This window comes from Lipophrys pholis (assembly GCF_963383615.2).
Source record: "Lipophrys pholis genome assembly, chromosome: 1".
NCBI classification, from domain to species: domain Eukaryota; kingdom Metazoa; phylum Chordata; class Actinopteri; order Blenniiformes; family Blenniidae; genus Lipophrys; species Lipophrys pholis.
This window is the reverse complement of record NC_137635.1, coordinates 48,863,597-49,007,775: the sequence shown is the minus strand read 5'-3', so window position 1 is coordinate 49,007,775 and position 144,179 is coordinate 48,863,597. Positions and strand designations below refer to the sequence as shown.

Sequence of the window (144,179 nt, the reverse complement as noted above, 5' to 3'; positions counted from 1 at the left end):
CCGGTAAAGGTGGACGTGTGAATAAATATTCATTTAGCACTTGGGTCACATCAAACTGGAAAAAAAAAACCAAAGCAAAGAAAAGCACTAGTCCTCCAAATAACAAAGGAGAAAAATCCAAGATAATGCTGCAATAACAAGCTGGATTGTGCGTAGCCGCATTTTCCAAATGCAATCATAAAGCACGATAACATCAATTATTTGACAGACTAATCTTGTGAGTGCCGGGGTGAATCGAGGTGATTCTGAGCCATATCAGCTGCAACACAATGCCAAATATTACCTCAGAGGCAGGGACACTCACATGACTCCTGTTCCCTGGAAGAGAAGCACCTTAGGGTGACCTCGAGGACGTCGCTCGATCATACATAAAGACAAAACGGCCCTTTAAAAACACCCTGTAGCTTTTATATCCAACCCTCCTTTACAGGAAGACAGTGAATGGTCAGAGGTGTGTTTGTGGGGCCTGTCGAAATGAGCTGTTACATTTCAACTGCCGATCCTTTCGGTGAAGCCAGCATTAAGCGCATCTTCTGAACCTTAAATTGCAAGAAACCATAGGTGACCTTAATGTAGATTGTAAAAGGTCAAGGTACTTATAAGATGATGCAAAACAGAGAAACCAACTCACAGTAATGCAAGTGTATTACGGCCTAGGTATAAATACACCGTGAGACGAATTGAACTTATCAAAGTTTACGCGACAACGTCTTCAAGTGAAAATGGAAAACTTTCGTTCTGTTTTGGGAGCAAGTTTACAAGACAACGGTGCTGGGACCCACTGGAAATGAAACTTTTTGAAAACGGCTCCCATCTTTTTGCTGCTACTGCACATGTGCACCACAGCTGTAGTCAATAGTTCTTGGGCACATGCTCAGTGGATGGACAATAACAACAATGGCGGCCTCCAGAGTGTCATGACTCCCAGTCCATGTTCTCCTGGGACTTGGTAGTCTTGTAGTGGACCGTCTCCTGTAATAACAATCCAACTTGTCCATGCGAATGTCTGTGTACTCCCATTGTTAATGTTTATAGTGTATTGTTCTCTGCTGTGTCTGTGTGGTTTCAGCGCAAAAACAAACAACTACAGCACCAACTTGTGGCCTGGCATGCTAATTACATTGTTTTCAAAACGTTGCAGTGTAAATGTGAAACCCTTTTGTAACAAAAAATGCAAACACAATACATTTTCACTTGAACGTTTTTTGCGTTGCTGCCTCAGCATCAAATCAGAGCAATCTCATCAAAAAGCCTGATATACCAGATATCAAACAGCAGCCAGAAGAGTCCTGAAAGCTCTTGTAAATACACCACGTCTCTCAGTCAAGTCCTTTCCAGTGAAAATGCTGCCTCTAATGCACATCTGCCTTCTAAAAAAACCAGAGTACTGAGGATCATTACACATTTATGACACAGAAGAGCATTTCTCGGCTCAGCATAGACTCTCCAAAACAAAAGTGGCACCCAAACAAAACCAAAACAGTCTCCCAAGTTCAGCTTTCACCTCGAGAGGACAGACGATGGCGAGGGTAGAGAGATGGCCCTCTCTCGTGTTGGACCGGTCCAAGCCCGGGAGTACGCCGCTGTGTTTATCCTGTCAAGGTATGTTAACACCAGGCTGCATTCCTGTAGTCTCTAAATTGCAGTGTTAGATTACAGCCCAGCTGAGAGTGCATTGGTACACACACACACACAAACATGGGAGTGCTTAAAAAGCGCCGGGTGACAAAGGCTTGAGGGCCCACACCTGCCATTTACAGTAGGTCTGCACGCCGTGTGGTGGAGCTGGCAAAAAACTAACGTCACACTGCCAGCCCTGCTATTTATACTGCGCCGTATCTGTATTGTATATGTGGGTATTATGCACTGGCCGTGCTCCAACAACTTATTCCATTATAGGGAGTCATTTTGTTACATCGCATTGACGTATAAGAGAAAGGAAGAAAAAAAAAGGTCTTCTCTCTGCCGAGCTTCCATAATGTTTACAGTTGCTGCCTGATGGGAAATAATTTATGCAGTGAGCCGGAGCAAAAACAGGCCTCTGCCAACAGCAGGCAGGTTCGGGTTAGTTTGCTCAAAAGATTTTCCTTCTTTGATAGAGAAGACGACTTTTCAAGTTAGATAGTAGAACGTGAGGGTACAGACGCCTGCAAGTTAGTTTGAACTCTTTTGAGTAATGTCAATATCAAACAATGATCTGATTCTCTCTCCTTTCCTATGTGCTTCTAACTCATTAAATCAGGAGAGAAGTTACCAAAGCAAACAGTCAATGATTAGCTTCAATTACATGGTGTGGGAGCAGATTTGTTATGAAGTCTGTCCTTAACCAGCGACAGTAATGGATTACCTGCTCCATTTGCTCCACTAATGTTCTGGTTAACAGTTCAGGTTCAGTGAAGCGGGACAGAGCAAAGTCGAGGCTCGAGCCACAAAACCTGGGAAGAACATCACACTGCAGGTGTGAGCTTGTTCTTCGGAAGTAATGCAAAGTCAGATTTAATGCTGCAGCTGTCAAGAATCCTTGTGCAATAAAGTTGCACTTTTTAAAGTTTGAAGACCTGATTCAATGATGAAAAAAAATGTCAGAACTCTCATTCACATCAGTAAGGTCCCATTTACATGTTTTCAAGTGAAAATGGAAAACTTTCATTGCGTTTTGGGCGTTTGATGTGTTTTCACTTGAAACGGGATCTAAAACACATTAAGTGAATTCACGTGGATCAGGAGCAGAGCTGAAACAATTAGTTGACTTGTACAGACAATGAGCAATGCTACTTATGTTTCTGAGAATGTAAACATTTTCTAGGATCTACATACAAGTACAGGCCGCAAGGTAACGTGATCCAGTACAGTTTCTTAGATCAGTACTTCGCCTCATAAAGTATGATGAGGAAGGCATCGAAAACAAACAGGGCAGTATTTGAGATGTTGGACTGGGCCTCTGCTTTATTCTATTCTATTCTATTACACATGGGATGGGGAAGACTTTTTACAAATACATCTCAATTTAAGGTATATGTTGCTGAAGCTTATTATACTAACATTAACATCAATTTAAACTTTTGTGACAATATCAAGCAAGACTAAATACCGTGCTCTTTGTAAATGCAGAATATAAAGACAGACCTTTTTACACAAAAGCACCCAATTAAGAGGCAAATGCTGGGACTACTAAATGTTGACAAAATGGAAACATTTACTCTTTGGGTTGTTGATTACACAGACTAGGCAATGTGTACATAACTTATGAGTTTTGGGAATGCCGATGAGTTATGAAGCATCAGGTTAGGCATTGATCAACACAGATTCAAGTCATGATACAGTTACTGTAGTGAGATTTCATGGAGATCATAATCTTAAAATATATCAAGAAAAATAAAACGCTCTTTTTCCTACATACAATCATACTAGAACACCATTTGCAGCCAGCAATATCGGTTGAACACAGTCCATTTGCTCATTTTCTAATTGAGTTTATGCCCCTTTGATGAGTAGATGTGTTATTGGTTATGCAAGTAGTGTGAGCTTGTGAACTATTAAGGGGATTACAAGGTCAAAATTAAAGCGTTTCTGACAATATCAGCAGCTGTTTGCCTCATCATGGTGATGATGTCTGTCTGGAGGTCACATGCTATAACATCAGCTCCGGAAAATCAAAAATGCAACGTGGACGTGAAGGAGATTAAAAGTAATAAATAGATATGCAAATGGAAGAAGAAGCGGAGAGAGGTGAGTTGCAGAGGGTGAAAAGCTGCTGCGCACTGATTCTCAAACACCTTTTTGCCATCTTGATTGTGCGCCTCCCTCCAGCACAGGATGCGCACCTTTCGCATCCTGCACCCCTCAAGCATTTCTAATTAAAAATAGGACACTGCGATGAGATGAAGCGATTGTTTTCCTGCAGAAAAACTGCACCTGTGCACGGTGATCATAGCGCTGAGAAATCGGTGTATAATACACCTTTATAGGTGTTGCATCACCTTGCGTATACCTGGCTGTCTCCGGTCCAGAAAAAAAAAAAAAAAAAGCAGCAACCCCGCCTTCACTGCAGTGATGGTACTGACCGACCGCCATTCCCCTCACGGCTCGGGGGGGAATTGTATAACCAACAACACAATGGATGAACACGAGTGGGTTTAGAAGGGGGAATAATGGGGGCAGAACCACCTTATGCACTGATCTCTTTGCAGGGCTGATACAAACACACACAGACACACACACACACACACACACACACACACACGCAGCGCGCATGAAGCTGCAGGGGGGTGCGCTCGACCAACCGAGCGGCGAAAACACGCGTAAAAGCAGCCTGCACAAGTGGGTCACAAATGGATGATATAAATCCCGCGAGAATGAAGGGAAGCGAGCGTCCATGGCACACCGTGAAAACTAAAAAAATAAATAAAATAATAACAATAAATCCATCTCTACCTGCACAAGTTGACATTTGGAGCGGGTTCCCTGCCTCCTCGCGACGCGCAGAGGCTCAAATAAAGCAGATTCCGGTTCCGTGTGAACGGGTCGAGAGCCGCAGGTGTGATTTGTGTTTATTTCTAGGCCATTTGTCAGCCCCGTTATCCGCGTTCAGGTAAACATGGTGATGATGGTGATGATGAGGATGGTGATGATGATGATGGCGCACAGAGTCACCGTCGTGTCGTCAGCAGAAGGAGAAGGGGGAAAAAAAGGTGCTTTCCAGCCCCTCGGCTCACACACACGCGCGCACACACACGTCAAGCCTCACAAAAATATATATATATTTACAGGTTTACTTTTTTATTGGCTGATGCGATGCGTGAGGGGGAGAGTACAGGTGAGAAACCGGCCAATGAGAGACTGTGGCTCAAAAGGGTTGTCCAAATTTAAAGTTATTACACCCACATACATCTAGAGTCTGTTTATACCGCATATACTAACATGATTTTGCTATAAATAACATAAAAGCTCAATAAAGTAAAAAAGAAAGTCAAAAGACGCACGCGTTGCAGGTGCAAAACGCACTTTGCAATACAAAAAAAGACCACAAGCGCAGGATTATTGAAGGGAAAGCAGTGCACGAGAAGAGAAAAAGATTTAAAAACAAAAAAAAATCAATCTTTTTGGAGAATGAATAAGATGATTTCCAGGCTTACCTCCACTAAGGGAACATGTGCTGCTGCAGTTGAAGCAGGGAGGGGAAGAGTGGAGATAAAATAAACATCCCATCTCTGTGCCATCCCCTCAACCAGAGACCAAAAGGAAAAAAAAAAGAAAAGAAAAAGAAAAATCCCACCCATTCAACCACAACAACGCGATTCAACCACGAGGTACCACCAAAACAAAATAACGTAGAATAATAATCTGGAGATCCGCTCTCCGTCCGTTAGCACCAAACTAAACCTCGCCCTAAAAAAAAAAAAAAAAGAAAAAAAAAAAAAAAACACAAGCTGGGCCACGTTGTTGTGCGAACCTGCCGCCAAGTGTTGCTGTCTGCGGGGAAAAGTGCACAAAAGTGCGGGGAAAGTGCGATAAAGTGCGAAATCCGTCCGGGGACGAGGCTCCTCGGGTTTATTCTAACGGGCGGCGGATAACGGTCCGCTCCGTCCGGCGGCCCCGTGCACCGCTAGGCGGAGAGCGAGCCGCCAGCCAGGTATAACGGTACACCGCTCAAACTCACTCCAACGCGCCCCAACTCGCTCCCAAAAGTCCCCCGGAGGAGTTCTACCAGGGGGGGGAAGCTGCCCTGTGGCCCGGCCCGGGTCGCCCCGCGGCCGCCGCGGAGGAGTCGGGACTTACCGCTGCTCCTCTTCGGGTTCGCCTGTTTTCTGCGCTTACACCTGGGGCCATCCGCCATGATCCTCTCGCTGAGTCTGAAACGCAGAAGCGAGTCACCTCCTCCTCCCTCCCTCCTCCTCCTCCTCCTCCTCACCCCTCCTCCCTCCTCCTCCTCACCCCTCCCATCCCCGCACCGCAGAAAACACCTGGTTTGCGACACACTGTCCGCTTTTACGGCATCACCTTCTCAAACACCTCCGCGCGTGGCCCCTCCTCCCGGACGCACGTGGGCGCACGAGAGCGAGCATCCATGGGCGCGCGCCGCGTCCTCCGTGGGGGCTGAGCGGCCAGCTGATACCCATCCAGTTGTAACGAATGTAACTGATCATACTTACTCACGTTACTCTGATGAAGATGTATTTTAGGTACTTCTACTTTTATGAGTATTTCCTCCCAGTAGTTGTGTAAATAAAAACTGCCAGTAGTGAAATCAAGGGAGGAAAATACACAAATTACCCGAATGAAGTCGTGTTTTTGGGTAATATAACTTTTATTAATACTTTTTTCACAATATTTGAACAAAAATAGCAATATATAACTATTTCACTATTATAGATATAAATATTCCTGCACACACTCATACTTTAATGAGGATTTCCCCCAATATTTATATAAAAACAAAACCAGCAGTGAAATCAAGGGACAAAACTACACAAATGACCATAATGAAGTAGTGTTTTTGGGTGATATTACTTTTATGACTATTATTTCTTGCAATATGTGAATACAAATACACCCAGGATTAAAACCAAGGAATGAAAAAACCCTGTACTTTATGAATTGGGGAAATATTACTTTTATTAGAACTTTTTTGACAATATTTGAGCAAAAATAGCAATATATACATATTTGACCTGTGAGTGACCTGCAAAAGTGAAATCAAACTACACTTTTTTTTAAATTAAGTAGTATTTGTGGCAAATATTACTTTTACGAGTACTGTATACATTTTCCACCAAACATCAATAAAAATAATGATATACAAATAAAAAATACAGACAGGAGTGTAAGTAAGAAATATACAGTATTGTGGAGTACTCATACTTTTATGAGTATTTATTTGTAGTGAAAACACAGTGAGGAGAGAAAGTAATAAATTACAAATATAAAACTATAGAAATGTGTATGTACTCCCCCTCCCTCAAAAATAAAATATAAAAACCCAAGCAGATGTTTCTTTGAGTACCACTTTTTCACAATGTAAAAGAAACTAAACAAAATACAATTCAATAACACAACAGAGTGTGAATAAAAATGCAGCAATGAGTGAAAGTATTGTTGGGTTCTTGTACAGTCTTGTTGCGTATTCTTTTTTTGTCAATCTGTGAGTAAAAATGCAGTCAGTAACACATGATGAATACACACTTTTCTGTAATAAAGTAGTAATTCAAACACCCATAATGCAACAGCTATAGGGGAACTCCTTTCAATATTTTGCACCAGGTTTCATCAAAATTGACATTATAGTAATTTTCTGCAGTAACCGTCGGTTTTTTGTTGTTTTTTTTTAAACCAGAATCTAGATGTTTTCCTCACATATACTCTGCACTACGACACAGATAAACTGTAGAGTTTAAATATAAACGTTATTATGGCGGTCTGGCCCACTCAAGGTGAAACTGGGTTTGCATGTGGGACCTGATCTAACGTGTGTTTGATGCACCTGCACTAAACGGCCTGTAGGAGTGAATGTGAGACTGTCGCTCTGTTGGTGGACAGGTGATCCTGCCTTTGATCATTGTTCGCTGGTATCGAACCCGGGTGGGATGAAGCAGTGTAGAAGATGAATAGATGAATGCCATGTATGTATTGGACAATGCTGCGGGGGTGGGGCTGAGGGGCCGATGTTAAAGATGATAGAAATGGACTGAACTGTCACAAAAACACTTTGACGTCAGATGTTTCCATAGTAATCTGTAAACAATAGGATGTACTTTTCTATTAAAAAAAACCATTACATTAAGACATTTCATCGGGTTTCACCTTGATGCATCGTCCCTTATATCACGTCATTCTTTCTTAAATTACACAATTTTTAAGTGCATCACGAGGCACTGCCTGCTGCCTCAGGTCTGGCCCTTCTGTGTCATCTCAAAATTAGAAAGATCTCATAAAGCAGCAATCACAAAGAGAAGCAATCAGCTTTGAAAATCCAAGATTAGACGCAGCACGTCTCCACTGGGCAGGTTTTTTTGTCTGAGTCAAGGATAAGTTCAATGACAGTTCACCGGAGGTCACGGGAGCGGCCTTTAAGGTCCAGTCGAGCTATTCTTGTACCTGCGGACGATCGGGTTTCCAGCTCAGACATACCAGGTGCCGCCGAACACCGGCAGCCCCTCGGCAAGCGAGACTCCCACAAATGTCCTGACACCACTTGGAGGACAAGGGAGGGGGGGGGGGGGGTGAAATTAGACTGCGTAGGCTTAACAAGGAAACAGAAAGTATGAGATTATGGCCATTGTTCGGAGGCGCTTCATGGTTGGGTGTGCGGCTCTCAGCTGCTTGACTCAACGGTGGAAACATGAATAGGATTACGTCGGTTTTATGGAGAAGAGAAAACACGTGGAGGGAAAAAGTCTTTATCGTTGATACGCTGCAGCAGCGACACACGTGTCCTAATCTTCGGTGCTGTTAATATTTCATTACATTTAGTAATCTTTGACATGAAAAGAAACAGTTTTAATAGCACAAACATATCTTCCCCCAAAAAGTCCAAATAATAACAACTTGAAATACTGGCATAAAATATATATATATATATATATATATATATATATATATATATATATAAAAAACAATAAAACAAGTGAAAATAGACCAATTGACTGGATGTTTAGCATTAATAGTCTGTCTGTCAACATGATTTGATATCCCCGCACAGGAGTAAATTCAGAATAATAATTGATTTTACAGACATTTTGCAGCTTTGAAGTATTTCATTGGTGCAATTTTGTTCAGTTTCACACTTTCCAACAGATTTAATTAAAAAGAAACGGTGCACAATGGTGTTATTGTAAGTCTCAGGTGAAAAAGGACATTCAATATCATATACTTTTCGCTATCAAGTCTTTAAATGGCTGCTTTTAGAACTGCTTTAACTGGGGAAGACAGTGCATTTTGTCTTTGGTCTGATATTAAATGCAATGTTTAGTGAGATGTTCTCATGATCACAGGATTTTTACATGTCATTTACGGTCAAATAAAGGAACATAAAGTTATCCACAATATGAATACTTTGAAGACAAATTATGATGCCTTTTTCGAGCTTTTGCTGTATTAAAAATCCAGTTTGGCCGTCAGGATGAATTGTATTGTGTGTCTTTGTGGTATTATATCGAGTGATTGTCGTTGTCAATTTTACACTCCAAATGCGCTGGTAGTAGTATCAGCTTGTTGCAGCTCTATTTGGTAAAATGGCCATCACCGAATTATGCTGGGTGGTGATAATGAGCCTTTTTACAGAAATCACTTTGACTTGTCACAGTGGGAAAAGCACAGATGTCACTAATGACACTAGCAGAGGTGCTGGTGTCTGTTAGTGCGACAGTAACCTCGCTATATGGAACCTTGTTTGTTATTACATACTGTGGAGTTAATATGCTGGTTTAAAACAAAACAAAAACAATGCGCTTTTGATTAGCTTGGGGAATATTTATTAATTATTCATAGACTATTTGAGCACAAAACTGAAAAGATAAATAGTATGTCATCTGGATAAATAGGATTTTGGAAACATTGGCTCTATTTGTTGGGGAAAAAACCCCAAAAACAAAGACCGTATTCCTTTCTGTCCTCACTTCTTGAAAGAAAGAAGTACTGGAAATACTATAATCCAAGTTTACTGTTTCTATTTAGAGTCAAAATATGGAAGACAAAAACACTTTCTGCAGTTGCCATGGTACCCATTACCATTACATCATCAGACCATGGAGACTCACTAATGACGTCATCGCCCTTAGCCCCGGTCATCGCCTTTACCCAGGCGGCCATCAAAGTATTTTTTTTTAATTGAACAATGGCTGTTCGAGTAAAATGCCGCTGAATGTCCTCCTGTCCTCCTCTCCTGTTACGGAGAGGAGAGTCTACACCTTGTCAGAACACCAGGGGGCACTGTAGCGCCAACATTTCAATAAACCGAGTTAGAAAAACAACCAGTGTGCACAAAGTAGTGTATGTGAACGACAACGTGAGGGTTTACACCCCATGAGATATTTAAATATTGCCAGTCAGTAGACATCTGCTTTGTAGCTCCTCCTTATAAGACCCGTTCTGTTGTGCGAGGTACAGTACCTCAACGAAGGCGTGAGAAAAATCGTAACCGGTGGTTCCGGTTTTTTTCAGTACTATCCACAACTTTTGTCAGTGGGGCCCACTGACAATAGTTGTGGGTGGTACTGTGAGTGTGTATGGATGGATGGATGGATGGATGGATGGATGGATGGATGGATGGATGGATGGATGGATGGATGGATAATACACAACATTGTGTCATGAATCAAACCGCAGCCTCTCGAGTAAAAGGCTGGAATTTTACTACTAGACTAGCAGCAAATTCATGTGTAACAGGGATTCTTACAAGGGCTTTGTCACTGGGTGACTCAGGTTTACCTCCAGTCTTTCTTCTGAAATAAGAGTTTCAAAGTTGTGCTCCAGTAAATCATTGATTCTATCTAAACTTAGTTTTCACCAGCTATTATCATGGTACTGATGTGTGTCACTGACATGATAAAAACGAAGCGAGGGCTGTTTAGCGGGGCTCATTGTGAAACGGGTCAATCCTCCAATTTCAAACAGGTTGCTCAGACTTCAGCTGTAAACTGTGAATAGAACTGTTTACATAATGAAATGACACTTTTTCGTCAAAATCTCAGTCGTGAAAAAACTTCTAATAACATTTATTGGCTGGATCTCTCATGTTTTTTATGGCTGTATCTTACCTCTGCACCCGGATAACTTGTGGGGAGCTGATCTACTCATCAGTGTGAGTTAAGCCTCCAAACAACAACTGACCCTTCTCTACCCCGCCGGCTGTGCTTCAATTGAACCTCCCACTGGCAGGATATGAAGGCCAATGGAGTCCACCTCTCAACTACATCACAATCTCTCTCCAGGCCGTTGCTGTCCTGCTGCCCGACAAGTGAAAGAGGAAACGGTTGCCATTATTCAATGCTAATTCGGTATTGATGTGGATATTGGGGCTCGAAGGGACTTAGAGGCTTTAACTCTCTCCTAAGTGAATTCAATTGTTGTTTTTTGTTAGGAAAATCTGTCTCATTGTAAAGTCAGCCAGAAGACCGCGAGTATTGTTATTTGGGAAAAAACCTAAAGGTGAACCATCAGGCTAAACATCTTGTTATTTGTTATGCATCAGGTAAAGGGTTCACAAAACTTTGGATCTGAATGAAATATACAGCACAGTCAACCTGGAGCATATATATATATATACATATATATGAACCGTCAAGATTCATAGAACTAGAACACGTAGTTCACATATGGTCCATGTGCAAAACGTCCTATATCTGGTGTCATAAACCTCCTACAATGAATAAAAATAAAAACCAAAATGCTACTTTTGAGGGGAAAAATACAACTTTCGAGCACCACAAACTTATAATAAAATTCACAATACTAGTAAAGTATAGCAAAAAAAATTGGTTTCCCAACTAATTTCAGGATCTGTCTTATCTTGTGAGGATTAACTATTATTTAGATAAGAAATCTTATCAAGAGAATCTTCACTTGTTCCACTAACAGATATACTTTTTTTTTACTTATTACAAGCAAAATAATCTTGCTCTTTTTTCCAGTGCATGGCGTGATCTTGGGCTTCGCTCTGAATATACCATAATGTTTTGTTTTTTTTCTCTATTCAGATCCCGTGGAAGTTCCCTGTCGTCATGTTCCCGGAGTGGCTGTAAAAGGGGAAAATGAGAGCCCACCAGGTGAGGGCAAAAGTTGTGAGGCACTTTTGAAATGCTAATTCAATGCTAATGTGAGACACAAGAGAACTAAACTGACTTTGATGAAAGATCTTTTCTATTCTGTTTTCGTTATAATGCCATGCGCTGGTCGTAGGTTGGGCTCATTCGTGGGAAAACGTGTGTTGGAGTCATAATGGTTGCGAGTTTGCATGATGAGATTTTCTTTTTTTCTTTTTGCAGAAAATGAAGATAAAGGTGCAGCGGGGCTCAGTCTTTGATATGTTAATCGAGCCAAACATGTAACATTGCCACAGAAAAAAAGAAATCAATTAACTCCAGCGCTGGTATTTTCCCCTGGTCCGCCACCATAAGATGAATTATCCAGTTTTTTCTGTCAGGATGAGTAATGCGGGTACAAATCACTTGTCTAGATGAGTGGCTGGGGAGTTGATAATGGCGAGTCCTCACACTGAGTTTATATGGCAGGAGGAGAGCGGGAGATTATTCATCTTTTCCCACTGTCACTCTCTCCATTAGTGATATGCTGTAAAAGGCTGCACAGCTGCATTGCATTATGAATAAAGAGTAGGGCACGAACCTGGAAGAAAGGAAACAATCTGCAGAGAAATGTTAACTTTATGACAAGGTTAATTAAAGGTTTCATTGCACAGGCCCTGGTGACTGTACACCTTGCATGTAAATGTCTTCACTCAATGGCTTTAATGATTGTATAAAATGACTCCGGTACTAAGCTTCCTGTAACTTCAGGTATGAATTCTTCTTTTGAATCGTCATTACGCTCACTGACCGACAGAGTTTGGATTTTATCTTGTCACCTGAGATAAGAGCCGTGTTTGACAGGCCAAAGTCTGAGGCTTGTTCTGGATGTAGACAGGTAAGCCAGGGTCACTGTGCGTGTGTGTGTGTGTGTGTGTGTGTGTGTGTGTGTGTGTGTGTGTGTGTGTGTGTGTGTGTGTGTGGTATACATTGAGTGTGATCTGCTCACAGTAAATCATCATAGTAAACCTATTTACATCTAATCTGTTAAAAAGAAGTGTTGCGTTTACACTGCAGCAGCAGACACACTAACAATGATGTAGTTAGTATGCCGGGCCACGGGAGGGCGCTGTTGGTTGTTTTCGTAATGAAACCACACAGACGTGTGCAGAGAACAAAACACTATAAACGTGAACAAAATCGAGAGAACCAGACGTTCGTATGGACTGATGATTGAATCGGATGCTATCATGGGTGAGTCTCATCTATTAAACTACTGATATTGATATGGACAATAAAACTAGAATACGGACTGCGAGGCATACCACTACAGGGTCCGCCATGTTTGTTTTACAGGTTCATGAACAGAAGACTGGAGAAGATGCACACGCGCAGTAACCGCCCCCTCCATAGCCCCCGGCGGTGTCAATAACTTAAAGAATTTTACTGGACATGCTGAGGGGCCGAAGAGGTCAGGAGGTCTTTGTGGGGAATGGCTGCTTTGAAAGTCGGTTAACCAGGTGGACACAGAGGAAACTATGAATACAGTTAGATGTAAAGCATCCACTCCAAAAACATCCATATTGCATATCAGAAAATATAGAAATAAGAGCAAAATGGTATTAAAAAGAGAAAGACAACATTGTTTTTGGGTGTGGCTTTTTTATTCTGGGTGTCATATTCTGATAAATTCCTTTAAAAAGAAAGAAATATATACATTTTCACCTATTTTTGAAGGTCCTGCTCATGATCTGTCTATATATACAGTATACACTACCTCAGGCGCGACCAACTCGTCATTAAACATAATTATCAACAGTGTTTTTGTAGGTTAGATACCTGATCATGAGTTTAAACCTTTATAATCTGCTGATTTTTCTCTTGCTTCTGGCTTGTTTTGGAGTTGTTGTTTTTTGACTGTCTGCTAGAGAAAAACACAAACACTCACAGAGGCTGAAACACACAGGAAAAAAAATGAAGCCCCACCTCCTGTGCAACATTCATTTCCTGTGCAGCGACCGTCCTCCTCCACACATCACACTGCTCATCAATAGACCGGCGTTCACTTCAGGTGATCTGTGCAGCGATAACCTGTTTGTTGGCTCTCTGCACAGATAACGGCGAGCCGTTGGCGGGCGGCGTAATGAGTCACATGCAGGAACAGGAGCGACTGATGTCATTTTGCATCACTTCATCTTCTTCGGGGCCACAGACTCTGTGTGTGTGTGTGTGTGTGTGTGTGTGTGTGTGTGTGTGTGTGTGTGTGTGTGTGTGTGTGTGTGTGTGTGTGTGTGTGTGTGTGTGTGTGTGTGTGTGTGTGTGTGTGTGTGTGTGTGTGTATATGAGTGTGTAAAGCAGTGCTCGTCCTGAGGCGCTGCCTGCTGTTTAAGCCCATACCTGGAGGCTGACCTCATTTGTTGCAACACCGCAGCTCCGGACACATGGAAGTCACATGACCGAGGTCTGCCGACTCCATATGGAGCGAAAGGCCTCCTGCTGCAGGCCCTGCTGACCCTGTTATCACACTGGCCATGTGGAGCCTCATGCAAAGACACTTCTTTACCTCCGATAACTCCAAATCACAAACAGTCTGGATTTGCCACGTGTTGCCTCAGGTATGTGGAGGTATCAGGTGTCACAGATATTGCGGCGTCAAGGGCAGAAATGGGGCGGCGGGGGTCAGTAAACAGGAACATTTATCAACAGCAGGGGTCTACCAAATATGAAAGCTGTAAGAGGATTAATCCATATATCTGTATGGCCTGATAATAATATGATTCCATGGTTTCCTCAAATAATAAATTGAGGTGTTTTTTCCAGATCCCTGACTTGTGTAGAGCATCAGATTTCCACTTTGTCATTTAGGAGTTGTTTTTTTTGAACAAATAATCATGCATGATATTGTTGGTGTGCAATGAAAAGAGTTGAACTCCAATGACCAACGGTGGTGATTCACAAATGGAAGATATAGAGACACTGAGAAAGCTTTGGTTATAAACCGCTTTGAGGGGAGGTTAAACAATTAGAAAAAAAATACTTCTTTAGAAATGATGGTCTACTTTTATTTGCATTTGAGGACATATGGACTTTATGCTTCTCACATGTTGTTTGTTCTCTCCTCGCTTTGGACATTTCAGTTAAAGACTCAAGCAGTTATATGTATTGGAGCTGCTGAAAAGAATGAATTTAAAGCAAAAGTTGAACGCAAGGACTTCCTGTTTCTGTTTCCAAGCCAGTGATCTTTTATGTTTAGAACATTTCTGACTCAACACTACGATATGACATCGCCGAACAATAGCAATAGTTATGATGATGCCGTGTGTAAAAATCGTTCCAGAGAGATTAAAAAAAGAAGTATGTACCAATAAAGTTAAAGGTTCAAATGTAGTTGTCACTCCAGTCAAGCGGTCCCTTAGTCCGTCACTTTATCGCAGGGTTGGGAAAGCTGAGGAGTTGGATTTCCGATCCGGTTTCCCAGCATGCAGCTCTGTCGCGGCTCCCACGGGACGTGGGCGCTTTTGCCGTGCGATTTGCCGTCCCGTTGTTAAAACTCCTAATCCAGTCCAAACGGATGATGCGCCGTGTCCACGAGTGTGCGCGCGGCCACCTGTGCCAAGCACTTTAATTACACCCCGTGTCAGACATTTTGCACGTTCGCCGCGGCGTTACCTTTGAGGAGCGTCTCGGCGAGTGGGAAGAGATGAAATATTCTTTGCACACGGGCATGCAAATTGTATCGAATTACACCACCTACCGTGGCAAGATGCACGCGCCTCTATGAAATTTCCATGTATATGAGTGGAGATTTATATAACAGGCAGGACCGTGGAGGAATTATGGCTTTACAACTATTTCAGCTGTGACATCTTTATAGCTGATGAATAGGGCTCAGCCATCCGCCGCACCTTTACAGGGATGAATTAAACTGATATTTTTGTACTTTTACATGTGTTTGTGTGCCGCGGATGTCAAATCTCTCGGGTCGTTTCATTCCAGGATTCAGCAGGTTAACGTGATATTACTCTCCTCCAGCCCTCCGGGGTCCTCAGCTATGATCCCGCCCCGCCTCAGCCCCGGTGTATGACGGGAGAGCGAGCGGCGCTCAGGGTAAGTCATTGCTCCGACGTGGCTGTGACTCATCTCGGTTGACATTATTTAAGATGAAAGTCAGACTTGCTGCGTGTCACGTTTTGACTTTTTTTTCTTTTCTTTTCTTTTTTTTTCCCTCTAACAACTGGAGGGAAAGGAAAGGAAAGGAGTTCAAAGAAAGAAATGAAAACCCTCATCTATTATTGATGCAGGTGGCGGTAAATAGAATTACCGGGACTGACTTCAGTGGCGTAAACTGACTTCTTGCAGGATGAACGAGGATCTAATTTCTCGATCTATTCCGATCTATATTTAAATCTAATGAAAATTACATGACTCAAAGGTTTGAATCTGAAACTTCAGCCTCACCCTGGATCTCTTTGGACTTTGGTTCACATATTCGAGACAAGATCAATCTTCACTCATTATTATTCACCAAATGTCTGATCACACAGCAGAAACCAATGTTTTTCACTAATATGACCACTTCAGGTTCAATCCAAGTATCCGACGAGGGAAATTTGTTTTTTTAATCTAATGTTGCTTTCATGCAGCTGGGAAGTGGGAAATTTACTATTTTGGAAAGCGCCAATTTGTCAGTTCACAGATTTCACATGACGACGACAAACAAGAAGCATGGCTGTGTTTTATTGCTGCTGTCTGGCTGAGGAAAAGAGTCAAACGAGCCGGTTGTCACATAGATCGAAAAAGACACGATGAACTGCATTCATCACTTGTGTGCATTTTCTTTTTTTTTAACATTCTATACATGGACAGCCCTCACTTAAAGCTTTATAACTGAAAATGGCTGAGGAGGGGTGTAATAATCATTTTATCCATCTGTTATGTAATGAAGCCAATAATGTCATAACTTGCCAATAACAAGATGTTTCAGTCATTAATGTAATAACACAATGATTTCAAAGTCATTCTAAACGTGAGGTTTAGTGCAGCTGCTTACAAAAGGATCTAGTAATAATTTGAGCCGCCACCATCTCTCGGGTTTATAGAGAAAAAGGTCCAAAAAAAAAAAGAGAAATATACAGCGAACAGCTAGAAGAGGAAAGGAGTGAAACAGGAATCAATAAACATTTGTTATGACAAAGGTTTGCAGATCAACTCAACTGAATTTGCGGCATGTTGGACCTCGAAAATGAAAAACTGTCCAATAGATCATCTTTGCAATGTGGTGGAGTCGGAGAAAGACAACCCCAACTCTGACCTGAAAAAAAAAAGTCTGATTTCCTGGCAGGCGATGTGAGATTTGTTTCCTATAATAAGTGTTTGTGCAGGTTCAGGCCCCACAACAGTAGCAGATCTGCACACACAAACACATGCATGAGCAGTGATTCTTCTCCACCCCACCGCCTCCACCCCCACCCCCAACTTCATGCTGTCATCCACCTCAGATCAGCAGAAATCATCCCCCCTCCACTCCTCCACTGTTTTGACACTAATTGCACTTTGTCACGATCAAACCGCCTCGCAGTGTTTCCTCTCATTCGCCCCAAAATTCGCTCTGACACACTCCGACAGCCTCTGAAAGGGGTTTCAAATCTCGCACATCAGACAGGTATGTAGTTCGATGTGATAAAAGCCAGATTTAATATTCAAACCACTTCTTCTCCCCTCCGACGCGGCATCCCCAACCTTCTCTGCTCCTTTCTCGAACTTTAATCTTTCAGGCCTTGTTCAAAGTGGGGAGCCGTGGAAATGGAGTCTCTGCACTGTTTGATGTACTCGTGCCACCGCTGCGTGTTGTGCACCGTTACTGATGAAGATCTTCTTCTCAGAAAATCAGCCTGGAAACACAGATGCAAAATTGAGAGTAGGGTAAACGGAGAGCAAAAGTCAATGATCAAAATCCAAATGTGTCGGGATTTTTCCGGTTCGTCCGACATCACAATGTGATTTAATTTCATCTTCATTAAACAGATTTTGCTCGGAAAATAGTTGCTCTGATTAAACACATATAACAAATAACAAATATATTTTATTAAGTGATTTATAATTGTTGCTTTTTTCTGAAAAGGCAGAACAAAATACGTATGTTTCAGCCTTACGTAATTTTCTTGGTTGTGTTTTAAGTGTTTATGTTTTCCATGTTTCATGACTCCATATCATTGTCATTGACCAGTAAAACGCATCATTTAATCAATGAATTCAATGAATTTAATAATTTTCTTCTTCTGTTGAAAATATTTGGCATTGGTACCGCTCAGGAATTTTTAGGATATCAAGAAAACTTGCAGAGGAACAGAGTTTTGTTTCCATACACACGTCATTACGGTGGGACGTTCTCAGTACCTGCATTAAGTAAATTTTTTGGTCATTTTCTGTTTTCATGTATGTGTAGCTACATGCAAAACTAATTATATCCTCGCCTCCGGTGATTTCTTTTGGTTATATTCTTTATTGTAATATCATTGTTAAATATAACAGTTTTATCAGTTATTTCAATGCAAAAAAATTATTATTTACGTGTCAAATCTAAAATACATATTGAAGGTTTGAACTGATAAGGTTCTGATAACACCTAATCCATAAAAATGAAGTGTTGTATTTACACTGCAGCAGTGGACAACAATGTAGTGAGTATGCCAGACCACGGGAGGGCGCTGTGTATTGTTTTTGTAATGAAACCACACTGTGTGACAGACAATGAATGGGATGCTGCCAGGGGTGAGTCTCACCTATCAAACTCGTCGATTCAGTGGATCCAAACGTCGGTGTCGTGCGAACGGATCCCTGAAAAGTGAAGAAAGTTTAGTTTTCTTTGTCGCGCAAACAGGGCCTTCAATTCAGTCTGGACGCGCCTGCAAACCTCAGAGCAACACGTAACGCTGGGCGCCGCTAATCTGCAACACGTCTCCTCCTGGCTTCTTTCCGGCTCCCTCTCCAGGAGCGCTGGCAACACCTACGACAGGGGAAGTGCATAAAGGATTAAATTATGAATGGGGGATGCAGAGAGGCAGAAGAAATGGCCGTGATAATAGCATGACAGCATATTTAATTTGCAGATAATTGCACTTAGGGGGCTTTTAAGAGGCTCCTCTCACACAGGCATTTTTAATGAAATGGGCAAATCATGGCTGTTGTCACTTCGAAACCTCCCAAAAAAAAAAAAAAATGGAATAAAAGGTAGCAATATGAAAGAAAAGTGGCTGAACGGACTGTGGCGACCATGTTAAGGATTCAGATTGTCTTTTCATAATGGAAACTTTTACTGTGCTTTACTTGAACATTATGAAAGGTAATGTGAAATATTTGAAGCGTTCATGGGGTTTAGAGAGAATGATGAACATTGGGACTATATTGGATGATTAGTTTGAGCTGTAACTGTTACATGAAGCATTTACCAGAGTTAGTGCCTGACAAAATACAAATACTTTAATAGATGTATTTTTTTTTATGTATTTGTCTGAATACTTTCTACTTTTCTTAGCACAAATATCTGTCATTTCTCCTTGTTTTAATCTGTAGGAGGACGATTCAACGTTACAGTGAATTGATCAAAGCTACAGTTATTCACACAGATGCTGCAGAAGGTGATGAATTTAAGAGAGATCAATGAATAAATTAATCAATCAATCAATTATGGTTGTAGGACAACACTTCCTGTTTCAGTTTCCAAACTAAAAGACCCTTTACAATAATTATAGTGTGATGCAAGTTGAATCATGATGTACGATAAAACCAGTACATTCTTGTTTCACTTTTGTCTTTTCAGTACATTTCAATTCTTCAAATCTTTAAAAGAATTATTATTTCACACAGCTATCTGTATTTCCTCTTGAATAAAGAGTGTGAGATTTTGCTTCCTATATTGTTTTCTATAACTTGTGAATTTTATCATTCCACTCGTTCTTACTTATTTTCAGGCATGGGGTGTCAAACATGAAGCCCGTTCAGTTCAAGAATTTAGTTTTTTATTTAATAAAATTTTTTAAAGCTATGTTTTCTTTAAAAGTTTTACAATTTCCTTGATGGCTTGGCCAGATTGGAGCCTCTTGCAGGCCGATTGTTGCACACAGTCTGGATGTTTGACACCCCTGAAAAATCCGACTTAGTATGAAAAATGAGTTTGAACAACTGAAAGAGTCCCACTGGTAAGGTAGGATGTTTAGTAGGGCATTTACATCAAAAATTTTAATTTCTTTAATTTTAACTTGTACAACAAGCGTCCACCATACATTGTAATGTGTGTACATGACCTCTCTCTTACTCTCAGGTCGTGTTTGGATTTTCTGATAAACAGATTGGAAGTAGTTATTATCTATTCAGCGGTGACATTATTGGGATAAAAATTATACAGCTAGTGGTGTCCAACCCCATTATCTCAACTTCAGTGCTCCTCGATCAAATGATGACGTCATTACAGAAATCTTAATATGGAGCTCAACAATGCAATTAGGTGTGTTGCAGCAGGGAGAGACCTAAAACGTGCAGGAAAGCGGGTCAGAAGGATCAGCCTCCACTGATGACCAATAATGCCTATTCTGACATGTAATACCACATTAAGCCACAAGGTAGTGTCATGAGTTCCTCGGTTTAACAAGAGAAGAAGAATCAAGAGTTGATTCTTTCACATTTTGACATTAATGAGACATAACTGAAGCCCTCATGCTTCTAAACAAGAGTCAAGACACTGCAGCGACTTGGAAAACACAAAATTTACATTTATTCAATATATGAACTATGATCTTGTCTGCCCAGTGTATGTGCAGCATTAACAGTGCAACATTAAGAGGGCGAGTCTGAAACAGATGTAACTAGATATTCCTACATTACTGCACTCAGGGATGAAATTCAACACGCCTCAAACCCCGTGCGTCGGCAGCGCCAAACATCTGTAACGTCGTGTGCTTCCGTGCTTTTTACTCGACGGTCAGCGTTGCTGTGTTGATTCGAGCGAACGCAGATGTGGAAGAGGAAAGCTAATCTGCTTCCCGGGACCGAGCGCACACGCTTCACGGCCCACAAAGGTTAAAACAAACTGAGGGCGGTGATTCCCATTTTGCAGATTAATGGGGGGTAATTCATGAAACTGCTTTGGTTTCTAATTAGCATACTGTAATGAAGTGAGCAGCCCACGTCGCTCCTCTGCCTCTGTCTCCATGTCTTACACTGGCATTTGCAGGCAAATTAATACAAAGGGACAGCCGTGACCTCTTGTAGTGTGTGTGTGTGTGTGTGTGTGTGTGCCAGCTGTTTCACACCGCCATCTGTGGCGTCAGGTGTTTTTGTAAGGATGCTGGAAGTTTCTCATCCTGATGTGATGAACATCACTTAGCATTCATGCATGCACACACGCTACCTTTTTCTTTAGGTCTTCGTTTCAATTCAACTAATTTACTCAGAATTAAAAGGTATAACTGCAACAGCAAGATGAGTTGCACGGAAGTTATATATTTGACAACGTGTAAAAAGGGCTTTTAATAACCAGCAAGATTTTATATGTTACATTAACAAGCCGTGGAGCACTTTTAATAAAAATTTCACTCAGAGGTTTTTTTTTTTTTTTTTTTGTGGTCTTGATGGAAATTGCTCCATTTGCAAAATTGCTCGGGCCAAGTTTAAACTCGGGATAATTGAGTGAGGAAGGAAACTGAAAATAAAATCCACTTTATCTAAAGGTAATTCATGTAAGTCAGGTCAGGCTTTATAGGCAAAGAGTAATTTAATTGAAGGTCTATGAAGGGAAATTCCTTCACTGCACTTAGCGAATAATTAAAAACAACGACCAAGACTAGGTTTCAAGCAAAATAAAAACCATCGTATCAGAAAAGTTTTGCATCGATACGACAATGTTTTGAAAACTATGTCCAACAAACAGCCAACTATCTCCATGGCAACAGCAGAAACGCTGAAAACAATGTAGTTAGCACGCCAGGCCACTGGTGGGTGCTGTTGTTTGTTTTTGTAATGAAAACACACAAATGCAGAAAGCAATACGCTATAAACATTAACAGTTGGAGTGCACAGACATTTGAGCAAGTTGGATTGTTGTTGCAGTGAATATCAACTATAAAACTGCCAAGTTGGACTGGGAGTCATGACACTCTGGAGGCAAACATTGTTTTTATTGTCCACCTACTCACGCATTTGCAGAAGAACTATTTACCACAGCCGTGGTGTGCGTTTCAGAAAAGTTACATTTTCCCTCCGTCTTCACAGAGTTAAAGTGTTTTTGAAAAGTTCCACCTTGGGAGCTCTTTTCACAAAATTGTGTTTTCAGTGGCTCCGAGCACCGTTGTCGTGTAAACAGACACCCGAAATGCAACGCAAGCTTCACGTTTTCACGTCGTCGTTCAGTTTTATTATTTTCTAGAATATTATATCAAAGAACTTCAACAAGCCTTAGATAGACAGATAAACCCCAAAGAGAGTTGGATTTGAAGATTTCTGTTGGCACTGTGGTCAGCACTCATTTGGGCCCCCATCTGTGTTGGGTTTGCACGTTTTCCCTTTGCGTGTGTGCATTCTCTCTTGAGTGCTCCAGTTTCCTCCCACAGTCCAAAAACATGCAAGTGAAGTGGATCGGTGACCCCGAACTGCCTGCAGGTGTGAAGGAAAGTGTGTGTGACTGTCTGTCTCTCGGCGTTTGCTCTGTGACGGAGTGGCGACCTGCGCAGGGCGTGACCTGCCGTCACCCGACGTCAGCTGGGATAAGCTGAAAAGGTGCCGGTCCAATCAACTATATGTGGACTAAATCTTACCCTAAAAGTACTGCATCATTGTGGGAAGATGTTTACATGCTGGGAAATCATCAAGAGGACGAACAGAACAAGGAACAATCAAACAAAGAGAATCTACGGAGAAGAAGAAGAAGAAGTCGTGTCTTCTATCTTTACTCGTCTTTGGCCCATTTAGACTTCAGCAGGACAGATCTGATGGCCAGGTTGATGCCTCACGACACTTTTCCCAGCCTTCCTTTCTTATTGAATTTTTGAGCAGGAGTCATGATTAAAAATTTAAAATAGAAAAAAATTTAGGGGATTACAGGGTATAAATATACTTTGTCATATTCATTATATATCATTACATTATTTGAACGTAATCTATGTATATCTTATCAACTGATAATTATTCAAAGTATAATCCAACATGTTTTATTAAGTTCTTTATTAAGTCATTTTCTAGACATGCAGTGTGATTATATTGTTCTACTGTTAGAAAAGTTGGACGAGAAGGTTATGTCAGGGAATTGCAGGTGGACCCAAGCGCAGACTCACAGAGTTCCATAAAATCAGGTTTATTGAAGAAAAGTCCAGGGGACACAAGGAACCGCAGAGGACACAAGAGCGACATGTAGACAAGACGAGCCGAGGGAGGGGGACAGGGTGGACACAGGTGGAACTCCTAACGAAGGGAACACACAGAGGGAGAAGATCATAGGTTGATTGGAAACATGAGGTGCAGGGACAGAAACACAGACGCCTGACAGGTTATGTTTTTGGCCATGTGTATTTATTTATTTATTTATTTATTCATACGCATGTATGTATTTTTACCAACTTTTCGCAAAAACTACTCGCCCGAATTGCATGAAACATTCAGGCATGATTTATCATCACCAAAGGACCAATCGATTAGATCTTGGGATGTTAATGGCTGACCGTTTCCGAATCGATCCAAAAAAAGCTTCCAAAAAAATGTCCCATGCAAAGCTGATGGAAGAGGCACCTCATGGAGGAGATAAAAGGAGATCTGCGTCTGTTGCCATGGAGACGCTCCGGAGCTCGCAGCTAATATCTGAGCTCAGCAAGTATCCAGAAACACCGGTGTAGGCGCATTGACTTGGGTCGTGGTTTATCTGTGTGCCCCGCAAAGCAATGTGGTGTTGGCGAAGGTCTGTGCTCTACCGAGTGCTTGCTTTAGTTATATTTGATTTGACAATATTGCACAAAAGCATGCTTTTAAAATTAAACATTTTGTCGTCACGACCAATGGCCTTTGTGTCTCCAAAGCCAATCAGCTCTGCTCCATATCCTTCCTCGTTCAATCGAGTTATAATGTCAAACTTCTGATGCACGATCCTGCTGAACCAGCTGAGCTCCACATTCATTAAATCCTCTTCGACCACTCCACTGCACAACCAGCGTCCAGACCCTCCTCATTGACCAGCAGGAGAAGTTACACTTTTTTCCATTGTAGCAGTTAATTGCACCGTGCAAAGGAAAAATTATTACAAAGTCTGGCGATCAACCAAAAACCGCTGCTCGGTGTTTGTACGTGAGGCCGTGAGGCCGTGAGGCTCGGAGGCCTTGAAAGCAGCTATTTCTGCCTGGAACATGTGTTCACGTGATAAGAAGTGGATGAACGCTGTTTTTTCCAAGTTGTTCTCAGGTGATCTTAAACCTATTTCAGATGTCAGAGTTTAGGTTTCATTCGCCGGCGCAACTTTTTCTCCCAACAATCCAGCGTGACGTCAGTGCGGCGGTCCTCCTCCAAGACAGGTCATGTCTCTGTGACTGCGAGCCAAATCGATCGTCATGATGGAGCAACGTGTGGAAAACTTGTGTTCTGAGCCCCCGGCGGCTCCAGAATGTTATGTTTTACACACATATGGAGCTCCGGATGGATGTAGAGCAAGGTGAGGGTGAGGCAACCGCCAGGATAAATACAGGTTAAAGCAATCCGAGCCGCCCCACAGCTGGACTCCATCTCATCCTCTCAGGAATGAGCCCATAAAGCGGGCTGTTTCCCCTCAGCCCGTCGCCCAGGTGATCAGAGCGAATGCCAGGATGCTGTGAAGAGTTACAGGGCCCGTGTTTGAACAGGACGGCCGAGCAAAGGGCCGGCGAGATCCGTCCATGTACCTGTCAGCCTGAAATGATGGCTGACTTCCTGTGGGCTGGAGGAACACTAATCGACTCCAGCTGGACAGCGAGAAATCTTCACCGTGTGTGTGTGTGTGTGTGTGTGTGTGTGTGTGTGTGTGTGTGTGTGTGTGTGTGTGTGTGTGTGTGTGTGTGTGTGTGTGTGTGTGTGTGTGGGTGGGTGTGTTTGAGTCCAAAAGCAAGAAACTTTACACCTATGTTAGGTCAGAGGATGACTTAAACATGTGTGGATTTCTGCGCTCACCTGCGAGTCGGGGCAGGAGACGGTTTGGGAATGACTTCACGAACACTGTGCTTTCTCACACGCCGGGAATTTCTCTCCTGCTCTCAGGTGGACACCAAAGACAACATCTGGCTATGTTATATTCTCCATATTGCCAATGGCGGCTGGAAACATGACAGAATTTGGCAGCTTTGATTTGGGTCCTCACGCTGGAATAGAGTTGTTCGGGATGAGGGAACACGGCCCGGGATAAATCTGGATGAAGCACGAGTATAAAGTGACAGAACTGAGGGATGGTTGTAGTACTGCGCGGTCCTTTCTGCAAAATGAAGAACAACTGTTGCATGGCCCGAGATCTAGTCGAGTCAGAGTCTCATGTGAAACTGGCGAGAATCAATTCAAATTTAGAAAATCAGCTTCATCAATCTTCCCAACTTTTTTCTTGAGGGACCAAACTTTTTACCATTGTAAAACTCAGCCATTTTCAATTCAGTCGCTTTCAACTCTAATTTTGAATTAAATGCTGACTCCTATATTTTTTTTTAAAACATAAAAAGAAAAAAAAAAAAAGTCATTCCAATTAAAATCAAGAGTGACGCATGAAACGTTCTCTTTTATTACTGAAACTGTTCGGCGATATGTATTTCTGAAAATGTTTGCAGCGAGAAATAAACTGTGCAGTTGAAAAGTGAAAGCGCCACTTTTCAGAAATGTGCCTGCCGTGAGGGGGCGTGGCCTGCGAGTTCGACAGCGTATGAACTCTCCCTGACGTAACAGCCAAACTCTTCTTCTTGTTCTTATGGGTTCTTATAGGAGTATGCAGGCGCCTTTAGTTTCTTGTGTTAATTTATGATTTGTCTCTGGTTTCAGACTCCTTGACCTCTCCCCCTCCTGTCTGATTGCTGCTGATGTCTTTCACCTGTGCCAGAGTGTGTGATTGTCTTCACCTGGTGGCTGTGGGATATACAGGGCGCCTTCTGTGTGTTCTGGTCGTTGGTTCGTCCTGTGTGTGCGTGTCATTGTTCTGCATCACGCTCTGCCAGACAGTGTCTGGCATCTTGATTCCTCTTTTTCCACCTGTCTAGATCCAATCTGGAATTAATGCCACTCCTTGTAACAAGCTGAAGGTCCACAGTCACAACTGTTTAACGGATAGTAAAGGCCTCCAAGGCAGAGGTGTCAAACCCATGTTGGTTCGTGAGCCGCACGTCATTCTGAGTGGGCCGGACTGGTAAAATAGTGCCATAGTAACTTTTAAGTCTACACTATTTGTGGCGGTGGGGAGAAGCTTTGAAAAAGTCAGTTTTTGCTAAATGTTTTGCAATTACTACCAAAACGGACTACAATCTCGCCATAATGACGGGTTTCTCTTTTGTATTTGAGCCTCTAACAAGCCTTATGTTGACGCCGCTCCTCTAAGGTGTTGTTGCTTGAACCACCAATCTTTACTTGTGCATTGCATTTTGATCCATATGGGACTTTTAAAGCGTGTTTAAGAGGGAAGACCGACTTTAAATGATGATGCAGCCTTTAGTCTGCCCTATTGTGGAAAAAATGTGACGTATACGCACCACTCCTGAGCATGAAATATTAAAACGGGAAAGTAGCTGTTCTTCTTGTAATCAACCAGTGGGAAACCAGGCTACTACACACATTTCAGAGCAATAGATCTGTTGAAAGATATTTAAATGGAAAAAGCTTTTCTGAGCTTCATCTTTTCCAGTCTCTGCCTCATCAAAATTTCTCTTTATTGAAGCCAGAACTTCCTCCCGCAGTCTGGTCATGTGTGCCTCGGAGCACGCAGACGTCGCCTTGCACTTCTGTCATATCTGAAATCGGTCGCTTTGATCCGGGAGTGACTCTCGAGGGGCAGGGGGGTGGGGGGGGGAGACTAACGTTTCTCACAAGCCTCTAACATGCGTCGAAGAATTTCCTCTTAAGTTAAACAACCGACACATCAAAGGGCAAAGAAGACTCCTTCCTTGTGTTTGTTTGAAAGGATTCGCTGCATCAGTGAATGAGGATTCGCACACGTACGTGCACCATTGTGTTTTTTCGCGAGTGCATGTGATGTCGAATTAAAATTGAGACCATCTTAAATGCATTCTATTTTATTGCATTGCCGAATCCTTGACGCTCATACTGAGGCGTGGCTCTGCTCGTCGCCTTGAAATGCAGAAGCAGGAACTTTGATGAGGGACGCTTCATTTCTAATGCTGTAATCCACAGGAACAGATTACCTGATTGCGGATTAAGTTCCTGATACAGTCAAATGAAAGCTAAAAAATTGAATTCCTCAACTTGGTTTCGATTAAAAATCAATATGTTTGTGTTTATTGATGGGCTGTGTTGGAAATAAAGCTTGATGAAGTAACACGGTGCTAAAACTGGCCTGCAAGAGGCTATAATCTGGCCAAACCACCAAGCAAATTGTAGAAATTTAAATGAAAACAGAGGGTTTATTGTTTTTTTTTTTCAAACAAATGTGTTAAGAGTAGCGATTACAACAACGCTGAGACCTGAGCTGAGATATCAGTGTAATGTGATGTAAGCTATCAAACTAGCATTAACTTCAAAGCTATGCTGTTAGGGTGAGTTTGTAAAAACACCCACAATGCAACAGCTACAATAAGTTTTATTTTTACTTTATTTTGCACCAGATTGCATCATTAAAATTAGCTTCATGTTGAGATTGTAGTCATTTTTGGTAGTAATTGTTTGGTTTCGTTAAAATATAGATTTTCTTCATGTACACTCTGCGCCACGACAACGAAAACCTTTTGAAGTTTAAATTTAACGGTTATTATGCCACTGTTTTACCACTCAAGATGAAAGTGGGCTGCGTGTGACCCTCTGAACCAAGATGTGTTCGACACCCCTGACCTACGTTGTTGTGACCAAGCAGCAGCAGCAGCTTCACTGCAACGACGTCCGCTGGACGTGCGCAGTAAAACCGAAGCCATTGCGACAGTCAGCACTTTTGAGTCGGCCTCTTTCCTTCCTCCAGTCCGTCTTCTGTCCATTGCAGGACTGTCAGGTAGGAGCTCAAGTTAAATCACATTCTTCAGATATCTGGCTGAAGGAATGTGTGTGCGCTTGTCATGCTCCTTTCCACCCTGGTGTGTGTGTGTGTTCAAGGTCTCCAGCCCACATGGAGGTCCCTGCTCCGGGCCAGCTCCACATTAAAGCCACATGTCTGTGTTTTTCTTTCCTATAGGCATGTCATACCTGCAGCTCTCACGTCGGCACACATGCACGAGGCGGGGGTGGCGGTGTGGGGGAGGGGGGGGGTGGGGTATTAAAACATCCACGCTGGTGATTGTCACAGTTTTACTCAGTGTGGAAGATTAACTGTCTCGCCCGGGGGTCGACGGACATTAAAATGTTCACAAAAGCCTTTCAAAACGTATAGGATGACTCAGAGACGGGGTGAAGTAAAAACCTGTCATTGATGGGGGGTGGATGGATGGATGGATGCGGTAGGTGCGTTCCCTTTATTTATTGGGGAACACATTAGCAAGAGAAAAAAAACTTGGCAGCAAAAGTCTTCACCTCCGCCAATAACGTACTTTCATGAATCTCAGTGCGGCTGATGTAAAAAGTACTGCGAAGCGTTGAGATGAAAGACACCTGTACAGTGTAATGATGTACTGCAACTCATAAATGTGGCTCCACTAACAAAGTTTAATAAAGGGAGCTGGACTCAACCCTTCCACCAAATGTGGCGGATCTTAAAACACACGAACAACAAGCAGATCCGAGGTGTGAGAAGAGCCCAAGGGAATAAAGTGGAAAACCGGGTAAGAACGGATTTCCTACCAACACCAGGAGTGAGGAATGTTTTCTTAAAACCTCTTCTCTGGAGTTCCTGAAATATAAAATTTCGTGGCTGTTGCGCTGAGAATACGTAAAGATGCACTTTCAATGCCCTGGCTCAAATGCAAATTTCTGTTTTAAAAGGAAGTAAGCCAGAAGACTTTTAGAAAACGGATTCAAGCACAGGGTGAAGAGGCAGAGAGTACAAGCCACCGCCTCATCTTCTGCCGGTGCAGCTCCATCTCACTGCCGTGATGGGATTGAAGAAAATATTTGCATGGTACTTTCCAAAACATCTTGAAACGTCCGCAGGTGTTCGCAGTTTCTCACAATGGCTCCCACAAATAAAGTTGCTCGTTTTGAAAGTGCTTATAAACCCGACTTGAACAGTATGTTGTTTATCCAGGAGTCCTGATCCAGTGACTTCTGTAGATGTGTTTGTGTGATTTTGAGCAATTTTTGGGAAAGTAGCATTAAAGTCCTATCAATGGGTGTAATGCGTCATTCATGCCACAAATGCAAAGAACCAAATGGAAAGCCTTTCAAAGAACAATCTCTGAGCTCCTCTGCACTGTACACACACACACACACTGGCTGGGTTGGACAGGAAGGGGTTGAGTTTCATGTTTCCTGTACTGTATTCCCCCGGCTGCTGATTGGTGGAGGTCTTCATATTTCCTGCCCCTCTCAGGTGAGCCTTGTGGCTGCGGACGGATGTTTTCTTTGGGAAGTCCGAAATATCATACTTCCTCCTCCTTCCACTTCGCGCAGTTACATATTTGAGTACTTTTCTCAAAACCTTTTCAAACGACACACACATTATAGAGGTTAACCTCAGAAGAGGGACGCATACATGAGAGAAATATTCTTCAAAACACTTCAAAATATCAGGAATATCTGCTGTCGCGTTTCTCCGAATCTTCTTTGGTCAGAACTCCTGTAATTCTTGCGTTATTTCAGATGGCAGTGAGTTGATTTTGTTAGTGACTTAATGTGGTTGTTGAATTTCAGGTCTGAGTTCGTAATTATAAAAGATTTCGGCTTTGTTTTGTTGGCATGGAGCCAACATGAACATTGACCTTTAACCCTTCTTCATTAGGAGCCAAAAACAGTGACCTCTTTTTTTTTTTTTTTTTTTTTTTTTTTCTGGGTTAAGTTGCAAAAAGTTCAGACACATCCACTCATTTATTTAATTTATGCGCTGACTCAGCAGGTATAAGGGGTTGTGGTCAATCACTGACACTGATGTATAGAGCTGTGTGTCATCTGCATAATAAGATAAATGTAATGTTCCATGATCTGAGCCAGAAGGAGCATTTATTATTATTATTATTATTATTATTATTATTAAATAAAAGAGGCAGGGTAGTTCTACATTACTGTTCAACTCAAACGTCCCCTTTTCTCATTTTTCCTCCCAACTGTAGCCATGTCCCACATCCTCTCTCCGCTCCCTCCATCTCTGTGTTACTTTAATGCTGGGTTGGAGCGCTGTTGAGGTGGGAGTCGCCCGCCTTTACGACGTGCCGGTTACGATGCCTCGGGGCGCTCCGTCTCAGTGTGAATTCTCATCTCCAAACAGACTCGGACCTGCTTTGCTGAGCACAGTATTTGAGTATATTCCTCAAAACCTGCAAATAGCTTTGAAACCCCGTGTGGGGAAATGAGGAGCCGGGGACACTCAGGAGTGGACGCAGAAGGCCTCTGGCAAACCGTTCCAAGACGGAGGATGAACAGGATGGGCATTCATCTTTTATATTCTCGGTTTCAGGTCATGATCAGGAGCTGTGAGGGTATCCAGCACCTTCAGGCTGTCAAGGCAACCTCTAGGGTGGTGAAGTTTAACAAATGCACGCGCTTTTGAAGTTTGTTTTCATTTAAAAAAATATTTTGTGGTTTTTAAACTAAATTATGTCCATGATTGTTACTGTGAGATGTTTGTATGAGGGAAAAGGAATATAATTAAGGTATTGCTATGATCTTTTTTTTTTTTCTTTTTGTTGTTTGTTTGGGTTTTGGTTTGTAGATTAGACAAATTCTAGATTATTCATAGAATTTATAGGAATGAATAAACCACTGCCTTCAGCCTTTTCCTGCTCAGTTAACTTGAACAGTATTTGTTGGCGCTTATATTTTCTATGTGTTGAGTTATGACCATTCATTCATTATGATTAATATGTGTGTGTATGTATATATATATATATATATATATATATATATATATAAAACAAAACATTTCAATCCAATATAGAACAAAAGTTTTCAAATTTCTGACTAAGGGAGCAGAAAGAAAATTATATTATATAACTAGTATCATCAACCCCTTTATCACAAATAATAACTTTCCATTGGAGCAATTTACAAATAACAATCAAAATGTATGACTATAAAGTTCACGAGATCTACATAGCCACTCTCATTTATTGCTTCTTCAATAATAAACTGGTTTTAATCACTTTTTTAAAGTCCTTATCTAGATTGGTAAAGGGGGTCCAGTTATGGAACAAACGTTTCCTCACTGGCCCGATTACCTTTTTTTTAAATATTTAAAATTTGGAAAAACAAACAAAATACGATTTTAGAACTGGAATAAAATTTAATTTACAATCATCCAGGAGGGAAAAATCATTATTTTTGAACTTCTAATATTTACTTCTAATTTAGAAGTAATAATGTCACTTCTATAGCAACATAAGCAGTTCTAATAACACATGAAGTAATCATAGTCATGTGTTGAATTTCTGTTAGTTGTGCTGGATGTTGCTCCAAAGTGAGAGTCGGAAGCGGGTCGAGGAGAACCTGGAGGAACCAGAGAGCATGGAAGTAAAAACGGAGTGCGTGTCTGTGAATGAGAAGGACGGTGGTGAAATAATGAGGACGCAGAAAGTGGAGGAAGCAAAAATTACAGGAGACTAAATCCCTGTGATCAACAGTCCAAAAGAGAGGAAGACTTGGGAAAAAAACAGGTGAGGAAGCAAAACACAGGAGGAGTGGGATAATAGATGAGTCGGGTGATGAGGATGAAGCTGCCCGGCAGCAGAAGAGGAAGGCTGATGAAAAGGTTCATGCGAGGACGGGTGAAGAAGAAGAAGAATACATGAGGTAGAGGGAATTTTGATGAAGATCTGTTATGAAAAATGCAGATTGGTTTAATAACTTATAACAGTGAAATAAGGGTTGAGGCTCAGCGGGAGGAGTATCGGCTCCATTGGGCTGCAGGAGTTTGTGTGATGATGTCGGAATAGTTAAATAATCTGAGGTTTGGTTGTTGATGCATTCACAGGAAGAAGAAGAAACAAATCACCGCAGAGGAAGTGACCTGCCTCTGAATACCTCAGTCTGCTAAATATAGCCGAGAGATCCATGCCTGTCAGCCTCTTCCCCCTCCTGCAGCCTCCCCTCAAGCCCTTATCTTAATTATTTCCAGACCCACATGCAAACACGCACAAATGCACATGAACACACACACGTGTCTGACTTAAAAAAAAAAAAGACAGCGTGTGTGTGTGTGTGTGATTTAAAGGTTGCCTTTTCTTAATTACATTGAATTCCTCACTCAGTAATTCTACAATCATTCATTCATTATTGCTGCGAGAAAACAATGAGAAAAAAACAATCAAAACCAGATGTATATTTTTCCTTCTAAACACAGTCTTCCTTTTCACAATTTATATTACTGCTTTTGATTGAACATTATTAGCCCACTGCCATCCATCCATCCATCCATCCATCCATCCATCCATCCATCCATCCATCCAGGTTAGGAATCACTTGTGGGGTTCCTCATGGCTCCATCCTTGGGCCTCATCTATTTTTATTTTTTTTTTTATTTGTCTGTTTGTTTTTTGTTATGACACTCGCCCAGTTTTAAGATGCCAACAACGGCAATCAGAGATTCCTGACATCCGCCAAAGGATGACCTGGACTCAGGGGGGAAAAAAAAAAAGTTTCCGGATCGCCTCCAAAATTTACTGGACTCTTCCACAGTCTAATATCTGTCCTTTGTGAAAATGTGGACAAAATCAATGCAGCAGTATTGATGTAATCTTGCTAACAGACATACAGACAGACAATCAAATACACACAGATGATTTTATTTCGTCCTTGGCAGACTTAATTACCCTCGAAAGCAGGTTCCTGGACCACGATACGGAACCCACATGCCAGAGACTCCAGTCCAGCCTGCGGCATGAAATTTTCCAGCAGGACATTTGCTGCAATGTATCTATTTGACCACCAGGGGCGAACTTTAGTCGGTATTATGTGGTGAGTCTGTCGCGGGGTCCACCCAACAACCTTCCCAAAATGGGAAAAACGATGGCGTAGTCGTCAGCTGTGTTGTTTTTCTGATTTATTTTTCAGGCCTCGCCAAAACAGTGATCATATTATTTACAAAGTGCAAAACAAATGGAAAAAAAATACCCAAATAGGAAAATAAACAAAGCAAAGAAACTCTATATACAAATCTGTACAGGTTTATATACATCAGAGTTAATCCTCAACTTCAGGATATAAGAATAATGCTCCTCAGGTCAGTACTTGTCACCACCTCTCTAACAAGAGTCCAACTCCTCATCAGGCCCAGCGCGGCCCGTTTTATCCGATTAGACCCTCCCACTGGGCGTAACCTTTTGCGGACAAAAGTTCTTATTTTTTCTGAAACCCAAATCCTAATACATAAGTAAATATATTTTCTATAATTTATCTTAGCAATAATTAACTATAAATTACCCCTTACTGACAGGATTTATGCATTCTTACAATAACCCCTCAGTAACCCCGGCAATAAAGTTTTAAAGGAGACATATCATGCTTTTAAATCCTTCCTTTTTACATATAAATCATACAGTTGTGGTCTATATAAAGCGGAACTGCAATGCTTGGGTCTGAATTCCTCATTATTAGAGCTCCACAGGCCCCTTTTCTACCCCTTTTCTGATGTGCTTCTGAGAGCAACTCGTTTTGGGGCGGTCTCTTCAAATGCAAATGAGACACTTCATACCCCGCCTCCTCTCCAGGTTGCAGAGGTGACACTCGGTTCAACGCCACCCTGTTCGGCCATCTTTGTAGTTTGATAGAACAGATACACTTATCTAGCGGCGCAGAAACTTTATATTCACACATTATTTACAAAATGTCAACAACGGAAGATTTGTCCATCCAGCCATACATGTTGGAGCCAGAGTCGGACCCGGCGGAGCGAGATGAAAATGACGATGATGCAGCTGCAGAACAACGTCTTCATATGGATGTAACGCAATGGTGTGTTACTATATTTACACTAACTTCTCCATCCATGCCCACTACTACAATACTGCCTGTATTACAACGACTATTTAACACAGAAGTTACATTATAATCTAAAACGAGCACACAGCGCTAACATATGAAGACGGTGCAACTGCTAATGCTAACAAAACAATGACAGGGACGTCTTATCATCACACTTTTTAGCGTTATATACAGCTTACCGAAGTGCTCTGTTCGTCGTCTCCATAGATAGAAGGAACTGACCGCTCAATCAGACGAAGTCTTTCGGCAAATCCTTCTTTATACTGGCGGAGGTTGTTGAAGCAGTCGTCCTTAAAGTGCTTCGCGCACACAAAAATGACCTTACCCACAGATGTGGGTACATTTCTGTGAAAAATAAAACTCAACCAGGCACTTCGAAAAGGTTCTGATGCTGGGAGACGGTGTAACGAAGCTTGTGGGTTACTACATCCAACAACCGAACATTTCGACTTATCCTCTCGTAACTTCGGCACCCTTAGGTTGGACTACAAAATCGCAGCGAGAAACAAAAATGGCGGATTGCTCGAAGTGTCGATGTCCTAATTTGGCAGTTCCGCCGGGAATACTGTGACGTAATAGTTCAAAAAACGTAATAGAGAATAGAAAAATCGAAACGGATCGCAAAATATGACCAAAACAGAATATAAAGATATCAACGGAGCACCTGAAGAGACTACTTTGAACTTTTCTGTACTTCTAAACACTCTAAATATACAACAACATGCATTTAAGGGCTAAAAAAGTGGATTTAGCATGATATGTCCCCTTTAAAGGAAATAAATAATAATAGTGTTCACGTGACTGCGAAACCTTCCGGGCCCACACCATTTAAGCTGGCTGGTGGTATGACCCGGGTTCGCCAGTCACCCTGCAGGCGCGTCACTGCCGGCTGCCCTCCGCTACTCTGGGAGGTGAGTGAAGGTGTGTGTGTGTGTGAGAATGTATGCGAGAGAAATCGTACCGCTACAAGTGTGCACCCTTGGTCACGATACAGACAAAAGAGGGAAACTGGCTTGTATGTGAGTGCAGGCTATTGCAGAGTAGGTAAGTGAGTGGGTGTGCGTGTGCGCGCATTACGCGGCGGGTGCGCCGCGATGATATGCGCCACGTCAGTGCGCGTGATGGAGCCGCTCCATCACAGAGTCGTTTCAGGTGATCAGTATTAAAGATGATTTCTAGAATTTGACAAGTTTTTCTGATCCTATGAACTTTTCTACTATATCTTTTAGTTCCAGCTTCATGTGGCCAAATGTTTTATGCCTTTGTAGATGTAAATCGTGTAATAGAAATACACTGAGACGTCATATTTTTTAAATTGCAGGTCTTTTATATTCGAACGTCAGGTTTGTCATGTGTTGTAAAAGGACAGTTTATTAAATGTTAACTTCTAAACAATATATAATTTTTTTTCCACTAAAACAAAGACATAGATTCAGCATTCCAGTTATCTTTAGATTATAATACTATTATTTCCTGGTCCAGCCCATTTTGAGATCCAACGGCGCTGTATATGGCCCCTGAAGTAAAATGAGTCTGACATTACTGAAATAAACACTGAAAGGGACTCAAGCTTGCACCAGATCTATAAACATTTTCTCTCTGATGCGAGCCGCGCTAACGACACCACCCCAAAACATTATAGTGAAGCCAACTGCCAGGAGACACACCAACTCTCACCAACATACAACAGCAGTGGCTCTCAGAACAGAAAGCACCGGGACGTTTTCTTCTTTCTTTTTCTAAAAAGTGTGCCATCAGGGTAGGAACCACGGTGTTATGACATGTGATCTCGTCAATATGACCCTGCTCACTTATACTGTGCAACAAAAACAAAATGTCACTGCACCCAATTTTATTCAAACAACATCAATGAATGTTCATTAGTTAACCTCACATGGATGTTTTTGGACTGCGGGAGGAGGAAAACCCACGGACACATTGGGGTAGGACAAGCAAACAGTCGTCTGGTTGTAGTTTGCCTATCCGTGGCTTATAGATGACCAGACAGTGAGCACCTCCAGTTGCCGGTGATTAGATTACATTAGATTCATCCCTCGGCCTCTCCAGTGCAGACCCACTTACCAAACCTGCCTTTTTAAAAACACCTGAGAAAACACGGACGGATGCTGCCGGGATGATCGCAAACCTGACATTTGCTACGTGGAGCAAAATCGGCCTTTTCCCCGACAGTGACTCCCAGCAGCAGGAGTGCAACACGCAGGAATGCAATTTCACATAATTGTGTACTTATATCTTCTAAAAGCCTGTTGATTTTTTTATTTATTTAATTTTATTATAAAATGCATTTAAATGGCCATCATCCATTTGTCTGCATCTACAATTCAAGACATAACATTAGATGAAACTTTAATGACCTCAGCAGGGAAATTGAGTCTCAGCAGCAGCAGCAGCAGCAGTTACATGGAATAAACCTGCTCCATAACACAACAGAGAGCTTTGATGAACAAAATGGGGATACAGAAATTGTGCCAAACTGACTTCAAGGAATCATTTTCTGCGATAGTGTCACATGTGACTGTTGCTGGCTGGTTTTGTTCTTTGCTCGGGTGTGTGTAAAACACTAAAAAGACCAATTCAACAGTGGGATGAATATACAACTTTCAAAGATGCACCAGGTCATTTAGATCATTACTTTGTCCTTGGACATGTACAAAATAAGCACCACCGGCTTGTAACTCTATTAAAAGATAATCATGTGAGTATATTTGAACATCTAAACAATTTCATGATTGCGAATTGGCTGCGAGGTGTGTATTGTTGACCAGAAAAAGCCAATAACCTGTTCAATCTACAAACAAGTAATTTTTGTTGATATAGTCAAAGTAAAAAAAAAAAAAAAAAAAAAAAAAAACACAATCATTGCTTAATGTTTTATAGGGTGTTAATTGTAATTCGGAAAATCTGAAGAGGTTACTGATAATTGTAGAAGTTTTTCCGTTTTTTTTACATTATTGGTCAACTAGAATCATGGAGGAAATAATTACATGTTGATATTTGATTTGCAAAGGTTGCAAGGTACTTTATAGCCACCAGAGGGCAGTCTAACATTGAACTTATGATCTCATGAGCGCTTTCAAAAACCTTCAACGTTAAAGGCTGTTTGAAAATCCCTCATATTTATGAATTTGAGCTTAAAATGTAGGATTGAATCACTTTTGGTGAGAGTATGTGAACATTTTGAGTGAATTCGAGACGTTAGTGCTGTAAACATGTAAACAGCAGCAGGTGTAATGTGTGTTTCTCTCCCACAGAGTTAGAAGCAACATCAAAAAGTCTAATAACTTTTGTTTTTAGTGTTAATTTATTGTTTTCCAAGCAGTATCATAAAAAGATGCACATTCCATTGTATAAATATATTGTATTTTCTCCCTATATGTTAGTTATTTATTGACTATACTTAACTATTCTTTTTTTTATATATATATATATATCTTTGAAATGGCTTGTGACTGAAATTTGCTGTACAAATAAAGTTTCTTTGCCAAATGGACACCCACTGATTAAACAGTCTGGATCTCCGTTCTGCATAAAGGAGTGGAATTTTTTTTTCGGTCATTTCCAGAATTAAATTAAACTTTGACTTTTTCACCAACTAAGCCTAGGTTGCGTTATCATAATTGTGTCCAACATTATTTTTGTGATTCCAGTGCAGAGGATTTTAAAGTGTGTGATTTAAAAAAAAAAAAAAAAAAAAAAAAAAGCATCCCTGAATGATTATTTTTCTTTGGTGATACTGTTCCCGAACCACAAGTTTACAGATTTGAAAAGGATTGTCGTTGTAAAAGTCAAAAGCAAATATAAAACCTTCACATTTAATAAACGGGTACCAATGAAATTCCAGTATAATCTTTATTGCTTCTTGTCATTCAGTGTTAAAAAATAAAAAAAAAAGTGCATCACTCTAGCTGGGAAATCTGTGCCTTGCTCAAGGACAGAAAATCCTTTACAAAAATGCAAAAAGGAAACATGGATTGTCCACAATATATATGTGTGAGTCACATTTTTTGGATGTTGTTTGTTACTGAACACAAACTCCTACAATACACCCCTGCTGCTCCTTTTCCGCATGTCATTGAATATAAAATTCTCCTTTATCACATCTTCTGACTATTATTCACTCCCTTTCCCTTTCGAGCCGCTGTATCTCAGCCGTCACAAAATGAGGCCAGTTTGTCTGTCCTACACAAGCACACGCATCCATTCTTTGTTTTTTTTTGTTTTTTAACTCATGCGGTTAAGTTGAAGGTGACTTCTGTGTGGGTATAAGATAAGGGGAAAGAAACTGAGATAAGATGCATAAACTGCAAACTATTTGGCATTTGATATCTTATTTTTAGACATAATAGAAAATGTGGCTTTTTTTTTTTATTTAAACTTTTTTTTAGTCCTTGATTTTACAGTATAATCTTAAATCTACATTTAAAAATCTTATTCCAGGATTTCTTATCAAGTAAGATTTACTTGCATGGACAGATCATTTAATTAATTTTATGTAATTTTCTTCTCAAATTTACTGTGAATATCTTATCCTTGGGCCGCCATTTTGTTATTTTATTTTTTTGCAGTGTAATAAGTCTGCCCCTGCAGGACATACGACAAGGTCAGGTCCTCTCTAACATTTGAATCTGGACATTTTACAGTTGATTCGGTAATTTCTATCTCCCCCACTTTTATTTGTTCAAATTCTTTTCATCTTTCACAGTAAGGAAACTCGGATAGTAGCAAACTTTATTTTGAAAGATGAAGCCAGAGTAGAAGTGAAACGGTGTTGATAGACGGGTGGAAGTGTTTAATTACCACAAACATCTCAAAGTAATAAGTGGAGTTTGCTCCTGATTTAAAAAAAAAAAAAAAAAAAAAAAAAAAAATATGATTAGAATAAAGTGGTATGGAAAAAAGATAAGTGGACAAACTAGTTCCAGCAGCACCAAAAACCTAATATGTGTGAACATCCAATAATCTGCCCGCAGAATAATCAGCACTCTGAATCTATGGATTATTCCCTGTGGCTCCTCTTATCCACATGATGTAGTGTGATTGTGTAATTACTCCTCCTCGTTCTCCTTCTTATTTTATTTTTTTTAACAAGATATACCTCTAACCGATTCCTATAACTTGAGGGTTATTCTTATTTTGTTGCTTAGTTGGTCCAGGTGGAGGAGTTTAAGTATCTCAGGGCCTTATTCTGGAGGGGTGGTGAGATCAGACATCGATTGGAACAGATCCATAGACACAGGAAACTGAGCTGCACTGAGCTTGGAAGAAATGTTTTGACAGTCACGAGGAAGGGCGTCCAAGTCCTGGTTTCCTTGATGTCATGAAATAAACATAGATTCAATGGCAGCGATAATGTTTACAATCCATCACAGCACTAAAACACACATCAATATATTTCCACTTTCGCTGTGTCGCATATGAACCTCAGCAGTGGGTTCATATTTGATCTTCTGATCATGATTGTCTCAGAGTATGATATATATATATATATATACTGTATAGAGGAGCGAATAATTCTCTTCCTTTCAAAAGCCAGACGCTGACATGAGCCGAATTGACAGACGGAGAGCCGTCCAATTCAGACACACAAATGGTAAATGGACTTTACTTATATAGAGCCTTTCAGCTGCGTGAGCAGCCCCAAAGCGCTTTACATAGTTCATCACATTCACCCATTCACTCACACATTCACACACCAATGGAGGCTGCAGCCAGGCAAGGCGCTGTCGCGTCAATTGGGAGCATTTTGGGGGTTTGTTCCGCGTGTCTGAACTTTGGACACTTGAGCCGTGATTGCGAAAGGCGCTTGACATGCAAGTTTTGCAGGTCACATTGGACTCCTACAGTCATTGACATGTTGTTTACCAGGCAGAGTGGTGGACACACACACACACACACACACACACACACACACACACACACACACACACACACACACACACACACGCTTTCTTTCTGTATATGGCCTTCAATGAAAAACAAAGTTTGGACACATCTGCACTCAAAGCTCAATAATACCTAGACCCAGGCTTCACTTCTGCAGACAACATTTGGGATTTAACCCTTAGACGTGTGCACTCTTCCTCCTTATGTGCCCGACATGCTCTTTTGCAGTTCAAAGTAGTTCATCGCATTCATATATCTAAAACAAAATTGGCTCGCATGTATCCTGATGTGGACCCTACTTGTGATCAATGTAAAGGTGCTCCTGGCTCACTCATTCACATGTATTGGTCCTGTCCCGCTTTATCTAAATTCTGGACATCATTTTTTCAAGCTATGTCGGAGACACTTCACCACCAATGTCAGCCAAACCCTTTGACAGCTATCTTTGAGTTTTGATTTTGGCCGGTTTAAATCTGGAGATATCCCAATGTCCTGGCCTTTACGTCTTTGCTAGCCCGGCGAGCAATTTTACTGAAGTGGAGAGACCCTGACCCGCACTGGATAAGAGATACAATGAGCTGCTTAATTCTAGAGAAAATACGTTGCACTACCCAGGGAACAGAAAGCAAATTTCATAAATTGTGGGACCCCTTCCTGAAATTCTTTGAGATAAGATAAGATAAGATATCCCTTTTATTTATCTCGCATGTGGAGAAATTTGCAGTGGTACAGCAGAATGGTACAGAGAAAGAAGCACACATAGCAGGAACTAAAAAAAAAAAGCAGATAAAAATACAATATAATAGAAAAATATGCACACGGTGCCTATAAGTGTGGACATGTACAGAATATGGAGGTGGATGTATTTTACATAGTAAATACATTCTTATAGATTATTATAGTTATAGCACCACTTCTTGCCCAGTTGGAGTGGAGTGATATTGTCCGGTGGTGGTGTGCAGTGGTCTACTGGGAGCAGGCTTGGTTGAAGAGTCTGACTGCAGCAGGGAGGAAGGACTGGCGGTATCTCTCCTTCAGACACCGCAGGTGAATAGAATAGAATAGAATGCCTTTTATTGTCACATGTACAGGTACAGTGAGATTAAAAACAACTCCAGTGACAGTGCAGCAGTTAAAGGGCAGAATATAGTGCAAGGAGGAGGATGGGGGGTGTAGGGGGTAAGGTGCACGGTCCAGTCCTGTGAACGGTACAGAGTGTATTTACAGGGGTACAGAGTGTATTTACAGGAGTACAGAGTGTATTTACAGGATAATAAGAACTATAAAAATTATATTGCACGTTATGAGGTAGTCTGTAAGTAAAGTAAAGTGAAGTCAGTGCATACAAGAGTTCACAGTGGTTATGGCTTTGGGGAAAAAACAGTTTTTGAATCTGTTCGTTTTTGATCTCATGACCCTGTAGCGCCTTCCCGAGGGCAGCAGGTCAAACAGGTCAGAGCCAGGGTGGGAGCTGTCCTTGATAATGTTCGTAGCTCTGCTGAGGCAGCGGGAGGTGTAAATGTCCATCAGGGAGGGGAGAGAGCAGCCGATGATCCTCTGTGCTGCCTTTACCACTCTCTGGAGCCTCTCCCTGTCTGCAACGGTGCAGCTGCAGGAGAAGCCTGTCACTGAAGGAGCTGCCCAGTGATGTGACGGTACCATGTAGGGGGTGGGAGACGGTCTCCATCAGGGATGAAAGCTTCTTCAACATCCTCCTGTCTCCCACCACCTCCACAGGGTCCAGGGGGCAGCCCAGGACAGAGCTGGCCTTCCTCACCAGTTTGTTCAGTTTGTTCCTGTCTGCAGCCGTAGTGCTGCTGCTCCAGCAGACCACTCCATAGAAGATGGCTGATGCCACCACTGAGTCATAAAAGGTCCTCAGGAGCGCTCCCTGCACTCCAAAGGACCTGAGTCTCTGAGAGACCCACGACTGTCATATCTGAGTAGATTTTTTTTTTGTTTGTCTGTTTGTTTGGTTGGTTGATTTTTTTTGTTTTGTTTTGTATTTCCTTCATATGATTTATTTATTTTTGTAATGCTTTTTGTACCTTTCCAAGGATTGTGATGGGTGGGGGTGAGGGGAGTTTTTTTTGTTTGTTTGTTTTTTTTGTATCTAGGGTGTGCCACTGCATCCTATATTCCAACATGGCCCATAATTGCAACTCTGCTTCCTTTAGAGTTTGTAGGAAGGACTGCCCTTATCTGTATAGATGTGTGTATTGTCTAGCTTGACCTTTGCTACTCAGAATGTGACTTTTAGTTGCAGTTGTGGGTGTTTGTCTTGTCTTCTAGATTAGGGTTGAGTCATGTTTGGATGTTTTGTGGCTTGTGAGTGTTGTTGTTATGGGGGGGCTCAATAATAGATCAAAGAGGATTCAAAATTGTGGACTCGTCTTATTGTTAACAGAGCCAATTCTTTCTCTCTGCACAAAGCCTGCGACTCTGAGCTCCCGGGTGTACCTATAGCCCGATAATAAAGTTTATGTGCTATGCTTTCATATTCACTATATTGTTAAGATGACTCGCATCGTGACCACGGTTAACATGACCTGTACAGGTCAGATTGTGAAGTCGGGCGTGAGATGAATAGTTCTGATGCCCTGGCTCGTGGTATGCATTCACTTTGTGTTTGGGAGAGTGGGTTAATGGAAGATGGAATAGTAAATGTTTGCAAGGTTTAATTGGTGTCAAGTCTCCGAATGAACGTGTTGACAAACACGAGTTTCCTTGGCTGGTGTTGTATTTGTATGTTGTATGTTGTGTGTTGTATTTATTCATACAGTGAGGACGGGGAATGTTCCCAGGTACATGATCTAAAAGACCACCTTGAATATTGAGGAGCCGAGAGGAGAATCTGGGGATGTCTGCCACCACAGATCAACACGTTTTAAGTTAATGTCGGAACCAGGCGGATGACTGCCACTCCAAAGGTGAGAACGGTACACAGTAAAAAACTGAATGAATGAATGAATAATTCATTTAGTAATTAAAATGTCATGGTTTTTACGTCCTCTAGAGGACAGTTCGACTGACTGTTTGCCTCAGGGGTTGGGGGCCGTCGTTGACTCGCACTCACCAGGACCGCGTTACTTTTTTTGACACGTTGTTGTTTTTCTCCTCGGTAAGTTCACAAAGTTTATTCCCAAGGCAGCCACTCTGGTGTTTGCGTGTTTATTTCTGAGATTGTTTTCCTCGACGAGAGTTTGTAATTATATTGTTTTGTTTGTTAAAAAAAACAACAAACAAACTAATGTGTACATTATGAAAGTATTCAGATTCCGATTTTTATCTCCATAAGAGGTTAAACCGGAAAAGCAGACTTAAAGAAAATAAACTCTCGATGTCCATAGACATAAACAGGAGACACCGCGCCGCCTGTGTGCGCCCAACTGCCACATTGTGAGTGGCAGGTCTGACCCGTCAGCCTAAACAAGTCTCTGTGACCGCGATGTGTTTTCTGAAGAAAACCACGCAAATATACATTTACATGACTGTGAAGAATCATTGCTTTCATTTTTTATTTAATTTAAATTTATTTATTTATTTATTTATTTATTTATTTATTTATTTATTTATTTATTTATTTATTTATTTATTTATTTAATGTAGCATACTTATAGAAAGTATTGAGAGGAAATGGAAGAAGTTTGCAAATGGGACATTGGGACTGCTGTACTCGCCTTTTAGAGCAGCAACATGATGGAGCCCATGACAAAAATATGCAAAAGGGTTTATTTACACACAATGTGGCATTTATGTACAATGAACATGTACATTAGGGCACAAGTTATAACTTTTTGGTGTAACAAATTTAGATTTGTTTTAACATATTTACACACAATAACATATTTACCTATTATACTTTCATTTATTTTTACATAGTTACCTTTAATATTACATAGAAAATAATTGTTAGATATTTACCTATTACATATTTATTTATTGTTACACATTTATCTATTATTCCATATCATATGACATATTCTCTTTCAGCTCTTCATTTATTAGATTTTTCACTCTCAGTTCCTCCAGAAGACCACACACTGTGCTCTTTGCCCTCCGTTCTCCATCTTTTCATTCCTCTTCGCTCTTCTCAGACTCTCCCCCTCGGCCATGGCTTCACTGAGTCTGGCTGTCAAAGCATCAGGACATGTGGGCAGTGCATAGGCGTGGTCCTAGTGGGAAAAAAAAAAGATTTACATGTTCAGAGTCCTGTGTTATCACATTAATTCTTTGCTTGTGGAACGTGCAATCAATTGATCTGCTACCCTAATCAATTTATATAATAATAATGTTTGTGTACATGTCAGTATGTCTAAAAGGAGTGACGTGTGACATGTTGCTCAGCTGTTTGAGCACAGCCAGACAGTACTTCCTACTGGGATCAGGCTGAGGTTCTCCTGCTGTAACAGGCGGGGTACAGTACACTGACTGGTTCTGAGTAACTGATTTCTTTTGAAATGTAATAATCTACACACTGCAACTAAAATAGCCTCCGTTAGATGAACCGAATAGACGTTGATATTGTTGTTGTTGTTATTATTTGAGGGCGAGCTTAAGCCAGGGAATAGAGAGCATTTCCCACGGCTCCAGCTCATCTATGTCCCAAGTTAATGTTATAAGAGCTAAACACAACGACAACAACAATGAATATGTTTTTCCTACCTGTGGAAGGTAATCCCACGCAGTCGATTGTCCTTATTTTGTCTGTTTGTCCAACCAAAAGCAGAACAGTGATGCGGTATCGTTGCTGAAGTCCTGACAAATGCCACTCACAAGATGGCGGACTCACTGACGTATGTTCCTGCCAGTCAGTGAGGCGTCTAGTGTATATGTCTGTGTATATGTCTATGTCGATGTCCTAATTTGAACTCAAACGGTTCAAAGTTCACCAAGTCTCTCTCATCACTCAGTTCAGGCAGTGGAGCATTTAAGCCTCTGCCTCATCTCACCGTGGATATTCTCTTTGATTTCATAACATTAAATACCATGAAAAGGTTTATTCTATTGCTGTAAATAAGAATAATTTTTGCTCCATTCAAAACCTTTTACCTAGAAATACTACCACAGCATTGAATCTCAAACTGCTGTGGTACTTGTGGTCCAATGTAAAAATTAATTTGAATCATTAGTTGATGGAAATAGCTGTTATTCTTAATGTTTATCCTTTTTGTGTTTGAAGGCCTGCTGAAATGGTATTATGTAGTGTGGCTGGAAGGTAAATAATCAGTAAATAATCCTCATTGGTGAACTGGCCCTCTCTACTTCATGTTCAGGTTGGTCATAGTGGTGGAGAACATTTTCTCAGGTGGCGCACACTGTAGAAACCTACAAAAACACTGCTTTAGATCATTTTGCTGGCATGTATATATGCATTTTGAAAACGTTATAAGAGCCACAGCTATGAACCCAGTCATAATGTGACATAATGTTCACACCAGCTTACTTCTGGTTGCAAGTTAATTTCTGCAGCAAATGCCTGGGATCATCTGCAAACAAAACGGTCAAACCTTCTGAGTCAATTGAACAAACACTGTACACTAATAATGTTTTCAGCTTTCATCAATTTGTTCCTTTGTTGTGTGACACTGTTTCAATGAGTGTGTATATATATATTTACACACACACATATATACCCCCCATGCTATGTTTTTTTAAAGTTTTTTTCAAATTTTCTGTTTAATAATTACTGAGACCCCCCTGTATTTCAGGTAACATGACATCACAAGTGAGACTGCTGTTGTACCCTCGGGCCTGGTGTCTGTTCGACCAGCCAATCCAGGTGAAGGTGGACGGGCTGAGGTCGAGGCAGGTGGTTACTGTGAAGGCCAGATCGACAGACGAGAAGGGGATGGTGTTCAACTCGTCTGCCGTCTACCAAGCCAACGAGAGCGGAGCGATCCAGCTTAGCAGAGACCCATCGCTCAGTGGGAGCTACGTCGGAGTGGAGCCCATGGGCCTGCTGTGGTCGCTCAGTCCAGAAACCTTGCACTCATGTTTTTTCAAAAGTCAAGCACTCAGCCCTCAGGTGGTGAAGATCTCTGTGCATGAGGAAGGGGGGGGCCGGATGCTGGCCGAGGCAACCAATGAGAGGTTTCTGATTGCAGACGGGGTCAGTCGAGTTCCTGTCACAGAGGGAAACATCCGTGGAATCCTCTTTACACCCCCAGGTTCTCCCTGCCTCTCTATTCAGTCAAAGCGTGATAAAGCAAACACAGTGACTGTAATCATCATCTTTTTTTTTAGGCAGATATTGCAGGTTTTCCCATGTTTTCAGAAAAATTACTTTGAAATGCAATTGTGACAAAATATGAAGTCAGATCTTTATCATAAAAAAAGACTAATGACAGAAGGAATCACAAATATACTTACGAATTCAATGAGAATTGTATTTCTATGCTCACACAACTTCAGATGGTAATTGTATGATCAAAACCATCTGCAGTTCCTAATATATCCACTTGGTGCTGCACACGTTCAGTCAAAGAAGAGATCCCAACCCGACGCTGAGAATTTCAAGTGTGTGTGTGTGTGTGTGTGTGTGTGTGTGTGTGTGTGTGTGTGTGTGTGTGAGAGAGCTCCTGGGGGGGCTGGGGTGCGGTGCTCCTTCCCCATTCGCTGGTGGATTAGTGGAGGATGGGATCTCGCGGTGGCCGGGAGGTATCACTCCCCCCCTCAAGTGTGTGAGTGTGTCTGTGTGGGTGTGGGTGTATCTATCAAGTTCGGGGGGGAGGGATTATGAGGCTCCTGGGGGTGGAGAGTTGACTGTCCGCCGACCGGGCCTGGTCAGGCCTTCGCTTTTCCAGGACTGAGGGGGGAGGGGACCCGGAAACGTATAAGCGGGAGAAAATGGATAGATTTTGACTCATTTCTTCTACTCATTTAGCACAACATCTCCACATTTCCTTTGTGTTTCAGAAAAGTTTTACATTTACGCATCAACGTTTTAAAAACGACATCTGTATACGCAGAAATGTGAAAAGTCGTTTTCATGTAGGGCCACTAGTGGGTGCTGTTGGTTGTTTGTAGCCTATTGTTCTCTGTGTGGATGTGTGTGCGGGGTTTCATTACACAAACATTAAAAATGTGAAGGACATGTCCATTTATATGGATAGATGGCCAAGTTAAATTATTAGGGGTGAATCTGAACTATTAAACTACCAAGTCATGACACTCCGGAGGAAAACATTATTGTTTTCCCCCACTTGTTTTTTCAGTGGCTCCAAGCTCTGTTTTACTGTGTAAACGTACAGCCGAAACACAATGAAAGTTTTCTGTTTTCACTTGAACACGAGTAGAATCGTGTAAACTTGGCCCGAATCACTTTCTCCTTGTGGGAGATAAAGAAAAACACAACCTTAACATTTACTTCATAAAATACATACAGTCTGGATGCTCTCTGTCTGGTGATGATTAACCTGCCATCATGCCTCGTTTTGTCGCCTGTGTTCCAGGAAAAGGACCGTTTCCTGCCGTGTTGGACTTGAGCACCTTCATGTCTGAGAAAAGAGCCAGTTTGCTGGCCAACAAAGGCTTTGTGGTTCTCGCAGTGGCCGTGTTTAATGTGAAGCTATACAAACTCACAGAGTTGCACTTGGACCACTTTAAAGAAGCAGTTGACTACTTACTGAAGCATCCAAAGGTGAGTTTGTGGTCAGAATTCTAATGTCACACAGACAAATCATTCAACTTGCACCTCAAGCTCTCTAATGGCTGTGTCACAGGTGGGCAGCAAAGGAGTTGGCCTGGTGTCACGATCAAAGGGAGGAGATATCGCATTGTCCCTGGCTGCCTTTGTGCCTGGCGTTGAGGCCATAGTGTGGATCAATGGAAGCAGTGCAAACATGGGCTTTCCTCTATTTTTCGAAAACCATCAGATCCTCTCAACATTGCCTTTGGACTTCAGCAGGGTGATCCCAACTGAGTCAGGAACATACATCATCAAGCACGTTGCTGAAAATCCCCTGGCGAACAAGGACTGCCTGATCCCTATTGAAAAAGCCAAGGGGCATTTTCTCTTCGTCGCTTCAGGGGACGACCTGAACTGGGACAGCAAAGGCTACATGGACGAGATGGTGGAGAGAATGAAGCGCCACAGGAAGAACAACTTTGAAAGTGTGTGTTACCCTCTGGCTGGACACTTTCTGGAGCCACCTTATGGACCCTTCTGTCCCTCTTCTCGACATGGGTTTCTCACTTTCCCAGTCTTGTGGGGCGGCGAGCCCAAAGCCCACGTTGCTGCTGAAGTAGATCTCTGGAAGAAGATCCAAGAGTTCCTGAAAACTCACCTGAGCTGTGATCCTGCAGAAATTACACCCAGGTTATAGAGTCCACTGCTCTGATGGGAACGACAGGAACCTAATAAACAGGTTAAACATGCCAATAAACTCATAGCGTAATTTACTTTTAAAGAATACAATAACTCATGATATAAGTCAGAAAATCTTTTGTTCATAGTTGTTGAGAATTTTCAATCTTTTGAGCTTGTTGGACATCAAATAGGATAATCAGGTAAAAAACACATGAACGGGTTCATAGCAGGAGTTTAATTTTTAGGTTCAGTAATAATGTGGCTCCAGGATGGAAACTACCATATTTTTTGAAGAAACCGCAAATTGCAGGAACCGTCAATCGGTCCTTCTGGGACTTTTCTTTCTCCAGGACTTTTGCTCATCACCCGATGGTTGTGAATACAATCCGAGCATCTAGCTTCCTGTCCGGTCCCTTGAAAAGACAACAGAGCCACGACTGCAACAGACATCTCGAATCTACTTTTTGGCTCTGACAGTGGATCCATGGCCGCAACGCAAGGCCTGCATGCATGTTCACTGAACGTGAAATCAGGAGGAATCACAAATATATTTACAGATTCAAGGAGAAGTGTATTTCTATGGTCATACAACTTTGTATGGTAAATATATTATCAAAAGTATCTGCAGTTCCTAATATGTCCACTTGGTGCTGCACAAAGAAGTAAAAAAAAAAAAAGAGATCCCATCCTGAAAACACATAGTCCATCTTTTTTGGTGTGCACCCTGATCTGTGCACACTCACACAACACCTGAAAGACTCGCATATCCCCGTCATGTGTTTTTATTGTATCGTGAATAAATGTGTTCAACTACAAATTATGTCCTTTGTTGTTGTGAAGACTGTCCGCCTCTTTTACTAATAATTAAAAATCACAAGATAATAAAGGTAGTTTCTTTAGGGTACTTTAGATGTGGGGGAGTAAATGAAATGTTGTTGACAACCAGTACCAATACAGATCACCACAAAAGGCTGTTTCATTGTCAGATTTTGAGAGAGTATTGGATATCCTTGGATCTAGCGTCCTGAGATTAACATAGGATGTGTGTAAAATATCAAAACTATATTGGAAATTCAAAAAAAAAGAAAAAACCCTCTCTATCTCCTTAAATGTTGGAGTGAAGGCAGTTAAAATGGTCTGCCTCCATTCGTCACTAGCTTTACATCTTCTGAAATCTCCCTAGATTTCTCAATAAAGCGCAAAGCAGTAAAGCTATCGATCTCACCAGGGGGCGCAGATGGAGAAGGACTAACCTCTCCAAGGTCTTCATCAGGTGTGATGTCAGCGCCACCGGCCTGAAGTGGTTGAAGTCCTTGGGGCGGGAGGTCTTCGGCACCGGTACCACACAGGTCGTCTTCCAGGGCTGTGAACATGTGCCCCATGACCCCACTGAGCTGGTCTGCACAGGTTCTGAGGAGTCTGGAGCTGATGCCATCCGGACCGGTTGCCTTCCTGACCTTTAGCCTCCTCAGTTCTCTGTTCACCTGGGCTGTTGTGAAGGACAGGCTGGAGCAGGGGGGCTGTGTGTTGGTAGTTGTGGGAGTGAGGGTGTGAGGGTGTGGCTGACACTGAGGGGAGCAGAGAGCGGTGTGCAGGGGGGTGGCTCTCTGCTTACAGATCAGTTCTCATCTCGTGCAATGTATTTATTTATTAGTCGGAATGCCATAAAATACATCATAATTCCGAAATTTTAGAGACTCTCTCCCTCATTAATGTATCGCATATCATTTTTTTCTTTTTTTTTTTCTTCCCAATTCAAACAGTTTCTTCAAGAAAAGCATTGGTTTCCTGTCCTTGTTGTCTTCATTGCTGACTGTGAGGAGACACAACAAAGTGAGGTACATGTTTGTATCCCGCTCGGCTCCATGATTACACAATTGGTTGGATTCTCTTTAAATCAAAAGAAGCTGAAAACCCTTTGGATGAATGCTTCACATTAAATCACTCAATTGTAGGAAAACAAGCTTGGTTTGATTAGTTCTTGCTTCCAGAGTACTCTAGTTGGTTTAATATTACTTTTTTGGCAAGAACAACCACTGATGTTGATACAGCCTTTTAAATGATTTAAGTCCTTTTTTGTGTTAAATGGATATGCTGAATCACATTTATTTGGAGTGACCCCAAAAACAGAAATCGTGATATTTTTGATTTACTTGATAACAGAAAAGACTTTAGGAACAGAAACTCAAAACGAAAGTTTTGCATTTTTACCTGGCAGCATTGTCGTGGGTTAGGGTTAACTTTACTGCAGAGTGTTTCTTCTCTCCTCTCTCATATTTGGCCATTACTTGGCACGAACATTCTGTCTCTTTTCTATAGTCTGAACATTCACCCTCAGAATGGGACTTTCGCAATCAGACCTTCCTGATATCTTCAATTCTGCAGTGAATGATTAACTTAGAATTTTTATGAACCTCTCTTTGTGACTTGTGGCTTTGTTATTGTCCTGTTCTTTTCTCTCAGTTTCCAACTGAAACAGGAGATAAGTGCCACCCAGGAGCGTGGTTCTGCAGAGGTTTCTTGATAAAAGGGAGACCTTCCCTTCCACCGTAGTCTACATATACGCATGTGGAACAGCTTGTTTATTCTGAGTGGGGCAGATAACAGCAATTTTTCACAGGAACTGTGCAAAATGTGACATAAGCACCAAATTTGGCATAGTGGTTACCAAGGGTGTACTGAATAAATTTGCCTGATGGGCCACATGAAAATCCAAGATGGCTGCTATTTTTCAAGCTGGCCACCAAGATGCTTTTTTGAAGTAATTTTCCCCATAGAAATACATGTATTTGATGGATTTGAGTGATATTGGTGTTGATTACTATGTTTTCTTGCATGCTGATTCCAATGTTGCTAGTTTTAAAAGAATCCAGTTGTTATTTTCACCATTTCTGTTAGTTTTGCTACCTCCTGCTACTTCTGCAGTATGGTAACTTCTCATTGTATTTGTACATAACTTGTGACAATTGGTGCTGAGAAACTGAGCATGGGGTTCAATGTCAGCTAAGGAAGAAACAGTATCATACTTAGTGTCTCAAATGTTGCTTAACCTACCCCACACATCTGTTTAAGCAACAACACCTGAATTGACAGGATGCGCAAGTGCGGGAAAACCAAGCCAAGGATAATTGGGTTTCAAAGTTATCCAGATGGTGTACAGATCACACGGGACTTAATGACATTGGACGAATAGTTGGGCTAGGTATAGGGCAGACATTCATGAACCTAGTTGTATCCCATATAAGAAAGTGCCCATAATACAGGGTGGTAAAAGGATCAACTCTCGACCCTGTTTATCAGAATGGCTTCAAACACCAAATCTGACCCATCTTGGCAGATCAATTGGAGCAAGTGTTGCCTTTGCCAAGCAGAGAAGAAAGAGCCTCTTACATCTCCAGTAGCAAATCCTGCCACGAGGACAGAGGATGTATACAGCCTCCTTGGAAAGAATATTACACTTTTTTCATGCAGCAAATGAACTACCAATCAAGATAGATCCCCGGAGGCTTGAGGATGGCACTGGGACAGGGGCAACCCTAAGAAAGAATCAAGCACTGTATCATACAAGTTACAAGAGAAAAGATCTACCCCTGCACTGATAGTGATGGGAACAGTGGCAGTGGCAACAAGCTACCACGTACAATGTCAAACCCCAAGTGGCCATCTTTAAAAATGGGAGTCATCTTGGATTTTCATGTGGCCCATCAGCCAAACTTTATTCAGTAGACCCTGAAGGAAACCACCTTGTCAAATGTGGTGCTTATATCACAATTTGCATGATTTTTCTGTTATTTGCCCCACTATTGCTCTGTAAAAGAGCCTTGAGATGATTGTCTGGTTATTGGCACTACATAAATAACATTTAATTGAAAGTGAACATTTCTTGAGAAAAATCTTGATTCTTAATAAAAATCAATTTCAGATAGAACACACTTTGTCGGGTATATTAATTTCTTTTCCAGCACCCTGTTTAATTTCTATCTATAGCTTTGCCATGGTTGGTGGATCATCACAACTCAGATGAGTTTTGAAGAACTCCTGGACCTTCTTCCACAGGTGGACCTCAGCCGCTGAGTGGGAGCTCGGCTCACCGCCCCACACCACTGGCTTGCTTACAAGTGAGTGAAAGCTGGAGGGGCAGAAGGGACCATATGGTGGTTCTAAGTAATGCCCGGCTCCAGCGTAACACACACTCTCAAAGTTCTCCTTCCCATGATGCTTCAGTCTATCCACCATCTGCTCCATGAAGGCCTTGCTGTCCCAGTTGAGGTCGTCTTCAGAGGCCACGAAGAGAAAATGTCCCTTGGCTTGTTCAATGGGGATCAAAGTATCCTTGTTCTCCTCCGCTAAAGGACTGAAAATGCAATATTTACCCACGTAGGCTCCAGACTCAGTGGCTTTTATATTATTTACATTGGCCAGTAATGGAGGGAGGATTTGTTCTCCCTTAGAGAGAAGGGGGAACCCCGTGTTGGCAGAGCAGCCGTTGATACACACTACAGCCTCAACATCTGGTAGAAAGGAGGCGATTGAAAGTGCCACATCCCCACTTTTGGAAAGCGAAATTAATCCAACTCCTTTACTGCCCACCTGCGAATCAACACACAAATTAAAGAACGAAAAACCAAATGAAACATCTTTCATTGATCCCCTTGAGATCGCTGCATTTAACTCATCTTATTCACTGGGGACTTTCCTACCCAGCTACAAAACAACGTTTGCGAAACCAAGATTGGCAGTGAGGCTGGACCCCTCTCCCTGTTGATGGAAGATTTTCCCTGGTACAACTGGAACTCTCTACTGAGTTTCTTGCGCCCTCTGAAGGAGATCAACTAAAGACAGGCCTGGACCGAGCGTGGTAGCAAAGGCCAAGCTGCCACGCCCAGTCCCTTCCAGAGGACAACAATCAGGTTACCCATTTAGAAAAGCTCAGTTTTATTAGTCCTAATCCAAAGTATTATCCGTAATTAAAGTTTTGAATCATTGTCGCCATTTGTATAAGTTTGAATCAAGTGCTGTAGCTTAACCCTTGCCAAAATATGCTCAATAAATATAAGCATTGCATTTAAAGTACTGTTTTGTGGATTTTCAATTGGTTATTATTATTATAAATCCGTATACATCATTCCTTGAATTCTGAATGGTAGTAAAAGGTTAAGTGATTGTGTGCATCAACATCATAAAAGGTTCTTAAAGGTTGTTCTCGTCCACGGTTAACTAAGTTACAAACTAATCCCTGGGGTTTATCCTAACCTCTAAACTAAACCTAGCAACGTACACCAAGTGCCATAGTCATTTAGAGAAAAGCTGCCGTTAACAGACGTGACTGACTGGTTGGCTGTGCTACTGAGGCTTCTTAGCAGAGCTAATTGTCAGAGAAAGCGGGATTGGCGTCTGGACGTAGGCAGTTAGAGGCTAGGTGAGTTTCCTCGTCACCAGCTTAATTGTTCTACTGAATCTTTTTGGGTATTTTAGATCCATAGGCAGTCAGAACCTGGCCCTGGTAACAGAGAGCTGGTCCGATTCCCCCGTCTGAGGGGATATAGTTCGGCGCGACTAAACATGAGTCACAAAGATCCCTGCACATTTCTACTCAAGTATTCTTCAGTCATCTCACCTTGTCTTGTCTTCTTAAAAACTTTATTGCTTCTTCAAAATAGTCTAAATGGATACCGCGGATTTCCTTTGAAATGTCATCGTGGCCGTAAAGTGAAACTGTCAGAACTACAAAGCCTCGGCTGGCAAGAAGAGAAGCTCTTTTCTCTGACAGGCCTGAGCCCAGGGTGTAGATATCCAGCACAGCAGGGAAAGGACCATTTCCTACAAGACAAAACACGTTTCCTTTATTTGAATGTTTAGAAGTTGAAGAGAATCAAGCAGCATTTCAGAGTCCAGGAGGAAAAGATTCAATGTAAGCGACGACGTAGAAAACTTTGCATTATCTGTATTATAATACAATAAATTGCCCCTGATACAAATAAAAATTAATTTAAGTGTTCAATGTTCGTTGGGCTGTGGTTGCCCTGTGTCGGGCTGGAACCTGATGTCAGATGTGGCAACTCAGATCTTCAGTTCTCAAAGTATCAGCCAGTTGATTTACTGGAGAGTGTTTTGAGTTTTGGTGACTGAGTTATGTCATCCAGTGCTTGAAGTTAATTCTCTTCTAAGCCTTTTTGTTTCTAGTTTTGCACAAAATGGTAATCTGTGGCAAATGAGCTGTGGTCAGTGAAATAAGTAAGATCATTTAATGGCATGGACAAACCTGGAGGAGTGAACAACACTCCATTAATGTTGCCTTCGCTGACAGGGACTCGGCTGACCCCGTCTTTCATAAAAAGCCTCTCATTGGTCGCCTCTGCCAGCATCTTGCCTTCCCCTTCCTCATGCACAGAGAACTTCACCACATGGGGATGCAGCGAATTCGTTTTCATAAATCTTCTGTGCGGGATGTCTGGTCTCATCGACCACAGCAGGCCCATGGGTTCCACCCCGACGTAGCTCCCGTGGAGCGAGGGGTCTCTGTTCAGGTCGATCTCGCCTCTCTCATCTGCTCTGTAGGTGGCCGCGGAGCTGAACAGTACGTTCTTCTGATCGACGGATCTGGCTCTCACAGTGACCACCTGCTTGGACCTCAGGCCATCCATCTTCACCTGGACCAGCTCGTCGAACATACAGCGTGCTCTAGGCAGCAGCCGCAGTCTCACTTGGGAGGCCATGTTTCCAAAAGTTATCGTTCTTTGCTTCAAATGTTCAGGCTGTTTTCTGAAAAAGAAGTGGGACAAAGTCTGGGGGACACATACTGAATTACAGACCTGGCTCTGCACTCTGCCAAATGTCCTGGTTAGCGCCAGCCGGGCAGGTACTCACATAGTTGGCAATACAAGGAGACCAAATGCAGTTTTGTTAGCAGTTCTCTAGCTGGTCCCGAGCAGCCGGGACACCAGGCCGGCTGAGTGACAGTGAAGGAACGGTAATTCTCAGCACCATCAACCCGTTGATGGAACACCCACTGAGGAATCCATAGTCCCAAAAGTAATGTTAGAGACACCAGGGAGTTTGATAAGACGTATGCCAAGAGGCCTGAGCAGGCAACATTGAGTCTGGTGGTAGTTACACCAGATTATATCAATTGGAAGCCACAAAAATTGATGTATCGGTGTGTGAGTTGGCAAAAAACTGTGTCGGACTCATTTCTCTGGCCCCTTACCTGACATTCGGTGTTGACAACGTATTTCCTCATTTAACCGCTGGATGTCTTGATGGTGTGTACATTAACAGTTGGAGCGGTTTGGGAGTAAAACCTGGTCTGATGAGGAGATACGGCACCATTCCTCTTTTGGATGGCGACGCTCCCTCATGACGGTGTTGACTGTTCAGAGCCGCCAGTATTTCGCAATGTTGCGATTACAACTATCGCAACTACTATGCCCCCCCGCCGGCTCCGCTACAGACCCACTAAGATCACCATCGTTCTTCACTTCATCCAGAAATTCCGGGATACTGTTTTGCCTTCTATATTTGAAGGGATGCGGCCCTTCTGTGCAGTGAAACAAGCGGTAACTGCCAAAAGCAGGTGTTCACAAAATTAGTTAATGCCTGATTGTTGGAAGAAAAGCAAGACAAAAACATCACACTGCGCTGTCTAATCGGGAAAAAAAGCATGGCCCAGACACAAAAGATTCAAGTTCAATTGAAATGCATTAGTTTGAAATTCGTTATGTGTAACATGAAATTATTAAATTTCGTGACCATTTCACAAACTGCCGTGAGACTGGGTCGGCTGGTCATATATCAATAACCAACACTCAAAGCGGCTTCCTTCCAGCTTTCTTACTGCACAGACGGTTTGTTGCTTCCTCTCTGCTTTGCTTAGCTTTCTTTCTTTTAGAGAGAAAGCAGATTGTACATTCTCACAGCTCAGTGGAAGTTGATTTACAATCAACACAGCAGCCGACGTCTCAACAGACGATTATCACAGCGCCCTCTAGAAGATTCTGGAAATGCAATTCCCTGACTCAAAGTGAACGTAGACGCCAGTGGACTTGACAGCGCTCTACTCGCGAGCTAAACACAACTAAGCCGGGAGAAGATTGTGTACAGAACTAAATGTAGTCCTGCATGGAGTTATTTTGGGTCATTTGGGGCAGGTGGGGAGCGGTTGGAGGGAAGGTGAAGGAGCGGAGGGGCGCCTAATCAGTGCCTCTGTTATTGATCATATCATTTACACATCATTTTCCTTCCATCAATTTGGCGGCCCCTCCGGCGCGGCACCCCATGCGCCACATGTAGTGCATACCAGTAGTGACAAATTTCTTAGGAGGGGCTCGTCATTATCATTCGATGTCAGCCAATTTTAACTTCATTTAAATGCAGTGCATTTATAAACCACGTTACAACAATCTTGCCTTTTTTAAAAATTCTAATCAAATACAAGTATAGGCTTTATTAGTCCCTTTTAGAAAATGAATGTGTTTTGGGGCTGGTTTACTTGAAATGACAGTCAGTCCGAGTTTAGGGAACACTAAAGGAATATCAGGTATATTTTCAGACCAATCCATCGCCACCTCAAAAAACACTTTTTCGCTGTTAGATTTTCATCATTAATAAACACGAGCATATCTGTCATTTATATACAATAACAAACCTGGACACATTTGCAAAATTCTAAACACATTTCTGTTTGTGCGCATTTAAAAATAGCTATAATGGCAAACGTTAAACCTGACCTGAAGCTTTTCAGACAGATTTCTCCTTTCAAACTGGTAAATCAGAAGAGTTGTTACAGAATTAATCATCAGGGACTCACCCGTCGTTCTCGTCATCTCGACATCTCGTAGTACCACACTCGAACAAACCAGAAGTGACTTTAAGCCAACCACCCCTTTTTTGCACCACTGGGTACAATTATAGTACCCAATATACTGTAATGTTTTCTCATGGTCCCCAAAATCACACACCAACTGGCAGTCAATTCGTCGTTAACTTCGAACAGAATAAGTCACTATATTGACGACGACGACAAAACCGCAGAACAACCCGAAAAACACATCCAGTCATTTATTAGCCCTGGCACCTCTGCCGACAGCCTCCCCAGCATCCCCTGATCCTTGCCCCTCCTCCCAGGTGCCCACAAAATCCAATCACAATAGCAACCGCAACAACATGAACAGTAAGAGTAATGATTAAACACAGTTTAACACAACAATGAACAATAATTGACACTTGGGTCATTACAATACATTTTATAGAGTTTCATAGTCAGAATAAATGTCCTCACCTCCTCCAATCAACTTGGTGACAAAACACCGTGAAATAAAACAGAACTTGCTTGCTCGTCCTTGATGCAAGCGATAAGTGAGAGCTTAGTGTTTTACAAGGTAGAACAACCTGTTTAAATATTTGTTAAGCAGCTGCTGCTAGTCAATGTGTGCCTGAATTCGATTGCGCTCTTTCTGTCATTTCAGGTCACCTCAGGTCACCTCAGCCTCTTTTGAAAGAAAATAGAATTATTTGTACCTACATATACACCCCACTTTGAGAGAAGAAGATCAAGTTTGAACCCAGTGTTGAGGCTCGTGTGCTACTCGGCAAAAGTGGAGATAAACTGATGTGTGTTTTTGGGGCTGTGATGGATTGCAGGTCTGCCTTGACAGGAATCGAAGCTGTAAAGCCAGGGTCTCGCTGCCCCGACTGCAGTCTAACAGGCTCTTCCATTCTGGCTGCATACCACTCCGCTGCCCTGTACCTCAGTAGGTGCAGTAGAAGTGTATGGAAGTATATCTGGGCCATCAGAGTTTGAATTTGAATTTCTAGCTCTGAAATTATTTTTTAACCATCGAAATCAGACTTTGAATTTTAAAAGCCTTTGAATTTCAAGTACAGAATTATTATTTTTTTGCTTCAGATTTTTTTTTTTCAACATCTAAGAAAAACTCTGTGTAAATCAAGTCAACGCGTCAAAAGATTTTGCTGCAAAAAAATTCAGCCATAAAAAAAATCAGCTGCAATAGAGCCATGTGTGCCATCAGGGAGATGCAATCGATCCCTGTAATGTTAAAACTATTGATGAATCTAATAAATTTGTGATCCACCAATTACGCTAGAAGAAATCGCTCAAGTAAAATAAATTTCCTGACACGGATGGGCGAAGCTCTGAATTTGACAGAATCTTTTCTACTCAGCTTGTGCCCTTTTTTATCAAAAGTTTTTTTTTTTTTTTTTTTTAGGAAGTATTGAAAAAGAACAGCTTCCTCATACACTATGTCAAGGAAGGATTAATCACTTTAATTCCAAAACCTCAAAAAGATCCTTTAGTTTTAGACAATTGGCATCCCATCACCCTACTTAATGATTACAAATTTAAAAAAAAAAAAAAAAAGTATTGAACGATGTAATTGAAGAATCTCAAAAAGATTTTATGACTTGCAGATATATTATTGACAATATAAGACTAATTCTTGACATATTAATGTATCTTATTTCAAAAGACAGATTCATTTTATTTTTTAGATTTCCAAAAAGCCTTCGATTCAGGTGAACATGAATTTCTGTTTAGAACTCTAGATCTATATCAGTTTGGCTAGCCTTTTAAAAAATCTTCTTGTTCTTTATATGCCTTCGGAAACAGCTCTATAAAATGACCCCATGGAACAACTCAGAGATTTAATATTGAACGTTGAATACTCCAAGGATGCCCGATTTCCGCCTTCTTATTTCTTTTACCTATGCAAATCTTGACAAATTCTATCGAGAATGGTAGACTTGTTATTATTATGAAAGATGAAAACCAAAGACAAAACGAAAACTTTAATCCTCTCGTGCAAAGAATAAAAAGAGATTCAAAGAGACTTATCAATCTCAGGTAGAATCCTACTTTCCAAAGCTGAAGGCCTTTCCAGTCTAGTCTATGTTAGCGCTATGTTAGTGTTTATGTCTATGACGTATATGCATATTTATTTGAAGTAAAAGAGGGAAAGTTAAATATGACGGACGTGGAGGAATTGAGAAGAGGCTACTAATCCACTGTATGCAGGCCTTAGTCACACAGCGAACATATGTTTTCTCACAAATCCCAAATGCCGTCTCGTTCATCGGTAAACCCGGAAATATAAATACGACGATGAGTGGACATGCTCTAATTACACCAAAAACCAAAATAACCAGCGGATTCTTAATCAAACAAAATACTTTTGTTACCAAACCAAAAATGATATTTACAATATTGCACAAGAAATAAGAAATGTGTAAAAGGAAAAAAAAAATGAAATACTTCAAACTTATTCTTAATGTAACAGTGCCGTCTATTGGCATGAACAAATATTGCTCAACATGCCGTCCTTCAAGCAGGAATCAATCGTGTGATCAGGTATCGACTAGTCACCCTGAACAGAACTCCTGTGATTCCATACCAACCATCGCAAATCTATCACAGACATCCACGCACACACACACATTCCTAACGATGATTACCAGAACCTTCTTATCTGCATGTCACGCTATGACATCTAAACACACCACTGAATCTGACGATCACTTAACTTAAACAATTGTTGTTTCGTTTGCTTGGTGCCAGTACTGTGTTTCGGAATAATTGGTTCCCGTGTCAACTGATGCCCGACCTCCTTTAGAGCGACGACAGCAGAGTTTAAAAAACCGAAACTGTCCTGCACTTCCAAACCACCACATTCACGCAAAATTTTAAAGGATCAGAGCTCTTGTGAGTCTTTGTTTTTCGTCTTGTTGGACGAACATGTGTCAGATCGTGACTGCTGTCACTCGGCTGCAGGCTTGCACGCGCTGACGTACCATGTTGTGTGAACCCATAGACAAATGTTTATGGTGTGACCCTTGCTCAAAGCCCCGCCCCATCCGGTGACATAACATAAACTGTAGGGTGAGCGCGAGCCGCTTTAACGGAGTGGCTGTTCAGCTCTGTCACAAGTTCAGGGACGAGACCAGGTAGGAGACATCGTTTAGTGTTCTCTGTTAATATAGTAAACAATGATACTCTTTTCCAGTCAGTGCAGTATTAAATGACCCATGTCGTAAGTTTTAGCGTATAAAGTCAACCTTGGAGGGATAATTCCAGGTACGAAAATAGGGAAATTGTCTTGGTTTTACAATTTCTCTGGGAGAAAGTTCATAAAAGAGCTAAATCTATCTTTTCACAAAGAAGGTGGGGCAGCAAAAAAAATACTCGGGAGACAGAGCAAACGTCTTGCTCTAAACTCCTGATCAGCTGTGATCCACACGCAGTACTCTTGCGCCAACGACATAAGTGTCTGACGGAAACTCTCTCTAGAATTGCTTTACTCAGCAGGTCAGCAGCAGGTCAGCAGTGAACACTGTGAACATTGAACAGTGAAACTTGGCACAGCCAACTCATCTGGCTCCACCCGTGCTCCTTTATGCTCTTTACCCTAATTCCACAGCACAGTCCCTGTTTGTTCTGACTGATGCTTCTGCAACTCCCTCAAACGCTGTGCAACACATTGGAACTTAGAATATTCTTGTTCATACTACATCAATATATGCTAATATTTAACTTAAATGCAGTAAGGGGGAAATCACAACAATGGGAATCTTGTCAAAACTGTATTTAAGGAACAGCACGAGATTTTTTTTCTTTCCGCTTGGCGTGTGCTTCATTTAGCGTTGGCTTTGTTTGTTTACTGCACACTGTGCTGTGTGTCATGTTCTCTCGCTCGGTCCAGTCGAGGGCCTTCCACAGGAGAATGCCGGTTCACAAACGGGCAGTTTTTGGCCGATCGTCCACACGAGGCGGCATTTTAGAAGCCCGAAAACTTTTCTTTTCTTTTTTTTTTCAAACACGGGTCCCAGAGTGGGGACATTTTAAAACCCGGTATGATTTATATAATTTCCCATGTTCTTTTTCAGAAAACAGCCCGAACAGCTATCAACACCGAATGTCAGGTAAGGGGCCAGAGAAATGAGTCTGACACAGTTTTTTTGCAAACTCACACACCGATACATCAATTTTTTGTGGCTTCCAATTGATATAATCTAGTGTAACTACCACCAGACTCAATGTTAGCTGCTCAGGCCTTTTGGCATACGTCTTATCAAACTCCCTGGTGTCTCTAACATTACTTTTGGGACTATGGATTCCTCAGTGGGTGTGTTGCAGAGTGGGGAAAAGCATTTATATTTATGAACGGGTTGATGATGCTGACAATTACGGTTCCTTCACTGTCACTCAGCCGGCCTGGTGTCCCGGCTGCTCGGGACCAGCTGGAGAACTGCTAACAAAACTGCATTTGGTCTCCTTGTATTGCCGACTATGCGAGTACCTGCCGGCTGCCGCTAACCAGGACATTTGACAGAGTGCGGAGCCAGGTCTGTAATTCAGTATGTGTCCCCCAGACTTTGTCCCACTTCTTTTTCAGAAAACAGCCTGAACATTTGAAGCAAAGAACGATAACTTTTGGAAACATGGCCTCCCAAGTGAGACTGCGGCTGCTGCCTAGAGCACGCTGTATGTTCGACGAGCTGGTCCAGGTGAAGATGGATGGCCTGAGGTCCAAGCAGGTGGTCACTGTGAGAGCCAGATCCGTCGATCAGAAGAACGTACTGTTCAGCTCCGCGGCCACCTACAGAGCAGATGAGAGAGGCGAGATCGACCTGAACAGAGACCCCTCGCTCCACGGGAGCTACGTCGGGGTGGAACCCATGGGCCTGCTGTGGTCGATGAGACCAGACATCCCGCACAGAAAATTTATGAAAACGAATTCGCTGCATCCCCATGTGGTGAAGTTCTCTGTGCATGAGGAAGGGGAAGGCAAGATGCTGGCAGAGGCGACCAATGAGAGGCTTTTTATGAAAGACGGGGTCAGCCGAGTCCCTGTCAGCGAAGGCAACATTAATGGAGTGTTGTTCACTCCTCCAGGTTTGTCCATGCCATTAAATGATCTTACTTATTTCACTGACCACAGCTCATTTGCCATTTTGTGCAAAACTAGAAACAAAAAGGCTTAGAAGAGAATTAACTTCAAGCACTGGATGACATAACTCAGTCACCAAAACTCAAAACACTCTCCAGTAAATCAACTGGCTGATACTTTGAGAACTGAAGATCTGAGTTGCCACATCTGACATCAGGTTCCAGCCCGACACAGGGCAACCACAGCCCAACGAACATTGAACACTTAAAGGAGACATATCATGCTTTTAAATCCTTCCTTTTTACATATAAATCATACAGTTGTGGTCTATATAAAGCGGAACTGCAATGCTTGGGTCTGAATTCCTCATTATTATAGCTCCACAGGCCCCTTTTCAACCCCTTTTCTGATGTGCTTCTGAGAGCAACTCGTTTTGGGGCGGTCTCTTCAAATGCAAATGAGACACTTCATACCCCGCCTCCTCTCCAGGTTGCAGAGGTGACACTCGGTTCAACGTCACCCTGTTCGGCCATCTTTGTAGTTTGATAGAACAGATACAATTATCTAGCGGCGCAGAAACTTTATATTCACACATTATTTACAAAATGTCAACAACGGAAGATTTGTCCATCCAGCCATACATGTTGGAGCCAGAGTCGGACCCGGCGGAGCGAGATGAAAATGACGATGATGCAGCTGCAGAACAACGTCTTCATATGGATGTAACGCAATGGTGTGTTACTATATTTACACTAACTTCTCCATCCATGCCCACTACTACAATACTGCCTGTATTACAACGACTATTTAACACAGAAGCTACATTATAATCTAAAAAGAGCACACAGCGCTAACATATGAAGACGGTGCAACTGCTAATGCTAACAAAACAATGACAGGGACGTCTTATCATCACACTTTTTAGCGTTATATACAGCTTACCGAAGTGCTCTGTTCGTCGTCTCCATAGATAGAAGGAACTGTCCGCTCAATCAGACGAAGTCTTTCGGCAAATCCTTCTTTATACTGGCGGAGGTTGCTGAAGCAGTCATTCTTGAAGTGCTTCGCGCACACAAAAATGACCTTACCCACAGATGTGGGTACATTTCTGTGAAAAATAAAACTCAACCAGGCACTTCGAAAAGGTTCTGATGCTGGGAGACGGTGTAACGAAGCTTGTGGGTTACTACATCCAACAACCGAACATTTCGACTTATCCTCTCGTAACTTCGGTTGGACTACAAAATTGCAGCGAGAAACAAAAATGGCGGATTGCTCGAAGTGTCGATGTCCTAATTTGGCAGTTCCGCTGCGAATACTGTGACGTCATTGTTCAAAAAACGTATTAGAGAATAGAAAAATCGAAACCGATCGCAAAATATGACCAAAACAGATTATAAAGATATCAACGGAGCACCTGAAGAGACTACTTTGAACTTTTCTGTACTTCTAAACACTCTAAATATACAACAAAATGCATTTAAGGGCTAAAAAAGTGGATTTAGCATGATATGTCCCCTTTAATTTAATTCTTATTTGTATCAGGGGCAATTTATTGTATTATAATACAGATAATGCAAAGTTTTCTACGTCGTCGCTTACATTGAATCTTTTCCTCCTGGACTCTGAAATGCTGCTTGATTCTCTTCAACTTCTAAACATTAAAATGAAGGAAACGTGTTTTGTCTTGTAGGAAATGGTCCTTTCCCTGCTGTGCTGGATATCTACACCCTGGGCGGAGGCCTGTCAGAGAAAAGAGCTTCTCTTCTTGCCAGCCGAGGCTTTGTAGTTCTGACAGTTTCACTTTACGGCCCCGATGACATTTCAAAGGAAATCCGCGGTATCCATTTAGACTATTTTGAAGAAGCAATAAGGTTTTTAAGAAGACAAGACAAGGTGAGATGACTGAAGAATACTTGAGTAGAAATGTGCAGGGATCTTTGTGACGCATTTTAAAGATTGTCATCCTGAACGTAACATCATTTTTCAACCGTCAGTATCGATGCTAAAGTTTCAAATAGTGTCCAACCAATCCCTCCAGCATCGCAAGCAACTGTAAAAAGTCGCTGGTGGTGGGTTCAGAAGTTTGCAGGTTTGAAGCCCACTGCCAACAGGTTACACTGTGGGTCCTTGAGCAATACCCTTATACACTAGATCTACCAAGGGACTGCACTGTGGCTGCCCACTGCTCCTGGTCTGTGTGGTTTAGATGAACTGTGAATAAGATGAGTTAAATGCAGCGATCTCAAGGGGATCAATAAAAGATGTTTCGTTTGGTTTTTTTCGTTCTTTAATTTGTGTGTTGATTCACAGGTGGGCAGTAAAGGAGTTGGATTAATTTCGCTTTCCAAAAGTGGGGATGTGGCACTTTCAATCGCCTCCTTTCTACCAGATGTTGAGGCTGTAGTGTGGATCAACGGTTGCTCTGCCAACACGGGGTTCCCCCTTCTCTCTAAGGGAGACCAAATCCTCCCTCCATTACTGGCCGATGTAAATAAATTAAAAGCCACTGAGTCTGGAGCCTACGTGGGTAAATATTGCATTTTCAGTCCTTTAGCGGAGGAGAACAAGGATACTTTGATCCCCATTGAACAAGCCAAGGGACATTTTCTCTTCGTGGCCGCTGAAGATGACCTCAACTGGGACAGCAAGGCCTTCATGGAGCAGATGGTGGATAGACTGAAGCATCATGGGAAGGAGAACTTTGAGAGTGTGTGTTACGCTGGAGCCGGGCATTACTTAGAACCACCATATGGTCCCTTCTGCCCCTCCAGCTTTCACTCACTTGTAAGCAAGCCAGTGGTGTGGGGCGGTGAGCCGAGCTCCCACTCAGCGGCTGAGGTCCACCTGTGGAAGAAGGTCCAGGAGTTCTTCAAAACTCATCTGAGTTGTGATGATCCACCAACCATGGCAAAGCTATAGATGCAATCACCATTGAAAGTTAAAGTAAATTACTGATAAAAATATTTCCTTTCATCAAGGAAGCCAAGACGTTACAAAGTCTCTTTCATTCTCCAAAAACATTACAAATGACTCCGTACAGCCAACCTGAGTGCACAACGTATACTGCTTGAATAAAAGTACAAAAGACTGCTACTTGCTGATGTGTTTGTAGATTTTGGCTTTTGACCACAACCGTCCTGCCGTTTTCATTAAAAGTCTTACTAGGAAGACTTCATTGCGTTGACCTGTCAACACTTGTTGGTAAAATGCAGCAATTCTTCAAACGGCCACACGATGGAGCTCAAGCTAAATCTGACGTCACAGGTGACCCTGATTTCACATTGAATCCCTGTAATGGTTGGTCCTATTCAGTCATTAAAACCCAACGTCAGTCGATATCTCTCGCTATCTTCAAGCTGCTTTTTTCAAAAGTGGAGATCTCGTGCAATCAGTGAAGTGATGGTGATTTAATGATCTGCTTGGAGCTTCGCTTCCTGTTTCACTTTGCGCACATGGCCTCGTGCGTCTCTTCCTGTTTTCGCACTCACCTGCGCCTCATCAATCACTCTGACTACCAGATAACTGGGCTTTGCAGATGAATTCTCATGCAATGCTTGAACTCGGTTATGCCATCACACCTGTTCAGTCTATTTAATTTTTAATTCATGAAAGGTCCGGTCCCCCCCCCCCCCCATGTCTTTATCTCTTGATATTTTACAAACAATTTTTTTCTGTTCTATGTTTTTAGTTTTAGATTTGTTTCTAAATTCTTCAATTTTTTTGGGACTTTCATGTTATTTTAATGTGTTTTGAATTACAACCAGTTTGGCCTTTTTTTTTATTTTTATTTTTTTTTAGAATTTCATGTATTGTTTCCTCTTAAAAAGTTGCTTTTCAATACTTCTCTCAGAGGGAAGCTGTGTAATTTTCACGCCCAAGCTTTCAGTGGTGTCCTGCCTGAATAGATCAACCTCTTAGCACTGCTGCAGCTATAGAAATCAGCAATAATATAACAGAAACACGTCATCACTAAAGCAAGAAGCCCAATTAAAAAAGAAAATACAAATAACGTGCATTTTACTCTGCAAAAGTATGATTTGTACACAAAAACCACCTCTCTTCCCTCAAGGAAAGTCCAGCTACTCTGTCATGCAGGTTCTCCTTGTGTTCTATGTTGAGAAATGGGCCTTTTTCTACAATGGAGGCTAATGTTGATAGTCAGGTTTGCTCTATCATGTTTCTGCCCTAAGTTTTAATTTGCTTTACGGCTGATAATGTCCACGCTTTAAGCCCCTGCATTCATCTCTTGCGTCCCTCCCGCAAAGGCGTAGACGACTCTGTTAATATCAGACGTGCAGCAAAAAAACAACACGGACTCAAAGCGCCGAGTTGAGCATTAATTGTGATTTAATTCACTATGTGTTATATCACAAAGAAAGTCTTTAAAAATGCAGACTAGAATTTCTGTATATAAACTGTACACAAAAAGCAAGGCACTATACATTCAGATTCATCAAGCTGCGGTTTGCCTGCTCATCAGAAAGTCGGGACCTGTGGATCGCAGCCACCGTCGCCGCCGCGCTTCGTCAGTCCGAGTCAATTCAGCAGTGCAGCACAGGCGAGCGACACGAGTCTCCTCCGAGGCCCGACGGCGTCCGGACGCTGCGGGAGGAAGAAATCTCTCCTCGCAAACATCCGACGCCGCGGAGGGGTTTTTTTTTTTGTTTTTTTTTTATACATAGATACAAAGTCACAGACGCACCTACGCACACATGTACACAGATAAAACGTTAACACGCAAACATTATATACAGTCGCACACAACCACAGCATGGCACTTCCTGTTGTTTTTTTTTTAACCCCCCCCATTCTCGAGTCCGTGAGCGGTGACTGCAGGGCCCGGGAAGAGATTCCAGACACACCAAACAACCAAGTATAAACCAAAGTGTCACTCCTCCCCACCCCCCGTCCCCCCGGAAAAAAAATCTGCCTCCATTTATTGTAGTTGAGAAGTAAAACCACAAGACATGACAATAAGCGAGGCGGGTGCGTCTCCAGTCTCATGTTCGTCTGATTCTGCTGTGTTCCCACCAAAAAAAATAAAATAAAAATAGAAAACCAAACTCGGTTCCAAGAGTCCGACCTTTGACCGCTTCACGTGCCATCTTCTGCTTCTGATAAATATAAACTTTAAAAACTTGCTTAAAACAGTCCTTTCGCCTTCTTCAAGTTGACTTGTTTCCATCCGGGCAGACGTTCGTATTCCTCTCGCCTCATGTCTAAAGCTTTCTGCGGAGAAGAATCACAGACAGACAGACAAAGCTCAGTAACCCGGGAACTGCATTTATTTCATCTCCAGACTGGTTTCCTCATTTTTTAGGCTGTTGTACTTGTTGTGCTCCTCGGGCTATTCCCGAACCATTTTTCCCTCGAGTCACGGAGTGAAACAGGGAAAACCATTTCCGTGTCGAAAGTAACGTCCCCATTGGTGAACCAGCAGAACATCGCACGACGCATCACGCTGCCTCCGCCATCTTGTTTTATTCCCATGCATCATCCTGGTGCCATGGGTTTTCTAAACACATGGCACCGATCATCTACCTGATATAATAGAAAACGAGATTGTCCCATCGCTTCACGGTGGAGCTACGATGCCTACATGTCTTTTTTTATTTTTAAGATTCCTGATCCATCTATCCATTGAGCTACAAGACCAATTAATGCAGCTGACCTGGATCCCCGGAGGAGGCACTGGAGCCGATCTCAGCCGAACATAGTTTCTTTGAATGAACTGATGATCTGCATGTATCTGCATAGCTGGTGTTTTCATGCGATCATTTCAAAATCAGGAGTCAATCTATGTGCTTGTGAACCAGCGTTTTGCACATTTTGAACACATTCGCTCACGCAGTCATTCATTTACATCAATGCAGCTTCGTCTATTTTATTACAAAACACACACATACTGTATCCTGTTCAAACTATTCCCATGTCTGTGTAGGCTCATGTTTTTCCATTAAAAAGCCTTTTTCCTGCACTGGCCTGCAAAAACCACTACAGCCTCGGCAAATTCAAACCTCTATCGACAAATAGTTGTATACAAGTTTATTTTCCATTCTTGAACTGGAGCTGTCACTAGTTAGTTCCGGCTGCTCGTTCATGGCGCATCGCTGTACCTCTTGTGTCCCTTGAAAAAGAGGTTTTTATCTCCAACTTCTCCAAAAAGGTACCTGCTTATTGGCAGAAATATTTCCATATTTAGTATTATGCGGGCTGTTCTGGAGGAGCAACACATCTGCAAAACCACTCGTACATCCAGTGTGTTCTTCATGCATTCACTTTGTGCTCCGCAGACAGAAAGTGTGAGTCAGACTGCAGTGCAGCTGATGGTGAATCAGTGAATTGAACCTGTTAGCTGGGAGAGGAAAGAGTCTCAGGCGTGGGTAGTTTTTACATGAAGAGGTGCACGGTGGTGCGTGGTGCGGTCGAAAAGAAATCCGATGTCGTTTCGTGAGTTTGCTCATACAAATAATAAATATTTCAATTAATAATACATCACTCAAATTGTGTTTTTTTCTCTGGAAAATGAAGTTTTATGATAATTCTTCAATCCTTTATGATAAAGGTTTGAAGTAATCTGTAATATTATTTATTTATTTTGCATAAAACACAAATAAACAGCAACTACCAAATGTGGTGTGGACACATGATGAAATAAAGTCCCCAAAAAAATCACCATCAAACCTAATTTTGTTCATCTTCAATCCATGTACTTCATTTTTGGACTGTTTGTCCGCCCTCTAGTGGCCAGAAATGCACATTACAATTGATTAATTGTGCGTTTCTTTTAAAAACAGTTGGTAATCCACTAAAAACAATTCCCACTAGAAAATAAATAAATAAATAAAATGAAAATGTGTCATTTTTCTTCTAACTCTGAGTGTTACTTCATTCAACATCGTCTCCTGCTGAGTCGTTTCTTCAGGATTTTCTGAACATTTCATGTGTTCGTGCAGCCAAGCACAACCTCTTTCTCTTCAACCAGCACCACGCTCGAGATGCAGGATCGATTTCTCAGATCCAAATAAAGAACAAAGACAGTGTTACGTGTGCACGAGGGAGAGAGAGAGAGAGAGAGAGCGAGAGAGAGCGGATGAATCACGCAAGCGACTCTTCTTACCTGAATCCAGCTACAACTTGGTCTGTGAAATGAGAGTTAGATGGAGTTAGACGTATTACATGCCTGAGGAGGCCGGCTGACGATGTGTGTATTTTAAAGAAAACTCGATCATCTCGAATCACTTTTTGTGTGTTTCATGTAAATGGACACACTTTACATGATTTGTGACATTCAGCACACAGCTTTTAGTTTCACAGCTGTCTTTAAAAAAAAAAAAATTCTTTCTGTTTTCTATCTGTATATATGTTCGATCTCAGGTGACGGCAGGGTCCAACTATAAGCACTCACATTCACGCAAACAGGCAATTTAGAGACCTCAAATGTATGTTTTTGAACTGTGGGAGGAAAAAATAAATAAAAACCACGTGCGCATCGGAAGAACATGCAAACTCCACAAACAAAGGCCTCCGAGCCTGAACTCAAAGTGGGGATCCTGTCGCTGTGAGGCGACAGCGCTAACCACTACACCACCATGCACTTCTTTATCATTGATTTTCCCTGTTCTTTTCCCAGTTGTTTGTCTTTAATTCTTTTTCATGTTTTATAGAGATTTTGTGCAGCATTCCATTTCATAGTTGTTGTTTTTTTTTTCTATTTCAGTGTAACAAAGTTAGACTCAAACAGAACCTGGGGTGAAAATTTCTGTAAAAGTATGAAAAATCTGCGATTTTAAGCTGCGATCGGACTGATTTTTATTTGGAAATATTCCCCCGAAAATTCCCTTTTTATCCATGTATTCATTCACTCTTTTCCTGCCTAGATAAAAAATCAGACAAGGAAAGTCTGAAATACTCGGGCTCTGGCGCTGACCTCAAAGTCTGGGTCGGACAGGTAGATCTCCAGACGCAGCGGGTCGACGCCCTCCGGGAGCGGCCGGGTCGTCAGCTGATCCAGAGGGAAAGTGTGCTGACAGAGCCGCGCCAACACGTCCTCCACCAGGATGATCTGGTTACACACCTCCGCCTCCTGCGGCCACAACACGGAAACAGACGGGTGTTTTTAACAGTCTGCTATCGGAGTAACTCGTTTTTGTGGGCGATAACTGAACTTTTGACGATGACATTTAATCGTCTTATCAGTTTACTGCAGAGGTCTGCAACCTGCGGCTCTGGAGCCACATGTGGAATGGCTCCCTGAACCTTACATAAAATTATACCTAAATAAATAGGGGTTGTTTTTTTTGTTGTTATTTTCATTTTATTGATGCACACAAAGTCATTTTCAAAATGGCTTTTAAAAAAAGACATAACTAAAATGGCTAAAATGGAGAAAAATAACCAAAAGCACAAGAAATGTGTCAAAAAAAATGCTAAAACTGATTAAATTAAAACAAGCCTAAACTCACAAGGATTTCTAAACGGATAGAAAATTGGTGAAAAAGCAGAAAACTGTGCCAAAAAAATAGTGCCAAAACTGTTAAAACAGATAGAATGCTGAAAAAGAAAGTTGAAACATTTAAACTCAGGTACAAAAACAGCTAAAGACGTCACGGAACGTATCCTAAACTGTAATCAAAACCTCATAAATGCAACATAAGACACAGTTTATGCTCACATATCAAAACTATAAACTTTAAGAAGCTGCGTTTGCGTCATTGTAAAGGTTGAACGTGTGCTGTGGTGCCAGTAAAATTAGATTTGGTTCGAAATTGACAAAAACAGCTCTCGGTGGCAAACCTTAGTGTGTGTGTGTGTGTGTGTGTGTGTGTGTGTGTGTGTGTGTGTTGCTGACCCTCTCCGTGATCTCGGCCACGTCCTCTCGGTGCTCCCAGCTGGGGAACATGTTGGTGAAGGTGAGCGGCTCCAGACCGGCGTGGATCAGATACGACTTCTGGGGCTTCGTATCGTTTTTCTCTGCGGTTGAAGAGAAATCAGTACAGGAACTCTGAACTCATATCACGACATGCTATTGTTACTATACAACACATTCTCAGGCCTGATCTTTTTTTTTAGCCAAGGTGCAAGACTTGACTATATGGAATTTCCCTCCTTCACTAATAAAAAAAATCAGCTTTTCTCTTTTTTGTTTGCACTCCACTTTTTGAAACCTGCTGGACGGAGCCGTCGGCGCTCGTCGCTCCTCCTCACCTCTGCAGTACTGAAGCACGGTCTCCATCGCACACTTCCTGTCGGCGTCCCAGCGGATTCGAGCCGAGCCGGTGCTCTCGCTGTCCTGAGGCCACCAGCCCTGCCACAGGTAGACCTCGTGGAAGTTGTCCACCAGGAACAGAGCTGTGACAACGAGAGGGTGACATTTGACTTTTCGAGGCTGCCCACGTGTCACCTGCAGAAATCCATATGCCCTCGATAGTTTGTAAAATACTCCCAGTAAAGTCATTATAATGACTACTTTAATCTTTGATTTTTATCATGAATAATGATAGACAAAGCTTGTGTTACTGTTTTATTCTGTGGTAAAAACACGATAAAAATGGTAATTTAAAAAGGAAGAAAGAGAGTTAGAACCCACAGCTACAACTTAGCACCACCTGGCAGGGGAGGAATCTCCCATAGACAGACCCAAGCATCCACAGGGGTGTCAAACACATTTTAGTTCAGGGGCCAAAATTGAGGAAAATGGCCTTAAGGAAAGCCGCCGCAGAGTTTCTGTGTCCCGCGGCCTTACCGGGCTGCGATGCGTTGTACAGGTCTTCCTGCAGGAACGGCAGCGAGCTGACCAGGTCTGGAGCTCTGGACGGGTGGAAGAACTCATTCGCCACAAAATCTCCAGACGTGCTGCTCAGCTGGAAGAGCCGCGGGGTGAAGTTGAACTTTCCCGGGTCTGAAGACGGCAGGTAAGACGTTTCACTCAGAGACGACTGAAGACAATTCCGCCGCGTCACCTGGATCTGAGTTGGGGAAACGTTGAGGGAAAGTAAAATGTAAATAAAATACCTTGCAGCATGCAGTCGTAGGCCTTCCTGTCTTTCCTGCCCAGAGCCTCCCAGAAGCCCGGAGGCTCCATCCCCTCATCGCACTCATGGATGGTCACGTTGCTGCTGCTGTGGAGACCTGCTTCCAGAGGACACCTGGAGGCAGCACCAGAGACATCAAGTCAAACACGCGTGCACGAGCCCATTTCTGAACACCCATTGGTTCCTGTCTTGACACTGACTGTTCTTTGATCTTGTGCGCGGCCCTGTTTCCCACGCCGCGCGTGTGCAGCTGCGTCTTGCAGCCGTTCCACAGGTAGATGATGGCCTTGTTGACGTTGAGCAGGATCATGGAGGCTCTGGAGCGGAGGCTGCTGCAGTGACAGGCCACCTCCAGCAGGTGGCCCTCCGCTGGCACCTCGCCCCGCACGCAGTACAGACGCCATTCATCTGGACAGAGGAGCATCATCAGAGGCGTGTGTCAAAAATTCAATGGACACATTTTGTGTGCTCCTCACATATCAACTGAAAAGAAAACTGAAAACCTGTTTTAGTTTTTTAGTTTTTGAGATTTTGTGTTTTTGATCTGGGATGCAGATTGGGCAAATATTTGTTAAACATGGGGAAATACATAAAAGAAGCAAAAAAGGAAAATGTTTTCAGTCCAAAATAATACATTGGTGATAATTATTCCCACGAAACTTCACAGTCTGGGATTATCAACCACCGACAAATGCTGGAAATGTCAGATAGAAACAGGAACATTCGTATTTCAAGTTTACCAAACTATTCTGGGGGGAAGATTTCTTTTTGAAATCATTGGGAAGTAGGTTTAATTTGGAAATTCATGCTTCATCAAGAAGATGTCTACGAGGGGATCAAACAGAACTGCCTCATATAAATAAGTGTGATTTTACTGTCATAAAGGTGGGAACGATCATGGCTACGAGGACGAACCTTGGATTATGGAAAAGTCCATCAAAACACGGAGAGAAGCCACAAATAGCATCATATGTAGAAATAATGACACGGTGAACTTTTGGGGGTCGTGACGGCGTTTTCTTCTACACCATACTGCGTGTGAGCTTTCACTTTGCGAGGAAACACCCGCCTGATATGTTGGCGTTATTGTTTGAATCGTTCCTGCTGAATGTAAGGTAACTTTTAGTGGTACTTGTTCTGTTTTAGTGTGTTTCTTGTTGATTTTGTTTGAATAAATTCACATATAAATCTGAATTCCAATAAAAGAGAGATTGAAATATTTTGGTGGGACATCTGATTGTATTCGAATCTGAAGATGATAATAACAATGGGGAAAAAAATATATATATAACCCCCCCCCTCATATTTGAATGTCTTTAAACATTCATCGTGTCAGAATATTTACTCTGAGTGTTCTCCTCCTCCTCCTCTCGTTTGCCAGCGTGGACGATCATCCCTCCGTTAAAGCACTGCAAGAAACACGGAGGCTCCTTCCCTTGTTGCACTTGGAGCTGGAACACACAGGAGACGATGGGATATTTCTGTAATCAACTCCGGCCACAAGCGTGTCGGAACAACAAGAGGATAACAGGAGTGCCGCGATTCCGCCGTTTTTTTTTTTAAAAATACCTGCGCTCCTCGTTCCTCGTCCAGCTCCACCGTCATCAGAGCCGACGTCCCCTTCTCGCTGACCGTGGAGTGTCGACCCTGCCAGAAGAAGTAGCAGCATTTCTCCTTCCCCGGCCCGCTGCTCCTCGCCTCGGGGTTCAGCCTGCGACCAACTGAAACACACACACACACACACACACACACACACACACACACACACACACACACACACACACACACACACACACACACACACACACACACACACACACACACACACACACACACACACACACACACACACACACACACACACACACACACATTATGTTTCTATTAGTTGTAACTTTAAAGTTCAATAACATGGAATAAAACTGAGGTAAATAAGTGTTTCTGCAATTAACCTTTTTAAATTTGTGTAAAATACATTTCTTTGTTATCAGGTTTGAAAAAGGTGAATAAATCACTTGATTCAGCACCACATGATGATCAAATATCAGTAAAAACAAACCATGTAAACATATTGAAGACGGAAGCATTTCATGGGTTTTTTTTTAGGCTAAAATTAGCAAAGCTCATTCAGATGTAATTTCAGATGAAATGTTTTTGAATATCGTCTCTCGTTTCACTTTCTTCACTGCATGAATTTTTTTTGCAGTTAATATTTCAACACAATTACTTGCAACCAAAACTAAAGTTAAACATCGACACTGCTTCTCGAGGCAGGGTCGTGTCGTTGTGATGGGCACAAAGTCATCATGCATTTCAATAAATGTACTTTATGTTGGGTGGGTTCGGCCCAAGTGGCTTTTGAGTGTGACACAAAAAGATTGAGATTATCACACAAAAATTGGACAAAAACCTTGGAAAATTGGAACCTGCAGTGCAATACCAAGCACCACCTCCAGGGGGCACTGACCTGATACTATGTTATTATATTGTACATTGCACCTTTTAAACTCTTGTTACATTCTTTTTATTGCCTATATTCTCTATTTTCATATTTTTATCCTATTGTGGGTGATATATTTTATCTATTTTATCTATATTTTTCATTCTGGGTGATATATGTCCACACGAGCCAGCATGAAGTTCCGCCCACCTCAGCCAAGAGTAATGAGTGAATAGGAAAACATAAACATAAACACGAGTATTCATAAAGACTAACCTGAAGTGCTGACCATGTACTTCCACTTCACCACGTAAGCGTCGCCCTCGTGGAACTGGCCGATGCTCTGGCGCGGCAGGCGGCTGTAATCAAACTCCAGAATGTGCCAAACGTCCACGGACGCCGTGGTGATCTCCTGCGTCCTCATGTGGTCTTCAGTCTCCACCGGGCCGTGGCCGCGGCCGATGCTCACGCCTTCCAGTATGGTAGCGATGGAGGACTGGAGGACAGGTAGCATCAGGGTGGCGTCGTACGGGCGGCACTCTCGTCCTGGAGCCTCCTGGGGGAACGACCACGGGTGGAGTTTATGATCTGTGGTGAGATCTACTTGGAGAGACTCTCTGCACCATCATCATAAAGACTTCTACTCTGTAATTCTAGTTTTGGTCCCAGTGTGTAATTGTTGGTGGCAACATTAAGTGAGACAGCAAATAAGCAGATGGTCGCATAAAAAAGACATAAGAAGCTCCTTTAATGACTGTGACCTGTGTATTAAAGTAACTATCCTCCCGAAGCGAGTTGTGGATTCGTACCTTCTGTTCACGTACAGGCTCCACAACTTCTTTCGGCGTTGGTGACTTTGCTTCGGTCCAATCCACGAATTTCTCCTTGAACAGGATGGTCTCATTGTGCTCTGTCAGTCTGCCAAACACGGCCCAGTCTGGACGGCCCAGGCCCTTCCTGGAGGGGAGACGCAGGAAAACAGCAGATTTCAAGGTTGTGATCAGTCACATAAACTGTGAGGACATCTGTAAAGTCAGCTTCATCCTCTTCCTCGTGAGATGGTTGTGGAAACTGATCCATTTAACCTCACATCTCTTTATCGCGGACAAAGACAGAGGAGAATGCGGTTTATTCTCAGTGATCACTGCTTACATCAGCGGTGAAAAATGCACGGCCTGCCAGAGTCCGATCCGGCTGGCAAGGTGAAAATTGAAAGAAATTATGACATTACTGCAATATATGTATTCTACCACTAAGGGCGCAGTTTAGTTAGTGCGTATCTCATAATAATTTTAAATTGCTGGATTGGATTTTATTCTGGAGCTTTTATTACTGGTTTAACACTTTTTCAAGCACCAATGAAGTAACACAGATTAGAGCACTGAATACAAAAAGAAAAGGGTGACGGAGGAAACTGATGGGGAAGAATACACGTATCGCAATCCAAAGACCTTACAAGTGAATACAAAACCAAATGTGCGTCTTCCCACCCACCTGGGTATGAGTGTGTTGCAGCCCCCCGGGTCCAGCGGGTTGATGTCGCAGCAGGTGTAGTCGAAGGTCCCGTTCCACAGGTGCTTGGCGAGCTGAAAGGCCACTTTCCTCTGGGCCAGAGTCACCTCTTTACCGTGCCACACGTAGACCTCGCTGCCAAAGTCGAACACCAGCACCTGCAGCAGACAACGGAAACGCTCCATCTGCAAGTGACCTGACGCGATATGATCACGTGAAAACCACCAAACTAGACCTGGATTGTAAATCCTCACGTCTGTCTCATATAAAAACACTGAGGTGTCCTATCGGTATGACAGATGGCAGAAGTCCTACCACTTAAATTCAGTAGCTGCACGGAGTTTTCCACGACTTCGCTCCGGTGTCCTGAACACATTTGGTTTTGGAGCACAGATGGACGTAGGAGGTGCGTTATGACACCTGCTGTGGCTAAGCAACAAATTAAATCCAGCTCGAAGCACACAAAGTCTGAGGAAGAGCTCAAATGTACTTATTTTTTTTACTCTGATCTTGGTGTTTTGAATTATAGTCAGCTATCACAAGAATTCATTACTGGAAGTACGAAGCATTCTGCTGCTTCCAACGTGATAAGTCTTTACACTTTTCTTTGTTGCTCCAGGCTTAAATTACTTTGCGAATACTATGAATGCAATTTTTTTCTTTTTTTCAAGTTGCTGCATTGCATGCTGTTCTGAAATTAGACTACAATGATCATAAAATTCAAATTCATCTGAAACAGAACCGAGCTGGAAAACATTAGGGTTGGGATGACTTATGTAGGTAAATAACAAAGTTCAGAACTGAGCAGTGAAGCTCGAAAATTGACTTTAACAACTGCAGAATTCCTTACACAAGAAGAGAACATGGTATTAACACAGTGATCCATATGTTTGTGGCACAACGAGACATCAGCCTCTCTGTAAAACAAACATGGAAGCCAAAAACATACTTCGCCTGAACAGTTATTAGGCCGTTATTAGGTGCAATGCATCATCATGGAGCGTCACCATCATGGTCCACTCACCTCCTTGGATGTGAGCAGAGAGCAGCGGGGGACCTTCCCCCACTCGTCATCGTCAGGCACCAGTTTATCGTCCAGCAGTCTGAAGATGCAGTTGGTTTCCACGATGGCGTTCTCAAACTGCTCGTCTTCCTCTGGCGGACCCGCCGCTGCAGCGCACCAAGACATAGATATGCCATCGTCAGCACACGTCTGTCACAGAGTCCGTTCCACATGACGTTTCGGAGCTGATATCTTACATTGGTAAGCCATCTGTCCTCCCAGGACCGTCCAGAACTGCTGAACATCCGCAGCCGGTGTGTTTCCTCCTTCTTCGATGGTCTTCACCTGGCTCGCCCTGCAGCCCATGTCCTTCTTTGTCTGGAGGTAAGTAGCCAAATCCATTGCCTGAAGGCAAAAAAAAATAAAAACTCTGTCAACAACAATGAATTCCAGAACAACTTGAGCAGCAACTTTGTTTTTCTGCATAAAACACAATAGAAATGACTAAACAGACAAAAAACAAGGAGGTGGAGTAATTAAGCAAATGTTTATCAGGAGATGTCTAGACAGATCTCCTCAGGGGACAACTGAAGAGGCTGAAAGCATGTGTCTGATCAGGAGAACAGATGGGGATGAGCCAGAGAATGGAAATGAGAAGCCGAGTCACCAATGAATCATGTTTATTCAAATGGCAGCATTGCAACAGTGGCGAATCGAAATCGAATATTACTCACTTTGGCCCTCTCGATCACGTTTGAGAACTCCCCGATCCAAACGAAGCAGTGGTCCGGGGTGACCAGCAGGAAACAGTCGCCGCCGTTCAGAGACGACGCTCTGGGCTCCACCAGCCGGGTCTGAACGTGACGGCGACCTGCACACATTCAAGTCACTTCTATTATTCCGTCAAACCATCCACATTCTGGTATTTATGAAATGACAGTAGCGTTGATTTATTATAAACTCAACAATTTACAACAATGTGGCCGATCAAGGTCATTTAAAATAAAGCCAATCTGAATGAAAGCAACAATATTGGCGGTTTAAAACATGATATCTGGTTTGTTTATGCAACGCTGAGCTCCAAGTGTAAAAACAGCCATTTGCTGTTCTCTGGACATTCATGGGTCAAATTCGCTTGGCTCTCCGAGCCGACATTTTTTATAATCTCCAACTGGTTGCCTGGCAACTGCTCCTTGTCAAGAAAAGACCCCCAAATATAGAAGCACTCCTCTACGATGCACATTTGATTTGATGAAGCCAAAAAAAAAAAGAGGGCATTATTGCCGTCTGTTCCGAGCCACTGCGACTGGAGTACGTCTCACTTCACCTTTGATTTGCATCAGCATGAGGTTCTTATAGGGCACGGCGCTGTTGTTCGACGTCTGCTCCGACACGTTGACGCTGCGCAGACTCACGCTGCTGAAGTTTTCTTTACTCGCCAGACCTGCCAGAGCGGCCTCGGAGTACTCCGAGGTTTTGTTCGCTGGAGGGAAAAACAAACACTATTAAAGCGGGAGAGCGGCAGGGGGGCATAAAAAAAACTTAAACGCTTCATTAAAATCTTAATTCTCATCGTCAACGCTGCTATTAAAGTTGGCCACGCGGGGCAGCGGGCTACTTTGTAGGTTTTTACAGAACAAAGAAAGAGACTGAAGTGGATTTGAGTTGAAGGCCACAGTAGGTGAAGTCATGTTTCCTTCGTCTTACGTACTCTTCTCAGCCTTCATCCTCGTGCTCTCCAGCTGCGCCACGTTGAGCCTCTGCTCCGTGTACTCATGTCGGATGTCCTCCCGGGCCGCCAGCATCTTCAGAGGGTTTCTGGACGCCTGCACGTTCCTGGACGGACGAACCGACCGCTTGTGCTGCACCATGGCGGAGGCCAGCCTGGACCGGAAGGAAGACAGAAACCAGGAAATCATAATGAAGGGGCTGGAGGGTTTCATACGCCGCAGTGTCAGGAGGCTGTTTGTGTTTGTACTTACTTGGGACCTTGAGAGCCGAAGATGGTGTCGAAGTCGTCGTTGATCTCGATCCTGGTGGGCATGCGCGGAAATTCAGCCACGCGCCTGTAGAACTTGGAGAAGATCTCGTCGTCCAACTTCATCACTTCCTTCACCGCCTTCTCAGTCACTGTGATGGTGGTCTCCTGCAACCCTGCCACTGGAAGAGGCATTTTAACAAGATGAAGGAGAGGAAGATGAAGGGCTGAGTGATGGAGCTTTAGGCAGGGTAGGCGGACACACCTTTGCTGTTCAGACGACCCAAGAAGGTCTCTAACTTATCCAGTTTCTTATCCGATTCCATTTCTGGTTTGGCCTCAATCTCTGCAGAAGAAAAAAAGGTATAAATTAAAAAAAATAATTGGGGTCCTTAAATGAATCTATGCTTCTTTAAATCACATTTATGCATTATTTGGCCCAGTTAGAGTTTGCTGAATTCAGTGCATTATAAATGCTGTTTATCTACATCTCAATCTGCAGAACTGTTCTCAATAACTAAACACAGACTGAAACATGGATAAAGTGGATACACAAAACCTCACAAGCTGTTTCTGTAGCTGTGGCTACAGTGATGACAAATCCGTCTCACCCTCTTGTGGTTTGTTGACAGCCGGCGTGCTGCTCTTGAGTTTGGTGGAAACTGGCGACAGGATGGGACTGATAACCGAGGAGGAGGCTGCCAGGCCTGTGGACACAAGTTCATGTGGCAAATTAGCCAACGCTGCTGAGGGATACATTTCTATCTGCTCCATTTTATTATTATTTTTTTACACTTTAGGAGAATAACCGGCTTTACTTCCTACAAAATATATCTAGAAATCTAAATATAATGTTGCCTGGCAGACTATTTCACATGATAATACATGGCAATGCCAATACCAACCTTTCTTGACCATACGTGCAGCCACGGTGTATTGGGTGGAGTCATTGGCGGCTCCTTTGCCCTTTGTCTTCCACGCATCTTCCCGGGTTGAAATCATCTGCTTTCTCTCCTCGATGGTCATCTGGGCCTCGTTCTCCTCCTCCGTCTTCTGGACAGACACGAAAACGAAAAAAAGAAAAAAAAAATCAAACAAAAAATGAAATCATGAAAGACGATGATGGGGTGAAGAGCGAGTCTCACATGCAAAGCAATGAACTCTGCACAATGAGGTCAACTGTCAACTTATTTCATTTATATCAGACTCATTTTAATCAAGTCAGAATCTGCAGAGCCAACGACGGCGCTCTCAGAGTCTCATACAGCATTGATATGACTTCATGTCACTGCGCCGCTCCCTCAGGAGCAATTATCCATGTAGTAACAGCATCAAACCAAGCAGATATAAAAAGATAAGATTCATCCAAGCATGTTAAGTGCACACTTTGCTCCACAGTGGAAGTATTCAGGTTGACATCAGCCCGCCACACGGGGTAGAAAGAAAGTTAAGACTCCAGTGCATGCCGCCCATCCGAGCGTGCTGGGTGCAGGTCCTTACCTGACCGTGATGCTCAATGTACTGACACTTTTGGCCGAGGGGGATGGGAGGAGAATAGGTGGAGGAGAAGACAGGTTCCTGAGGATGCAGAGTGGGGACGGAGAAATGGAGGAAATGGATGGAAAAGGAGGAAATGGAGAGGAAAACAGAGGACATGCGGATGAAGGGAAGCACGGGATGGATGCAAGAAGAGAAACCCAAGACCAGAAATTGAGGATGTGATCTGAGTGTTGTTGGAGATATTCCTACAGCCCGGTTCAAGACTTTAATATCACTTTAAAGATCATTTCATGCACATTACAAACACACACTCTTGCAAAATGGCTTAAAACGGACAATAACCACACATATTTCACCATTTCTAGATTCAAAAGGACTTCTCTGCACAGGCTTTAAAAACCCAAAAGAAAAGCACTGCACAATGAGTTATTTATATAAGTGAACATTCAATGTGACATACTAGACTTTTGGGGTTTAAACTATCGATACGGTTACTTGCTGTAGTTTTATGTGTGCAGCGAGTCATGCATGAATCTTTTACACTAACAGTATCAAAAATGACCACCTGTCCAATAAAATATTAAATTCCACTGTAAACTCTGTAGAAAACACAATTCTGAGCCTAAATGTATTTTATGAAGATACATGCAGGAGGTATATACCAATTATTCATATTTGAGTTAAAATTGCATGTTAACGATGACCTAAATATATGGTTATTGAAACTGTTTGTACGGTTAGATCAAGGGTGTCAAACTCATTAAAAGAAGGGGTAATTACCTTCCTTGTTGTGGTGCTGAGTATAAGTTTGAAAAAGTCTCTGTTTTTGCAAAACCAAACAAAAAAAATGCTACAATTTCAACATAAAGATAATTTTAATGATATTTTCTGGCGCATTATGCAGTGAAACGTTGAAAAAAAAGAAAATTCCTATAAGCATTGCATTAGGAAGAACGCTTTCATGGCAGCACTAGTGATACCTCAGCATGGGTGCTATGTTCACTACTATTAAGAAAACTATATAAAAAAGTCGATGGCTTCTTTGGAATTTTCATAATTTGCTTGGTCGTTTCCTTGATTGGAGCCTCTTGCGGGGCCAGTTTTGGTCCATGGGCTTTATGTTTGACACCCCTTGTTTAGGCACTAAATTAAAAATGTGCACGCAAATGGTCTTTTTTTTTTAAGTTATATTATAGCGAGCAACATGCTATAATAACTGAGGAGTTAATTTATAACCTTAAAGATATAATATGTATTTTTCTACCCTTTAAACAGCAGAAACTCTCAACCCCTTACTAACTTCTGCTATACAAAAAGTCAACCATTATGACATTGAAATGAAATAATTTGAAAGGCCTGACGGGTTTAAACAATACAGCAGTTACCAGGAAAGAAAGACAAAAAAATTTATGTTTTTGTAAATCTCTCCAACCACAATCCCAGCGCGACACACATTCAAACACATTCAGAAGAAGCGAAAAAACATCCTCATACGAGACTGATTGGACAGCGCAGGTCCCACACACAAAGCCGATTGGTTGACTGCAAACGTGTCTTACCCACAGCTGCTCAGACACAGACACAGCAGAGCAGTCCTGAACGACCACCCCTTCCTCCTGAGGGGTTAAACACAGGGGAAGTACTTGGTCAGAGTGAGAGGGAGAGGGGAGCGACCATTGTTCCTAATGGGCCTCGGGGTGAGGTGGGGTGGGGGTAGGGGTAGATGGTGGGGGGGGGGGGGCTGCCTGAAGGATTACCATCCAGGCCTAAACAGGCAGTTTCACCCCCACAGAATACTAATGCGAGCTGGATGAGCTGCAGGAAACAAGTCTTTTCAAAGTGTCCAAAAATAGTGAAATTGGAGAATTCTCTGCGCATATGAATTTTTCTCAATATCTTCAAGATGCATATAATTAACAGACGATCTCGCAAGGTGGTGATGATATTGTAGACGAGGAGAATTAGAAGCGGCAGAGATAATTCTGTATTTACAGTGAAGGTGGGCTCGACGCTGCACTGACCTGGACCGATGGGCCCAAAACAACAGACAGACAAAAGGGAACGAAGTGAAAGGAAGCTCTTAACTGGAAGGGTCGAGGAAAAGGAGCTGGCATGGTAACCACTGAGGAGAGGGGCTAAAATGTGACACTGTTGTGTGTCACATTACATCTAGGGTACAAGAGCGGAGCATCTGTGGAAAATTATGAACTAGAAAAGCTCAAAATGGATCTACCATCTATTGTTTTGTCCATTATTCATGACGGCCGTGACTCACTAGCAGCTCTGCAGAGGTTTCAGAAATTCGTAGTTTCACGTAGTGCTTAGGTACAACACAAACTTGCGGGACTGTCAGATTTAATAAATCTAGATGACACAACCGGGTTCGTCATATTAGTGTAAAGACGGACCTTCCTCTGGCAGGTCTGCTCCGTCTCCCATTGCTGAGGCGGCTGCTGGGTGGAGGCCACTTTCACCACCTCCTGTTTCTTGTTGATCCTGTTCCTCCAATCCTCCTCGCCGCTCTTCTTCAGCAGCGCCACTCTGATATGAGGCAAGAAAAAAAAACAACATGCAACTGAAGTCTGAGTTTTGAGGTGTAACATCTCATTTCCTAAATACGAAGGATGAAGCAATCGCATACGCACAAGCATTGAGTAAGTGACCCCGCAGATATACTGTCCAGCTTTCTGACCCCGTCACCATGACAAGAGACCGAAAAGATACAATCAATAGAGTAATAACTGACACATCAGTCATGATCGAAAACTGAAATATGGTAGTTAGACACAGCAACAGGATGTTTTAATTCAAGGGTGTCAAACTAATTTTAGCTCAGGGGCCACAAACTGCCTAGTAGGCTGGATCGATAAAATAATGCTATAATAACCTTTAAATTTAACCTTTAAAGTTTTTCTTTGTTGTGGCACAAAAATATCTGTGATGAAAATCAAACAATTGCTTCTGAGAATGACTACAATCTCAACATAAAACCAATTTCAACGAAAACTTTATAGCGTCATTATGGGCTTAGCCAATCCCAGTCAAGGTAGGCCCTCCTTTTGACCCACGAACAATTATGCAGCTCTGCACATGGCACCACGAGAGGAAGTACTTCCTCCTCTTCCCAAGATGGGCATGTGTGGGCGGAGCCAGCCCAGCTCGCACAGACACAGCAGATTCTGAATGCAGCTCATGTGATCCAATGTTTAAATAGATGAAAAACTAAAGAAGACGATTTGGGGCAATAGACGTTGATGATATTTGACAATATGACCCCTTTAAGCATGTTTTTTCATCGCAGCATCACTGATATCTTAACGTGCATCTAAGTGTTGTGTTGTGTGCGCGACTCTTAACAAATTTGTTAAATCAATGTTTTCTTTGATCTTTTTACAATTTCCTTGGATTGGTCAGAAGGGAGCCTCAGAGTACTTTACACTGTCGATCGCATTCAGCCATTCACACAATGGAAGGCATTGTGGGTGCAGTGTCTTGCTCAGGGACACTTTGGCACGTGGACAGGAGGAAATGGGAATCAAACCTGCAACCTTCCAATTGGGAGACGACTGCTCGCCCAACCGAGCCATGCCAACCTGGAATCTTTTTCTCACAATCTCTCTATTTCTAATGACCAGAAACTGTTTTCTCAGACTCTCCGTTGAGATTTATGGGTATTTAGTAAACCGATTAAATCACCTCAAAATGCTCCTCAACAACACAAATGTTAGGTGGATACGTTCAATTGGCCCTTTATTTCCTCTGTAATGTCCATCTTGGCATTGACAGGACATTGTCTTTGTCACTTCATGTTTATAATGAATCTGCTTACGTGTTTTCTATCCAATGTAACCAAAGTAATTGGATACAGATAAATAGCTATTATGCAAAGGGTTTAATGAATTTATGAATGAAACGTACATGAAATCAATAGCTTGTTGTTTCAAGGTCAGATTTTTGAATTTATAGGCGTTGTCGATATTTCTACAAAGGTCGTAGGGAGAAAAAAAATCCTTGAAGGGTGAAAAAGTAGGTCAGAGTTTTCAGCTTCGCAGTCTCCGAACGTGATTGTTCAAACTGGCCCGAGCACTGAGGGGTAAAGTAAAGTATGTCATCATCTCCGCTTCTTGAATGTGGACGGGGCCTGAAATTAGGGCATCAATAGGAATCTGCTGATCCTCAGAGGACGTCAGGGGTCCCCACAGCGCTCTGTTTGTTACCGCCATGATGTTAAAAATGGATCTGCGTCACGTGCACGTCGAAGTGAAGGACGGGCAGCAACTGAGGAGCTTTTCTGTCAGAAAAGGATTTTTTTCTCAAGAAGCAGACATCGATGTGGGAGTCTTACCTTACATGTTTGTTTTAAAGCACTGACGATCCAAGATTTGTGAATGAAATCGAAGTGAATGTGGACCAAAAGAGTATTTTAGTCACTTATTTGCAGAGTATACGTCATGAAAATGGTCGATATTTTCAGAAAACCAAACAATTATTACCCAAAATGACTACAATCTCAACTTAAAGCAGATTTTAATGAAACCTTCTGGTGCAAAACATAGAGAAATGTCCAATAAACTTGTCCGAGCTGTTGCGTTATGGGTGTTTTTACAAAGTCACCGTGACAGCATGCCTTTGAGGCTAATTTAATACCTTTAAACCTTTAACGATGAGCTGTAACCTTTAATACAACAACACCATTAACTCTCCACATTCTCTTTGAGTGGTTGAATGATCACTCACCTCTCTTTAATGGACATCTGTTTGGAGGACATGCTGTCAGACAGTTGGTCTCCGGACCCAGACTCCGTCGGGGACAGCAGATCTCCAGAGTGGATGCTGTGTCTGCTGAAGTCCTCGGTACAGTCCAGGGGCAGGGACTGGGACTTCACCAGCGCCTGGGGGAAGCACTGAGGCTTGGGCGGTGGCTGCGGAGGCACCGGGGCCTTGGGCTGGATCTGGGGGGCCGTCTGCGGGTACGGCTTGGGCAGAGGCTGAATGAATCCCTGAGGCTTGGCTTGGGTTTGTGGGGAATGGGTGAAAGGTTTGGGGTACGTTGGTGGGGGCTGGGAGTACGAAGACGGCTTGGGTTGGGTTGGAGGAGGCTGCTGTGTGAAGGGTTTAGGAAGAGTCTGAGGAGGCTGGATGACAGGCGGCTGGTTACTGGGAACGTGGGACACAGTCCGCGACGATACTTTAGCTATGAGCGGTTTCAGTGGTGCAGGATGATACGCCAAGTCTGGAAAGAAAAGTAACCGATTAATCAGCTTTTGCCATATTGAACCTGATGAGAGTAATTATACTGGTGAGTCTTTGCCATATAGTTTTCCTTTTTAGTCAAGTCATTCAAAAAGCTGTTATCAAAACCTTCAGATTTAAAAAAAAAGAAAGAAAAAAAAAGGCCTCTGGAGTGTTGAAAAGTTCTCTTAAACCTCTATCGAGAACACATTAGAAAGGTTAAAAGTGGAAAAAGAAATCTGATCTAAAGACTATTTAAGATGATTTAAAGGTTTAAACCTTTTCCAGTCACAAAAGTAAAACATTAACACCATGAAGTGATCACAAAATCTGTAAAATAAACAAAATGTCACAATTTTCATTATTTATCACTTAAAGCTATGTATGAATTAGACATATCACTCTCTAGACCTCAGTAAGACATTATGAAATCATATTAACTACTGTTCTAATGTTATTTGCAACTAAACTTGATAACAAGTTGTGAAATATGATCCCTGGCCTGATAAAGGGTTGAAGTAATGTCATTCTTAAAGCTGAAACAGCTTCTATTTTCAGTGGCTTTACATAAACTATGGCTGCACTCCAGTTGTAAATCGTGTAATTATTATTACAGTAACAGATGACAGAAGAAATAACAAAAAATCTCTCAATCCCCCAAAGATAAATACACATTTCTGCAGCTTTTGATATCACATAGACGTTTTGTTTTAAACCATATAACATCATCAGATCTTTATCCATGACTGTGAACTTAGAAAAGCTGGAGGCAGTCAAGTACACACACCCATATGAGATTACGATAAATCCTCTTGTGTAATCAGTAGTCGCTCAAACTAATGCATGCATGTGGACGTATGCAAAAGATTAAGGCAAATAAAAAGCCTGCTGAGTATGGGACATACATGTAATAAATACTGTTTCTATTCAGTTTCTTTGCCTAATACCCAGCTAAGAAGAAAACAGTGGATTTCAAGAGGATGACAGCTTCATTTTAGTCTTTTTTAGCAGTAATTACCATTGAATTATTATTATTATGAGTCCTTCCAGCCTCGTGGTAATAATGGACTTTACTTCAGTGAAGATTTACTCATGCAGAACTAAATAAAACTGCAGCCTGCAGACAAGGCACCCATTGTGTCCCTCTTGTCCTCTACCTGATTCATTTAAGTGCTGGACAATTGTTGTGCTCTCTTTCAATGAGAGCTTTCATCTGTGTGTGCTCTGTTGGTGTGCACACATGGGAAAAGACCACCCCTGGACACACTGTGCATTAACACATAGAAACAGGTCAAACCCATTTTACTGTAGGATGTGCACAAGCAGCCAACCCACAGGCGTATTGTGGTGCACAGGGACCACAGCCCCTTTTATAGGCGGTGGCAGTGTGCGCGCACACACACACACACACACACACACACACACACACACACACACACACACACACACACACACACACACACACACACACACACACACACACACACACACACACACACACACACACACACACACACACACACACACACACACACACACACAAAAACCCTTGGTGTCTGTGGGCTGACAAACAGCATGTTGGGAAAGGGTTTCCTGTTTCTAGACAAAGAGAGCCATGAGGTAAGTTCATGGAAAAATATGCTAATTAGATGCAGCCTCAGACGCCTCTCTCTCTCTCTCTCTCTGTCTCTCTCGCTTTCTATCTCTCCCTCTGTCAGCCAAATCAAACACCCCCAGCTGGGACAAGTGTGTGTGCAGCCGGCAAAAGCAACCATGCGTGGGAGCACGCTGCATAAGACAATGAGGATAATGAGAGTGGCTCCTTCTCCAGACATTGCTTTTCCTTTTTGTCACTTCCTTCCTCTTCTTTCTCTTTCTGTCTACCAAATTTCCACAAACCTGGCGGTGTCCCTCCCTATCTTTCTGTCTCCTTGTGTCTCCTACCTGAGATGCCTGCCTGGCTCCAGCCACCGGTCCTCTCCTCCTCCTGTGTGGAGGCACTGTGAGATGCTGCAGCCTCCCTCAGGTACTCCCCTCTTCCTCTGGCCCCTGCCTCCTGGAACTCTGCGTCTGCGGCTCTCCAGCTGGGCTCCGGCTCGCCCCTCCACTGAGAGGGCTGGGCGGGGTGCTGAGACTGGGGATGCTGCTGCCGGTCCTGTCTGTCCCTGTCGGGGGAGTGCGGCTTACCCTTGCTGCTGTCGTCTCTGGCTCCTCCCCGCTGCCTCCCCCTCACGTCCTCCTCCTGCCACCCTCGCCTGCTCTCCTCCGCCGCCTCAGCCTGCTGCCTGGGAGCAGGAGGGGCCCCGGCTCTGTCTCTGCTCTCGGGGAGAAGCTGGGAGGAGTCCAGCTCGGGCTCGGGGTGGCCCGGGTCCCCACTCTGGGTCATGGAGAAATACCTCAGCGCCCTCTCCTGGAGGATGCCCGTGTTACTGGGAGGCTGTTGCGAGGCAGGGATGTATGGGAGGGCGGTAGACTTTCCTGGATGGAGACTGTCATCAGCACCACCGCCGCCGCCGCCGCCACCAGGACCGGGTAGTGAGGTGACTGAAGCCTGGGAGGTGACGGCTGCCACCGATCGAACCAGAGAGGCTGAAAGAGGCTCCAGTTTTATCTCTCCTCCATTTTTCACCTGCAAAAAACAGAGAGACTGTGTCAAAAAGTTCTATCTCTTTATGATGGATGGATGGATGGATGGATGGATGGATGGATGGATGGATGGATGGATGGATGGATGGTTGGTTAACAAAGCAAAGCACCTACCAAAACACCACATCAGTTCAGAGCAATTTTGTCAATAATATCTGAGGATGACGTTTTAAAATGTTAAGCATGACTGGAGTGAATAAAAACTCTTACCTTGTTTAGCTACTCGATCGAATTATCACAAATCATCAATAGTAATATATTCCAAACTGACATACAATGCTACCTTTTATGGATTTAAACAATAATTTCCTAAATATCTGACTTGTTGCACGTTAAACTGAACTGAACAGATCCGATGAGCAAGGGAAATGATTTAAATCGTCTGTTATCATACATTAAATCCAGGAGAAAATACAGTATTGTTATATTTACAGCTGTGCATATTGGACCCATCTTTCTGAGTAGTGTCCAAAGCTTTGATGTTAATGTTGTTATTGCAGAAGCCACATTTAAAACACTTGAAAATCCACACTGGCCACTGAAAATGCATTTTGGTTGCAATTCCAGGCCTGGTCTTGACCCTCACTGTCAATATCGAAGCCAGGACCATTAATATTCTCATTCCCCAGATACATGTTGGGTTTTTTTTCGAGTGAGTGTATTCAGGTCAGGAGGAAGCCTGAATAAACTTCTCTTGTATCCAACTATTCCATCCATGCTTGTAATGCAGCAATCAAGCATGTCAGAGAAGCAGCTACCGATGATAATCAGCCACATGGAACAAGCAAGGCACCATAAAATTCTTGTTGCGTATGCATCACATAGAATTTGTCCAACACTGAGGCACGACAGGACTTTTTCTTTTCATGACATTTGACAAGCTCTGCAATAAACATCACAAACACTGCGTATTCAGTCGTGGGATCGCTGGATGCAACCTATCACAAGCGCCATATCGCAGGCTGTGTCTTACATGTTCTCCCTGATTGGCCTCTAAGTCACCGTTACACACCGCTGACGGTACGGACAGCTCAGCATCCTGTGTGGACACCAGTTATTGACTATGACACACTGCTGAGAACATGATGAACATCGTTAAAACATTGTGAAACATCTGAATCCATCGGTGCCCCGATGAAATCAGAACCTCACTCTTTGCTTCTCTTAAGGAATCATCAGCTGTTTAATACAGAAAATGAAAGCATGTGACACATCAATAAATGTTTCTCATGATAGGAGACGTAATACTCTGCCTGGTCTCCGGCCTACCAAATAAGAGTTGTCCGTCTGTGACGTCCAGGGGCAACAAAGCCAAAATGGAGATAAATTCTTTGACCTCCTCTGTGTAAGTTTCTTCGAGCTGCACAGAGATCTGTGTCATCCACCCACAAAGCACAGAGGGACACTGGTACACTATAAAACACTGAGTGTTGCAAGTGACCTGGAACTGAAGTGTCTGTAGCTGAAGGGCTGTTTAACATGGTTATACAATAAAATGCTGTAGTCAATTTAAAATAATCAATGACACCGTTTCAAAGGGTTTACTCGAGATTGTGAAGATTTTCTACCACTTGATATCAGTGATGTGTATACTTTCATATCTGTATCTGCAGTGTGTTTGTAGGTGCTGACTTTTATTTGAAATGTGCAAGTTTTTATCACGCGTGGCTGATGGCAGTTTGCTATCTTTCATGGCAGTATCACTGACATCTCAGCTCGGTGTCTCAGAGTTGTATTGTTTCCGTTTTCTTTGAAAAAGTCACTATTTCCTCACTGTTGCTGTTGTTAGTCCCACAACTTTGACTTTGTGATGGAGCAGCCTCCCCGTTTTGTTTTTTTTTGCCAGATAATTCTCCCGTACATTTGATAACTTCCTTCAGCAACACGTCGCCCATCACATTTAACTTTGTGCTCATGGGCGATGCGCTCTATTCAATTAAATGAACACATAAACTAAACCAGACAGTTTTCATATAAACGGGCTTCAATAAATGCGAAACCCTCATTTGAGAGCTCCTGTTTGGCGAGAGGTCAATCATGTTGATATTCTAAAATCACGCTCAAAATTCAACATGCAAGCTATCTGCACGTGTTTGCAAATTAGAATATTTTACATAAAATCTCCATAAGTCAAACTCTGATATGTACTGTATATTGCAGTGATTATCATTATTGAACTGTGTACTTTGTGCAAAATATACATAGACTGACACCATTTACCTGTTCCACTTCGCCCTGTGTGATGGGCTGTGTTTGAAAGCGGGCGTTGGCTCTGCGCTGGCGGGTGTCTCCCCGACTGCCCTCCCCTGGTTTCCCGGTGGGCTTCGCCAGGCGGTTGAACAGGGCCATCTTCTCTGACAAACTGAGCGTGGACAGGTCCGGCTCATCCAGGAAAGCCTCCTGGATGTCGAACTCTGCCCCGGCGCTGGAAGCTTGGCCTGGTTTCTGGTGGTCCGGACCAGCCTGTTCCTGCTCCGGGCCCACTGAGCCCGGCTGAGAGGACGCCTGAATGCTGGAGTGGTAAGAGGAGGATGTAAGAGTGATGATTTGAAATAAGGAAGAGGGCTTTCAGACTTCTCCATTGCAGAAAATCCTAATATAATGGCATTTCTTATATGACAAAGAAAGCATACATGAAAATACCCTAAAGATTAAAAACTGTGACAACTGTGGAAGATTACAGGCACAGCAAAAAGAGACATAAGTAGATCAGTACACATATGCCAGATAATCATATAATGCACTTGGAAGTTTGAAGGGGTTACAGCAAATCTCTCAGCAGTGCGCCGAGTTAAACCAGGGCTAGTAAACAAACCGTGCAACACGTGAACCCAGATATGCAGAGGGGGGTCGGGGGCTTTAACAGGCTCAACCTCTGACCTTTCCCTTAACACATGTAACCAGATTCTTTACAGACAGTCGTGACCATGCATGTGAGAACCACTGCAAGTGGGAATGCATGGAAACCGGACTTGGAAAGTACTGAATGAGTTATTGTGTAAACAGCAGCTCCCTCTCCCTATAAGGTGCACACAGCTAAGAGGCTGCACATGCAGGGGCAGAAATAACAAGGTAAGGTGAGCCGGATGAGCACATCGGCACTCCAGCCAGGAGAGGGAGATGCAGATTTGTTCGCTGCAAACACCATCTGGTTTTAAGTTTTCAGTCTCTGTGTCAAGTTATGAGATTTAATTGTACTGAAACTGTACATGTTTGAAACATTCTGTACTTTCAATGAATTGAGATCCAAAAAGTCAACTTTCTCATATCTTAGTCTCATAAATGCACATGCACAGTTAAGAAAGCCGCTTGGCACACCTGAGGCTGGTCACACTGGCCGCCGGCAGGCTGGTGATGTGGTTTACATTAACTCCAGCAGGTTGTGATGATGCATCTGGATCGCTTAAAAAAAAAGTACAAATATAAAATGTATGAAAGGCAAAGGAATCAAACATGCGGTTAATGAAGAATAGGGAGAAGAGAGATCAACAAGAGGTGCGCTATGATGTGGCAAAGAAGAAAAAAAAAAACCAGGATGGATGCGGGAAGGAAAGTGGAGCTCTACCTGGAGACACTGACCACCTCCCTGTTGGTGACGGGCTGCGTGTGCGATCGGTCCTGAACTCGTCTCAGGCGTCTCTCGACAGCGGCGTTTCTTGACCGTGGTTTGGGAACACCTCCTTCAGATGTACGCTCCAGCTCCTGGATAAAGATAACCGGAAAACACACAGAAACATTTTACTCAACAATATACAGTATGTGTGTTTTCAGTTAACTAGAGAGCTGAAGTTGTGCAGACTTCTTGTTTTTAGGGCCAAAAATTGAAACAAACAAGGTGCGTCTGAAATCTGCTGAAAGCAGGAAGTGTACCCTGAAGAGAGACCTCTTTGCAGCCACACTCATCTTTGCTCTGTCGTCCAGTTTTTCCTCATCTGTTGAGCAAAGGTGGAGTTACATTTGCTTTAAATACTGAAAAAGCCTAATTCACATTGCGATTTTGATTTTGTTGTTGTCCGTGCGTACCTTCTGGATCTTGAAGTTGCGACGGACTGAGGCGAGACCTGCGGAAGAAAAAATAAACCCATCAAGCATCTGCATGAGCATATCTTTACATGAATGAACCGCCTTCAGCCAACACTGCCATGCCATTCAAAGTATTGTCGTTTGTACATGAAAATCACTCCCAGCAGCTCCAGCAGATTGCTTGAGAGAGCCCCTCCTGTACCTATCAGACTCCAAGCGCTCTGCAGAGGTGATGGGCTGGGTCCTAAACCTTTCCGACATGCGGCTGTCTCCCGGGGTGATGTAGCGTCGAGGCCTCCGAGCAGCCCGGTCACGATCGCTGCCGCTAGCTGGGTCTACCTCCATAGCTGAGAGCTCTACTTTAGTGGTCTCACTTTTGAGATGGTTTTGGAAACATTGACAGAAGACAACAACATAAAAGAAAAGGCAGAAATGATATTAACAACGACGAGTTGCGCTGGCTTTAACAGGAAGTGCAGTCAGATCAGAGGAGCAGAGCGTCACACAATGAAATGTTACGAAGGTGCGATTTCTGAAGAAACCAGTGGAGGGAGGAAGGTCCTATTTTCTTCTGTTTCCCGTGAAGACTATTAGACTTAGACCGTGTCCACACAAGCCAAAATTATCTTTTTTCTCCCCGTCCTCACAAAATCATGAAAACTACTCAAAATCATGTAGTTGTGTAGTACTTATGCCAGGCCTGTTGGTGGCGATGTAACGCTGCCACAGAAATACACCCAAAGCGGAAAAGACAAGGAGCATGCAAAAATTGAGAAATTTACGGATGTTGTGTGGTGACTTATTGCTCCCTCTTTTGAATTCCCCATCATCTCAACCAGACACAGACACTAGTGCAAATCAAGAAAGAAATCATGGAGTTTGACTTTTACATCTTACTGCTCTTTATGGGAAAATGCAGCACCAACTAGTGGCCTGACATGCAAACTGCTATGGTTACTGTCGACCGTAACTATTTACTGTGACTGCAGAGCACAAGTGTTTCCCTCTTTCCACAGAGAGGTGGAGGAGGGTGTTTCAGATATGTTGCACCCGGCAAGCTGTTTCCAGAACGAGGAGTTTTCAGAGACTTATAAGGAAAATTGACAGTTTTCACATCAGAAGAACTTGTTTAAATTCTATTCATGGGAAATTCTGAGAGATGCCTGAATGGGTATGTGCTGTCTGCTTAACTTTTTAAATCAACATATCAGAATTGTCATTTCTGCTTTCTTTATATTTTAAAACTGCACGTTTTGATCTATTGTGCTGGCGATCCAGCTTTGATTATTTTGAAAAAGACAAAACATCTTCTAACCACTCCCCCTAAGGTAAAAACATCTGACCAGAAAAATTTAGCAAACTGGGGGTCAATACCTCCACCCGCTCAAAATTGCACCTTTTATGTTACACAAGCTGAGCCAGTGCTTGATGTTAACATGCAGCAGCAGGTCCATGTCAAATAGTAAATAAAAAAAAACTGGCGTTGACTGAGGTCAGTAAATTAAGCTCGCAAGTTAAAATTGTAAAAACAGTACGCCTCGACACATTTCATGCCACACAATCACACGCGGCAGCAAAGTCTGCTATGCTTTTATTTCTCTTTGTTAGATAGTTACTCAGCAATGCAACACAGAGCCCATGCCAGTGGACCTACAACTCCGGCTTCCGGTTGGCGTTCTCCAGATAAGAGTGTCGCAGCTGAGCCACCGACACCCTGGTGTCCAGCGCGCCCATCTCCCCGTTCGCCACCCCCGGCTGCGGGACGGCTCTGGACGCCTCTCTGCTGGCCGCTGCTCTCTCCATGCGGTACATGGCGGAGTGCTGGCTCACTCCGATATCCGACATGGATCGGGTTCGTATCTTGGGTTTGGGCCCTCCGCTCAGCTCGGCGCCTCTGTGTTTAGCCTGAGGCAATGCGGAGCTCTTCTGGAGGGAGACGGCCGAGTCCACCCGCTGGTTTCCTGACGGAGCGTGCTGCTGCAGCCTCTGGGACTCAAACTCTTTGTCCATGTGGACCCCGTGTTCTCTACTCTGGGAGTCTTGCTGATGACTTTGGTGCTCGTGTCTGTGCGGTTCGTACTCCTGCAGTCTTTGAGACTGATGTTGCCTCTGGTTGTCCTGTGCCTGCCTCGGCTGCTCCTGCTGGTGCAGTTTGTGAGGCTCCTGTTGTTCAATCTTAGCGGCATGCTGCCGTCTTCTGGGTTCGCTCTGTTGTTGCGTCGGCACCTCTTGTGGCTGAATTTGATACACGGGCTCTGTGGATTGATGCTGTCGATGCTGCTGTCCTGCAGAGGCGTGCGGCGGCTGGATGGATCTGTATATTCTCTCCTCCTGGCTGTCATAGCTGGAGTGATGCTCTCCCCTTCTCTCTCTGATTCTTTCGACATTTCTCTCCCTCCCCCTCTCCCTCGGTCTCTCCCGATCCCAATCTTCCTCACTTCGACTCGTCCTCCTCTGTTCTGGGCTGCCGCTCTGCCAATCCATGTCCTCATGCCGGCCTCTATGAGGGTCATCCACGCTCTTTTCCCTCCTGCGGATTTCTGAAGGTAATACAGCTTTCCTGCTCTTCAGCAGGCCTTCTGTGTGGGCCTCTTCTTTGAGGGCCTGTCTGGCCTCCACTCTTGCATCTCTGTGGGCAGCGTGGATCTGGTCAGCACTCACCCTCCTTCGTGGCTGAACCTCAGGAGGTCCAGAAGATTGTGCGTTAGCCACCGGTGCCGTCATGGCCAAATAGGGCTGGGAGTCCACGGCGGGACCCGAGTGTTTGTTCTCCGAGGTGGAGGAAAGGTGGGCCGCGTGCCCGTGGGCAGGATGATGGAGGTCTGGACTAGGATGAGGCTGGAGAACAGTCCTGTGCTGGGTGGGGTCTGAGGGCAGGGCAATGGTCCCCTGAGGACGGTGTCTGTTTGTCTGGTGCCTGTCTGGGCTCCAGTCAGGGAGCCTCTGGACTGTTTCATCCCTGGACAATCGCTCCCTTGCTCGGATTCTTCAGGAGAGGAAGTAACACACACAGGTTCAATGAAAACCTATGAGACTTGCCAAACGTTATATTGTCTTTTTTTTTCCAAGTTATGCAAACATGGATGAATAATGAGCAGTTGCAATGTTAAATGAGAGTTTTGAGAGGAGTTATATACTGTATGTCGACATAATAATCGGCTGCATGATAAGAAGGCTGGAAACTTAAAGAACAAAGTTCAAAACACGAGACTGTCATGGGACCAACTTCAGCCTCTAAATCCTACAACTGCGTATGGTAACGTCAAGTACCAGCATGCACTGGGCCTCTCTCGTGCTCTCTCTCTCTCTCTCTCACTCTCTCTCTGCTAACACGAACATGGCAACTCCACTTTACTATTACAAACGAGAAGCAATGATCTGCAAATCCCCTAAACTGAGCTTGTATTCATGACAGCAGCCAAACAGAATGTCAGAAATGTTTTAAGTATGAAATTACCAAATTTTATGATTAATAAAACCCTATTCATGGTGGCAACACATCTGGAAAAACAAAGAGGCAACCAAAAAGCTGTTATATATAGCAGTTAGCTTAAGTTACAGCTATAGGGTTTTAGAGATGCAGAGTTTCTCAGAAACAAAACCTCTTTCAGATGTCATTGTGAACAGAGTGTTCTGTGCAGGACGAAAATACAGCTATTTGTCTCCTCACCTCCCAGAATTCCTCAACCTTCTGCAACAAAAAGGGCTTCGTGCACATTGGCAAGTATAATCCTGTCCCAACTTTTTTGAGATGTGATTCAGGCAACAGAATGAAATGTTAATATATGTTCCTGTCAACATGTGATGTGCTGCCGTGAATGAAATTATGGGTTTACAAGAGCTTGTTTTTATGACATTGACACAATGTGCCAATAGTATATCAGGTTTCTAAAACAGGTTTAAAATGTACAAAAAGCAAACTATCAATAGCATGTTGGCGTGTTTTTTTTTTTTGTTTGTTTGTTTTCAATTAAAAAGAAAAAACAGCTCAGGTGAAATTCACCTGTTCATTCAGCTCAAAAGGTTGGCTTCAGCACCTCATCCAGGTATGCCACATATGTAGGTCATCCAAATCCCCAAATACTATCCCTCACTTCAGTCTTTACCAATAGAACCATTCATATCAAAACAAAGATTTCTGTTTATTTGCACCTCTCCACAGTCCTTTAGGTAGGAGTCTCACGGGGAAAATGGAAGTCTAATTACACTGACACTCCAAAGTCACAGTACAAGCTTCGGATATCATGTCACAGGGGGGTGAACAGGCCAGAACCTGAGGAGGGCGACATGAGAGCGCTGACCTGCTGACGAGCGCTGAGTCTGAGGATCTGTCACTGACTGGATCGTGGTCTGAAGCTGACTAATGTTGTCACCCTATCAGCTCCGGTTCATCAACACTGAACTGCTCATGTCGCCCAGGCCACACGCATTTACACTTTAACGGGAAAATTAAGATCGCGGATAAAGCGTGCTGAATTGAATGCAAGTAGATTCCGTTTGTGTGCATTTTGCAGGTGATCAACTAATAATAACAGCATGAGACCATCAGCTCGAAACAAATCCTCACTGGTTGTTGCTGGCGTCCATCCTGCAGTGAAAGGATGAGACGCTGCGCCTCCACAAGCGCAAACTGAAATGTGATATACCATGGGAACAGCAAGGTGGGAGGGGATCGGGCGCAGAGTCAAAATATGAGGTGCAACAAAGAAAATATCTCACTACAATGCCTGCAAATAAAAGTCATGGTGAGCCAGCTGATGAAAAGCCTCTCTGCTAAAGGCTGCGTCAGTGCCCATCACCTTCTTAAAATGAGTTAAAAATGCGATCATAACCAATGCAAATGTTTTCACACACAACAAATCACACTATACATTAACTCATAAACATCCGGATAGTGAATCAGCTTGTAAGTGTGTGTTTTTTTTTTTTTTTTTTAGTAAATGTAAAATGGATTCTATTTGTTCGTAAATATTTCCACCATGAATTAGTTCTTCTGCTTCCTAGACCTGGAACTGAATTCAATGAACTAAATATTCAGTTTAACAGGATCAAGAGCCAGTGACACTTTGTATGATAATGATGGAAGACCGATTTAAACGTCTATTATGGGATCGCAAAATGCTAAATTCTGAGACTCCGTTAGGAAGGAGAGGTCATCATTTACTTAACAAAGACAACCAAAACATCAGAAAAACTGTTAGGGAGAAGACGAATTAAAAAGAGGACTACAAATGAATGAAAGATAATAATAGTTACATGTTTGTTTTACTTGGGAAAGTCAGCTGGCTGTCCACTTGGAACACGTTTTCAGGAAATACTGGCTTCATTATCATATTATGCTTCTTTACTAAGATGTTGGGTTTAAAAAAAACAAACCAAAACACTCCAATCTCAAGCTTTTTTTACCATTATCTATCTATCTATCTATCTGGACAAATGTATATTTCTGTTTATAAATGTGTATTTTCTATTTACAGACTGAAGTGAAGTGATTAGCAGCCCACCTTTTTACCAGACAGAGTGAAAATAACTATGAGAAAAGCAAAAGGTTTGCCTGAGACTGAATACAGTCCAAAAATACATCAGACACAACGTCAGACACTGTGGGACGTGTCTGCTGGAGCACACACACCAAGACTACTGTAATAATCGAAATGCTTGAGACAACCTACTACCACTTCGAACTATACTGTCATACTACTATAGGAAGGTACAAACAAACTTTTACTAATGTCTGTTTGCAAATAGCTTTTTGTCATATATTAGGGTTTAATATTAGAATGTTATGTGTGTCATTGAACTCACCCCTGTCTGTTGAGGATACTCTGGGCCTGCTGCTCGATGAATAAATCCCCGGGCGAGATGCCGTAGCGGGTGGAGGGCAGGGACGCTCGGCGGGCGGTGCGAGGAGAGCTGGGCACCGCTGCGATGCTGTAGTCCCTGGTGGAGGCGGGGCTTGGCTCCATGTGGGCGGCGTCTTGATGGCGGGGCTGGTGTTGTGTTTGGAGCTGAGGTGGATGCACCTCCTGGGTCCTGCTTCTCTGAACGGCTGGACGCTCTTGAGCTCCGCCACGCCGGTAGTTCTCCATGTTCATCGCCCGTTCCCGCTCTGAGAACCTGCTGGGTCTCTCCTGAGTGGGCGGAGGGGCTTGGTTTGTGTGGGAGGGGCTCTGCGTGTTCACGGGTGTGGAATCCTGGTGAGTCCTCATGTAAACTCTGCCCACCCCAGAGCGGTATGGCATTCTTGGTTCTTGGTTCTCCTCTTCAGGCCTTTCTCGCCTGGCGTTGGGTTGTCGTTCATAGGTGTCCGTGTGACGCCTGGAACGATGGCGTGGCGTGAAATCGAGTTCCGCCTCCTGATCCAGGTGGATGCCGTACCGCTCCGACAGCTGGCGCCGGCGTTCGGCTTTGTAGCGGGCGATGCGTTCAGCTTTGGAGGTCATGCTGCTGCCGTCTGTCTGGCCAGACGTGGGCGTGGAGGGCGTGGCCAAAGTTACTGGGTCCACATACACCAACATCGGGTCAGGATGACCACCGCCAACCCCACCTTTGACTTGATGGGCCCGGTCTGGAGATGCCACCTGCTTTTGTGGTGCTTCCAGCTCCTCTCGACTGTAGCGCCTCACTGTGAGAAAAGGAGGGAATGATAACTTATTTGATCACATTTAATTATTATATCACTGTAATACCACTTTATAAAAACTGTTCTCGTCAGAGTTCATTTCACATCTTAGACTGAACTGTGATTGATGGCCAAAGAGAAAAATCTGATTTCTCATGAAGGAGTATAAAGAAACGTAGATGCATATGAAAAAGAAGGTATTATACTTGCTTTATCCAAGATGGGTCATGTGACCTTGGGCATAACTAACTGATACTGACTCGCTCTCAGACAATCAATGCACACGTACCCTCACACTAACAGGCAATGGAGAGTCATTGACAAAGAGAAAATGCAGGCAGGCACAGGGAGAACATGCAAATTTGACACAGAAAGAACTAAAATTGAACTTGGGTCCTCTCATTGTGAGGTCAGAGTGCTGATCACTACACCGCTGTGCTGCATGGTCTTATCCTGAATTTCTTAAATAACATTCATGTAATAATTCTGAGGTTCTTCTCAGCAAACTGCAACAGCATGCAACAAGTAAGTTTCCTCCGGTACACAAAGTCATGCTGAGATCCTTCAATATTTGAGATTATTGTTCCTAAAACTGACTGACAATTCTTGACAGAACTGCAAGTCTGTTTTAGTAACTATTGCCATATTTTACATAATAAGAATAAGAATAAGAATAATAAGAACGTATGTTCCAGAAAAAAACAGCAGAATATCTGAAAATGATTCAGTTATTTTTTTTCCCAATTGCCTCTTAAAGACAATTCCCCATAATGTTCCAAAAAGATGTTATGTGGTGCTTTCAAATACATACATAAGTAAACAAAGTCTTGGTGAAGTTTCCCAAACTATGGGTGATGCTTCTGGTGTAAACACAGTGATCCAGAGAGGATTTTTACTTTAATATCATATGTACCCATTTTTGTATAAAACAACTGTTTGGTCTTGCCTTTTGTGATTATTTTCAAGCAGCTATTAATCTTGCGGTCCCATTTGAGGTTTTTCGTATTCTTATTTCTTTGGCTGACATTTTGGTTGTTTCCTGATCAAGTCCACCTGAAGACAACATGACAAACTCTCGCAGTGCATCGTGCCATGCTTACCCATCACACAAGGCTCACAGGGGTCTGAGGCGCGGGTGTACCGCGGCGGATCCTCCTCCAGCATCCTGTTGGCCACCAAACCACCGTGCACGAGTGCAGGCGGGACATCACTTTCTATCCCCTCCAGCCGCCGGGCTATCCTCTCCTTCCTGTCGCAGACAACAGGCAGCCTGATAAGTTTGTAGCCACTAAGCCGAGTTTGAGTTCTATTTATTCGGTGTTTGTTACCTATTCATCCCCAAATCCTGTGTGACAGCTCCCTCGAAGTATTTCTTCAACTCTGAAACTAAAATGATGAAGAGTAATTTAGAAAATAGGGACAACGTCGGCTTATTTTCTGTGTAATCATGCTTTGAAGTGATACCCACCCTTGGGAAGAGCCACCAGAAGTTTGGCATCTGTATCTGAAACACTCTTGACCAATGTGGTCTTGTCATTCAAGGAAAAGTCGCTCTGAAAACTGATCGAGACGACAGAATTACAGACCTGAAATCAATGATTTACATTGTAATGTGTTTATATAATTTATTGTGACATCTTTCCTCTCAAAACCAAGTTGTAGTTGAGGAAAGCGCTAGAAATTGGTGACTGATGTTAAGCCTGAATCACTGAATCAAGCCGCTGTCTTAGTCATGATGATTGTACTTCCTTAATCAAAGCGTCTTAAGGAGGTAAAGCCGCGGTAAAGGTGACACTTTACCGGTCTATCATGATCCAACTTAAGAACTAGGCCATCGAATCCTGACTCTTACCGATTAGAAACGCCCAGTCAAGACCTCTCCTGTTTATTTTCTACCTGGCAGGACGATTCAACCAATCACACCAAGCAAGTTAAACAAACGCAACAATCTCTAACAGTTCATGTCAACCTCTACTGAGAGGTAAATCTAGTCCTGGATGGTTCAGGCTTTTTTCTCCAACCTTTATTTTTAGGGTTGTGCCTTTATGATCTTGTCTTTGCAGTTTTTGCAGAAGTAAAGCTAATTGGCTTTAATGCTTTAATGCCAAAACGACCTGCGAGTACTCCTTAAACTAATGCAAAACGGGGCTTGGTGCACAGTGGTCCTAAAGAAGGTATTATGGCTTTAATGCCATGTGAACAAAAAAGTGTCTTAGCGTAAGCCGTTCCAACATCTCCAGCTTTTAGTGCGTACTTAGCATGATAAGCTGAAGCACTCCAGTAAGTATATATGTGTATATTGATGACAAGGCAAAATACAAGGGGGCATAAATGTCCAGTGTCATTTTTGTAGCTGTACTTTGTTGCCTGATTGGATAAAAAAAATAATGGCAGCATCATTCCTTTTATGTCTTTGTCATTTAATCTATGTAATATATGGGGGGGGGTTGGGAATTGTGTACTTACCTTAAGGCGTCTGTTGGCAAAGAGGTCGAACTGCAGAGTTTGTTGGGAGCTTTAGATTCAAATCCTGAGGAGAAAAACAGAGTTCAGTTAAAAATGAATCAACTTTGAGTGCACAATCCTGTTATCCATGTCTAAATGTGCTTCTTAAATGTAAAATCATTTTAAAATGGTACCTGCTAAATGGACTTCATTATATAGCGCTTTTCAAGTGCATGAGCAGTCAGTATGGATTTACTTTAATATACATGACATCATTTACCAGCACAGTATTTCTGGAGATAGTTCATGTAGTACTTCATTTAGAGAAAGGCTGTCAAACACTTATTAGTTCAGGGGACACATGCAGCTCAATATAAACTTGAGTGTACTGGTAAAATAGTGCCAAAAAAAGTTTTTCTTTGTTGTGGTACAAGGTCTACATCAGGGGTGTCAAACTCAGATCCTCGTGGGCCGCAGCCCTGCACGTTTTCAATGTCTCCCTCCCCTGAATGTCCTGATGGTTCATCACCACATTCAGCACAAAGCCAGAGAACGAGCTGCTCATTGCAATCAGCTGTGTTGAAGCTGGGAGACATGCAAAACGTGCAGGGCTGCGGCCCTCGAGGCCTGGAGTTCGACACGTGTGGTCTACATGATGACAATGTCTAGATTTTCACAAAACCAAACAATTACAACTAAAAATGACTACAATCCCAACATAAAGTTAATTTTAGTAATACGTCATCGTGCAAACTGGAGTGAAATGTCCAAAAAACGAGTCCTATAGCTGTTGAATTCTGCATGTTTTTACAAACTCACCCCGACAGCATGACCTTGAGGCTAGTTTGGGAGCAACGAGCTGAAGCTTTCATTGCAGCATCACGGATATCTCAGCTCGGGCCTCACTTTTACAACACCACATGATCACAATCTTGCATGTTTTCATGTCCCGTAATAAATATTTAATCCTCCTCCAGTACTGACAAAACATACAATGCAATCCAACATAATCCTTAAACGTTCGGTCAATGAATTCTCATCTTATTGATATATTGCAGCCCTTCAAATGTAAAGTGTACTGCAAAAACAAAACTTACTGTTTTATCACCATGAGTATCAAGTCATCAGTATCAAATCCAATTGAGAAATGCTGAATATTTTAGCAGGAATATATTGTTTCTGAATAGCAAATCTCAAGTTTCCACCATTTGAATCTGAGCAGTACCAACAACAGAAACCTGAGCAATTTGAGAAATCCTGGAGTTTGTACTCTTGAAGATCTCATGCATTGAATGCGTTGTCTGGTTCTTTACTGCAAGGATATCAAGCTTGCAGATTTAAAAAACAAACAAACTGCGTGACAGAAAAGAAGAGGCAGGTGGAGGTGTGGAATGAGCCAAAAAATTAATTGAATTATAAAGAGTGGAGATTTTTTTTAAATCAACATTTCATGATGACAAAATTTAAAAAAAAGAAAGTTGCACGTTTTGTTGTTCATCATGTGTTACAGGAGGAGGAAAATCCTCATTATGATGCTTAATTCTGGGCATACAAGTTGAAAAAGCTCTCATTGCTGATTGTATTTATTAGATGTATGTATTGTATTGATACATACAGCAGACTACATATACCATCAGTGGGATATACCTCAAAAAAAGTCCATTTACTCTCACAGATGTTGCACTATTATAGTATTAAAACAAATTATGCAATGGTAGGTTCCGTTCTGACAACAAATCCCCAACCTCACTGTGACGACCCTTTTTAATAAATAAGGCATTGAGAAAGTTGTCGTCCAGTTCCCAGCAGATCGCTGACCCCCTCGCTCTCATGTCACAGCAACAGCAGCCTGTTGTAAAGTTTTCCCAGTATAGGAGCCAGATCGTCTTACGGCGGCAGACGCCTCCAGAACACCTCCGACTTATTTTGGCCTCCACGACAGTGCAGCAATGCGGAGCAACTCTTTGAAGGGCAGAAAGTATTGCCATGGAAATTGAAGTGACGGGGGCCAAGTCCCAACAAGTATCAAGTTCATGGCCCTGATGTTTGCTGGGAAGCGACCCTGACGAGACACAACGTGGTTTGACGTTTGATGGGATGCTGAGGTCAGGCGACCTAGACCTTTCCCTCTCGATAACTCCTGCAAATACGACATTCAACACATTATTTTTTTTTTCTTACACAATATTCCTTCGTATGACATGATTCTCACATTCACAGCCAGTGTGAATCTTGTGTGTGTGTGTGTGTACGTGTGTCTGGCTGATTGAGACTTTGCCAACAGACTTCCTCCCTTTGGAAAGTCCCTGGTACCAGTGTCAGTCCGGCTTTCCTTGGAAACAGCGGCAGCTTGTCAACAAAACACGCAGCGTGCGGCTCAATCAGGGCTGGCAGTGCCAGAGAGCAGCTTAAGGCTGCTGACCGTCCCAAAGCGAGCACGGTGAGGAGAGGGATTTTCTATAAATATTCAGAGGTGCAAAATAGACTCGCGGAGTCAACCAGTCTTTTGCTTTCCTCAGGAGGAGCGTGTAGAAGTTTCAAGAACAAGGTGAAGGAGACGCCACCAAAAGTTAACTATTGAATTGTACAATCGACAGAATGAAACCAGCATCAGTCTGGTGATACGAGCTTATTAACAGCTTCTCTACCTGATTAAACTGTCCAAACATCCCTAAAAGTATCAGATTATAACAACGTACACCGTCAAAGTAATAATGAATCAATAACTAAAGTCCACAAACTGGATCATTACATTACGTTGAAGTGACAAAGTCTCCCAGACTGATCTCTAACGCCACGGACACTCAACACCGACCGATCTCTCTTCTTCTACAGGCCTTACCTGGGCCATAGGGCTGCACATGGTTCACATGGTAACTAGAAATCCATGGGTTTCGAAACATGTTTAGGGAGAAGAAACTGGAGGATACAGGCCGCTGCTACACTCCCCTCCAGCCGCAGTGCTGCTGCTGCTGCTGCTGCTGCTGCTGATGATGATGGTGATGATGGTGATGATGGTGATGGACAGCAGCGGTGGTGACAAGAGTTGTTATCAGCAAGCAGGCAGGAAGGGATGGACGAGTCGACACGAACACACTGATACACACGCACACACACACACACGCACACACACATGGACACACGCAGCAGCAGAGCGACTTCCCTCCCTACAAAGCAATCGACTGCCTACACTGACTGGCAGTTGATCAGTGTGTGTGTGTGTGTGTGTACATGTGTGTGCGTGAGTATGTGTTAGTGACTGTGTCAGTGTGTATGTGAACGCAAATGCAGAGAGAGAGAGAGAGAGAGAGACAGCACAGCGCAGCAGGGTGCTAAAGCAGCTCAGAGCCCTAATCAGATTACAGGCAGAAATTAGCCTTGATGATAAAAACTCTGGAACAGGATTGGAGGAGCGTGCCAGCAGGACTGCAGGGGGTGGTACGGGGTCCAGGACTACTGGAAGTCAGACGGTGGCTTAGCACACGCACGCATCGGGCACGCGCACACTCGGCCAAGAAGACTCGGTGCTGTCAAACTTCTAAAGACTACAGCCAATAACAGCAGATTAGTGATTTTCTGACTTTACATTGTGATACGAAATCAAAAAGATTATTTTATTTATAAACTACAAACGTTGAGCAGATGATGTTATTCAGTGAATTGCTGAGTGTTTTGTTTGTGAGGATTTGTTAAGGTTATATTGAGAATATCACCAGTCTACGTCATGAAGATAGAATATTTCTTATCTTATAATTAATTATTTACTCGATCTTCTGCTGTATGGAAGCCTCACTTATATATCCAGAGCTGGCTGGTCCATTGGGGAATGTAGGCAAATGCTAAGGGCGCCGTGGCCTCCAGGGGGCGCTGTGCCACAAAATCAGAAGAAGAAAAACTAAATAATTCACCTTCAGTATAATTATATCAAAACAAGATATTACTATTAACTGTTAAAATGGAAAAGCTCACAAGGATTCGAATGTAAAGCAATGGTCAAATAATATCACTACAAATGAGAATAAATTATTTTGTATATATTTATTGCATAGTGTAGATAGAATGTTTGATTTATTATGTATTATTATCATTATTATTTACTCACTTATTTACAGGAATAATTATAATGTATGTGAAGTTTTTTGCGTGTGTATTTGTAATTTGTTAAGCATGTAAATTGACAAATTATCTTTTAAATTAAAAAGCTAAAAACTATTCGATTTCCTCACTGTGTATGTAAATCGCCGATGCCTCCACGGGCTCCATTTAAAATCTTGCCTCGGGCGCCACGTTGGGTTGTGCCAGCTCTGTATATGTCATCACCGTCCCTGGATTACACATAAATGATATATGCCTGGGTTTCAAGATTTCGGGGGAAGAAGCACACAAACACAATCTCATCTGAGAAACAACACAAGCCACTTGTGCAGGTCATCGCGCCGCCGTTTGAGAGGCGAGCAGAAGGCAGGAGGCGCGCAGATTGTCGTGAGAGCGCTCTGTGTCCTCAGATGGTCATGTGACATAACTTTGACTAAAACCCTCTGACTGCTGCAGAAGCTAATCACCTGCACACTTCTGGTGGACTGGTGGAGTCTGTTGTCATTTACATTATGAAAGCTTCTGGTCTTCTGGTTAGATGCTCATAAATTTGACCTGTACAATTCATTTTAATGCATAATCTGTAATTGTTAAACCTAAGAGGGTTTTTGGTTTTTTTTTTGCACTAAAGTGTATTTCAGTGTCACAATTAGTCTCTGTTATTCTTAAAATAGGTTTTGCGATCATTCTGATAAGTCGTGATTCTTTCAAAATGTTAAATGAGACAAATCATACTTGTAAAAGGGGAAAACACGTCCCCCTAAACTACAGAACAAAAACCACAGTTTTATGTAAGGTATCACAGTTTTTTCCGGCCAGAATCTAAAACAAAATTGCTTGAATCAAAGAAACCCAAAGTAGCAAGCAGTTATTCCTTTAGTATTGCCGCTTTACACTTTACAATCAGATTTAAATTCTTTACTTATTGATGTGCACCTGCAGCATTTCAAATCATATGTAGAACACATTACATTAAAAAAATAAATAAAAATGCATGCGTTTGCAGTCTGCATCACACAGGGTCTGGTCGTCGGTCTCTGTTTCTGCGCGATGCTTTTTTTCTCACCCTTTCACACACAAACTCTCCCCCCCTCCACCGCCATCACCTTCCCCGCTCGGCCTTCGCTCCCTGCAGACGTCCCTAATAAGGCAACATGTGTTGTGAGTGGCTGCCTGTGAAGAGGGTCACCCTGTCAGCCGGCCGGCCCCTGTTTATCAGGGGACCGTCTCCTCGCCGGCCGACCGGCCGACCCGCTCGCTGCTCTGCCTTGTTTTCGCTCTCATTCACCACATGGCGTCATCCTCCGTCCATCCACCTCTTTCTCTTGTTTGCATCTCCACCCGCCTGCACTGTTCTCCCCCCTCCAAGACAACAACACATCACACATCACACATCACTCACTCACGTGTCTCGGCGTACAAATGTGTGATATCAAAACAGGTCACATGTCTCATAAGGCTTTTCTTAGAAGTAAACCACCCTGGCATGAGACATAACACTTAAAGCCGTCCAAGGAACTAAATAAAGACGGATGGGCGGATTAGTTGATGACAGCATGCAAACTTGAAGCATCATGACCGGTTCATGGGTTTATGATATGATCTGCTGACTTCATTTCTCATCCAGTTCATTAGTGACTTGTTGACCGGTTCTATTTCTGATTTTCGAGGAAGTGATCATGAAATGTTTGTGAAAATGAAAAGAAGTAGCAAACATATTATTTCCACATTATTTCCGTGTTTTTTGTTTTTTTTTTCAACATCCTTATATCTAAATATATACCCATAATACCTCCTGCCTGTTATCAGGCCTCGGCCCAGTCTGTCTAATGAAGAATTTCTCAATGTTTACAACAGGCCATCAGTTCTAAAAACGATTCTGCACAACATCTGTTGAGTCGAAAAACACATAAGAATGTTCTCAACATTTTCATGTTGTAACACAGGATGAACAAATCAGTTGGACCAGTAGCCCAGATATCATGTAAACAGCGCAGGGCGGAGAATCTGGACAAATCCCTGCGTGACTCAACATCAAAGCATTTCTCCGCTAATCAAAGTTGAGCTGTGAAGCTTAGCGCCACACTAGACGCACAGAGTTTCTTCAAAGTTTATGGATGTCAGCGCTATATGCTCTTTTGTTTCAGTCTCTCTCTGCCTAATGCCTCACACAATGAACTGACGAACACATGGAATGTTTGAAAATAAGCAATCCCTTTTAGAGGAAACTCAAAACACGAAATGCTTAAACCTGAGGCCAAACTTTTAATGACTCTCGCGTGTAGTGCAAGGTTCGTATGTGTGAAAGAGTCAAGTGACAGGTTCATGCTCGTACATATGCAAGATCTAATAAGTCAGATTTCAGCTCCTTTGTTGCAAATAACACATAATATTGTGGGATCGATCGTGGGACAATCCAGAGAAGAATTCTGTCATTTTCTCAGCTAGAAATGTAAACCATGAGCAATTGTCAATTTTCACAGCTTTAAGATATATAATAAGCTCATTTAAGGCTGTTTATGTAAGTCTCAAAAGTTTTAAATAAGCTTCATTAATATTTAAGGGTTGACATTGCCAACTATTCTCTCTAAAGGGAAATGTCACTATTTTTATGAGCTAAATTGTATTTTCATTATTCAAATATTCAAGGCTGAAAAGGAAATGCAAAGGTTGCACTGGATTCCATATACAAATATCACCATCGAGCATCCATTCGTTTTTGCAGTGATTGCTGTCGTAATTTAACACTTTTCAATTGTTGTTCTCAAAGCATTTTGAGTATGGAGTTAAATCTTGACCTTGAGCGTGAGCAACAAAGATATCCAGAGGAAAAAAAAAAACCCAACCCAAGTCAAGGTGCATTGACTTGTTGTGGTAGATTCATTTAATCAACTCATCATTGAGTTTTCCGCACACATTCAGGTTGTGCATGTTAATCATAACTTTGTGCGTGTGTGTGTGTGTTCAAAGGTAACCTGACTTTATTTGGAGAGTTTGTGTTTGTTGCTGCACTAATGTACACTCTCATGCACAAATACAATCTTGAAGGTGTAAAAATGCAGCATTACCAAATGCCTCTTGATTGTTGTTTTTGCATTTGGTGAATTGTTGATAATTTAAAAATAAATAAAATAATATATATATGCACACTGCTTTAGAACGCATTGGATGCATTCCTAAATCCTGCCCGGTTCTGCCTGAAACAATATGAAAACACACACGCAACATGCAGAAGGAAAACACACACACACACACGTCAAAAGGGAGCCTGAGGCAGCACAGCTGGGACCTTCATCCTCCCTCCTTCCTTCAAACATTTACTCTGGCATTCCCTCCTCAGATCCAGATCTGCGTTCCTCTCGGCTGTCTTGCATCAACTCTGCCTGACGCTCGGCGCAGAAATCTGCCGGTTCTGCTCTTATAAGGATATCGATGAGCACAGACACCGAAGAGACACTCGACTCTCCGAGGAGGCGAGTTACAGAGCACCAGAGAGGAGGGAGAAGTCAGGCCTCGAGTGATCCTTATTAGTGCGTCATCCGGAAACATCTGCACATTATGCAATATTAGGAGATGGCTGGCAGGAGCCCACGAGCAGATCAACGCCAATTACGATTGACCAGTTGCATTTCCCATTACAGCCCATGTTATACGACCCATAAACAGGAAGCAAATATTGGAGAAAAAAAATAAATCACCAAAACAAAAGAGAAATTCATTAATTACCTTAAATATTATGAAACAATAGTAAATCTATCATCATTCAGGAGCTTCCCTTTCATACTATCACTTACTTATGTCACATAATTCGACAACAATTTTGGCATAGCTTACATAGTGCCAATGGTTGTATCATAACTGTGAGTCCCTTTCAATGAATTAATACATATGGTCTAAATGCAACGGGCATTTATTTGCTTGATCCTCCTGCGAGATCCTTCTGAATTAAGGTGCCAATACTTGAAACATCTTAAATACTTTAACTGTTGTATACACCATGTTTGTTTCTGAACGTCACAGAATGGTGATTAAAAGTGTGAGAGAGGCCAGGGTAGAACGGCGTGAATCTTATGGACAAGCTTCAGCCTGCTGTCGTACTAAGTGCTAACAGCGTCGGTAGATGAGGGGGGCGCCTGACATGGAGATAAAAGGGGTGGGGGGGTGGAGGTGGGGGGGTGTTGCATGCCTTTTGAATACAAACTGGAGAGAAGGTTCATGAGCTGATGCGCCGTCTACTTTAGATAACGACGGGAGAATGACAAATATAGATAAAAGAAGCAGTTTTTATACATTCAAAGCTATTTTCTCGTTATTTCTAGGGAGGGTTTATTCTTGTATCTGTCCATTTCTGCAGCTGCAACACACTGCTACAGTCAACCAACAACATGACCGCACAGAGATGCAGCCATAAATGACAAAAAAACCCAAAAAAAAAACAACAGACACTCACTCCTAAAACTACTTTCCTAGATCAATCAGTTCCAGGAAAGGTGAATAAAAAAAGCACGCGAAGCGGTGTGTGTCATGTGTATGTCCACCTCGGTGAATAAATAGTCACTTCACAGCTTGATGCTGCCCGTTTCTGCAGCACGCAAAAGTTTGTGCAAGTCTATATTCTCGTATGTGGATGAACAGAGTCCAGTAGCAGCGGGTCGAGCGCGGAGCCAGGCAGTAAACCTGTCTGTTCATGTTGACGGGCACGGCAGGTGCAGAGAACCGAGCAACTGCCGTACGGTGTCACACGCTCCTCCGTCTGTCACGAACACACACACACACACACACTAGAAAAACAGAACTGTGGAGAAATGACGCCTGACCAATGCTGGAACAACACTCCAGGCCAAACGCATACCCGTCAGATCAGCTGCACGGTCAGACGACCGTACAGCCATAATCTGGAGCTCGGAATGCTAATACTCATGAGGTTACTTGAGACATGAGTACAAAACAAGAGCGAGACTCAACTGGGACGGTGCATTCAGTCCTCTGTGGGAGGCAATTCAAACCAGATGTCACAAACATCTTTTTGGGAGGTCATGTTTGCTATTTGGTGGAAACAGAGCTGAAAATAAACAGATTTTGAAATCGGAAAGACGCTTTCTAAACTTAATTCCGGTGTTGTGCTCTGACTAAAAGAAAGATTGAGCGGTCCTATGTTCTGATGCGACTATTATTAAGTTTTCTTGCACACTTTTATGTGATGCGAAGCTGCTAAAAAATAAAAAATAACTTTCAGTTTTCTAATTGAGGAATACATTTGAGAATTTGAGCAATGTCATTTTAAGCCAACCTAACGTGCAAGCAGGGCAAACGTAGCTCATACTCACAACTCACTTTAGCTCCAATATCAGGCGGCTGACTGTACAGGTGACGTCCATTTTCCCGGACAGGAGAGACAGAAGATCGGCAGACACCTAGTTCCCACAGGGCGACGCTGATGCTGAGGAGGCAGGAGTCAGGAGATGCAGGTGCGAGCAGGTAAACCCCAAGCAGAAAGTCCAGAGTCGTCCACCGCCAAGCAGATCCAACCTCAGCAGCGGACAAATATAGCCTGGTGCTTTCCCTCCAGCTCTGCTGCACCGGGCCAAATAAATCAGTCCAGAAAGAGCCAGGCAAAGAAAGGGAAGAAGGGAGAGGGAGAGGGAACGAGAGGGAGTGGGGTATGCAGGAGAGAGGTGAAGGAGAGGGACAAGGACTAAGTTGAAAAGAGGTATGAAATTAGGAGGCGGGGTGGAAAAAAAATAAATAAGAGGCGTGCTCGTACGCTCCTGCAGTGTTCACTCAAACTTTCCCAAAAGTCCCCCCTCTTAAAAAAATAAAGGCTCCTGAAACGTCCTCACTTGTAAAACCGGGTTTAAAACCCCGGTCTGACTTTAAACTGATGTTACGAGGCAGCACGACTCTGTTTCCAATGGGTTTGAGTAGTGCGGGCCAAAACCGGTGTGGTAACCTCATCCCACAACAGCCATGTATGGACTGAAGAGAGTGGCCTCGATCGAGGGGCATCTGCCATAAATAGCCAAGAAGCGTCGGGCTTCCAATGCGAGGGGATCGAATCAGCTGTTAAAACTACAATCCAGCAGCAGACTGCGAGCCAGGCCCTGCAGAGGCTGCTGCACTACAACATGAAAGGGGGGGGGGGCACACAGTGCAGCTTCAGTTTTCAAGGAGATTTCAGACATTGCATAATGTCTATGCATTTAATCATGATAGTATAGAATAATAATCTAGGCAAAAGGTTATGCACGATTGAGTTCCCTGCTCTGCTCAGGTTTTGGAAGCTTCAACCTGCGAGGGGTCACGGACACAAATCTCTAAGTTGGCATGCAGTTTCTTCCCTCCCATTCACTAAAATAACCGCTCCACATGCGCTACAAGCGGATAGCAACGGCATGCACGAATCAGAAGGCCTTCTTCATTGTTTACCTTGGGCTGCACTCTTTACACACACTCTAACATTTCGTAGCACACAGTTGTTTAGAGGAAACATTCCTGCACTGAATTTATGAGGAGCACTGAGATTTGTCCTGAAATGATGCTTTCCTTGTTAGTCGAGATAAAAAGTGGAGGGTAAATGAGCAGACGTGGTTGCAACTGTGTGTTGGTTTGTTGTTTGTCTCCACCTTGTGGTGTTTGTTGAAACGGCTGAACAAGTCCTCAAATCCTCTCAATTATAAAGAAGCTGCCCATCGCTCCATCTTGCTGCTGCCTCTGAACAGAGGCGGGGTTAATCTTCACATCCATATATGTTTCTGGTCTGCTGCAGGAGAAATCCATGCACGCACAGTAAGAACATGCAAACTCCACAAACAAAGGCCTCGAAGCTCAGGTTCAAACTGAGGATGTTCTAGGGCTTTTCCACCGGAAAGAACCAGGAGCTCGTTCGGAGCCAGGGCCAGACTTAGCACCAGTTCTTTGTCTTTCCACTGCCAAAGCCCCGGCCAAACAAGGGCTAAACTGGTGCTACGCTGGCCCACTTCTAGGGCTTTTCCACCAAAAAGAACCAGGAGCTAGTTCGGGGCCAGTGCCAGAGCCAGTTCTTAAATGAGCACCAACAAAGAACCTGTTCTTTTTCCACCGTTACCGGAGCCAAGTGGGAGCCACGTCATTGCTTCACTCCAAAACGTGGTACGTCACTGATTTCAACAATTTCGCGCTGACAGCGCTCATCCAGGTACAAGGAGACGGACTGTATTCATTGGTTTAGTCCGGGTCGCTACATCTAGTCTGACCTGAACCTGAGATGCACCAAAGAGAAAGAAGACATTACGTCTCTTCTTGTCTCTATTGGTGTTTTTTCGCGTCCGTCTTGCTTTAGTCCGGAGCCCCAGAGTGGTCATTGAGGGGAAATAAATAACGCATGTATGAGTTTGGGGCTTATTTTTCAACATTTGGGCATTACATAGTGAATTTCTGCGCCTTTCACTTTATTTCTGGGTGTGTCTGAATCAAATGCTTCAACATCGGAGAAGAATGGAGGTGTACAATGATAGAACGAAGCTCTAAAAACTGTTTCCAATGGCAACCTACGTAAAACACACTGATTAAAGCTCTTTCACATGAAGCGCCGTTAAAAGGCTCATTTCATGCCTATAAAATCCAAGCTTTCATTTACAGTGGTATGTAGTTTGTTTTTTAGTTGCTGATGAACCAAAAGTATTCATTATCAAGAAGTTCTGTGGTTAGAAAATAATATTGGAGCGTCTCGGAGCGGAGCGCAATGAAGCCGCACACCATTGCGCAGCGGCTGCAGCGCCTCAGCCTGCGGTCAGAACGCAAAATAAGACTTGGACGTGACGTTAGTTAAAATAATGTTACCATGAAAAGTGTGAAAAATAAATGACAATGGAAAACTGCTTCTAAATTATAGCCGACGTAGCTGACTGACAGCGGAGGAGAGCGGCAGCGCTATCGAGAGCCGCGGCTCCGCGAACGCGAATTAAATAACCCAGTTCCCTCGTATTATTAACTTCATGGAATGACTTATTATATCGTTCCCACGCGTATTTTTTATTTTTTTCTCTATAATCACTCTGGGGCTCCGTGCGATCCCACCGATCCCTTTTCCCTGGTGGGAAAAAGGATCGGTGGGATCGGTGTTTTCGCGCACACAGTTTTCGCACACAGTTTTCGCACACACGCTTCGTGGTCCTTTAATGCTGCTTAAGGAAAAGTGGCTCGGGGCGGAAACTAAAACAAATCTGTTGGACTATGTCAGTCGGTTTAGACACAGACTGCGCCGTGCATGTGAAATTGCCAGGGGAAATCTTAAAGATGCGCAGGCCCGCATGAAGTCTCTTTTTGATAAACATGCTAAAATGAGGGAATTCAAACCGGGTGAAAAGGTATTGGTGCTCCTGCCAATTCCTGGCTCTAGTTTACAGGCGCGGTACAGTGGTCCTTACCTTGTGAAACGCAAAGTAGGCGACAGGGACTATGTAATCTCCACCCCAGAACGTCGCCGTACAATGCGGTTCTGTGAATATGTTGAAGCCGTATTTCGAGCGTGTTAAGCCTGTGGAGTCCCCGTCAGAAACTGGTGCCGCACCTGTGGATCTGTCCGCTGCCGGTGGTGCTGAACGCGCTGAAGTTTGTGTCAGTTTGATGACAGATGAACAAGAGCTGTCCGTTTCCGCACATCCGGAGGAGGATCACTGGTCCGTGGCGTTGACTCATTGGAGGTTTGCCAACTCAGTGGCGTTGAAAAATTTGCCGAGGTTGTTTTCCCATCTGTGTGAGTCGGAGCAGTGTGATCTGGTCGAATTAGTCCGGACATATGATTCGCTGTTTGGGGATGTTCCCTCCCAGACGCACGTGCTCTACCACGATATTGACGTGGGGGACGCTAAACCCACAAAACAGCATCCCTACAGCGTCAATCCGGAAAAACGCGCTCGTTTGAAAAAACAGGTTGATTAGATGGTGCTACATGGCATAGCCGAGAATAGTAGCAGTGCATGGAGTTCGCCATGTCTGTTAACATTGAAAGCCAACGGAGATGACCGGTTTTGTACAGTCTTTAGGAAGGTCAATGGGGTGACTAAACCGGATTGTTATCCGCTTCCTCGGATGGATGATTGCGTAGATCATGTGGGCGCAGCAGAGTACGTCAATAAGCTTGACTTGTTAAAGGACTACTGGCAGGTCTGTTTGACGGAGCGCGCCAAAGAAATATCTGCGTTTGTCACACCCGATGACTTCCTTCAGTACAATGTGGTGGCTTTTGGCCTGTGCAACGCGCCAGCTACTTTTCAAAGGCTTATGAATGTGGTGTTGTCTGGTTTGCCTTTCTGTGAAGCCTACCTGGACGATGTAGTGATCTGCTCGTCATCTTGGGTGGAGCATTTGGGCGGAGTCTTCCAGCGGCTGAGGGAGGCCAACCTGACTGTGAACCTCTCGAAGTGCGAGTTTGGCAAGGCCACTGTCACTTACTTGGGGAAACAGGTGGGGGGAGGTCAGGTGCGACCGGTTCAGGCGAAGGTTGAGGCGATTTTAGCAATTCCGCCGCCTACTAGCCGTACGGAGCTCCGCCGTTACTTGGCTATGGTCGGTTATTACCGTGGCTTCTGCAAGAACTTTTCAGCGGTGGCGGCTCCTTTAACTGACCTTCTCAGCCCAAAAGTTGACTTCTGTTGGACTCAGGCCTGTCAATATGCCTTTGACCAGACCAAGATGCTGCTTGTTACCGCCCCTGTGCTTGCTGCACCTTGTTTCGACAGGCCCTTTAAAGGAGACATATCATGCTTTTAAATCCTTCCTTTTTACATATAAATCATACAGTTGTGGTCTATACAACGCGAAACTGCAATGCTTGGGTCTAAATTCCTCATTATTAGAGCTCCACAGGCCCCTTTTCTACCCCTTTTCTGATGTGCTTCTGAGAGCAACTCGTTTTGGGGCGGTCTCTTCAAATGCAAATGAGACACTTCATACCCCTCCTCCTCTCCAGGTTGCAGAGGTGACACTCGGTTCAACGTCACCCTGTTCGGCCATCTTTGTAGTTTGATAGAACAGATACAATTATCTAGCGGCGCAGAAACTTTATATTCACACATTATTTACAAAATGTCAACAACGGAAGATTTGTCCATCCAGCCATACATGTTGGAGCCAGAGTCGGACCCGGCGGAGCGAGATGAAAATGACGATGATGCAGCTGCAGAACAACGTCTTCATATGGATGTAACGCAATGGTGTGTTACTATATTTACACTAACTTCTCCATCCATGCCCACTACTACAATACTGCCTGTATTACAACGACTATTTAACACAGAAGTTACATTCTAATCTAAAACGAGCACACAGCGCTAACATATGAAGACGGTGCAACTGCTAATGCTAACAAAACAATGACAGGGACGTCTTATCATCACACTTTTTAGCGTTATATACAGCTTACCGAAGTGCTCTGTTCGTCGTCTCCATAGATAGAAGGAACTGACCGCTCAATCAGACCAAGTCTTTCGGCAAATCCTTCTTTATACTGGCGGAGGTTGCTGAAGCAGTCGTCCTTAAAGTGATTCGCGCACACAAAAATGACCTTACCCACAGATGTGGGTACATTTCTGTGAAAAATAAAACTCAACCAGGCACTTCGAAAAGGTTCTGATGCTGGGAGACGGTGTAACGAAGCTTGTGGGTTACTATATCCAACAACCGAACATTTCGACTTATCCTCTCGTAACTTCGGTTGGACTACAAAATCGCAGCGAGAAACAAAAATGGCGGATTGCTCGAAACGTCGATGTCCTAATTTGGCAGTTCCGCTGAGAATAGTGTGACGTCATTGTTCAAAAAACGTAATAGAGAATAGAAAAATCGAAACCGATCGCAAAATATGACCAAAACAGAATATAAAGATATCAACGGAGCACCTGAAGAGACTACTTTGAACTTTTCTGTACTTCTAAACACTCTAAATATACAACAAAATGCATTTAAGGGCTAAAAAAGTGGATTTAGCATGATATGTCCCCTTTAAGGTTGCTGTGGACGCATGTGACTCGGGCGTGGGTGCCGTGCTCCTGCAGGATGACTGTGATGGCGTCGAACATCCTGTTTCGTTCTTTTCAAAGAAGATGGATCGGCACCAGCGGTGGTATTCCACCATTGAGAAAGAAGCGCTGGCTTTGATCATGGCCTTGGAACATTTTGAGGTTTACGTCGGTGGTTCAAGTGTACCTGTGGTCATTTACACGGACCGCAATCCTCTGGTGTTTCTTGATCGGATGCGCAATAAGAACCGAAGGCTGATGAATTGGTCATTGCGCTTACAACAATTTAATCTTGTGATCACGCACATTCGCGGGCGTGACAATGTCCTCGCCGACGCCCTTTCACGTCTGTAAGATGTTATGCGAGGGCTCTGAATAAATTGAATGTGACCGTTTTTTTTGGTTTGTTACGGCCAATATTCATACTTATTCAGTGACACTGGGTGGGGGTGTTAGGAATTAGTGAAGGTCTTTTGTATTATTCTACTTCCGTTGAGAGGTCAATTTATTTAGTTTGTTGTGTATATATATATATAACGTAATAATTTTCGGCGGGAAGTAAATTTATCTCTATATCCCCTTGTTTGTTTTCTTGAGGGATTATTTCAGTATTTGTTGATATTTATTATTTCTGTAAGATTCGTTAAAGCCCGCCTCTCTGCCTATAAATAGGCGGTGTCTAAAGGGTCGATGGCTCCTCTCTCTCAACCTCTCCCGTTCAGACACGCAGCCAGGCGGCTGCTCTCTTCGGCTCTTCCGCCTTCATTGTATGTGGGGGTTAGCGCAGATCTCGCAGATTGGTTTATCCTTCAAAAGTAGGTTGGGGTTTTCGTTTGTTAGATTGGGTGTTGGTACCGGCTCCTACGGCCCTGTACAGGGTTGGCCCGGCACCGCACCTGTTTGTTTGTTTTTGCCAGCCCACCAGGTACTTGTCCTTTTGATATTTTGTTATTTTAGGACACAGGGTTGTTGTGGGGTTTTGTCGAGTTCTAGTTTTTACATAACCCGCTTGCTTTTCAGGTTCAACACTTTTTTTTTGAATTAAAAACCAACAAGCGTATTAAAAGAAATTTAAATAAAAATGGAAAAAACCCAACCGTTTCCCTGTGTCCTTCAAGGTATGTTCCGTCCCTCCTCGGGGTGTAACAGTTGTATAAAGTACATGTTTTTCCTGCTTCCAGTTACTACGCCCAGTCGTTCCCTTAATTTGTTCGTTTTGTTCTATATGAAAACAGAAAACGGAAAGAAATGTATGAATGTTAGATGGTTTCTTTGTTGCAGCAATGGAAATACACCTTTTAACTTCCTTTTATTTGATGCAACATTTGTAAGAACTATGCATTTGTGGGATGAGTATTTAATTCATGCCAATTAAAGTTTATCAATGGCTAACAGCTTATACATGTTCATTTTAAACATGGAATATCGTTGATTGTATTGGGCATTATTGAGATAAGATGCTGGATATACAAGCATAAAGTGAAAAACTCCAGTCATTTCTTAAATCTAAAGTGTGATAAGTAGTTAGATAAAAAAGAAAAACATCAGATTGTCTGAAATATCTCACATATAAAGGCTGTAGTTATGATTTTCATGACTTTTAGGGTAAAATTCTTGTTCAAATCCAACTATAATGACTGACTACTTGTGTGTAGTTTGTCACTGTTCTACATCTGTCCAGAACAACAGCTGGTGTGTAGCGGCTGAAGAGTAAAGAAGAAAAAAAAGAGAGGACAAGTGTCACTGTGGCATTAATAGATTTACTGAATACTCGCAGGCGTGCGGCGACGACAGACACCCGGTTCACCGACAGAGGACCGACTCAAGACCGAGGCAGCTGTGGCGGAGGGACAACTGGAGATGGACGACACAGAGGCAAACCACAAACTCTCAACTGTGAAAAAGGTTGGGACGACGTGTCAGATGTGGACAGAGGGGTAGAAAGGAAAAGTGCAATGGCTTTCATTTGATCAGTTATGTTTCCGGGCAACAGCTTTGGAACTGTCATTTTCATTTGGCACTCAGACATGTAAGGTTTAACATCTACTTGATATTCCTTGATACAGGAGAGCAAAGACTTTAAATAAGTAATATTCATATGCTTGTAATGTTCAGTGTGTGATACAAAATACCATATATGTCATGTCCTATTAAATAGAGAAGGGAGTGACCGTCCAGTATTACATTGTTGTTAGAAGAAGAGGGGAATCCACACATAGACATTTGTCCCAACTTCTTTTTTAACATATGTTGTAGCGTCTTGATTAAAATGACGGCTGCCATGCAAAAAACATTGGACCTGGAACATGAATCACATGAACTGAAATAAGTTTTAAATGTATGTAAACCAGGGGAGTCAAAGTTCAGGGGCCACATGCAGTCCAATTTTCATTTGTGGGTTTTTGTTTTGTTTGTTTATTATTTATTTTTTTCAGATCGATGATAAACAGTTCCTAAACCGTATCTGAAAAATGTAATTGTGAATAAGCAATGGTTTCTATTTCAGTTTAGATGAGTGATATCTTATATGTGCTAAAAAAAAAAAAAAAGTATACTTTCACAAAAAAACAAGCAATTACTGCAGAAAATGATTACAAGCTCAACATATAGACAATCCTAATGAAACATTCTGGCGCAAGATACAGTGAAATGTCCAAAAAAGAAAACTTAGAGCCGTTGCATTATGCACATTTTTTCAAACTCCGCTTGTTGATGGGCCTGTATGGTGGTTTCTGCAGGATTCCTCCCGACATTTTACCACTACGTCAGTCGACATGTCTGACAACCCAATACAAAGCCTGAGCCAACTCTCACAGGAGACTGGTGCAATAACAAAAATCCACTTGTTGATGCTTTCCCAGCATTTGTGCAATTCCTCTTTGATGCATAATCCTGCAGCAGCTCGTTGATCCAGCAGAAATCTCAACCTTTGACTGACTTTCACCAGCACTCTGAGTGAAAAAGCACATTAAAGTAAAGAACAACTAATGCCGTGAGTAGTTTTGGAATGAATTCCTTTACACTTCTATTGTACTTTTAATTGGAGCACAAATGTATATTTGATTTTTTTTATTTACACACTAACACAGGGTTGTCAACCACATTTTAGTTCAGGGGCCACATTGCTCAATTTCATCTTGTGTGGGCCAGACAGGTAAAATAGTACCCTGATAACCTTTACATTTTAGTTTTGAAATTTTTCTTTATTGTGGTGCAGAACTATGTGATGAAAATGTTGATATTTTCACAAAAAACAATTACAATGGAAAATTACTAGAGGTTTTGACGCTGGTTTCATAGCAGCGACGTAGCTCGGTTCTCAGTCTTGTGTAGTGTCCACTACTCTTATGGAATTTGTTTGGGGAATAAAATAAAAATAAAACTGTTTTCTTTGAATTTTCTAATATTTGCTTCTTGGTTTGGTCAAACTGGAGCCTCTTTCTGTCCAGTTTTGTCCTGCGGGCCTCATGTTTGACACCCCTGAACTAACATCTGCACAGAGTTGTCAGTGAAAAAAGGTAAAACCACATTTTAACAATTTAGAAAAAAATATAAAAAGTAATGCTGGTTAGACAGGCAAGTTTTGAAAATGTTAGCTTTTCACATTTTAGCTATATGCTAAACAAAGAGTTTTAAAACACTTTTATGTGCAATAGTACTAATTAAATAAATCTTTTTTATTTATTTATTTTTTACAGTTTTTATACATGATGTTTGCATTTTTGTGTTTTAGTCTTTTAATATAACTGCAGTGGCGTTGCTAAAGCTATCTTCCCTGCTACTTTAGCTTGTAGATGCTACTTGTATATAACAGAAATGGGAATAACCAATTATATTTGTTAAATGCCTGTTGAGTGTCAGGCAGACTTTCACAGAAGCGTCACCAACCTGGACTGAAGCTCTTTGCATTTTATGACTTCTCAGCACACCTACAACAAAACCTGCAATGACCACGAGCATATGTGAGGAAGGGGGAAAAAAACCCTTAAAGATCAGTAAAGCTCTGCATCAGAGGAATTTGAAGAGGGTGTGTGTGCCCTCTGAGAATCAGAGAGCATGCTGGGAGGCTTTTACAAGGTTCAGCTCCAGTATTGTCTTTGCCAAGGCTTTGATCCAGCAAGTGGAGCTCAGTGTGACAGTCTGGCAGCATAATTGTGCTGCAATTGCCAGAACACAAGCGTGCATGTGTGGAAAACACATGCATGCCAGTGCAAGTATTGCCTTAAATTATCTCACAGAATCCAACTCCTTCAACCTTTGCTTTGAGAAATGTCTTCTTGCTGAGCTTGAGTGTTACCTCGTAGGACATTGCACGATTTCAGACACAAGAAACGCCACTCTGAAAAGTATTTTAGATAGAAATCAAAGCATATTATTTTCTCCATTTGGGAAAATAATATGAAGTATATGGAGAAAAAAAACCAAAAAACAACTGGTCACAAACACAGTTTTCATGCAAAGAGTTTATTTATGAATCAGACTGCAGTATCATACAACAGTAGCACAATCATGACTATGGATTATGCTCGTATTTATAGATACAAAGGTAAAGGCATGTCTTAAAGGAAAAAAAATGAATGAATTCTCTTTTGATTTACTCTAAAAATAGCTTTTAAATACTTGGCATAGTTGTATAAATTAAATTATGAAACAAAAATGTTTTGCCAACTAGGTTATACTATTGGAGTACCAAATGCAAATATACTTTATGAAAAAAGAAAAAACATTTTTTTTCCTCCTCCTTCTTGCATTTAATGCAAGGAAGAAAAAAAGATGTCAGTGAGTACAAAAAGCACTTAAATCTCATATGAAAATAGAAAATATTACAAGTGTGCATAATTACTTCATGTTGCACGTAACCTGCAGTACAAAAAGTCAAATGACACTATGTTCAAAGTGTACCTGACATGCCAATTATTAGAGGGGAGGGGGCGTGATGTACTGAAATAGCTATTAGAATGTCGTCAGGGGCAGTTTACACACAGGACTGAGGCGAAGGGCCTTCCAGTCCTGAAATCAATTCAAAAATGAGACGCGTTAGTAATCATGGGCGCGCCAGCTTGTCCTCCCTGTGATGCCGACTGTGGGTTTGTTTCGAAACACCGAATCTCCTTCAGGTTTTTCGTGTTGTATTTTTGAAGATCACAGTTTTTGAATGTTCCTACAGATAAAAACAGCATGAAGAGCAGAAACTATCCACAATGCTACTGTACCTCTCCGGGGCCAGACTGATGGCAGGCAGAGCGGTAAGTTGTTGGTATGAAACAGTGCTTAGTACGTTAATATTTGGCATTTCCTGGAGTATAATGTATAATGCACACGCAATAAGGCGAAATGATTCTCTCAAATTTACAAGAAATGTTTAAACTACCAAGAGTTGATAGAATGCTACAACTGTAAAATGCTACATAACAATTACGTGATACTTGATTAAACAGTGATGGACAGATCTGTTGTTAATACATTACACCCAACGCAGCAGTGTTGATGTCGAGGGGGGAGGGGGGGGACACACATAACTGCAAACTCTTTTTTGAATTCTCACGTGTAGATGTGACTTCACATATATGTGATTTTTCGCTAGAAATAGAACACTGCATCGCATCCTTTAGTGCAAGTGTTGGTGACAGCAGAAGAGTTTACACCAAAAAATGATCAAGCCGTGAAATGAGAGAAACGGAGAAAGAAAGTCGGGAGTTTAGAAGGAAAAGAAGGGGAAAGAAGGAAGGGTGGGAAGGAGGGAAAAGGAAAAAAAGTCCCAATTTTATTTCTAAACATGTCTCGAGGAACCAACAACAGAACGATACATGGTCTGAATTGGAAGACATACAAAGACAAAAATAAGACACAGGACATGTTCCACGACCAAACGCAGGAATTACAGCTGAGAGGATGGATTAATGTGTCAAATATCACAAAGAGCGTCCAACATCGACTCTGTCCACGTGTGGAAAGAAAGCACTATCAAATAGGAAATCATGGCACAATCAGAAAGTTCCCATCGTATCAACGCTCGCGGTGACCACCCCGCGTCGCTCACCCAAACCGAATCGTGTGATCAAGGCACACACCGACGGGGCCATCCCTTCAAAAAAAAAACAAAAAACAACAACACTCTGTTCGGTTTAAAAGCACTAGAAAAATGATGTGTACTCTCAATATGATACTATACAGACATATGATACTTTCAGCTTGATACAAGTGTGGAGAAATAAAATTTCATGGCTAAATACAAAATCTCCTCTTAAAATATTTAAAATATACTTTATTTTGTACATTATGCAAACTGATTAACAATTCGATGATAACAAAAATAAGTATCCCGTGAAATGTCGTCTCTTTGTGTTACAGGATGTATGAACATAGATATATATCATGGAGTAAAAGCACCCACCCCCTGTTTAAGCTCCCATATACCCTGACACGATTCCATTTCCCTGTAATATGATCTGAATGACAAGTTCACATTAAGACTCCTGACAATGGTTCCTACAGGTAGCTCACTCCACTACACCGCTCAGCTGTTTTACAACAATATTGCTCTACGTAGCTTTTTTTTAATATATATATATATATAGAGATATATATATATTTTATTTAAATTTTTTTTTACCCCCTAAATCCATCTTAGATGTTTATCAAAGTTGCTGACCACCGTTTCAACTCAATCTATGCCTGTATTGCTTCCTGAAATTACCTAAAAATGGGAGCTATACATTGGATTGTTCAGGGGACTAATCCAACCAGAGATTGAACATCTGGTTAAGAAAGGCAGTTCTCTCTCTCTCTCTCTCTCTCTCTCGCTCTCTCTCTCTCTCTCTCTCTCGCTCTCTTTCTCGCTCTCTGGCCTAAAACCAATGTTTCCGACAGTAGGTCACGGATTTATCATGTCATGTGGTATAGAGTCACTCTTCACTGAAGAGCCCTATGGGTTATGGTTGCAGTGTGTACAAAAGCAATGAGAGAGGGCACAATGTTGTCAAAGTTAGGTTGTTTTTTTTGTTTTGTTTTTAAAAAAAGAAAGGCTGATTTATCTCATCTGAAAATCAAAACAGTTCTTGAGCCAAAAGACAGTGAAGTCCAGTTCTAATACAGCTGTCGCCTCGCCACAATCAGATACGCAGTTTCTTTTGGTGTAGATTAAATGCAACAGAACAGGTTCATGACAGTAACCCTTCTATGTCTACGTTATGTTTAACATAAACACTTACATTCATATCCTTAGTAACTCGCCCGTAAACAAACGGTATGCGAAAAAAAAAAAAAAAAAGTGTTTTCGCGATGGACATTTTCCAAAGTTCTGGTATGCACGACAGGATTGCATAATGTCTGCCAATGAGAAAAAGCATAGGGAGGGTAGAATAAAAAGGACAAGCCGCTACAAGAAGACTAACTAGTAGAGACCCTCTAAAGGGGATGGGGGGGGGGGGGGATTGGGTACGGAGGACAGATGGGGGATGGGGAAGTCGGTTTGGGACGGCTGAGGAGGGACTCGGGGTGGAAGTTGCCCAAACAAGTTAAAGGGGCTCCTCCCTTTGGCAGTGGAACAGCACTCTTAGAAGTCAACGCAGCGCCGAGGGTGAGGGTATACACAATGCTCTTGTCGGACAAGAAGGCCATTTCAGTGTCAAGATGAGATGAAGGCATTCTAGTAGGCAGCCAGGTCACAGTGTTGAAGCTAAAAACCTCAGATGGAGATGATGGACGCAGTCTTTCTACACTGTCTTCCCTCGGCTGTGATTATGGGACTCTGGGACAAAAGGAAGACAAGTGTTTATTCACAAAAACATACTTTGTTTTTAATCTCATAATGTAGAATATCAAACAACTGTTATTAACAAAGCCTCCTGGCAGCTTCTTGACCACTTCTGACAATACAGGTTAAATAATGTCTTTTTTTCTTCAGATTGGTGATGAAAACAAAAACAAATACTAAACAGTACCAGAAAAATGTATTTGAAATAAAGAATGGTTTCAACAATCTAACTCGATTTAATTCAGGACTGTCAAACTCAGGGGCCACAGCCTAATTTCATCTTTATTTATTATTTTTCTTGTTAATTTTATTATTTTTTCGTAAATATGAACACAACCACTGGGGTATAAAATGATCGTTAATTGTTGGTAAAGAGGGGGAAGGAGTAGATAAGCTTTGCCCTGCTCCTTTTCGGATATGGTTGGACATTATTTGCTCAATTACTTATTTTTGGCTTTGCTTTGCTCTGTTATGTTTATATTTCATTCTGTTGTTGTTGTTGTTGTTGTTTTGAATAACCTCACTGGTGCCCACATGTCCAAAATAAACTTTTCATTCATCTTGAGTGTGCTGGACTGGTAAACTAGTGCAAACAATCACCTTTAACTTTAAACTTTGAAGTTTTTCTCTGTAGTGCCGCAGAGTTTACATGAGTAAAACAGTTCTATTTTTTTTTAATAAAACCAAACACTTCCAACATTACTTTGGAAATCTACTACAATCTAAGCATAAATTAACCCAATTTTATTGATACCAGTTGGTTCAAAATACAGTGAAATGTCCCAAAACAAACTTCTCCTGAAGCTGTTGCATTATGTATGTTTTTGCAAATTTACCCTGACGACATGGCTTTGAGGCTAATACCAATTTGCTAGCTTTCACCGATATCTCAGCTAGAGTCTTAGTGTCTCTCCACGACTCTTAAGAATATTATTAGTTTTTTTTTTAATCTATATTTTGGAAATGTTTACCATTTGCTTGGTGGTTTTTGGTTGGATTGGAGCCTCTTGCTGGGTGGGGGGGGGGGGGGGGGGGGGTGGTCCACAGGCCTTATGTTTGGCCCCCCTTTTTTAGTGGTTCGAGTCTGGCCAAAATGACTCTTTTTGCATGTCAGAGCTGATTTTGAAATAGCCATATGCTTATTATTAGTGATGCTTCACATCCTCATACATCTTTCAGCATTTAGGTAAAATTATCATGTGCACTTGTGGTTTGGTCTTCAGGACTCCCGAGGCATGCATAGTTAATGTGTGGATAACAACTGTAAAATTCTACAGTGTAATGAGCAAAATATTCATAATGACTGTGTTGGTTTTTATTTAAATTTTCTATTTGCGGGGGAGGTTAGTCATTCAAATCTATGTAGGACAAAAATTCTGAAAAGTGGATGAACTTATAAAAATGTACAGCCAATTAAAGAGTATGTTTTTCAAAATCCTTTCATTATTATGTTACAGAGTATTTCAGTACTAGTTACTATCATACCTGAGAGATGACTCCTCCTCATCTTGCAACACTTTCTCTTCAGAGACCTGCTGTGTATGCGTGACCACTTGATTGTTCTCGTTGTCTGTCTGAGGAGCTGTTTGGACCTCCTCTGCTTGTTCCTCCTTGCCTTCCACTTCCCCCTCCGCCTCCCCATCCCCAGAGTCGTTACTCCTGATGCTCAGGCGTCTCATTCGATACATAACGTCCACGTCTCTCATCCGGGCCAGTCGCTCAACAGCCACCCTGCCGGGAGAGATAGCCAACTTGTTTTGCAAGGCTTCCATTCGGTGGGAGGGGCCCCGGCCCCTCCGCTCGCCCTCCAAACTAAGAGATAGTCTGCGGTCTAGGTTTGGGGGAACTGAAAGTGGCAGTCTATCTGGGGGAAACTCTGGTAACCCTGGGTGGTCTCGCCCCAGATGAGTCCGTAGACTAAGTCTATGCTCTGGGACAACTAATGGCTTCTTCTCTTGCTCCGTCGTGTTGTCAGACATTCTGTCGCCTTGTCCCTCACTTTTTACTTCATCTGTGTGTTTGTCCGTGTCGCTCTCAGGTTTGTCTCCAGTGATGGCTTCACTCTCTTCTAACGCTACATCCTTAGTTACTGTTTCATTAATGGTCTGTTCCTCTGTGGCTTGGGGTTCTGTTGGCAGATCAGGTGGTGATATTATGGATGCAGAGGGTACTTCCTCTGTAGCTCCGGACGCTAGTAAGCCCTCAGCAGGATCACCAATATTTGGACTGTCCAAGTTTTCCGCATTTGCATTGTCTGTTGTCTCACACTCTTCTGCAATTTCCTGCGTGAGTGACTGCTGCTCCCTTGTTTCGGGACACAGGTCAGACCCTGACTGTTTTGAAGTGGAGTCATTTGGCTCCTCTGATTTTGAATCTTCTGATGGACTTTCTAATGCAGCACGTTGGGGCGGGCTGCCATTCTGATTGACTGAGCTATCTGAGCTGTTCTCCTCGTGAAGTGGAGGCAACGGACCCTGTCTCATCTGATTCTCAAGTTCTCTCTTACAAATCGGACACTCCTCCTCTGACTCAGCACCAAGATCTTGAAGAGATTCCGTGCCGTTTGCTCTTGAATGACCTGCAGGAGCTTTACTGCCATCCGCAGGGTCTCTCGACTGACGCAAAGTCTGGCATATGTCTTCATAATCGGGAGGGCTAGTGAGCGTAGAGGCATCCTGCATGGGCTGTCTGTCTGCCCACGGCACCTCAGCAGCAGTGGTGTGCGTTGTTGGACTGAAGTCACAAAGTGGTGTCTCAATAGGCTCATCTGGCAGGTCAAGTTTTACTGTCCTGCCGTCGTTACTTCTTCTACGCGAAAGATGAGCAACAACCCTGTATTCTCTGAAGCCTGTCTCCCGAGGTGGGACCGGCAGCTCCTCTCGTAGCTGCTTGCTGAAGGTTACCGACTTGGTTGCTGGCCTAGAGAAGGCGCTCTTCACTTCCCTGTATTCTGGGTCAACAGACCAGCTTACTGCACTGCGCCTAAGGCTGCTGGGCTTGTTAAGAGGTTCTGATGTCAGTCGGATTTTGATGCGCTCGGGAATTTGAACGGAACCATTTGGAACTTTATTGCTGGCAGTGCCTAGCTCTAATATGTCTTTGTAGGCCTCATTGAGGTCCTCTATGCACTTATCAACGCTGGGCTGTTTACTGCTCTGCTGCTGCTGCTGCTGTTGTTCCTGGACTTCTTTTTTGATGGTCTCCAGCTCTTTGACGGCATCCCAGGGTCGCTGGCTGATCGGTTTTAGCAGGAACTGTTCAAAGGCTTCCTTCCCACTGTTTGCTGCTGGTTTGGTCTCCTCCACATTTCCTGAGGGTGTTACTGCTGGCTGCTGAGCTGTGCTCTTGTTCAGCTGGTTGGAGAAGGTGGAGGTCAGGGAGAAGGCGCTGTTGCTGGACAGTTTTAAGCTTTTCACTCCCTTTAGAGGAAAAGTGAAGGTGGAGCCCACAGCACAACTGCTATCAGAAGTGACTTCAGCGTCAGGAGGAACCGGGTCTTGTTGTGCTTCCTTGTTTTCAGGGGCAGGTTTTCGGGCCTCCGGGCTAGTTTGTGTCTCCTGGTCTCGATATTGGTTTGCAGGCCAGGATCCTGACAACTTCAGCTCTTTGTAATGATTTATCTTAGGGGGCCTGCAGGGTAACTTCTTAAACATTTTGCTACTCGCTCTACTGCTTGTTTTGCTGCTTGCTATGCTACCAGTTAGTGCTTGCAGCTCAGCTTCAGCTGAAGATGTGCTTTGGAGACTTTGGTTCGTTAAATGGCCAGTTTTGTTATCACTAGGACTGTCCGCCGGGTCTGGGGACTTCTCATTGTTGTTATTTTGATCACGGATTGTCCCAGTGAGCTGTGGAGTTACAGGAACAGATACCAAACAAAAAATAGTTTCACTAAGCCTCTTTTTGAGATTCTTGGTCTTGTCTTTCTCTGGTGGTTCAGGTTGTTCCACCTTTTTTACTTCTGTCACTGTTTCAGAGACACCCTGGTCAGCCGGCTTGCATGGGGGAGGTGGTGGTTTACCCAGAATAGATGAAGGAAAAAACTGACTACGGTTTTGTTCAGGACCAACACTTTCACTTTTTCTTATACCCCTGTTGCACCATCGAATACTGCTTTCGTTGTCATTGGGAGCTGTTTTGCGGGTTTCAGTATTGAGAGCTGGCCCTGGTTGGGGAGGAAAGGCACTATCATTTGTAGATTGTCCTAAAATCTTAGCAGACGGAATCTCTTTGTTGATGTTGCGTATCTTGTCTGAGTCAGTCAGAGAATTTCCGCCAGGCCCTCCTGAGATTTGCTTCACTCTCGGGTCTTCGGTGGGTAACTGTCGGACATGACTTGGTTGTTCTTCATGTCCAGAGTGTACCTGTATCTGTTTTCGATAGGACATGCTACGTTCACCATACTGTTCCAGCCACGAGCCACTTGTCTGTCTGGAAAACCATCTACCAGGATCTGACATGGGCATCTGCAAAGCTTCTGCCCGCCATCTTAAGTTTGCCATTTCATTGCGGTTGATGGAAACCGCTCTTGGGGGTAGGGCTCTCCTATAAGATGGGGGTGGTATGTAGCCCGGGGGCTCCATTCCAGTGAGGGCAGACTGTTGTGCGAAATAGTCATGTCTCAGGTCCCCAACCCTTGGATAGTAAATTGACCTGTCTTTTTGTTTGGCACCCTGGTCTATCGCAAGCATTTCTGCGCTACCCCTAGTCTGCTGGTGAATCTCATATGATGGAGGCTTTAAAGGCCTACTGAACCTGGGCTTTGGTAAAAGTGCAACATGGCTGCTTGGCCCGATATTTCTACCCCACCTGTCCCTACCACCACTATATATGTATCTACTATAGGGCCCAGAGAATACAGTGCTGTTCAGCCTCTGTCTGTCTGGCAGGCTAGGTCTTGATGGAATGAGCTCTCGACTATCGTTTCCATCAGGCGCCAAAACTCTGGGGAGAGACTGAGACTTCGCTTTAGTTCGAGGGTGGAAAAAACCCTCAGGCGTCCTTAAGCGGTACTGCTCCTGAGCCCACCTTTCCCCATCCCCATCCGACAGTTGCCGTCCCAGGCCCACAGCAGGCCTCCACTCCTCTGTACCAAGGCTTTGGCACTTCCTCTCCCCGGTCACCCTCAGCTGACCAGGTCCTGCGTCCGGATCTCTCAACCAGGAAATGTCCTCCCATAGCTGCTGCGCTTGCCTCTCTGCCCTGTATTCCTCTGCTGTGATCAAGGCTTGGGGCCTCCACGCTCCAGCGGAGGCTCTCAACTCTCGGCCATCAGCATAGTCCAGAAGAATGCTGAAGTCCTGGCCTCGCCTCCGCCAATAGGAAATGTCCCTCTCTTCATGGCTCAGTGGCTCTGAGTAAGTCAAACTAGGAACATCGTAGAACCTTTGAACAACAAAAAAAGAAAAATCAAGTGTTAATAAGACATCAGTGACATTTCCAAAAAATAAAATGGGAGCTAAATCTAGCTGAAAATAAATGTTTGAAATTTTGACTTTTGTTTAAAATGAAAATAACATGTCCATGTCAGCACTAAGCATGAGTATTGGCTTTGGCAGTTTGCCTTTTGAAGACAGCTTAATCAACGAGCACCAGCACATACGAGACAGAAGTGCTTAAGTCAGCAGTTCCAAAGTCCCTCGAAGACACTATGAAATTGTGATGCTACCGCAATATGATCTGCATATTAAATTGTGCTGACCTTATATAGGAAGCTGGTCATTTGGACGGTGACTGTGGCTCTTAGCAAAAACATCCTATTACCTGATTTGATGGAAAAGGAAAAATGACCGTTTTTTTAATCTATTTTTTTAATCACATAGCTCTGGATATAAAGTTCCACCTTTACAAAGCAGAGTTTGACCTACATATGAAAAACATTAAAATGCATACTATATATAAATGCATACATTATAACCACCGCTTTGTCAGAAAAGAGTCATTGAGAGAAAAATTGGCAGAAAACTGACCGTTAATTGTAGCTAGGATGAATATGTAAAATAAAAAGCATTCCTATAATTTAAAAATGTGTGATGAGATTAATGTAAAATGACAGCAGTGTGACGGGTGACTGTTGGCAGGTTCAAAACTGTGCTTCCACTCCGGTGATAAGGCTGTGTTGCCTGGAGGTAATTTTAGTTATGGTAGCATATTTACCTCCCCCGTTCAGGATATGGCTGAATTAAATGCTGGAGTGCCAAAACAATTATTTTTGCAATAGTATGCTGAATAACAACAGATTCGGCCCTCAAAAAAATATGCATCACAGTTTTTTTTCAAATTACATTTCATGAAATTGTTAAGCTGTCCTAGAAATTTGCTTGCTGTTGTTGGGCAGAGGAAACACTGCAATATCCCTGAATATCCCCCAGGTCATCAGTCACATCCAAGCACGTTTTAAGCTGCCTGGATGACAGTCTGTTTTTAATGAAGGAGAGCATGTGGGCTTAAAATCCTTGTTGCAATTTAAATATATATAAAAGTCCTTTGGATGAAATAAATCAGTGACTGAATTCTTCGCTGTGCAGTGAATATATATTGTAAAACACATTGAAAAAAAACCAAGTATATGTTTCTAAAATCTATTTTCTAAATTATGATTAAACTAAATAAGATTTTGTCTTTTTAAAAGCGCTATCAAACCTCTGCCTTGCACTGAATCTCTGGGAGTCATAGCACTCATTCATTTAAGCAGCAAAGTCAATGGATCATCCTCAGCAGCATATGCTACTGTATGGCTGAGGGGAGCCGCGCTGTGCACACTTGCCCAGCAACATGCTTACATCACAGAGCACGTGCTGGGCGTGATTCAGTGTGCCAGTGTTTACACTGGAGTGATTACGCGCTTGTCTTGAAGGCATGTTCGGTCCTCCTCAGTTTGCTCTCTGTCTACTGCTGCTGTTTACATCTGCCTGCCTGGTCGAGGCTGTGGAGACGAAGCCGGTGCCTGGGCGGGCTCCGCGGAGACGCGAGGCACGCCTCTGTGAAGGCATGTAAACAGCTGAAACGAGCGCAAAGGCACCTTTCATAATTCCTCATATCCCAGCATAAGACATGTCAGAAGTGCTGCTGCAGCCACAGTGTTCTGCAGCTCCGAAAGGAGGGGAAGGGAAGAGGAGGGAGGAAGAGAGGAAAAAAAAGAAAAAAAACCCTGCGCAGTGCAGACTCAGTTTTGCATGCAATACTGAAGGGGCCCCGGTGAGAACAGGGGAGAGGAGAGAAGAAAAAAAAAAAAGAAAAGGTAAATGGTGTGCGGGATTGCAAAAGACATGGGGGGGGCGGAAAACACACACACACACACACACACACACACACACACACACACACACACACACACACACACACACACACACACACACACTCACCCACTATCTGTAGCGAGAGAATCACCCAAGGGCTGAGCGTCACCTAGGATACCGATGCCAGCTTCCTTTCTCCTTTGGTTCCTTTCCCCGATCTCGTTGTCGGTAACGGGGTAGCTCCTAACCAGCGCCTGCCTGCTGCTGTAGATGCCAGTGATGGACGGCCCGCGGTCCACCTCATACCCATTCAGTGTGCCCCGGCCGGCCCTGTTGTCCACAAGTTCACGCTGGCAATCGGCAGGGCGCTTGTCGTAAGGCGTGGCAGACGGAGGGCCGCTCTTGGGCAATTTATATCCGTGTGAAATGAGGAGGTCCTCCACGCTATACATGGTGGTGTCTCTCTCTCACTTCTGGGCAGGAGGGCAAAGGTGGGTGTGTTGCCTTATGCGCAGTGCTGCTGGTGGGAGCTGGAGCACGGCTGCTCAGCAGAGGCCATCACTGAGGAGAAGACACGTAAGAGAACTATTTAAAACTACATTGATGCGCCTTACTTTTTCGGCACAAAAACAACCATACCCGCGAAATGGCGCAGAATCTTCCTTTCTGCTGGTACTCCGTAAGCACAGTGCGGTTTAATTGCGTGAACACTGGAGAAGCCTCACCCCGGCCTACGAGCCAAGAAATGTGTGTTGTCAGCCACACCCTTTGTCCTTCCTAAAGCCATTTTTATCATCTTTCCAAAGTGACTAAAACCATTGTCTAATCTCAGAATGGGCCAATTGAGAGCGGTCCTCCCCACATTAAACCACTGTCTATATAATGATTTTTTTTTTTTGGACCCTTTGTTGGAGATCCACATGCAGGTTTTAGTTGGAATCGTTATCATAACAATAACCTATTGTTCTCTTGACAATGAGTTCTACTTTAATAGGAATCTAGCAATAATTGCATGTATGTTCAGGAAAGGATGAAGTATATATATATATATATTAGATTCATTTCTTTTCCACTGGTCTGTGTCAGATAAACTCTGGTAATCTGGGCCAGAATAGTCGAATCCTCACTTTGCTCTCCTGAAGACTTAATGCAGCAGAAAACTATCTGTACGCAGACAAATGCAACAAACAGACTTATTCCATATGAAACACTTAATGCACTGAGTCGCTGGTATGTTAAAAAAAAAAAAAGTGGAACATTCAGTCCATGTAAAAAAACAATTCAAAACCTGATTTATGAAATCTGGTTTAAAGTTTGGGTAAACCTTGCTGAGCAAACTACAAATTCAGCATGAAACTAAGAGTGAAAAGGTAAAAGAGAAACCTTCTAGGAGGTCAGGGGGACGCCTTTTCCCAGCATGGTATTTTTTTTTTTATTTGAGAGAAAATCACAATGAAAAGAAATAGAATAGAGTATAAAACTACTTATTATATTTAAATACACATTTTGATAAGTGAATATATTGTAAGTGTATTCCAGGTAAATTAAATTCATGGACGTTTCAATGCAAAACCATAAGTCTGCTGAATTTATCTAAAGATTTACCTTTTTTTTTTCCTCCAAATGAAAGGATTGATTTAGCACAAGGTGAGCCATGTTTTTCATTGTCTGTGGATCGCAACACCAGTTAGGATCTGATATTTTAAAATCATCAATCCGGCTTTCAAATGGGATTGGGATTATGGGCTGCGTCGATGTGGTTCAATTTTATTCAGCTGAAATTGACAAATAAACTGTGTAAATCCCACTGTCCTGGCACAGTAGTATTAATATTTACAATATTCACAGTGCAACTGAGTATTTCTCCCTGATAATTGTTATATTTGTGTCCTGTATTTCCATAGGTATAAAGATATATTGATCTAATTATCTATTTATATATACATAGTCTATTCTCTTGTGTGAAACTATTCTGACTGTCTTTAAGTATTTGTGCAATGTGGAGCTGATGTGGTGACTGACTTTCCCCATGTGGGATTAATAAAGGCCGATCTTATCTTATTCACACATCGAGAACCCTGCTATAACAAGTGCTTTGTTGCTCAAAATTACTTACAAAATGACGTTAATGCCACCAGGAAAGGTGTGGCTGTCACCGAATGCATCCAGTCACGTAACAGTCACAGTTTGTTTGTTTTCTTCCAGGTTTTATAGCGTCTCTCTTTAGTGTTTCACTAAATGTCAAACAATCAGAATAAGTTATGCGCAGCGATCACATTTACAATCATAAGGACCGTATTTGATGTAAAAGTTCTCATATTTCTTGTCTAAATCTCAGTTATCTTTACAAGTGCAAAGTTTTTGTTGTTGTTGAGCAAGTTATATGGCGAAGTTTTCAGCTGCTGTGTGTGTGTGTGTGTGTGTGTGTGTGTGTGTGTGTGTGTGTGTGTGTGTGTGTGTGTGTGTGTGTGTGTGTGTGTGTGTGTGTGTGTGTGTGTGTGTGTGTGTGTGTGTGTGTGTGTGTGTGTGTGTGTGTGTGTGTCAGTCTGCCTGATGTATTAATTAGTGGCTATAACAGTCTGTCCTGCCTGCAGATGACAGTGGACGGCTTATAAAACAGGAACGCGGTGATCAAAGGCTTTGCACACATTAACATTTTGGATAATCATGTTTGGACTTGCTTTTCATTTTCCACAACGAAGGCGTCACGTAAAGGACGAGCACAGTGTGGATTTAAAGAAACTGGTATTTAAATAGAGACATACCACTACTCATTTTGAGTTTGATTGACACTGACCAGAACTAGGATTCTCCTAACATTTTTACTATATTATTATTATCATTGTTTCAAAGCAGATAAATCATACATAGAGGTCATGTGACAAAGGTTAGACATCACTGAATGTGAGAAAAATACATTAATATCCAGTTAGAGAGACGGCACTGACTCATAGCCAAACTAATAATCTCCACACTCTAGATTAAATCACAAATATTTTGGATAGCATGCTTGAGCAAAAAGAACGAGTGTGAGTTTTCCAATACATTAGAAAAAAAAAATTAATTGTAAGAGGCCACGGCTTAACACAAAACCAATCTCATGTCTTTTCTATACACTACAATATCCACTGGGCAATGCAATTCAAGTTTATAGTCCTTATTTTTGATCAACGATGAAAGTATACAGTTTAGTCTTTATATCACATGCTATAAAATTATAAATGTGGTCCCTGTTAAAAGTCGTCAAGCTTCTTTATCATGCCTGATCATTTTTTTTATGCATTACCCACAAATCAAAAAACAATTTTAGTATTTGTTCCATAGACATTCGAGTTAATGTCTTGAGAAAAACAAGATGGAAATATTCAACACGACATGCCGAACTGGTAAACATTTGTATTTTATGTATTGCAATAGTTTAATGGTGAATTTAATTAGAGGCAGTCATGATCAACTCTGAGTTGCACAAGCTTCACCAAAACCAACAAATCTCAACGATAATCGATTAATCCACTCGTTCCATGTATATCAGCGACTTAGAGAGTTTATCGCACGACAGATTGTCACTTTGAAATCCACAGGAATACTCTCTCTTCTCCTCTTGACCTTAAGGTGACCTTAACATTTCTTACTTCATAACTTTGCCGACTTTGCAGTCAAGAGTTGCCCGCGGTGCGAGAGCATTTTTTTTTTCATTCTGTACGATTCATTAAAACTCTAAAGCCCGAAGATAATTAACACTGTCCAGATGTGTAAAGCTCGGCAGAAAGTCTCGACTTCATGACAACACTGCGCTTGATCACATTTTCCAAGGACAACGCACATGCAAACAGATTCAATAACGACATGAAATCAGCACGCTGATAATGTATGTATAGGTCTCTTCATGTGATGTGGAAAAAAAATGCAGCAGAAATACAACATCCACTCAGAGACTCCAGAAGAGCCGCCATGATCAGGGACCCTTATAGAAAAGTAGCATCCTTTCACACAGACTTTTATCAGAGGGAAGCAGAGCGAAGCAAGTACACACACACACACACACACACACACACACACACACACACACACACACACACACACACACACACACACACACACACACACACACACACTATACACAGTTGCTCTTTTTTTTTTTTTTTGACAAGGTCACACCTTCAAATGATTGCAGTGGAAAATATGGCACATGATCCTTTTTTGCATAGCAACAACAAAACTACCATCAATAATTATGACACAACCAAACTCTGACTTCCACGTGACTGAGATCTCCCAGCGGTTGAGACAGAATGTGTGTGTGTGTGTGTGTGTGTGTGTGTGTGTGTGTGTGTGTGTGTGTGTGTGTGTGTGTGTGTGTGTGTGTGTGTGTGTGTGTGTGTGTGTGTGTGTGTGTGTGTGTGTGAGGAGGGCGAATAATAAGGTCAGCTGCGGTAAAAGTTGCTGCTGAGGTCATTCATTAGCTTGTAATTGCTGCAATTAGGAGTTAGGTCATTTTCTGCTTCTGCACAGATTGCTGGTTTCTTTTCTCTTTTTTTAATGCCCACTGATAAACTTTCCTTGCATGTTGTTTAAAAAGCATTAATAAACTTGGAAGTTGCGTATAAATTGACTTTAGGAAAATCTGTATGTTTTAGAGATGGCCACCCATGCACCCTGAGGGAGGGGGAGGGATGGAGGGAGGGAGGGAGGGAGGGAGGCCCCCAATGTACATCCAGGCCTAGAAGACTGCATGCACAGGTAGTGGCCACTGTAACACATCAGCACTAGCAGGCAGCACCACCCTAACTGCTAAGGGAGTGTACCTACATCTTACCTAGTGACAGGGAGAACAGAGCGCACCACATCAGGGATAATCAACAAAGACACAGAAAATTTTTAATATTGTTTATGCAAACTGAAATGAAGCTCAAGTTCGGCACGTTTCTGATTAAAAGTGCAAGTCTATGAGCCCTTCCTCACCGTCACTCAATGAATGAATAATGATGAGAAATAGATCCGCCGTATCATAACACACAGCTATTAATAAAACATCATTGTTGTGATACAGATAGATAGTTGCTTTATGCATTATACATACATCATGACCCATTATAGGCTCGCCATAGCCTACTGCAGCGCTATATGGCACCAGCCTACATGAAATTGACTGCTATGAAATGATTTTTCAAATCCTGTGTACCTGCTTCAAGCCAGTACCGCAAGTCCTGCGCCCTCCGGCTGGGAAAAACGCCTCTACCTGCACGCGCCGCAAGTTGGGAAATACGCTCGTGTATTATTATTATTATTTGAGCCAAATCATAACCCCTGTGCATGGATTAGTGGAGGGGAGAAATGTTTCCGTGATAAATGCACGCAGTACAGCAGCGAGCGCTGGTCCCCGCCGCCTCCTGTCCAGCAGCGGCGACGCGACGCGGCACGGAGCGGCGCGGCACGGATGTGTCGAAGGGCGAACATTTTGAGGTGTGTGCAAGTTGACGCGCAGTTAGGGGTTGTTTTTTTTTTTTGGGGGGGGGGGGGGGTTTGCAGATGCGTCCCCGCTGACTGAGTGTTTACCCAAAACCAAGGAGGCTACGGGAGCCATGCAAAGAAAAAAAAAAAAAAAAAAAAAAAAAAAAAGGAGAGAGAAATGAGGAAAAAATACCAAAAAACAGAAAAGCATCAACCCCTCCCTAGATATCGGCTTGATGTCAAGCTGGAAACGAGCATGCAGCAGGGATGCCACAACATTGCACAAAAAAAAAAAAAAAAGCAGTAAGGGCGTAGTGAGAGGCAGAGAGAGACGCATACCTGGGAAGATGCTTGGCGCGGCCGTCGCAGTCCCCGTGCGCGCAGCTCGAGCTGCTGAGACTGAGCACTGCACAGTGCACACCGCCTGAGCTCGAGCCTGAGCCTGAGCTCGAGCCTGAGCCGAGCATGCCTATTGGTAGGCACAGACGCGCTGGTTGCTGGCTGCCTGGACTGGGCGCTCCTCACTACAGCAGCTGAGGTGGGGTGGGCTTCTCGCATGCAACGCAGCTTATAGAAAAAGAAGAGGGTGGTGGTGGTGGTGGGGGGGTTGTCAGAATGGTTTCTTCCAAACTGTTTCTCCTAACTTTTCATAGCAACAGTCACCCCCCTCCCCTCCACCCCCCTCCATCCACCTCCTTCCATCCCCACCCCCACCCCCACCCCCCTCCACCCCAATCCATTCACTCTTCTATTATATGAATGATAAGTACAGATGTGGAGCACTGCGGCTTTATGTATATCTTCCTCTATCTGGAAAGGTCAGCCACTCCTTGTGCTCAGGTTTGCTGCATTGCTAAATACTTTTTTTCTTTTTAAACTACAACCCCCCCCCCCCCCCCCCCCCCCCTTTATTATTTGCGTATTTTAACCCTGGAAGTTTGAAATGTGCAGCAGCAGCACCGCACCCTTGGTGATGCTGATGACTCGTCACCGTGTGTGTGTCCCCCCTCCCATCCAATGCCAAGACAGCCTGGCTAATTAAATGTGCTGGGCTCAGGCCTTTCCTGTGCCAATTGTGGCATGGTGCACTCTGAGGGATCCCTCTCCTCCTCCTCCTCCTCTTCCTCCTCTGAGTGACGGGACGATGGGCAACGTCCCCTGAGGCCCACTCACTGATGAAAGAGTGTTCAGGAGGTCGCCCTCAGTGTGTGTGTGTGTGTGTGTGTGTGTGTGTGTGTGTGTGTGTGTGTGACTGTGTTTGATATTTTCAGGAAAGTGCTTTGATTGGCATGTGTCCACATCCAGGAGCATCCCTGAACAACCAGTGCTGGACAACCATTGGCTCCCAGCCAGTTAAAGACATTGTACGTGATGATTAATGATCAGTTCATCTCAACTCTGGCGACACGGAGGAGGGTGATCTTAAAACAGAAAGCACCCTGCTATTAAGAAGTGGTCGTCGGCTCCTTCAGGTGCTTTTGTCCTGTGTGATCACGTAAATGAGGTCTGTTCAGGACAGACACAGAATGATCCCTGATCGCCAAAATGCCTTGACCTGATATGGAACCTCATTCTGGGACAGCCGGTTGTCGGACGCGTGATAAACGACGCACCTGGCTGACACCGGCTGCAAACTAACACGGGCGCCGCTAACTTCAGCCGATTTTCACCCCAGATTTATCCGGGGGGCCACGTCTTAAACACACAGCCGAATGTGGACGCCACACATGGGCCGGAGCCAGTTTATATTCGGTCGTCCCGTGCCAAGGCACGTCCAAGTCGGCCGACACTCCCGCTAAACTCATCCTCACTTGGCCGCCTCTGCTCGAGGAGGCATTTCACACCACGTTCATGCATCAAAAACAAACAAAAGAAAAGCACGGCAGCATACGCTCCTCTGTGTCTCCTTTTCCTGCAGTTTGAACGTGAGTTCAGGTTCTCTCTCCAAAGAGGAGGACATTTTATCCTTCAAAGTGCTGCAGGAAACTCGTGACCTTATCGCTCGTTCTCCCAGGAAACCTCACACTATTACCTAGTTGTGATCATGCTGGTAGACTATCTTGTAAATTAACATAAGAAATAGCAGAATGATGTTTTCTTAGTGGAGGAAGCCCAATTCTGACCGTTCTTAGTGAGCATAATAGCGACATTAAAATATAACCATTCACCCTGAACTATGTCCCATCAAGCATCAAGAGGAAAGATTTCCTCCGACTGTCGGAAGAAAACAAAGAGGGAGAACATGCAAGTCAACTTTTGGTGATGAATCGGTGTCGTGACAAGATATACTAACCACCGCGTCACCCAAAATATACTGAATTGTGACGTAAATGCAAAAAAAACATTTTATTTTCTTCCAAACTGTAGACAGTTTTTCTTTGCTGTTTATATCGGCTCGGAATAATATTAGAAAAATGAACTTCCAGGTGAATTTAAAAGATATGCAGAAGCTCAAATTCACTTCTTTCTTGTTTTTTTGTTTTTTTAAATCCCCAAAGCACTTTAAGGACTTAAAGATTGTAAGAGCCAACCAGAAGTGACATTGCTTTTTTTTTTTTATTGGTTATTTTGTGCCTTGCTGTTAAACTGACTCGCTTGCTCATGACTCGTTCATGCTACAATTGCAAGTTTCTTCCTTTATTTCTTGTGTCACCTTTTGAAAATTTCTCTTAAGTGCAACTTAATCTTGCATCTCCAATACAGATCAAATCCTTACAGGCTTTACAATTTTAAGCTTAAAATAATGAATATTTCTTACCAAACATAAATGGTTCTACAATTCTCATGTTAGTGTTTTAGTACCCGAGACCACATGTTCAAGATCTTTAGTCTTGACTTGGTCTCGACCCCTTGTCCTGGTCTCAGGATGCTCTGGTCCTGTTCTTGACTCCAACACTACCTCATGTACCCTCCTTTGAATATTCCCAAGGTAAAGGAATCAATCTCTTAATAAAATAATTGCAAAACAGGAAAAACACCAAAACACATTTTGCGTTATTACGTTAATCAGAATTAACGTGCCTTTGTCGTCATTTTCACTCATTTCTGAAATCCTACACCAGCCTGGCCGATCTTAATGTTTCACACAAGTCAGGAAGTTACCTCATAGGCTCACCTGCCCTTTCAAGGGTTAAACCTCCTCTAGAACCAGATTTAACTGGATGTGTTGGTGCAATCTTGCAGTCTTTGATGGGCGTACAACGACTTTTCCATTTCTGTCGTCCCTCACATGTTACAGTGGGTGGTCGAACTCCTCTATCAGCTCTGCTCCACTTCACATGGCGTGGGGGGGGGGGGGGGGGGGATTTTCCTGGGTGCAGATCTCTGATATTAATTTACTACTTTTAGATCGATCATCTAAAGGCCCCCCGAGGTGCGTGAGGGAGAAACTGTCTAAGTTAGGACGCCTCTTCTTTGGTGAATTTTTAGGCTCCTTGCTCTCGACATAGACTGAACACTGTGCTTTAATTGTCTTTATTCTAAAAGCAGCTGTTCTCAGGTTCTGAATATCTCACTTCAGATTGAAGTCATTACACGTACACGAGGTGTTGCTGCATGTTTTCCTTATCAGCGGAACAGTGGGAGATGGATTTTTTTATTTATTTTTTTGTTCTTTTTTGACTTGATGAAAGGTCGGTGGCTTTGGAGTGTTATAGTGAGTGTGGTTCATGCAATAAAGAAGCAGTCATGAAAAAGGAGAATTAACAGGAGCAGGTAAAACAATCAGTCCAGTGCTGCATGTATTTTAATGGCTTCTTGCAGCTAAGGAAGGGTGAGGTAATTTCCATTCCTCATTTTGATCTGGCATTTTTAACTGCATCGCAAGATGATTATCAATCATTGACATGATATGTTTCGTTAAAAGTTTATCTTGTGCATAAGATCTGTGCGGTTGCCTCGGCTTCTTTGAAGGTCACCTAATTAATAAACACGTGTTTTGCACATGTATTTTTTTTGTTGAACAGCTTCATCAGATTCGAATTTGTCTTTACTTCATGAAGATTCTGGTGTGGATTCATGTGACTAGAAAGCCAAATATATGAGATGTATCTGTTTTATTTGTCTCAATGAGCTGGAAAAAAAAAGCTTCTTTTTTTATCAAAGGTAACACTCAGATATCATTTTAGAATAATTAAAATACCTCTTTTAGAGTCAAATCCTAGTGCAATTTGCTGGACTCTCTTTGTCGGGGGGGGGGGGCGACGACACACTCCTCAATGGTTTCCACTTGTGCTTGCGACAATCCATCTAATTGCAATTTTAATTTTGTCATTATGAGGCTTTTTGCTGAAATTTTTAATGGCACAATCTTTTAATTTAGGTATGTTAGAAAAGAGAAACTAAAAATGTGCACTACTTTGGCCCTTCAACACCAGGAGTGGACACCTCCATTGTCCTAAAAAATACATCAAAAAACTATAAATAGTGGTATTCTTAAGTTGTGGGATGAAGATTTAGCGGCTTCACGATAGCTGACCTTTGAGGTTTCATATCACAGCCCTGACACCTATAGAATTTGAATAGAAAGTCCCTCAACCCGTCTGGGCCGGACTCAGCCTTCACCTTTCGTCAGCTGGGAGTGAGTGCAGCACCTCAAGACCACAAATTGGGGGGAAAAAAAAGTAGAGGAGATGGATTTACATTCATTTACATGGCAGCAGACCTGAACCTAAAAACCTGCGTTGAACAACACATATTGACCTACATGCATTTAGAAGACCAACAGCTTTTGGTTTTCACCAACCCCTACAACAAATACTGTTGATCTATAGTATATAGCATTATACGGCCCTTTGGCTTTTCCTGTCCAGCCCACGAGGGATCAATGAAGAGTATTTTTCTATTCCCCATCTTCACGTGTGTCGAAATATTACAATTTAAATCAGCGATTAAACCCAAAAAATTTAAAAATAAAGAAAATAGACTGATCGAGCAGGAATAGTAACCTGGTCTTAATAAGAGCTACTGAAGAATCATGACTCGGCTCTCCACTAAAGTCATCGTTTTTCGTGTGGCCCCTTTCAGAAAATTAACACAACACCCCTATGACATAGCATATCATATTTCCTAAATGATTCACTTCCAAAAGACAAGCGTGGACAGGACAGACAGAGCAAACACAGAAATACGAACCATCACACACAATCATATTCACACCAATGATCCATTTATAGTCACACTTTGGCCTTAAATGGGAAAATTAAATGAGGAAAATCGTGAGGGGAAAAAAAACTACTAACTTTGATTTCAAGCAAATCCTGATGATCCTGACTTTCTTTCATGCATGTATTTTCATATTTATCAGGATTTACAGTAATGACCTGTTATTGATTAAAGTTTTTTAAAATGGTCCATCCAGCAGCTTGTTTTTGTACGCTGATATTCTTAACAAACAACTTGATTGGATTCTACCAATCAATCAATCAGTCAATCAATACACACACACACACACACACACACACACACACACACACACACACACACACACACACACACACACACACACACACACACACACACACACACATATATATTGGTCTATCATGGAAATATTGTTCTTCTTTTTTTCTCTCCTCTTCTCCCTGTTTACGTCTTCCTAGACTGTCATGACTTACTCCCATCAAGACAAACATTGATTTCGGCTCAGCGGGGATCATGCAAAACAGCTTCTCATTAAAATCATAATTAGAACTTGGGAATGGCACAAGGAGTTCAACTATGAGGCGAACAGAAAATCACTGGAAACTATTAAACCTGCACTTAGCCTCTCGCTCGCGAACAAAAAAAAACCTGTCTGGTCCCGGTTAGGAATATGAAAAAGCTTTTTTTTTATTCTATATTTGCGTCATTAGTTCCGTTTATTCACTTCGTTGCTGAGCTAAAAGAAACTTGCTCAGTATTTGAATGTGACGCCCATGTTATTTTCACTGTACGTAAAGGCACACAGAGACCAGTCGAAATCCTTCATGACTTAGTTTCAATGTCAAGGGCGTTCGTTGTTTTCAATGTGAAGGTCACGGCTCGGCATCATCATCCTCTGTCGTTACACAAACATTAAAATATAACATCACACCAGCCCCGACGGAGACCATCCTCAGAAACTGGCCATCAGATGTGAGGGTCCAGTTCACACACACACACACACACACACACACACACACACACACACACACACACACACACACACACACACACACACACACACACACACACACACACACACACACACACTCTGCCCTCTCCCTGTCCCCAGCCCTGGTTGCCTAGGAGACAGCTGAGATGGGGACCCCATCTCATTACACACCAGCAGGGCTGTGTGACTGGCTGGAGGAGTGTGTGTGTTGTGTGTGTGTGTGTGTGTGTGTGTGTGTGTGTGTGTGTGTGTGTGTGTGTGTGTGTGTGTGTGTGTGTGTGTGTGTGTGTGTGTGTGTGTGTGTGTGTGTGTGTGTGTGTGTGTGAGCTTGATCGCCATCTAGCAGCCAAAATAGAGAATGACATTTCTGTTCTCCTTTTCTGTTTGAGTCAAGATTCTGCCTAGTAACTCAATATGCTGACTTCTCATGGTGCCTACAGCTCTGAATTTCTAATGAGATACATCATACTGTGCAGCTTTACAGGAGATGAAAAGTTCAATATGGACCATTTGTTAACTGGGGGCTTTCAGCGTAACAACTGATTAATGCTGAAAAAAAAAAAAGTGCTTATTCATGCAATCCGACAAAACTTTAAAACTTCTGATTAAGTGAGTTTAAAGACACTGAATCCCCACTTTGTTTTATGATGTAACTCAATTTATCAAACTCCAGTTATAGAAGATGTTTTACTTGGATTAATACAATCAAAAGTACTTTAAAGATTGGATAACTATAGAAAACAAGCTAATAACACTTTATTCTGAGACATACTCTATGATGAAAAGTAACCAAGAACAATCGCGTGCTTGCAGTGATGCCTTGCTTGCAAATATTAAAGTCTTTGTGATGCTTGAGTCAATAATTACTGTCAGTTCAAGGTGTTATAGATAAAATTAAACCACTCTTCCAACAATGTGAACATGTGTAAATTATACATATGTGTATCTAAAACATGC

At 42.8% G+C, this 144,179-nt stretch overlaps 6 protein-coding genes across 10 annotated transcripts in view; 2 read left to right on the top strand and 4 right to left on the bottom strand.

Moving 5' to 3' along the window:
* LOC308120419 (zinc finger E-box-binding homeobox 1-like) overlaps positions 1–5,866 on the bottom strand; it is a 61,924-nt gene extending 56,058 nt beyond the window's left edge. The window contains exon 1 of one of the 3 annotated variants that reach the window (XM_080481025.1): positions 5,779–5,866. In XM_080481025.1, coding sequence (XP_080337151.1) covers positions 5,779–5,836 — 58 coding nt within the window. In that variant the 5' untranslated portion in view covers positions 5,837–5,866. Of the gene's footprint in view, positions 1–4,434; positions 4,663–5,135; positions 5,374–5,778 lie in introns of those variants that run through there. The other 2 variants (XM_080481024.1, XM_080481026.1) reach the window with 2 other exon arrangements.
* Positions 5,867–45,621: 39,755 nt separating this feature from the next.
* LOC308114381 (acyl-coenzyme A thioesterase 1-like) lies at positions 45,622–48,232 on the top strand (the record flags this gene model as incomplete). Its single annotated transcript, XM_080471230.1, has 3 exons — positions 45,622–46,075; positions 47,360–47,547; positions 47,630–48,232. 3 exons carry the CDS (start codon positions 45,622–45,624, stop codon positions 48,230–48,232), a joined length of 1,245 nt encoding a protein of 414 aa, XP_080327356.1.
* Positions 48,233–51,902: 3,670 nt separating this feature from the next.
* On the bottom strand, positions 51,903–57,293 carry LOC308107581 (acyl-coenzyme A thioesterase 1-like). The gene is made up of 4 exons (XM_080459987.1): positions 57,023–57,293; positions 54,479–54,978; positions 53,834–54,036; positions 51,903–52,806 (listed from the first exon to the last, which is right to left on the bottom strand). The coding sequence occupies exons 2-4, from the start codon at positions 54,930–54,932 to the stop codon at positions 52,198–52,200; spliced, it is 1,266 nt and encodes a 421-aa protein (XP_080316113.1). The 5' UTR covers positions 54,933–54,978; positions 57,023–57,293; the 3' UTR covers positions 51,903–52,197.
* A 2,772-nt stretch (positions 57,294–60,065) lies between these two features.
* Positions 60,066–65,457, top strand: LOC308107801 (acyl-coenzyme A thioesterase 1-like). Of its 3 annotated transcripts, none has more exons than XM_080460325.1 (5): positions 60,066–60,174; positions 61,114–61,149; positions 61,437–62,122; positions 63,811–64,013; positions 64,431–65,457. In XM_080460325.1, the coding sequence occupies exons 3-5, from the start codon at positions 61,669–61,671 to the stop codon at positions 65,037–65,039; spliced, it is 1,266 nt and encodes a 421-aa protein (XP_080316451.1). In that variant the 5' UTR covers positions 60,066–60,174; positions 61,114–61,149; positions 61,437–61,668; the 3' UTR covers positions 65,040–65,457. The 3 variants fall into 3 exon arrangements, with proteins under 3 accessions (XP_080316451.1, XP_080316453.1, XP_080316452.1); XM_080460327.1 differs by having other exon boundaries at positions 60,093–60,174; positions 61,600–62,122; XM_080460326.1 differs by having other exon boundaries at positions 60,096–60,174; positions 61,623–62,122.
* A 986-nt stretch (positions 65,458–66,443) lies between these two features.
* On the bottom strand, positions 66,444–104,458 carry svilb (supervillin b; the record flags this gene model as incomplete). The annotated part of the gene is made up of 40 exons (XM_080471103.1): positions 66,444–67,349; positions 70,051–70,206; positions 70,972–71,093; positions 71,328–71,471; positions 71,866–72,021; positions 72,135–72,268; positions 72,355–72,562; positions 73,500–73,605; positions 73,724–73,875; positions 74,871–75,150; positions 75,404–75,551; positions 76,089–76,264; positions 77,131–77,276; positions 77,367–77,514; positions 77,844–77,980; positions 78,437–78,592; positions 78,821–78,993; positions 79,092–79,269; positions 79,353–79,433; positions 79,699–79,794; positions 79,993–80,140; positions 80,588–80,665; positions 82,147–82,203; positions 82,996–83,128; positions 85,325–85,820; positions 87,764–88,448; positions 89,439–89,504; positions 90,686–90,977; positions 91,784–91,867; positions 92,031–92,167; positions 92,336–92,397; positions 92,489–92,526; positions 92,691–92,861; positions 94,143–95,474; positions 98,294–99,113; positions 100,211–100,359; positions 100,439–100,496; positions 100,579–100,670; positions 101,577–101,640; positions 104,398–104,458. The coding sequence occupies 40 exons, from the start codon at positions 104,456–104,458 to the stop codon at positions 67,263–67,265; spliced, it is 8,007 nt and encodes a 2,668-aa protein (XP_080327229.1). The 3' UTR covers positions 66,444–67,262.
* A 21,414-nt stretch (positions 104,459–125,872) lies between these two features.
* Positions 125,873–132,090, bottom strand: jcadb (junctional cadherin 5 associated b; the record flags this gene model as incomplete). Its single annotated transcript, XM_080470971.1, has 2 exons — positions 125,873–129,785; positions 131,765–132,090. 2 exons carry the CDS (start codon positions 132,088–132,090, stop codon positions 125,873–125,875), a joined length of 4,239 nt encoding a protein of 1,412 aa, XP_080327097.1.
* Positions 132,091–144,179: the final 12,089 nt, after the last annotated feature.

Excerpts from the sequence above, each read along its gene's own strand:
- LOC308107801 (XM_080460325.1), top strand. The coding sequence starts at position 61,669 with ATGGCCTCCCAAGTGAGACTGCGGCTGCTGCCTAGAGCACGCTGTATG. Across the intron at positions 62,123-63,810 it reads AGTGTTGTTCACTCCTCCAG|GAAATGGTCCTTTCCCTGCT; the intron begins GTTTGTCCATGC and ends TTTGTCTTGTAG. Across the intron at positions 64,014-64,430 it reads TTTTAAGAAGACAAGACAAG|GTGGGCAGTAAAGGAGTTGG; the intron begins GTGAGATGACTG and ends GTTGATTCACAG.
- LOC308107581 (XM_080459987.1), bottom strand. The coding sequence starts at position 54,932 with ATGGCCTCCCAAGTGAGACTGCGGCTGCTGCCTAGAGCACGCTGTATG. Across the intron at positions 54,037-54,478 it reads AGTGTTGTTCACTCCTCCAG|GAAATGGTCCTTTCCCTGCT; the intron begins GTTTGTCCATGC and ends TTTGTCTTGTAG. Across the intron at positions 52,807-53,833 it reads TTTTAAGAAGACAAGACAAG|GTGGGCAGTAAAGGAGTTGG; the intron begins GTGAGATGACTG and ends GTTGATTCGCAG.